Source organism: Letharia columbiana (genome assembly GCF_014066305.1).
Source record: "Letharia columbiana isolate WasteWater2 chromosome Unknown Sc0000034_s0, whole genome shotgun sequence".
Classification (NCBI taxonomy): domain Eukaryota; kingdom Fungi; phylum Ascomycota; class Lecanoromycetes; order Lecanorales; family Parmeliaceae; genus Letharia; species Letharia columbiana.
In genome coordinates, this window is record NW_023501077.1 from 172,742 (window position 1) to 290,000 (window position 117,259).

The window sequence follows — 117,259 nt, forward strand, 5'->3', positions numbered from 1 at the left end:
TATTAAAGATCGAGTTAAATTTATTAATCTAATTCTTTAATAAGAAGATAATTAAAGTATAATCTTTATATTAATATTTATTAATATTCGTTATATATTAATAAAGGCTCTCGAGCTTCTTCTTTAATAACTTATTTATTTTCTTTAATTTCTCTATATACTTATATATCGTTATAAATTAATTTTAAAGATTTATAATTATAATAAGAGTAATCGAAGTCGTCGCTATCGTATATCTCTATAATTTATACTATTAAATAATCTTCTTATTAAGCTTAGCTTATTAATAAAATAGCTTTTAAGATTATTTAACGCGACGATAGCGCTATATTAATTTCTTTATCTATATTTAAAGATATAAAGGAATTTTAATATAGCGATTAATATCGCGCTTTTCGATCTTATAATTATTATAAAAAGAAGATTTATTTTAAATATATAAATTATTATCTTAGTAAAAGTAAGTTCTATATAATAAATTAGATATTAGAATTTATTAGTAATTATATATATAAAGCGATAATAATAGAAATAGTTAAGAGTTAATAATCGCGCCTATAAAGCGATTATACACTTATTATTAAAGTTATTATTATTATTAAAAAAGAATATTATAAAATTATTAGTCTATATATTAACGCGATTAATAATAATAAGATACTTATAATAAAGAGAAGTAGATTACTAATATAATAAGATATACTATATTTATATTAATATTAATATTAATATTATAATATTAAAATAAGTACTTATAAGAGAGATATTAGAAGTTATAAAGAATAAAAATAAATAATTTAAAAGAGATTTTTATATTCTCTATTATAGCGCTATTACTAGTAAATAATATTTAATAATATAAATAGTAGTAATATGGTAATGTTTTACTACTATCTATAAGACCGCGTTACTTAGCTATTATTATTATTTCTACTATTATTAATTAATAATTAAAGATATTATTATAAACGCGTCGCTCTATTAATTACTTTTTTTAAATTCTTATAATAAAGATTATTATTATATTACTTCGCTATAAATATAATATATTATAAAAATAATATTATTTATAGAAAAACTCTTCTCTCTTCTTTTATTTACTAGATTTTTAAGATTTTATTATAAATTTTTAAATCTAATATTATTCGCTATAAAGATTATTAACTAGCGCTATAAAAACGTTAATATTAAGCGTATTAGTTTATTATAAATTATTATTAATTAATATTATAAAAGTAATATTATTCTCGAAGATAATATTAATATTATTATATAATATATTAATAACGCGTCTACGGCGTATAAGAATTATTTCTATTATATTATTAAAATAATATTATAATCTTAATAAATTAACTCTTTTCTCTTATTTCTTTATTAGAATTTAAAGGTTTTTTAATAAATATTCTATTTTTATTTAAGCGTCTAAGAATTAAGACTTAAAAGAAAAGATAATTATTAGATCTAATACGTTATAGGCCTTAGCGCTACTTACGCTAAGACGCTAATATCGTATATACTATATTAAAATTTCTTTTAGAGTTTAATTTTAATAATATATTCTATATATTTAGAGACTTAGCGGATATAGATCTACTTTATATACCTCGAAGTTTTAATATTCCTTAGAGATTAGTTCTACTATTAAATATACTATTAAATTCCATAACGACACTACGTCTTTTATAGCCTATGTTTACTAGCTAATCGTTAGTAGACTACGCTCTTATAATAAATTAACTACTTAAACGAAGAAAAAGACATATATTAAATTCTTTAAAAAATATTATAAACTAATAAATAAGCATAATAACTATATTAAATAAATTATACGTTACGATATTATATATTAGAAAATAATTATAATACGTAATCTCGTTAAGTACTAAGATATAGAAGTATTATTATCTATAATTAAGAGATTATAAAAGAAAAAGAAGAAGATTAAAACGAGAACTTCTTTAAATTTTTATATCTGAGATTAATAAGCGAATAATAAAAAGTGTAATATTATAAGATAAATCTATTATTATAATAGTCGTTATTAATAATTAATAAAGGTTATTACTAAATAATTAAAGTTAAATACTTTTCTCGAAGCTCTAGTTACCTTTATTTAAATAAATCGAATAAAATCGAGGAAATATTATTTATTTAAGAGAGATAATAATATTAATATACGTAAAGCGAATTATAAATAAGTATATTAATATTTAATTCGTATCTATTTTAATATTCGATATTAAAAGACTCTTAAGAAGAATTCTCTAGATATAGCTCGCTTATTTAAAGACGTTGTTATTTATAAATTTATCGATTAACTCTTTTAAAAAAGGTGGCGTAGAAATTACGCTTAAGTTTATAAATATAACTAGTAAACCTTTAATATTAATAAGATTCTTTTAAGGAAACTAATAGAGGAAATACTAGTCGTAATAAAAGTAATAAACCTAGCTCGCAGAGATTTCAGATAAAAATCGACTTATCTATAGAGTATTTTTATAAAGATATTTAAGTATTAATATAATAGATAAGTTTAGAAATATTATAATATAATAAAAGTAGAAAGAACGCAGTTATTAATAGCGCGGAATTTAAAAACTCTTAAAAAACGACGATTCTATAGCCTTATAAATATTAAGAGAAATATATATATTATATTTATATTAATAAAAGATAAGAAATTTTATTATATTAATAGCTTTATCGACTTTAATTAATATAATAATATTTATAATTTAAACTTTCTAAATAAGAGCTATAAAGTAATAAAGAAGATTAATATACGCTATACTATAAGATAATAAAGATATTAAAGATCTAGATCTTAGAATATTAAAAATAGAATTAAATATATAACGAATAAAATTAATTCCAATTACTCTTCTCGACTTAAATATCTTTTTTAACCTAAATATCCTTCTTAACTCGAATACCCTTCTCGACTTAAATAACTTTTAGATTATCTTTAGAGTTCGTTAAGTAAAGAGAAGTTTTATAATTATAGAATATATACGTAAATATTATAATTAGAAAGAGAAGAGAGAATAAGCTCTTTTTTAGTTAGAAAGACGTTAATACGCTTTAAAAAGTATCTAATTAAGTATTTCGACGCCGAAGACTACTATTAAACTAATTCGCGACTTCTTATAACTTAAAGAACGTCATCGTCTATAATAAAGGCTATTATCTAAAGTTCTCTTAAGTTATTAATAGTCTATACGATAATATTAGAACTAAGATATATTATTTTAAAAATATAATAAATTAGAAGAAAGTTTTAACGTAAGCTATTATAAAGAATATAAAACGATAAGAATTATTAATAATCTATATAATAATACTAGAATCGAAATATATTATTTTAAAAATATAATAAACTAGAAGAAAGCCTTAATATAAGATATTATAAAAGAAGATCTATATATATTACTACTCGCTATATTCTTATATATATAATTATTTAAAAGTTAAAACTTCTAACTTAAAAAAGTCGATTTCGATTTTATAAAAAAAATATTCGATATTTTAACGAGTATTAATATATATAAATTCCGAAGAAATTTAAATATTAAGAGAAGAGATTAATAGAGTTAAGATTAAGTAATAGAGATATAAATATATATTATCGATCTTTATATATATTATATTAACTTTAACGCGATTATAGCGATAAGAAAATATATTAATAACGATTTTTCTTCTTAGATAATTAGCGCTTATAAGATATATTATAAATAATAATATTCTTATCTTTAATAGAGAAGATAGATTACTTAATATAATAATATAAATTTATATATATAGATTTAATATCTAGCGATAATATTATTAAATTAAATCGAATTAAGCTTATAGCATAACTAAGTTAAATTAAACTCGACTTATAGAGTTAAATTAATATCGCGAATTATAGAAATAATAAAATATTAATATAAGACGATTATTATTTCTAAAAAAATTATCTAAATAGTATATAGTAATTACTAAATTAGCGAATATTATTCGAATAATATATAGTAATTATTAAATTAACGAATATTATTCGAATAGTATATAGTAATTATTAAATCGATAAATAGTATTTTAATAATAAATAGTAATTGCTAAATCGGCGGATAATGTATGAAAAGTAGATTATAGTTACTAATTAGGCGGAATTTAAGTAGATTTTAATTAGATTTACTAATCCGACGGATTTTATAATTTCCGCGACCAACGCGCGATCAGCAATTTCAAATTTTGTAGGAACTTTTCAGATTTGCAGATGTAGTTTGCTTAGCTAGATCCTTAGGGAATCCTTAGAATCCCTTCTTTATAGAATCTACATCCTCTTCTACCCACACGAGCCTAACCATACCTTATTCTTTAGAGGTCTCTACCCGAATCTTTTTATAACCCTAAAGTAGAATCATCTTTACTATTATTCTTACGTATTTTTAAAATCTTTATTTAATCTATTTAACTATAATCTATTATTATTTATTTTTCTACGAAATTTCTTACTGAAAATCTTATTATAAAAATACTTTTTTGAGTTATTTAGTTCAGAAAGTCTCTTTTATTTATTAAATTATTTCTCGAGACTTAAAAAGTCTTTAATAAATATCTTAAGAAGTTATTATTATCTAACTTAATTCTCTAGCTATTATTATTATTTATTAAAACTCTCTTATTATTATAAAAGTAAGTAAGTTATAATATTATTATTCTAATAAGTATTAAAAATCTTCTTAAAAAATTAGCTTACCACTATTCATCTACAAATCTGAAAAGTTTCTGCTAAATTTCAAATTGCTGATCTTGCGAATAGGGCTGAAATTAAGAATTCCGCCGGTTCAGCAACTATCTCAAAAATCAGTTAAAATTCCGCCGATTTAGTAACTATCTTAATCTTTTCGCCAGTTCTATTAGTTTAGTAGTAATACGTATGAAAAAGAAAAGTTCTAATAATTAACGTTACGACGGCAAGGTTCTATAACGACGAGTATCAACGTCAATTCAAATTTAACTACGGAATTAAACGATTTAATAAAATTAGTTATATGAATAATACTCTAATATAGCGTATAATAATACGTATATTAATAATAATATATATTAATATTATATATAGAATAGTACTTAGAGTATATTAGAGTACATTACGTAAAAATTTTTAAGTTGCTAAAAATTTTTTAAAGTTGCTAAACTAATAGAACTGGCGAAAAGAATTAGATATAAGTAAAGTCTGCTTAATAGGCTAAATCGTGCTAAATCGTGCTTATGGTGCGGACCCGACGGAAATCGTGCGGAAAGGAACTTTCAGATTTGCAGATGTTATCTTAACGCTTTAAACTTTTTAAGAATTTCTCTTAATAATAATTCTATAAATTTTATAATCTCGTTATTAGAATCTTATTAGAGTACGCCTTTTTTAGATTAATCTAAAGCTTTTATATAATCTAATATTCTTTCTAATAATATTATAAAAGTAATTATATCTTACTCTACGTTTATTATATATAATAATTTTTTTAAAATTACTAATATATTAGTATTAAAGTAACTTTGAAAGTTTAATTTTAATATAGAGGATTATTAAGATAAAGAAGATTATTTTCTCTTAGTTAAATATCTAAGATATCTTAATATACTTCTTATTAATAATACTTTTAAGTAATTAAAAAGTTATTTAAAAGTTATCTAATTTTTTATTAAAGTAGAGTATATTAATTCTTAATAAATAATCTAATAGTTTCGAGCTATATTCTATAAGAAGTTTTTCTTAAAAGCTATAGAAGTAAGTATAATTTTATTTCATATCGAGATTATAAATCTATATTAACGTCTTAAAAAATCTCTTATTTTTTATTTTAAGCGTGTTATTAACTTAATATAGAGAGTTAAAATTAAGAATAAGTCTATTATTACCTCTAATATTATCTTTAATCTTCTTAAATCTACTATATTCGATACTATTCTCTATATCTTTATTAGAGAATTAAATAATTAAAAGATTTAAAAGAAAATAATAAGAGATATAATATCTTCTAATAGATCTCTATATATAATCTATAATTTTATAAAAGAAGTATAATATATTAATATCGAAATCTAGAAGCTTTTAGATAAAGAATTAAGATTCGATTAGCTATAGTTCTATAAATCTCTTATAAAATAAAACTTATCGAAGTAATAGACAACTTTTTTACTTACTTCTCATTAAGCTATTAAAGCTTCGAGACCCTTATATTATTAGTTTTAATTCTTCTATACGAATCTATCGAAGTAGCTATTAAAGACTTTTATAGAATTTTAATATTTTACGTAATTCTAACTCTTAGAGTATCGTCGTTCTTTATATAAAGTTTCTACTTTTACTCTTACTTCGACTTTAATCTTAACTTAGAATCTTAATAAAGAAAACGCTAATAAAAGTAAATTCTCGAATTCTATAGCTAATAATCGCTTCTATAACTATTAGTTTATTTTAAAAGATATACTCGATTATAGTATTTTAAAAAATCTTTATATTAATAATATTATCTATTAATCTTATAGAAAAAATAATTAAATATCTATTAAGTATAATATTAAGATTTATATCTCTTCTAATTATAATAATACTTTACTATCTACTTAAAAATAGTTATATCTAAAAATACTTATTTTTAAGAATAATCTATAGTTAAACTTTACTTTCGTTAGATTCGAGGAGTTTAATAGATCTTCTAGATCTTACGAGATTACCCCTTCACAGAAATCTTCTATAGCTTCTTCTTCTTCTTCTTCTTCTTCTTCTATTAGATCGAGTTAAATAACGCCTTTAAGTTTTATAAATTCTTATATTTCTTCTTATTCTAATTTAATATAGTTCGAAATAGTAAAACTAAATTAATTTTATTTCGCTAACGTAAAAATCGCTAAAGCTTTTCTCGATAAAGAATTAGAATCTAATAAATGAGTTTATATAGAAGAAGTATTAGTATTAATATCGATATTAGTATCTTAGCGATAATAAGAGAAATAGTCTAAGAGATCTTAATTAGTATTTATACTATTATAGTAATTTATATTATAATAATTTTAGATATCTTAATATTAGTAAAAGTAGTCTAGTATTAACCTAAATTTCGATATTTCTTTTTATTTATTATAAGTTTTTACTTAAATAGATTTATAGTAGTCTTCGATAGTTATAGATTAAAGACCTTTTTTCTAGAACTAGTTATATCTATTTTAGATTACTTTAAAAGAAGAGCGTTTTAAATATAAGAGTAAGAAGTAAGTTAATAAGAAAGTAGAACCTCAGCCTTTAATAGACCTATTTAATAAATCTAAATATAATTTTCTTATTTCGATTCGATATATACTTTAGAGTACTAAAGTCGATATAAGTTAAATAAATCTTATAATATAATTATCTACTATATATAAGAAGTTAAAATATCTTTATACTCGAGTTTTTAAGAAATGAACTTTAAAGTCTATTATAAATACTATATAAGTACCTTTAATTAGCTTTTAACTTACTTTTATTTAGTAAATTTTATAGATACTTATACTATCTCTAGAGTATCCGTAAGTCTATTAATTTATATCGATATTTCCTTCTATATCTATATCTTAAATATCTATATCTTAGTTTTTTTAATAGATTTTAAAAAATTCTACTATATTAGTATTTGTATTTTAGATTAATACTTCTACTATAAAAGCTGAGAAGTATATACGCTTTCTTAGCTCTCTTATGGGTGTAAATAAGATATTTTATATTTTTATTATTATAAAGAAATTGAATAGATTTAACGTTAGCCTCGAGAAATCTTATACTTAGACGAATTAAGGTTTTGATATAAATATAATATCTTCTAAACTAGTACACCTTTTAGGTCTATATCTTTACTTACTTTCGAAGATTAAATTTAAAAATCTTTTTATATATATAACGAATTATTATAATATTATATTAGAATATTAAATATAGCTTATAATTAATATAGAAGAAATTTAAAGAAATATTCGATACTTTATAACTTTGAAAGTTATATTTATTATAAAATTAGAGAGATTTAAATATCTTAATCTAATTCTTAAAATTTCGTAACTTTAAACTATAGATACTTTTATTTCGATTTATTTTTCTACTATTTTTCTAGAAGATAGATTAAAAGATAAGAAAGTTCGAAGAATCGTAGATTCGAAAATAGTTTTTTATAAAGATTATAATTTATTAATATATCTTAAATTCGCTATAATTATCTCGAAGGCTATTAAATAGAATAAGTTAAAGACTTTTTTTAAGAAAATTAATTTTTTAGAATCTAATAGTTCTTTTAATTCTAGAGATAATTTATTAGATATTAAAGAGATTAAGCGTTAAAATTTTTAGTAAATTAAGTCTATTTTAAGTAAAATATTAAATTATTAAAGCTTATAAAAGCTTATCTTAAGAATTTAAGCCCTTTAAATACTTTTATTATTATCTTTAAAGTTTTTAATTCTTTTTTTATTAAAGTAAATAATTATTATAAGCTTTTTAAATTAATCTATCGAAGTTTTTAATACTTTAAAAACGCTAATATTATTATTTTTATAAATATCTCTTAAGTAAGTATTTTCTACTAAAAAAATAATTCGCCGAAGTCTTTTATAATATTTTTTATTATTAGAATTTAAAGAATAAGCTAGTAAGTTAAAATTAAGATTAATTTTTAAATCGCTTATTATTATAGTAGAGTAAAGACTATAAATATTATAATTACTATATTAATATAAATATCTTAATAAAGAAGATCTAAGAGATCTATTTTATATAAATCTTATTATATATTAAATATATATTATATCTAATATAAAGTCTATTTTCTCGAAATCTTAGAAACGCTAGCTTACTTATACGAAGTAATAATTAAAAAAATTTATTTAAGATAGTCTTAAAGATAATATCTATAAACTTATTAAGTCTATAAATAAATATCTATTTTAATAAAATATATAAGCTATTATAGTAGATAAAGTTAAAAATTTAAAATCTATTAATAAGTCTTAAATAACTTTCGATTATTTATAAGTTATAAAGCTTTTTTTAAAAGCTTATCTCGAGCTAAGCTTAAAAGTTTATAATTATCTATTTAATTTCTATTATAAATACTTATTCTTAATTAATTTAAAATATATATATCTTATAATACCTCTATATCCTAACGATAAATATTATTTTACTTTTATTATTTTAAATATTAATTAGATATAGTTTATAAGAATATAATAGAGATTATAATCTATAGACTTTATTATAATAAAGCTAACTTATAAAATATTTAATTTTATTTCTTTAAAATCTTCTTTATTATATTCGTCGAATTCTAAGATTTTATTATCTCTTATATTTTATATAAACGAGTTTTTTAATAGCTTTTACGATTTCGAGATTTTTTTTTAATAGTATTACTTCTTTCTAAAGTCGAATAAATTAAATTACTCTTATTCTTTAAGAAACTATAATTATTTATATTATTAATTAAGGTCTTTAGCGTAACTTATATTATTAAAAAATATATTTATATTTTTAAAGAACGAGTTACTAAAGTAGCTAAGTAACTTATTTCTTTAAATTAATCGAAAATTCGAGATTTCTTAGAAACTATCGATATTACACGTCGATAAATAAAAAACTTCGCGGAAATTATAAGATCTCTTTTTAGATTTATAGAAAAGATAAAATAGCGATAAACTTAAGTAAAATAATTATTCTTCGAGATTCTATATATTAAATATATTATAAAAATAAATATATATAATATTAACTTAAATCGAATCGTTTATATATATACTAATACTTCCAATTTTACAGCTAGATATACTATTACGTAGTATTATATTCTTATATTATAAGAAGCTACTCTATTAAAAGCTTTATAATCTTAAAAGCTTATCGTAATAAAAAAGAATAAAAAAGTATTTATCTTATATAATTTATTTATCTTTAGTCTTATTTAAAAGAAATACTCTACTTATAAGCGAGAACTTTATACTATTATTATATTCTATAAAAAGTATAATTACTTATATAAGTACTTATATTAATTTACTATAATATATATTAATTATAAACCTCTTATATACTTTCTTAATTTAGATTTTTATAAGAAAATCTACGAATATTAGATTAATAGATTTTATTATTTAAATTTTACTATTTAATATATATCTAGATCTTAAAATAAAGCTATTAATAATTTATCGAGAATCTTATTTAATATTAAATATTTAGAGAATATTATAATTATATAAGTATAATAGAAACTAGAGAATTATAGCTTGAAATAAATCTAGAAAAACGATAAGAATAAATTTAACTTATTTTTAATAATATTTATTAAATCGAAGTAACTTAAAGTCGTTAATAGAGATACGCTATATAATATTTCTTCTTTCTTATTAAAAGCTATTTCTATTATAAAAACTATAAAACTATTTATAAAAGCCTTTAATAAGATTAATAAGAATATTAAGATTTAGATTAAAGCCTATTATAGTAATATCTAATTTAATAAAATCTACGAATTTCTTATTATAAGCTTTTCGACTTCTATTATTACGCTATTTCGAAAAGCTTTTAAATATTAAATAATACGATATATTTTATAGATCTTTCGAGGAGATATATATTTATCTTATATACTAAAAGAAAAAATATTTATAATACTTCGAGAAGTTTATAATAAAAGTAAATATTAAATTAAGATTAATACTTTAATAAGATTATATAGTTATTACTAGTCTAGAAAAATATAAGATATTAAAAAGTATATTATTAGATATCTTAAGTATACTAAGTATAGACCTACTATTAAATCTTAGTCTTTATATTCTATTAAAGTTATATACTCTTTTTAACTTATAAAAATAAATTTTATAAACTTATTTAAAACTATTAAAGTAGAATCTACTTTTATACTCGTAAAAGTTTATTATATAAATAGATTTACGATTTCTTTTACTACTATATCTATTAATATAAAAAATATTATCTAATATCTTAAATTATTCTTTATTATATATAGAAAATCTTATATCTACTATCTTAATTATAATTAATATTTCTTTAATAATAAATTAAAAGAATTCTTAAGATTTAAAGATATTATCGTTATATATAATTCTTTTAATACTTCTAAAAATATAAAGATAATTGAGATTTATAATAAATTTCTAGAAGCGATACTTCGTAAAAATTCTCTTTATATCGAATTAAAATGAAATTAGTAATTATTAAAGACTAGAGATTCGATTAATATATAAATTATTAAATATCTAAAAATCTCTTTTATTAGTATTCTTTTCGAATCGCTATTAGAAGCTTCTATTAGTATATCTATCTTATATATACTTTTTAAATATAATATTTCTACTTAAGTAGCTAAGTTAAAGAATTTTATTAGTTATATTTAAATTATATAATAATATCTTATTTACTAGATAAATCTTTATAATATAATTAAATAGCGTTTAAATTAGTAGAAAGAGAATATAGCTTTTTAATATAATAAGAGAATTAAGTAAATTACGTATTATATTAATAATCTAATTATATTATATTAGAAGAATATAGAAAAGCTAGAGACTCGCTAAAGAGATTTATTTCGAATAAATAAATATAATAGATCTTATAGAAGATTCTTTATACTTATATAATTTAATAGCTAAAAAATTAGATATATATTTTATAGAGATTAGCTTAAGAAATTTATTACTTATATAGACTATCTTCTAGATCTCGCTATCCCCTTATTACTATAATAATAAATTATTCGATATCTTCGCTAGAAGCTTTTCTAGAGATTTATACTTTTTATAGAAAGCTTTAGAATCTATACTTTCCCGAAGTTCATATCTTCTCGAAGTCTATACTTTCTCGGAAATATATGCTTTTATAAAGTAAAGTTTAAACTACCTACAGAAGGCTTTAACGTTCTTACTTTCTATAGTATTATATGAAAATAGTTATAGGAATAGTAGTAGTTTTATTCTTACTTTAGGTGCTATGCTATACTATAGCTTTATTTCTTTTACCTACATTTATATATAGCTTTATAGTCGCTAAGGCTCTGTCTTATTTGTTCCGTAGTAGTCGGAAGGTGCTTCCTGCGGGGTCGTTCTTTCTAGCTTTATATAGTATAGTTTGCTTGGCTAGATCCTTAGGGAATCCTTGGGATCCCTCCTCCATAGAATCTACATCCTCTTCTACCCACACGAGCCTGGTCATTCTTGTTCTTTGCCCGGAAACAGCACCCGGATGTGAGGGGGGTGTCAGTATATCAAAATGGGGTGTACATTGATCACGTCCCTACTAATAAAACGATTGATTACATTTTAGCAGTCGTGAGTTTTAACCAGACCTTAGTTCCGACACCAGAGCACACTAAGCTTCCATCAGTGCCCCCAAGTCATAAGGTAGAATCGGTTCTGTTAGGCATTCTTTAATTACATCAGTCTGCATCTTGCACCTCGGAGCTCACGATTACCTTAGACATTATGCATAAGACATCCCCTTCCCAACATGAACATGAAGATGATTTCAAAATCAAAGGCTTAGAGCTCCCCTTGTTTTCCTTTACCAATCATCCTCTCTGCTCTCTCAGCGCGCATTCCTGTTCAGAACATTGTCTCATTGCCTCTCAACGCATTCACATACGCTACATCTTCTCCACCCAAAGGCCTCACTACTTCAGTGCTTGTCGTTATGGCAATCCGCGTTGGTGTGATTGGTTTGTCTGCCAGGGCCAAAACCTCTTGGGCTAGTTCTGCACACTTGCCATATCTTCAAGCGTCTGGGGGTAGATATGCCATTACTGCTCTTTGCAACTTTTGTGTTTCGACCGCGCAATCTGCTATCGAGGCCTACAGTTTGCCTGCCAGTATATTTATTGTGAGTGGCCTCTGGCATCGAATCTGGAAGGAGCTGAAGAGCTAGATGCTTTGGCCAAAGAGAACAATGCCCGGACAATGATCGGGCTCCAGGGAGAGCTGTCGCCACTAATACTGAGGGTCAAATCTTTGATCGAACAAGAGAACAAGATCGGAAAGGTCCTTAGCAGCTCCATCATCGCAGCGGGTGGGACCAGAACGCGCGACAGTATAGTAGAGGGGCTGAGATACTTTACCCGGAGGATTGTTGGTGGCAACATTATTACTATTGGACTCCGCCATATGATCGACTTCGTGATGCTGGTACTGGGCGAGCTGTCAGCTTTCCGATCACCGCTGAATATCCAGCGCCCCCAGGTTCCAATTATGGGCATCGATGGGACCGTCATAGAAAGTGTCGCCACAGTTGTTGCCGACCACATCATGCTCCTAGGTCTTTTAAGCTCTGGCGCTCCATTGTCTGTCACCTTCCGTCGTGGACCTCCATTTAAGGGTACGCCCGGCTTCATATGGTCGATCCATGGCGAAAAGGGGGAGATCCGGATCACGGCGACTGGGCCCGCACTGCAGGCCAATGATGATGAAACAAAGTTGACGCTCCACACTTTCGATCAAGAAGAAGTCGAAGTTATCGAATGGGATCGGCATTTCAAAGACCCGCCACGACCGGCTCGGAATGTGGCCGCAATGTATGAAGCATTCGCAAATCGAGAGACGGAGAAGTATCCGGATTGTACCCACGCGGTGCTAAGACATAGGCAGATTGAGGAGGTATTCAAAAGTGCTGAGGAGGGTCGAAGGGGTGTGTATCTAGGATGAATCTTCTGCAGTGGCACCTGTCGTACGGAGGCAGTAGACAAGCCGTCAAAAGATGTGGGGATTCTGTGTGCTAGTTTGCGTTTGGTCTTGCATAACAAGCTAATTGACAATCACATCGAACGTACTACTTGGTGAATGATTCGTAAACCCATCTCACTTGCCCGATCCTTTCCCTATTTGAAAACCTTGATGGAACAAGCCAAAGTACCATTACTTTCCGGCATCTGTTCATTTGCTACTCCGAGGTTCACCAACCGACACAAATGCCTGCCACAAGAAGACGCCCCACGCTCCGTCCACTACTTGTACGACGTCCTCGCCATATTGTACAATAGCTTCCATCAACAAGCCATCTTATGCCTTGCCAAGCATCAATAGCAGAGTCCAGAAGTGCTTAGAAACCGAGTGCTGCCTGTCGCCACCGCAGGAGGCACGACCGGCTCCTGTGTCAACACCAGTGGTGACGACACTCAAAAATCGCAACACACGGCAGAACATCGATCCAAGCAGGCCCCTGTAGTCTCGCCTAGGAGATGGCAACGACGGCAGGTGCGACCATTTCTTGCTCTGCAATCTCCCCACCAGCTTCTGTCTCGGCCCACGAACCCCACAACCCTCTTTTCGCACGGATGCGTAAAGGTCCGGAGAGAGTGTCTTCAGCTTGCTCAACCTTGACAGCATCTTTAGTTGCCAATACTAGCACTTCGAAAAACATCTTCGTTGCATCAACTTTGCTGGTGGTATCTTCAGGGAGCAGCTGCTGGAACAGGATGTTGGCCTTCTTCTGCTGAGATGGGCTGCCGTCGGCGGAGGATCCAAAACGGTCACGGAGAAGGTGTACTGCATGCTTTGTGCCCTGAGACACAGCTCCTTGCTCCATTGGGTGCAACAAAGGAGCAGTGGTGTCGTCGAATTGATCTCTTGCAGCCTCATCGTCTTCTTCATCGTCTTCGCGTCCGGCCAAGCCAGGACCTTCATCATCATGCGCAGGAAGGAAGCCGTCATCGGCTGGAAGGTCAATCGCTGCAGATTGCTCTCGTGCTGCAGCACCGCCGCCAAGGCCAAGACCTTCATCGGAAGCGCCGAACATGTCGTCCTCGGGGATCTCGAGTTGCGGCATATCGTCCATGCCTGCTTGGGCTTCGTCCTCGCCGACATCCGCGACACCACTGTCACGCTTTCTCTTCAACTCGCCTGATTTTCTGACTACCTCGATAGATAAGATGCCTCTGAGCTCGGGTGCCCATCCCTTGGCCCGACCTTCGCCCATAATATTTGAAACAAAGTCGCCGTTCTTCTGCATGTTCATCAAGTTCAACAACATCGGGTCTCGGGACAAGTAGGAAGCTGGCTTAAGAATCGCTGATCTATCTACCTGTTGCTGCTTGATCTGAGTCGAAGAGAGCATGGTTTCTGAGTCTGTTTGAATGATTTTCCTTTTCTTAGCTTTATGGGTCGCTTGGTGCATTGAGGTTTCCTCTCCCTCTTCGTTGATGTTGGTAGCATCAAAATCGCGCACAACACTCGAACGAACCGAAGACAATGGCGATTGAGATGCTCTCTGAAGACGAGGATCAGCAGGGACAGAGGGTCCTGTAAGTGCATCATCCATTGGCAGTATAAAGTCATCTGCATCATCGAGTAGCATGCGACCACTGTCAGGCATTTCATCATCGCGATCTTCAATTAGAGATGGTACTCGGCTGCTCAGCCGGGTTCGTGTGTTCTCGTCGTAGCCAAAGTCATGCTGAAACTTGTCCTCGTCCCCTATGAGATCATCTTCCAAGCTTCTGGGGGGAGGTGCCTTGCGTCCGACCTCGATACTTGGCCCGTCGTCGAGTCCGAGATCGAGGTCTAGATCAATGTTCATGTCTTCTTCATCGAATTCGGCCCTTTCATCCCTGGGAGGTTCATGGCGCCCGATTTCAATGCTCAAGGGATCTGAAAGCACTTGACTGTTCCAATTCAGAGGGTCGTCCTTCTTGGTGCCGAAATCGATGTTCATAGGGCGGAAGTCGAGTAGGGAAGGGTCGAGATCGGGCATCATTGGATCACTAATTCTATCCGCTACTGTAAGGGCAGCTGCGCTGGGCATGTTTAGATTGGCCGGAAGATCGACGTTTCCGGGACGGAAAGCCTGAAGTTGTGAACGATAGTACGAGTGATGGAGCACCTTAACTTACCATCTTGATTTTGAGCAACGCCTCATTGCAATCATCTAGGAGGTATCTTGCCTTCCGACTATAGATTCTGACCACACCCAGGAGTAGCTGGCCACTTAGACGAAGGGCCATCGGCGCCGTGCCTTGATCAACAATGGCGTTGACGCTGCTCTCAATGTTGGATTGTAGAATATGTGTTTTTGATAGCTTGCGCTCCAAGTTGGCGGAAAGCCAGACGCGAGCCAGAGGCCCGGTCTTGGAGAGAAGAGTCTCCGAGTAAAACATTTTGGGCAACGACTGGATCAAAGAGCATAGAACCTTGTAGTAACTGCTGAAGCTGGACGTATCGTGCGCTCAATGTGGGAAAGACTCGCTCCAAGCTGCACTGTTGATAGGCGCGTCGATTGTGTACGTGTAGCAGGAACAACTTAATCAGCACTTGCAGCAACACTGGTCCTTGATTCCAGCGACAGACTGAGACGCGATTCAGTAAGAGTAGCAGTGGGTTTGCCGGAGCTGAGTCGTGCAATGCGCTGGAAGGAAAGGCAGGATGGGAATGTTGTGGCTGGAGCCGGGCGCTACTAAGTACTTACCCTAGGATGCAGTGTACCGGAGGATGCAATGAATATTTGCTATCTCTAAGATTATAACGAGCCCGTTTGCAGTATGGTCGTCCCAGAGGAACTTATTTTAACTGTTATTCGCTCACCAAATGGCTTCATCAAAGTGAATTTCCAAACTAGTACAGCTGCTGCTGGGTCTATGTTTGGTGATGTTATAGATTACCGGTAATTTTGCATCCTCGGGTAAATTGCATCTCAACCCTCACGCTAAAGTCTTGCAATGTATTGTACATTGGAGTCCCGAGAACTATGTTTTGCGAACAATTCAAATAGAAGTATTGTCATTCACCGCAGCTTAAACATACATTCAGGCGATAGATATCTGCACTCTTTCTTTCGTCCCGCCCTCGGTACATTGCATGCGGAGACCCGAAGGTGGAACTCTCTGAACACCACGGACGAAGAGCATAGCATTCGCCAATCTGTCGGCAGCGGCACTTCGGGCTGAAGTGCGGCCGTCAGCTTGACTACCTTTCCGGTCATGAAATTATGTCAAGACCTCATACTCCCTTACCTCTCCCCAATGGCCCCAACTCGAGGAACATGCACCAAGGCTCCAGGCCGGGGACACCCCGCCCCATGTTCTCTGGCTCGGTGAGAAATGGCTAACTACGACCAAATTTGTATCTGGCAGCATTGGCTGACTGCTTCTTCAGGCGGGCACCTCAGCATACTCCCTCCTCACCCCTGAAGAGACCCAGCAACGACTGAATACATCACTCACCCGAGGTCTATCCCCTTCTGATGCCGAAGCCAGGCTTCTCCAGCATGGGGCAAACGAGCTTCCACATGAAGAACCTGAGCCCTTGTGGCTTCGCTTCCTGAAACAGTTCAAGGAAACTCTCATATTGCTCCTACTGGCTTCTGCTGTCGTGTCTTTCATCATGGGCAATCTGGACGACGCAGTCAGTATCACTATCGCTGTGACAATCGTAGTCACGGTTGGTTTCGTACAAGAGTATAGATCAGAAAAGTCCTTGGAATCTCTCAACAAGCTCGTCCCGCACTATGCTCATCTCATCAGAGGTACTCCAGAAGGCAAGAGAAGACTTGGTCAAGATTTACAAGAAGGAATTGAAATGGAGCCAATACCCAACGGCTCCGTTTCCTCCCTCGGGACGGCGTCAACCACCGTCCCCGCCCGTCAATTGGTCCAAGGTGATTTAGTCATTTTTTCCACAGGAGATAGAGTACCTGCAGACATACGGATCACTAGTGCGGCAGATCTATCCATCGACGAGTCAAATCTGACTGGGGAGAACGAGCCAGCCTTAAAGCAAGCTGGTGCACTGGATCGCGCACAAGCAAGGCCAGCCCCATATGGCCGGTCTCCATCACCTTCATACGCCTCGCCAGCAGCAGGAACTGTAGGGGCGGACATAAGGCTCAATGAACAAGTCAATATTGCTTTCATGGGTACGCTGGTTCGGTCGGGACACGGTCAGGGTATAGTCATAGGTACTGGAGCCGGCACAGAGTTTGGTGGAATCTCAGCATCGCTGCAAGAAATCGAGAGCCCTCGAACGCCTCTACAACTCTCAATGGATCGCCTCGGGCAAGAGTTGAGTTGGATGTCATTTGGAGTCATTGCACTAATAGTTATAGTTGGACTATGGCAAGGGAGAAAACTACTGGAGATGTTTCAAATTGGGGTTTCGCTCGCCGTGGCTGCTATACCTGAGGGTCTTCCGATCATCGTGACAGTAACGCTTGCTTTAGGCGTTCTGAGGATGTCTAAACATGGCGCAATTGTTAGGAGACTACCGAGCGTGGAGACCCTTGGCTCAGTGAATGTCGTTTGCAGCGACAAAACTGGTATTTTCCCTACTTGACCAACTACCGACGGATATTGATGCAGGCTCCAGGCACATTAACCCTGAACCACATGACAGTAACAAAGCTGTGGCACTTCGACGCACCGTACCCCATTGAGGTAAACATAGACTTGGTGTCCGCGTCACCCGACCCTGCTACGCGAACAATACTGCGGGTCGGCAATATTGCTAACAACGCTCGACTGTCTCGCGCTAATGCGAGCTCACCGGCGACTGCATCCTCTGCCGCGATCATGTCGTCAACACTTGGCCAGGACCCAAACGCGGTCAGCGCCAAAAGCCGTTGGGTTGGTCAGCCGACAGATGTTGCTATCTTGGACCTTCTGGATGCTTTCGGCGAGGACGACGTTCGCGATCGGATCGGAGCACGAAGTGCAGAGACGCCGTTTAGTTCTGAACGGAAATGGATGGGAGTAGTCATCGCGGCTAACCATGGTAAAGATTTAGGAAACGGAGTCGAAGTTGCCTACATCAAAGGCGCTCTGGAACAGGTCTTGAAGCGATGTGATACTTACATCTCCAAAGACGGAAAGGAGATCGTTTTGGACGAGCCAAGGCGACAAGCCGCCATTTCTGCTGCAGAGAAGATGGCAGAGGATGGCCTCAGAGTCTTAGGGTTTGCAAGCGGCTCGAACAGAGATGCCACAAGATCGGCCAAGTCTGGACAGGCTCCAAGTCGTAGTGGCACACCGCGACCAGGTGTCGCTCGTGATGGTAGCCGTCAATCAAACGAAGATGCGTACCAGGGCCTTGTGTTTGCTGGAATAGTTGGCATGAACGATCCACCTCGAAAAGATGTTGATAAGTCGATACGGCGGCTAATGACAGGCGGCGTCAAAGTCATTATGATCACTGGGGATGCTGAGACAACGGCCGTTGCTATTGCAAGGCGCCTAGGAATGCCTCTTAGCTCCTCGAGGGCAGGGTATCGACCGGTTCTAAGAGGTGACGAGCTAGACCAGATGTCTTCAGAAGAGCTTGCTGACGCAATGGCTGGGACCTCGATATTTGCCCGTACAAGCCCTGAGCATAAGATGAAGATCATCCGCGCTTTGCAATCTCGAGGCGATATTGTCGCAATGACGGGAGATGGCGTCAATGATGCTCCGGCTTTGAAGAAGGCGGATATTGGCATCTCCATGGGCCTCCTCGGCACTGATGTTGCGAAAGAAGCAGCCGACATGATCCTCACCGACGACGACTTTTCCACTATCTTGAGCGCCATCGAAGAGGGCAAAGGCATCTTTTACAACATCCAGAACTTCCTCACCTTTCAACTCAGCACCAGCGTCGCGGCCCTCTCTTTGGTGCTCCTGAGCACTTTCCTCGGCTTCAGCAACCCTTTGAATGCGATGCAAATCTTGTGGATAAGTAAGCCTTTCAACTTAGTTTTTGGACTCGGGGATTGCAGCGCTAATTGCTATGACTAGACATCCTCATGGACGGTCCCCCTGCTCAGTCTTTAGGCGTCGAGCCCGTAGATCCTGCAATCATGAATCGACCACCTCGTTCCAGAGCCGCACGTGTTCTCACTCGCCCTGTCATCCAGCGCGTTCTCACGTCCGCGACTGTCATCATGATAGGCACCTTTGGTATTTATTATCGAGAAATGTCGTCCGATAATACCGTTACCGCTCGCGATACCACCATGACTTTTACCTGTTTCGTCTTTTTCGACATGTTCAATGCCCTGACCTGCCGAAGCGAGGGCAAAAGTATTCTTAGAGGAGAATTGGCCTTGACAGGGAACCGCATGTTCAATTTTGCTGTTGGGGGCAGTCTGTTAGGCCAGCTCGCTGTCATATATGTCCCGTTTTTCCAGCGAATCTTTCAAACCGAGGGCCTAGCGCTGCGAGATTTGGGACTGCTAGCCGCGTTGGCCAGTTCAGTATTCTGGATTGATGAAGCGAGAAAGTATGAGAGGGCCAGGAATAGAAGGATTACAGGGCTTGGAGGAGGGTACAGCGCGAGTGTATGAATACTGTTTAGTACTGCCGTTGAGATGCATAATCTTTGTACATAGCATGGGAAGGCAATCAGCGCATACCCTCGTGTTTTGGAAGAACGATCATCGTTGGTCTAGTCAGATCCCGCCTTCAGCGTTTCGACCCCATCACGGCTCTCATAACTTGCGACCGAGTTTCCCTATACGCCTTGGCGAGCAAACCGTAAGGTGGAATGATACGTCCTGGCTGTCTTTGGACCCGGAGCTACCTCCATCATTAAAGCACAACGTGTCGTGATTTTTCCAGCCCAACCCATTATCTGAGCATGAGTTGTCCCACGAAGTCTGCCACCTTCACATTTCATCACGATCAGACACCCTACATCTGTCTCATCCGCTCCGCCAATTTGTTTTTGCCAAACTCAAGCAAATTGTAAACGCCTTGTTCGCTGAAGTCCACACCTTTGATGTTCGTAACGTCCTGCGCCGGTGCCCTGCTGACCCTGCTCGCCACGACCACAGGATCAACTTCGAGTATGATGCCGTCGTCGACGATCTCGTCCATGGCGAGCGAGACGAGGTCATAGTTTTCTATCAAGGTGCGTTTGTCTGTGGAATTCCTGCAACGAAACCATGATTAGCTGCTTGAATAAGGATCGGGGACAGAGGAAAGCGGGCACGAACTTCAGTAATATGGATAACGAATCCCTCAGCGCCAGGACGACGCCGAACAGCAAAATCTCGTTTTCCTCCCCGCCGCCTACCACGTAAAGCATAACATCCCCCTCCATCTTGAAGACGACTACTCGGCCATCGTACAGTATGATGTCACTCGACTGCTTATTCGTCTTTTCCAGGAGCCCCTTCTCGAAAGCTTTTTGCTCCTTGATAGTTGGGTAGGGGTTGGCGCCTGGGTGGGACGTGCTATTTGGCGGGGCGTGGGGAGCAGAGTAGTATTTTGTGAGGATGCGGGAGCGGTCGTCGGTGGAGAGGATCAGGATGGCATTGACGGAGAAGAGAGACATGTTGGGCAACATAGTGGCGGTGAAGAGAGGACTCAATGGGGGGAGGTTTGTAGCAGCAATTGGATATGGAATTGAATCTAGGAGATCTTCTGGGAGTCGTGGCCGACGGAAAGAAGCTAAAGAGCCCTCGGAGTCGGAGCTGAGGCTCTGCGGAACAATCCAGACTAAAGTGAGTACTACCTTAGTACTTAAGGTACCTCAAAGGTAAGGTACTTTACATGTATTCTATGGTTCGCTAAGGTAATCCCGGTCGCTAGTAAGGCGAGCCTTGTTCTTGGCGTATAATCTTAGGTATTTGCTTACATTTGCTCATGCGGGAAGTCTTCCCATCCATCATGCTCCCGTGATACTCCTTGAGGCTTTTGCATTAATGGTGAGCTCTCTATATCTAACATATGTACATCCTGCACCTTCGATACAAGCGCCACGCCAATATCTACCGGTACTCCACGCTGTTCCAGAAAAGACTTGTCATTGCTCTAGCCAAATACACAAAACGCCCAGTGCTACGAATCTTTTGCATGACCCTGTTGCATCTTTGCTTTTCCTTCTTTTGACGGATCAGGGGGATTCTCGAGGTCGCCGCCACTTCCACTCCCCTCTCCATCAACTGCGGGATCATATTCGTCCAGTTTTCTGGGCTCCATTTTGAGCTTTGGCTTGTCCTTGCCTTCAGCGACCGTGATTTCCGCACCATCTTTAGTAGTCTCGTTCCCAGCAACGATACTACGTGCGCCGTCATAGTCTTCACCGTGAGAACGCCGCCGTCTGGTCTGACCATGTTCCTCAATGCTGTCTTCATCTCCGTCTTCGTGAGGAATAGGGTCATGGTCCGATGGCTTCTGGTCCTTGATGAAGCTATCAATGATATAGTATTGTAGCGCATTCATCACAACGGGGAAGAATAGCATGACGAAGAAGACTTGCACCATCTCGTTGCCTTCCGTCCACCGTAGAGCCCAGTCACCGACTCGTATTATCCACGGGCATATCTGGAAGATGAAGAAGACACAGGCTTTCATTCCTAGCAGGCCGAGGAAGTAGATGAAGGATTGTTTGAGCCACCATTGCGTTTTTGGCGGACGACCGTAATTCCCAGACTGTATTGACTCGGGCGGATTGCCCAGAGGGGTGAGAGAGAAACCGTGCGTCAACAGTCGTAGAAGTACAACGAGGATTGGTATGCCGACAGTAGTCTTCAATGCAAGCATTATTTTCAGCCAACTATACATCATCTCGGGAAGGCGGGGTTTGAAACTTACGTCGATAGCCAAGTTCAGCAAGTAGAAAGAGCAAGGGTTGGCCTGATAGTCGCCAGCTTTTATAGTCAGCTGCCCGGAAGACAACATCGACATTAGTAGGTTGGCAATGTGCAGCAATGCTGAGCCCACGACTTGCTTCGACGCGTCAAAAGCCCAGATTTTTATCGGTCGCTGAGGCCTTTCCCGCCATCGCTTAAAGACCAGTACTAGCAGTGCCAAAACTCCAAGAGCGCCTTGTATGAAGAGAGCAAAGGGGCCTAGCAGTGCACACTCCCCATTCTCCGCGCCTGGTCTCGACTCGCCGCTAGACGTCAAATTCATCGGAGAAGTCGGGGTTATGGTGGAAAGGGATGATGAATGCCTGAAGGTTGATGCAGCAATGTATGAAAGAGTCGGCGAAAAGACCATTTCTACCATCTCTGCGGGTAACGAATGGGCAGCTGGTGTTGGCAGGACCACATCATCGGGCGACATGATTCTTGGGGGACAGGTAGGCCGGGCTAGAGAAGCCAAAAGTTGGGTATACAGAGATAGGTAGCTAGCACCACGAAGGACAGTGGGTGAGTGGGTGAGTCAGTCGTGAGTTGGTGAACTTCTCCCGCGCCAAATTGTTGTATTCTGATTTCCAGTCCTGGGTGAGGGGCAAAGAGGCTCTTGGTCTGACGTACTTCAGGGTCTCCGGCGGCGAGGAGAACGTAAGGAAGGGTGGTTATAGAATAAGGACTCGGTCATGTAATTTCCAACATCTGATCAAATGCACGACCAAATAACACGGATATCAGGGGGCGATGCAAAACAAGTAGCTGTTAATAACGCGGGGCGTTGAAAGCCTGGGATTGAGGCTGCAGGATGCAGACGCCCTGGACCAAGGGTGAAACGCCTCTGGTGGCGCCAATACTTGCCGTTTGCAGATCACATCAAGACCCATTCATCATATTCTCTAGGAGCTACACACAATAGAAGTACTCTGAAGAGCTTACTACTTCAAACATATGATATGCTTCACTTAGGGGGGACATGAATGAGAATGGGTGAAGCTCGTTCATCATTTGGAGCTAAGTTTGCAAGGTCTTGGTTTTCCTCAGCTTGAGTGCCCTCATGCCTCCAGCCAGGCATACTTTTGGCGATACCATTCTCCGTCGCACTACCTTAATTGACTTGGAACGCCTTACTCCGTGCTGTAACGTACAAAAGTCTCAGCAGAGAATAATAGATCGCTCGGCGAACCCTCGTGCGCGAAGTTCCTATCCAAAGGGATTCCACATATACCCCAGCACCCCAAGCTCAGTCAATGCCGTGCTGCTTTTTCAGCTTCTCCAAGTTCTCTTGTCTTTCAGCTAGATCTTCTTTTGATTTCGCCATCTTTTCTGGTTGGTGGTAGAGAACTGCACTCATTAGCACGAAAATAAATAAAGACATCTGTCTGTAGCATATTGTCTGACATACCGACCAGATAGCGATTCTGGAAATTGAACCCATTCAACTTATCACATGCCTGCTTTGCGTCCATGACATCCTCATATACCACGAATGCGGTGCCTTTGGTATTGTTGGCGATGCCTTGCCGTATTTGCCTGTCCTATCGATCAGCCGCCGAACGACACATCAAAGACCCATTTTGGTCTACACGTCGACCGTAGGATATGGTCAAGAATACACGCACCGTACGGGCCCGAACTTTCCAAACAGATCAAACAAATCCTCAGGCGTGACATTATAGCTAGTCCGAGTCAGCAGGAAGACCGAAAACTGCGTAAAGAAGGCATTAGCTGAACGCAAGGAAATCTGACCTCAAATTCTTTACGAATAGAGCCCTAAACGCTATGGTCAGCTGCTTGTAGCTTCTTTACCGACGCCAGCAGTAACTTACCGGTTTACTTCAGGGGCCAGCTTTCCACCGCGACTCATCTCTTGCTAGGTTGGTGGGATCTTTAGCTGGCTCTTCTGTGGTATCCAGCATATGACGGATTAGATAGATGCTGTCCAATTTTTCCTGTAGACTTTTTTAAGTTGGAGCAAGTCCCCTGGCTCCGCATGGGAAATAGACTACTTTAATTTAGGTTCGACATGATGCCTGGTGATGCATGCATGCCGGGTAGATTAGATAACACCACACCAAGCTCAAAATTCTTACGTACCCTGATACTGTACATTACCTAGGTGCCTAGGTAGGTAGCCCCTAGTTCTTCAGTCTTTTTACACTTTACGCACGCTATACGCCTTGATGCATATATGCTAGGTGAAAGTCACGAGTGTAGAGACATTTTGAAAACAGCCTGGTCGAAACATAGAGGCGTAAATACCAGTCATTAACGGCAAACGTGAACAGTTTGTTCCACAGCTTTGTGATGTGAATAGCAAGAAGTGGTTAGTAAAGTCCCCATAAGCAAAACATTCATCCTTGACAGCTATTCTACCTAGGCTAGCCGGTTCGCTGAATCACAAATGCTGCGTGCCTAGATGACGGCCCGATAACGCCCTTCGTAGGGTATATATGAGCAACCAAGAAACCGTATTCTCCCAACGCGTACCCGTGGGCAGCTCAAGGCAAACGCTCCGTGCAAACACATAAAAGGAGATGTTGATACAAATGCTTCCTCTTCCACAACGTTCCTCAGCACGTTGCTTTCGTCTATGTCTTCAGACCATTATCAGGACCACTCAGTCGATTTCCACAACGTCCCCTTCGGCCTTCCTCTTTCTCAGGTTTGACTCACCGGGCGTGTGCCCACCAGTGCTGAAAATCTCATCCATCCTCGCAATTAAATTCTCAACCCCCTTGAGATCAGCAACTATTCCTCCTTTTGTCATACCTCTCCATCCATCCCCCTTGCCCCTCAAGGCACCTTTCAGACCTTCCTCGAAAGCTTCATTGCCTGTTTCCGCTTTCTTGATGCTTTCTTCCGGCACAATCCACATGAGTTCGTCTCTTCTCTGCCGCAGACGCACGTCGAAGCCACCTTTGGGGTAGGGCGCAGAGTAGCGGAGCTGATACCATTGCTCCGAGCGGGTAAGGACTGCGACGCCGCCATTTGTATGGACAGTCTCAACTGCAGCTAGCGCGCGGACAACAGGGAGTGTCATCCGCATGACGCCAATAACGCTTGCGAGACCCTGGGGCTTTAGCCGAGCTGTGAGATAGTCTACGATGCGGAGGTGTGGATTAGGTTTAGCGAGAGAGACACGCATCGGTCCGTCAGGAGGGAAGTATATGGTTGCCTTCAAAGGACTGGGGATTTTATTGTATACAAATTCAATGTGGGTGAGAGACGCACGTTGGAAGGTAAGTTTATGTGACTGGATGGTGGAGACAAAGTCTAGCAGAAGGCCAATTGCTGACAGGCGACGGGTAATGTTGGGAATGTTGGTCTCCCCAACTTTCGCAAGAACCTGGAAGGTGAAAGCCCCAGAGGTAGGGTGGAAAATTATCGAAGGAATGGCAAATACTAGATCCTTAACGTTGGAGACAGGTTTCTGCATGCGGGCGGAAATCATGTGGATTGCGGATTTGTGTGAGCAATCAAGACCTCGGTAATCGAGCTTAACCATCTCATTGGCCCATGGCAAGCTGGAAGCACTAGGGGTGCTTAACAGAGACGGAGCACGCTCGCCAGGAAAACGGAACAAAATGGTCGGTGTCCGAATTCCCGTGCTGCTAGGTGCTGAAAAATGAACTTTATGTGGAATTTTGGAGGCTGAGAGATGACGGGTATCGCAGTATTGAGAGATCATCCCTACGGCGTTTCGCTCAATGTGGGCAAGCGCAGTATAAGACTGGTCGGTCACAAGCGACTGAGGGTCCGTAGCTGCGACCTTGTACGCTGCTCGAAGTCTGGGTCCAGATACCGAGTTCGACGTCGCCGATTCAATTAATGTTGCTTTGTCTTGGAGCTCTACAATCCACCAGGAATCGCCTTCGAGGCCAGTAGTGAACGCCAAGATCCAATTAGCACTCCAAGCTTGTCTTCTGAAGAACTTGGTTCTTTGGGTATTCTTTGGAAAGAGGCGTTGCATTGTGTCCTGGCCTGGGTTCAACGATCGCACGGGCTCCAATCCCATGCTGCGGGCACTAGCATCGACTTCCTCCTGAGATGCGATTGACCTGAGATGCGCCAATTGAGAAGCCCCTTCTGTAGCAGGGGATGCAAGACGATTTAGCTCATGTTCCGCGCGACTGTTCAAGTGAGACGCTGGTAGTACTGCAAATCGGCCTGACACAGGCTCTTGAACAACTTTCACGGCTTTCGAGGTCGTAAGCTGTACAAGCAAAGATGCGTTCAAAGGCTCTGTCATCGATGAGTTGCGTTTGCACCTCATAAAACCTCCCGAATACAACGACGATTCGTTCAACTTGGCCGCCATCTCCTGGAAGATGTAGTTTGTGTGCAGTGCGATGATTTCCTGAACAATGTTTAAGAGTGACAGTTCACCCAATCTTATTTCAACTGTGACATTGTCAACCTCCTTGCCATTGCGGAACCACCGCAAAGCAATGTGAGGTATCCTTTGGCTTCTTGATGAGTAGGATAGTCGAACCTCTTTGCCACGCTTGAGCCCAATCTCGATCCAATTCTTGCCTCCTGGCCTATTCGACCAGTATTGCAAAACAACAGATCGATGCACAGCCTCTACTTGTAAATGTTCAGACCAGTGACCCCTCACCATTTCGTGCGCTTGATTCCTCAAGACAAGGAGCTTGTGGGTGAGTACGAGGTTGTGCAGGAAATCAAAAAGGCCTTGCAGACCATCGTGCTTGAGCACGTCGTTGGCCCTGCCTTCAATTTCATTTCGCAGCCTACCGGCCGGCAGCTCCATAGGTTTTGGCGAGAATGCAAAGCGAAAGTCAATGAAATAGAGCTGTGATGAGGCATCTTCCTCGGCTATAGAGAGGTCGACCTCAAATTCGTCCACAACGTGGAAGGTTGCTCGACCAGACGCAATGGAGTAATCTCGAAAGACTGGTGGTATGTTTTCTTGAAGGTTTAAACGGATCGAGAGAAGGGTGTTGATTCTCCGGAGGGCATTGACGAGTTCTTGGGGGGTTAAAGGCTCAGGAGGTAGGTAGCTGAGATCAGGTAGCCACGATGCTTTGCCAAGAGAAAGCACCTCCAAAGCGGTCTTGATATCAGGGTTGGGCTCTCTGAGTGGTATGAGTCTTCGCTTTAGCTCTCCCATCCATGAACAACACTCATCGTATTGGCCTATCTGGTTGCTGAGCCAGAAATTTAGGTCAATAACCCTGCTCACTGCCTCTACTTGTCGGGCCCATCGAGATAGTATTAAAATCTTGACGAATTGCGCCCTCCGATCGCTGGCGAAATATAGCATGCGCAGCTTCTTCTGCACATTAGCCTGCGAAGTGTCTCCGTTACCATTTAATTGTTGGTGGACATGGTTATGGGGCTCGCTTTGACTAGGCTGAGGAACTGGCATGTCCGACATATCATTGATGACGTCCGTAAGGTCGTTAAAGGTTTCTTGAACAAGCCTTGATATCAGGGAGGAGAAGGGTACGTAACCAAACGTTACATGCTCAATCTCCGGAGGAAGTTGGCCCACAAGCTTCTCGATCGCAGCGGATGTCTTGCGCTGAATGGAGCTAGGACTTGAGGGGATACCATTTGCATAGGTCCCATTCATGAGCCCATGATCTCCATTTGTTTGCGCATAGCCATTGCGGTAGTCTCCCATCTTGACATCGTGAGTATCTCCTTCGACCCTGGCATCAGACTGGACATCAGCCGCCATCTTCATGCCCATAGGACCCTTGCTAATAACTTCGGCTCTTGGAAGAATGCCTGGCATGCTGTGCGATTTATTGTCGACGACCTCGTCCCGCTGTTTCGTTTGCTCCAACGCCACCCCACCCACCGACTCCTCCTTCCCCTCCAACGAATCCCCCCTCGCACGCTGTATCGACTCTATCTTGCCCTGCCAATCAACATACGAATTCGGTACGTGAGAAGTATGGGCTTGGGAGGGGCCAGAGGGAATGAGCAAATGCTATCGATGAAGTGTAAAGTACATGTCATGTGTCGATGTGATGGCCTCGGCAGGAACGAGGGGAAAAGAGATGGGGTGAGCGCAGAGCAAATGGGTGTTGTCGAGGGGTGGGGTTCGGTCTCAATCAGAGCGATGAGTTGTCGGTTGCCTGGTTTCGCAGATTAAGGCGAAAGAGCAAGAGGGGCTCCGCGAGCAGGTTGGATAGTAGACAAGACATGTAAAGTAGGGTATCAAAAGAAGGTAAGGTAGAGAGAGAAAGAGAGATGAGGTTTTGTTGGTTGAGCTTGTTTCAGGCAAGTTGATTATTGTTTCTCAGGAATTTGCTAATGCTAACATCACCTAGCGCCCTTTTCATGCGCCGGCCAAAACAAACTCAGTAGGTATTATTATCATCATTATTATCATTATCATTGACAATGAAACTATGGGCATTCTTGGATTAACCAATACAACGAGTTGTTTGCATCAAAACATAAAGCTTAATCTTTGGCCACTTCCTACGAGTCCTGCTTTTCGCTTCTACGAGTAAGATGTTACAATCGCTACCTTCTTCCAGTGCGTGGGATGTCCTCATGATATCCTGCGCGCATCTTCCAAAGTCCAGAACTAGGGATGTATCCGTATGTGCTTATGTCCTTTGTGGCCTAGTCGATAGACTGCCTAGAGACTACCTTAGAGTCCGAGATGATACAGCGTGAAGCGGGTACCAATCTACCAGTCTAGCATTCTAAGCATCTGTTATCGAGCTCTTGGGGCTGTTGTCCTGAAGTATAACTTTACCTCCGCACTGTAAACTGTCTTGAATTGGAAATTCCGTAACAGCGTATACAACACACCATCCTGTTCCATGTTCTTTCTTGCAGCTTCAGTTGATGCATATTGTTCCTTTGATTACTTATGGGGAGGGTTGAAATGGGAGACGCAAGAGGTTGGGGAGAAGAGGCGATCATTTTAGCGTTTGCGGGGGAGCCCGACCCGGAGCAATACAGTAAAAGCAATGAGACAGCTTTCGCGTCGCAAGTCCTCGTCCATCAATTCGACAGTTCGACCCGTCAGCATCATGGTTCGTTCCAATGAGCTCCTCTACCTTTGACCATACTTCCATACTCATCCTCAGGTTCCTCACCATGGCCTTGAACCGCCCACATTCTCTTCTTTTCACTCTAAAGCTTCCTTCCGGAGCCCCACCGCCTCCTCTTTAGCCGACGACGAGGAAGTCTATAAGCTTTCTCTCTTCTCCCTATAATATGGAGCCCGACAATTCCTCTCATCCCCCCTCATATGCTGGAGAAGATACCCGGTTGACGAGCACCAAAGAGCTCTCAGGTTGGTATTCTTATGGCTGGGCGGCCGAGGTATTCGTTGTATGCGGTGTTGGGTCTTTCATCCCCATTACCTTGGAACAACTCGCGCGTGAGCGCGGCGTCCTCCTGTCCGACAGGACGATATCCTGCAGCGCCGGCTTCAAGACTCCCATGCCAATAGAATTCCCAAATACAACCATGCCATACGAGGCGGCGGCTACGACTTTATCCTCTCGAGCAGATAAAGGACAGTGTATAATCAATTTCTTCGGGACTGACATCAACACGGCGAGCTTTGCCATGTACACCTTCTCAATCAGTGTGCTCGTACAAGCTCTTCTCATCATCTCAATGAGTGGAGCTGCAGACCACGGTCGTTACCGAAAGAGCCTCCTGCTCTCATTTGCATTTACAGGAGCTGTGGCGACCATGCTTTTCCTTGCTGTAATCCCGAAGGTCTACGCACTTGGGTCATTGTTGGCCATCATCTCAAACACTTGCTTCGGCGCGTCTTTTGTCTTATTGAATTCATTCCTCCCCGTCCTTGTACGTCGGCACCCATCCATTCAGGCGCCTGAGATCGATGGAAACAGCTATTCGGAAGGGTCAAGCTCCGAGCAGACAACCGACTACGAGGATCAAGGTCACGATAGTGCTACAGAATCACTTATACAGTCCTCTTCCGTCGCTCGTCGAATGGTACCTATTGAAACTTCATCTACGCCCATTTCACCTGCACTTCGGCTATCAACCAAGATATCGTCATATGGGATAGGGATTGGATATATTGCGGCGGTGATTGTCCAGACCCTAGGTATAACAATTGTTGTAGTTGCGGACTCTATGACCACGTCCACGACTTTGACTCTTCGAATCGTCCTCTTTCTCGTCGGTCTATGGTGGTTTATCTTCACAATTCCAGCAGCACTCTGGCTGCGGCCGCGGCCGGGTCCTCCACTACCATTTATAAGCAATGGTAAACAAAGGAGCTGGGCGGGTTATATTGCTTATGCATGGTGCTCCCTTGGGAAGACTATCCTGCGAGCTCGCCGCTTGAAGGATGTCACGCTTTTTCTAGGCGCTTGGCTACTTCTGAGCGATGGCATCGCAACAGTCAGCGGTACTGCCGTGTTGTTCGCGAAGACGGAACTGCAAATGACACCCGCCGCTCTAGCATTGATCAGTCTGGTCGGGACCGTCGCAGGGATTTTGGGAGCATTTTCCTGGAACAAAGTTGTACGTATTTTCGGACTGATTTCTTCTCGATGAGTACCGCCACTGGAAACGTGATGCATGTTTCTGAGGCTTTCCGAGAGCTAAGGGCCCTTTTTACTTCCCATCCTCGTCTCAAAAGTTGAATTGTCTTGAAGAATTGAAACTGACTCTGAAATCCCAATCACAGTCCCAATTGTTGGGCATCCCTCCGTCAAAAACGATTATCGCTTGTATATGTCTTTTCGAAATAATTCCAATATATGGGCTTCTAGGATATATACCTGCCATAAGACGCTTTGGGGTGTTCGGTCTCCAGGTATGCATAGTTTGGCAAGGGCTTATTCTTCTTGTTGTGATTGGAGATTTCGTGTCTTGAAATGGGTTTCTTACTGCGTTGTGCTCTCTTCATCTGGTTCCTCACTCGACCTTTTGTTATGAGAAGAGTATGCTGACTTCCGAATCCTCGTTAGCAACCGTGGGAGATGTATCCTCTCGGTGCCATCTATGGCATCGTTCTTGGAGGGCTTTCTTCGTACTGTCGTAGTCTCTTTGGAGAGCTCATACCTCCAGGATCTGAAGCTGCATTCTACGCTTTATATGCAATCACGGACAAAGGCTCAAGCGTTTTCGGCCCAGCCATTGTTGGTGTGATTACAGATCGATATGGGGAGATACGTCCTGCGTTCGTGTTTCTGGCTGTACTCGTATTCATACCGCTGCCTCTGATGTTGCTGGTCGATGTTGATCGAGGGAAAAGAGATGGTGCTGAAATGGCAAAGGAGCTGGAAGGAAAGAATGATATTACTCAATCCAGGAGCGAAGATGTTATCCGGCTGGTTGATGAAGAGGAAGACGAATGACCAATCCCGAATTGAGCGATGGTGTTGAATGGGTATGGGAGCTGTATTGTGGCTTTATGCCCAGCCCCGTAACACTGTTAGACTTTGATATCCTTGTCAAATTGAAACGTGAATATATTGAATGGCTTGCGCCTCACGAAGCTTTGGCGAATACTCAAAATGCGACATAGGCGTAAAATGGCATCTCAAAGGATTGTTTCCAACAAAAAAGTCGCACTAGGGGCTCGAAGTCGAGATCGATAATCATGGCCACAGGGACCAAGTTACTACCCATGAGACATGCATAAGAGAAAGACGTGCAATTCAACTCAGGATCATTCGCACTGGGGTTTCGGCCATCTATGTTGAACCATTTCAGTGGAGGATGCGATCGTCCTACGCGATAGAACGGCTAACGAGCCCTTGCTGTGGTTTTACTGATACAACGGGCTTCCATGCTTTCCCTCAGTACTGACACGAACGCCATTCGTTCCTGCTCATCAATGTCCCCATTCCAACGCCTAATCGTGCACACCCCATTTCCCTACCTCCTCCATTGCTGCCTTTCCACCGTCTTTTAACCTTTCCTCTCCCAGCACTCCACTGACACAGGCCCAACCACTTCTTCCGCCTCCCCATTTCAGCACCTCCTCTTTATATCTCTCTCCTGCCTCTCTGTCCACCGCCCTACCATCCTTTCCTCCGCTAAAGACTTCCTTCCATACCTTCCCTGCAATAGCTCGATCGAAAAGGTAACTATAGTAGGTACCCCCATACTCTACCAAATGTCCAAAAAAGCCCTGCGCGTTCGTGCCTCGAGGCTCCCGCACGCTACTGTATTTATCGTAAACGTCGAAGAAAGCTTTCGTGCTATCAAAGCCTCCGTTCATGTCGACCGGAAGCGAAGAGTGGTAAGCTTGATCTAGCAAACTAAACAGGATCTGGGTCTCCGTTTGGACACCCTGTCCTCGTCCATGCATCAGCAATGAATTTTTGACCATCTCATACGGCAAAGATGCGCCGGTCTCCCAGTGACGTGCGAAAAGCGCAAGTACCGAAGGATCCGAGGCGAAATACTCCATCAGGACCGAAGGGAGCTCCGCGAAGTCGGTGGGGCAGCGAGTGCCGGCGACGACCTGCAGAGATGTACGGCCAAGAATTGAATGGATGGCGTGGCCCATTTCATGGAAAAGCGTTTTGACGTCCTGAAAGCCAAGCAGCGCGGGAACTGACGAGTGTGGCGGGTGAGGAAAATCACAGATCAAAGCTAGTACCGGAAGTTGATAGTACTGGTGGTTATTGATGAAGGACGAAACTGCCATGCCATCATTGGCATCCTGTGGAGAGTCTGGCCCTTCACCAGTCTCTGAAGGGGAGATAAGACGCGAGCAACGAAGGGTGAAATGTGTGGGATTTGGATTCTTGCCAGCACGCGCGAAAAGGTCGCAATAAAGTACTGCGACGTGGCCGTCAGTCTCGTGTAGAACGTCCAGACGACGCACATCAGAGTGCCACGTTTCTCCGGGACTGGTACTACGAGGGACAAAACGGATGCCGTAAAGCCGGTTGAAGAGGCGCGAAAGCCCTTGCATCACTGTGCCCAGAGAGAAGTAGGCCGGCATGAAATCGGGGTTTCGAGACTTTGGTTTCAGATCAACGTTGAGACGATTTCGATAGTAGATCAGGTCCCACTGCTCAATTCCCGTAGAAATGCCATCTGCTGCTTTCATCTGCTTCATTCGCACCAGTTCTTGCATTACGCGCGGAGCGTTATCCGCGGAGAGCGCTGTGAGAAAAGAAACAACGGCCTCGGGTGACTTAGCCAGCTTATCAGACAAGTTCATGTGAGCATAGCTCTCATGACCAGAAAGATTTGCAATCTCAACGCGGGTCACCATCAGCCTTTCGAGCAGCTTAGTCTGCTTCCTCGAGGACTGTCTTCCTGCGATGTAGATCTCTCTTCGTGTCGCTTCGTCCTCCACGGTTCCCAAAGCCGTATATGGCACATCCCCAACAGTGGGCAATCGTATCCTCTTACGCCCCTCAGAGTATCGCGCGAGGATCAACGGATCCATACCTTTCAGCTGTCTAATATCAAAGTCGAGGTAAGACGTTGTCGGAGTCATACTGTCCAGAAACTCGTTTCCCAATGCCTTCATCTGGTTCGACAACTCTACGAATCTTCGCCTCTTTTCGGCAGGCAATTCAATGGCAGAGTTCGAAAAGTCTCGAAGCAGGATCTGGGCCACCATTTTCTCTTCCTCATTCCACGATCCCGAGGCTCCATGTGTCGAGATAGCCTTCCTGAGTTGGGCGTTTAATCCGGGAGTGGTATTAAGAACGTTCATATAATCGAAGAGAAACGCATAAGCCTGGATGGCGGCTTCTTGATACTGAGCATCTGGATGTGTGCAGCGTACAAAATCTGCAATATCGAGGACTCGACACAAGGAATCGCTGAGAAGGTCAAGTTGTCTTGGTATGGCTGCGTATGCCTCAGTTGAGGCTGCTGACAAGACATCATCCACAATTTTCTGACACTTCTTTTGCGTGACCTGGGCGTATTTGAGGAAGCCCGAGGGCTCTATAAGGTATTGGTTCTGGAACAAGCCACGTGAAGGTCTTGCTAAGTCGGAAAAATGGTGCTGAGAAAACTGCAGCCAGTCATTGTGAGAGTCGAATATCTGGCGCAAGGTGGTATCCTCAAGGCTTCTTTCGTGACTGGTGGTAGACGAAAATCGACTTTGCTTGGGGCCAGCAGTCGCGGTTGCTGCCGCGGCAAGTAGGCCGCGAGGTGTGTAGAAGTGAAGAGCATTCCGAAGGGATGGCGTTGATAGGCGACATGGTAAATTGATCATGTCCTTGCTTCTATACAACGTGAATGCCGGACCTCTTCATGCATCCTCATATCCTCATCTGAAGTAACAAAACCTTCGAACTTGTATTCTCGTACTTTAATGTTTATTCCGATTATTACCGCTAAAGAGAACGCTAAAGTAACTATGGCTAGTGAGCGGCGCTGTGATGAATGGTGGGGAAATTCGAGTATGTAGGTACTCAGTACAGGAAAGAAGAACTTCGTCCTACATCTTGACACCCACAAGCATAAGACAAACACACACCGTTCCATTTCTTGCCTCGTGTCCAGTCTTACACCATGGCGTCTGACTCAAAAGACTCCGCTTTTGGCATCCTCGGCTCCTCGAAGCTCAACACCGCCGACGGCAAGAATCCCACCTCCTCCGCCACCACTTCTATGTCAACTCAGGCAGGCACAGCTAGCGGTCAAAAGAACACCGAAGAGTACAGACAGGTTCGTACATCCCGGAGTAAACGTTATTTGTTTGGGGTTAAGGGGAGCAAAAGTGTCCTCCTACTCTTGAGAATTTGTTTCATTACCCAGGTTCTTGGCTTGAAGGAGCAATGCTGACTCCGAATTCTGCGTAGGAGTGCAGCAAGGCTCATGATGCTCTAGAGGATCGTCTACGCGATGAGGAGAGGGAAAGGAAGTGGAGCGGGAGGTGGTGAGGTACAAGTGAAAGTGATAGAGCTCCGCCAGTGTCTGAGGAAGCAGTAGGAGTGGTGACATGTGGGATGGAGAGCTGGGGCAATTGGCTCATGTTCAATATTCCAAGGAAGCAAAGGATATCTTATGTGATGGCTGAGGACAGGTTGAGCGAGAATTCCTTCAGTATGACGAAAATGAATTACAAGTGGCATGATTCCCTATTCCTATCATATTCTTATCGACGTTTGCAAGCTTATCCAATTGTTTGGAGCGTCTGTCTAGACTCAGAAAAGTGTCCACGTAATATCAGCTTGACGGCCTGCAGCCCGCTTGCGGACGTGTAAGCACAAGACACCCTCTATCACGCCCCGCCTTTGGTGTAGACCTCATAAGGCGCACCTACTCCCAGAGCGCGTCTCGCATCCAAGCCCAGGAGGGAGAGGCCATGCAGATAACTTGCGTTTGTCCACCCAAAACTACTCCCTCAGATCAGCGGTTGTGTATCTAAACATCTCGGAAGCATTCACGCGACTCACCCTTCCTCTGGAGCGTACTTGAAGCTCAGTCCTTGGTTCCCATACTCTGCCCCTACGCGGTGGGGGCTCTTGAGCTGCGTGACGTCGTATTTCTCGACCACAGTACCATTGTAATCCACGAAAACCTTGGTGATCATGTGAAGCCAGCGGTACGCTAGTCTCTCGGCCTCCTCGTGATAACCATATTTCCTCAAGCCATCCCAAGCCAGAATTTGATGAGGAGCCCAGCCATTAGGATAGTCCCATTGCTTCTGAGGATTCGCTGCATTGACCGGGCCACGAGAATTCTCTGTATTCGAAGAGAGACCACCCACACATTCGAATTTGGGAAGGCCTTTTTCAACGAGTAAAGCCGCTTGATGCGGACTAGCTACCCCGCACCAAAGAGCCCAGAGGCTTGTCACCGTCTCATACTCAGTTTGCTTCTGAGTCACCGAGTTGTAGTCAAAATAGAGACCCTTCTCTTCATTCCACAAATACCTATCAATTAATCCTTTTCTCTTTTTGGCAGAAATGTCCCAAACGGCGGATGACTCGAAACGATCCACCACCTGACCGGGAGCACAAAAATCAGCAGGTACTTGAAGAGTGTCCTCGAAGATGGTCCGAATCGCCTCCGCGATGTCCATTTCGTATCGATAGAGCAGACAATTCAAATCTATCGTTGCTAAGTCTGCGCAGACTCCCACGAATCGATTCGACGTATCATGGCCACTTTCCCTGAGTGCTCTGTCATGGAGGAAGAAGGTGTCAAGCTCAGGCTCTTGGATTTTACCATTGGTGTATGCCTGTCCAATCTCAGTCATCGTCATGTTGTGCTTCGCGGCGTAAGGTTCCAAAATGTGGTCAAACCCCGTTGACTCAACTTCTGGAGGGATACCAATCCCAATGGGCCTGTATCTGGTGAGTCCAGTGCCTTCGTCGTATCTGGGAGCCGTCATCCAGTAATTGTAATACTCCTTCATTGCGGCGAGGATTGCCAGCTTGAGAAGGTCCTTGGATCCAGGCTCATGTTTGGTCGCATTGTAAGTTTTCAAAGCTAGATCTGTGAGGAAAGGGGGCTGTGCTCTGCCAAGGTAGTACGACCGGTTCGCATTGAGTATTTTGCCATAGTGTTTGATCTCGAAGATAAAATGTCGTAGGATCGACTTGACAACATGTGGATGCGTATCTATCATTGACGTAGCACAGAAACAGCTATCCCAGTTGTAGAGTTCGTTGAATCGTCCTCCAGGTACAACGAATGGGAGTCCTATGAGTTCTTTGCGTCCATTCGAGTCATTTCCCTCCATCTCAAGCGCCAGAATGCCAGGCTTATCGTTCAAGCTCCTGATGAACTCAGCCGTGATGTCGCTTTCTGGAAGCCATTGTACGTCCAAGCTTATGTCTGGCATTTCCCGCGCAAGCTTCGAATAGTATGCGTGCTGTAGTGGTACGCCATGCGGTACATAGATTCTTGGGTGAGAGTCCGCAGCCTCGCGGGTCTTGGGATCTCTCGCTGCAACGGCGATGCCAGAGCTATCGATGTTCCTCTTCAGGTTGTCCCACCAGCTGGTTTTGATCAATCGCTGGAGACGATCGACTGGATCCTCAGTGACTTTTTCCAAGTCGACTTCCAGAAAGTCCTCCCCCTTCTTCTGCGCCAGGAATAGCTCTTGCAGGAGATTTGCTAGATGATACGTACCTTTGATCTCAATCTCTTGAGTTGCATCATGCTTCAGAGGTTTCAAGAAGAAAGACTTCGTTTGATGACCAAAATTAGCATCCTTTCGATCTACACCTAGAGAACATGACACACCTTTGGTCCGCAGTCATCGACCGTTATCAGCCCATCCCCATCTGTATCCTCTCTCCATAACAATTTTTCTCTTGTAGTATTCACGGCTACTACTAGCTTTCCTTTCGTGCTAGTGACTTCATTTGTAAGTACCTCATAGTATCAGTCGACCCGCCCGGATTGGTATCAATGAAAGTAGGGCGATACCGTTGATACCATGTTTACTTTGTTGCTGCGTAGATGGTAAATCCCTTTCAAGGTGCACAGCACTTTTTGACTAGAATTGACACCACCACACGGTCAGTCAATGGGTGACTGCTCGTGTTTTTATAAGGAAGCCGGAAGAATGTGGTATAAAGCGAGAAAGTAGCCCGAGAACAAGCAGAGAAAACACGCCTAGAATTATTTTGACTTGAAGACTCGATGGGCCCCCAGAAGGTTGGTTTCAGGAGCAGGCCGGTACGCATAGGAACAAAAGAATGGAATGGATCAAATAGCTGCATAGAGTAGAAAAATTGACACGAAATACCGCCATACATTGCTCGAATCCTTCTGCGTTGTGCTTCCAGGGTTCCTTTCCAACTCAGCCGCTAGGTGTATATCCAGAGTCCTGCCAGCGTTCTCTGCATTCAGATCTGCCGATGACATCGTAATAGCTGCAAATTGTTGCGTCTTCCAATCTGACAAGAACCAGCCAGCAAGTGTGTAAAGGGGCAGATACTGTGGTACAGAATGAAGAAGAGCTAATGCTATGGTTTCGAGCACAGACAACTCAAGTCAATCAAAGTCACTTGTGATCAGGCTGGATGTCAGAAAGAAGTAGAGAAGCTATCGGCTGTATTTGGATAAATTAGGTATTCCAAGCACGACGAAAATCGAACCTATCCCAATTGTTGATGACAGATGCTTTTTACGGTCTTATCTTCTCAAGAGGTTTGGAAATTTCAAAGGCAAGACAGCGGAAGGTTGTGTTGGAAAAAGTTGGTGCTTGACCCTTCAAGGCGGGCAGTTTGAGAATTGGTCTCCCCGTGTCACAGATATGGGCAACGTATACCAATCGGAGGAAAGACTCGAAAATACTCGTACTCACAGTGCCCAGAGAAATATTGGAGCTGCTAGTGGTCAGCTCAGTCCGAGAATGCAGGGGATCGATTGACATTAAGGGAATAGGTATGGCCCACGGACGATTTTCTACTACTTACTAATACTATGACTCTCTCCTGTGTTAGAAGAATATCGATGTTTATGCGAGATGGCTTGTTCAAGAATACCATAAATGTGGTTGCTTGGAAGAAATGACTTTGAATTGATGAGAGGGTTGGGACCCTTTCTCTTGACCCTCCTGTTGTCATCTTCATTGCTTCCTTCGGTCTGTATAAATACGGAGGATTCGCGAAAGTGCACTTGTCGTTCATGGAAAATGCATAATACATTAACATAATTTATGTGATCAGATATGCGTCAATGGCAACACCGACCATGTCCTGCTCCAAAGGGCAAAGAAAGCGCTGCCGTATCATAGGATTTAACGACTCCCAGATTCCATCGCTCTGTACTCACGACGCCCCCTTGTGCTCTGCCAACCTTGAATAGAACTGCTGGTATTAGTAGACAGGCCGACCCTCGTCCCACTTCCTCTTCTCAACCATCTCCCGTCCTTCCACCTCCATGGGACTCGACCTATCATCAGGCGTCCCCTTGACTACAGGCCCCAAAATCACCCTTTTTTTTGCTCCACCACTCCATGCACCATCTTCAAGTAGGCCAACACTGCCAATCCATTCCCACACTCTTGACACGTCCCCGCCCCGGCCTTCTCGGACGCTGGCTCTTACGTTCGCATTTCTCTCGACTACTGCTCGCACTCGTTTCCACATACCTTCGCGCCTTTGATCGCTGAATTCATCTCGGAGAACATCATCACGCAGCTGTCCTACACTGATCCAGCTTTCGGCTGCATCTCCCCTGGCATGCAAAGCCGCTTGCGTGGCGAGACGGTCGAGAGTAGTGGCAACTAATGAGGGAACACGAGCTGTATCGTTACGGGACGTGAGAATAAGCGAGCGGATGTAGAGAAGAGCGATGCCGAACAGGATTATGATGGAAAGAGAGAGTCGATATCTTGCCAGCGTGAGTCGCGCGGATCTTTTGATGGCGCAGGAGAGGGGGAGGCGGGTGAGGGAGGTGCTGCTGAGGTGGAGATGTGTTCTGCGGGTGGGATGAGGTATCTGGTTAGTTTTTTGGTCAGATGTTGGTGGATTCGTTTTCATAAGCACGAATGTGACGCAAGAAGAATCGGCAAATGCAGAGGAAAGTGAACTTACCCATCAGAGGAGAAAACGACCTCTTCTCGGCCAATGATCTCCCCTATGGCACCCTTCCACAGAGATTCGAACTCTGCTGCGTCCATATTTCGTCTTCTCTTCTTGCCCACTTCTCTTTTCAAATCTTCTTCATCGATCTCCACAGGTACATCTTTGCCTTTGCTATTCTTCAAATTCCCACATTCAGCCTGCGCTTTTCGCTCCCTCAATTCTTCCACGGCTCTGTCCGCCACAGCTTTTACTCGTCGGACTTTCTCGCCGTCTGGCTCACAAGATGGCGGCAGTGGCACTAGGCCTTTTAAAGACAGTGGGTGTGGCTGTAGAACGAAGTCGTGCTCACATCTGGTCTCCATCCCTTGAGAGCAGATTGCGTGCTGAGGGCAAGGCTCACATGTCGGCTGCAGCACCTCTGCCCATTCAGGTAGTTGGACAGTCGATAGAGCATTGAATTGCCTGCCAATACCGCAGTAGCCAACAGCTAGCTTTTCCTGACGCCACCATGTAGCATACCCTCCGAGTAAAGCCACAAGGACTACCCATGGCGCGGACTTAGGGATTGTGCGAGGTTTCCGTGGGCGTTTCTTCTTCCGAGGTGGGAGGATGTCCAATTCTCCGTTTGCCGCACGTCCTCTGACCAACTCCAGCTGTTCTTCGGCTGTGAACTCCTCACCAGCCTCGATCCCATCCGTTGGCTCGTCTTCGCTAGCGGACTGCTTCAGCCTAGAAACGGGAACTTCGAAAGTCTTGGAAGTTGGGGCAATTATTCCATCCTGCTGCTTTGAAGAAGATAGAACCCCTTCGATCCTCCGCCTGCTTGAGTAACTCTTTCTCTTATCACTGCTTCTACCACCGCTCTTCCGTCTGTTTTCCCCTGGAGTTAAAGGGGAGCTACCGCTCTGGAAAGGGTTCTCATCGCTGAAAACACCACCCCTCATCGGCGGTCGCACTGGTGTATCTTCTGGATCTTGGACCTTCACCACGGGTGTAGCCTCGCTCTTACGGCTTTTCCGTACAGATGTACGGATTGGTTCTAAGTCAGGTTCAGTGTCCGATTGCCGGGCGTGCTTATTGGAGCTTCTTCGACCGTTTGATGCTTTTGTAGTGACGGATGACTCTGATACGGTGGGCTCCACCGATTGGCGTGTGCTCTTGCGTGGTTTCCTTTGTCGTGGAATATCAGGCACTGGCGGAGGCAGCATCGAGCCGGCATCGTCGTCATCGTCAGCGTCACCATTTAATGTCCCTTCTTGACTCCTCGGCATGTCTGTAATGCCCCTACTTGTGCGCCTGACTCTGTCTCGATCCGCTAATATCTTACGCGCCTTGGGCTTAAGCTCTTGATTGAAGATGTCGACGAGCTGCGGCTTCTTGGCTGAAGCTGGGTAGGGAATGTCGTGTGACATTAAGATATTTCGTAATCGTGGCATGGTAACAGACACAGGGTCGAAGGAGGGTGATAGATATGCGAGGTCATCCTCTGCTGAAGCCATGGTTTCGACCTAGGGCAAAGCCTTGCCTTTCACTCTCTTTATGCTTGCCGTGAGAGGTTGGTGAGGAGTGTGTGATATGAGGGTGAGAAGTTCTATTGTGATCATAACCATGAATTGCAACACTATCTAGCTATGATAGAGCTGACACTGGTTAGCAAGCGCGACTTTCTTTGTTTGTCTGCGTTGGAGGCAGCCGCGGAGGAGATTAAGGTCTGAGACTTTCAGCCACAGTGTTGCCACAATGTTGCCACCGTGGGGTACTTTAAAAGACTAGCACTTTTCGTATTATTCGTGTTTTGAAGCAAATGCCCCATCTTATTAGTATCGTGGAGAAGACTGATGAATGAATCTTTACAGCGCCTACAGCCTGCCTTGGTGACGTTTCGTTTGAGGTAGCTTGTCACGTTCCGTACTAGGTAATCACGCAAGCTGAAAACGAGTATTTTAAAGGTAAACATCCAGGTAAGTAATCCAATTGTACTGCCAACCCCCTCGCATTTAAGCGGGCTCGAAGGGTATCTCCTTCTTCCCGGGAAATCTTGTCCATCAAATGCTTGAAATCCTCGACATATCCACAGGGCTCAGCCGTTGATTGCCGGCATGGGCAGTATTAATTTTCTTTGCTGATCTCAGGGACAGTTGAACGTAAGCCTGGTGCAGCATTACCATAAGTGTTTCAGAAGATTGCAGTCGTTGATTTTGCTTGTTGCAGACCTCGGTCCTTTGCCGGTCAGAAGTAAGGAATCGATATTGACGGTGATGTGTCTTGGGGCTACCCTGCTGTAACGTAGGGCTATGTGATACACTGTCCTTCAGGCACAATCATCGTGTGGAGCGGCAACCGAAACAAAAATACTATGAGATTAACGCAGAGATTCCTCGAAGGTCGTTATGAAACGTGCAAAGCTTCGTACTCTCACGTCAACCTGCCCAAGACCATACCAACGCCTCATTTCATATCAATAGTCCCAAAGCCTTTGCTGCATCCGTTATGTATTGATCTGTCCTTGTATGCGCCTATGATCATCTAATGATTCCATCGCCGCCCTTTTTCCCTGGCGGTGGGCCCATAGGAGGTGCGTAGTCGTAGACAGGCTCTCCACCACGCTGCGGCGCAAAGGCACTTTCTGGCTGCTGCAACTCCACACCTTGCTGTTGACCTCCAAAATAACCTTGATTTTGTTCGTGACCTTGGTTGTAATGCCCTTGGTTCGAGACGGGAGGAGAGTATACGGGTGGTACTTGGTTATTATTGGCAAAATATGGCTGAGGGGAAGCGCCGGTGTATTGAGCTGGTGCGTGGCCTGGCGGTGTTGCGCCTGCGGCCCAGCCAGTGCCGCGGTAGGGTGAGTTACCAAGACGGCGACGTCGGCGTGCTGTAATACATCTGAGCAGCTATCAGTACGGATGTCTCTATATGACTTCATATAAAGTGTCGCGTGGCTTACGAGAATATCACGAAAATAAGAAAGGCACCAATCACAATGACGGCGAGCAGAATCCTAAAGCTGATCAGCTGCTTTCCAATGCGCGGTTTTTTCAAATGGTAGTCTACCATCTTCCGTAATTGGACCAAGGGCTGGTGCCGTAGTAGCTGCAGTTGCTGTCGTAATCATTGCAGCTGGTAAAAGCTAGGTTAGCTTATCGATTCCGCGAATGAACCCACAATCCAGGACGATGTCTGTCAAACACGACTTACTTGTTGTATCTAGGGATGATTGCCATCGTGGTCGTGGAATGAGTACTGATCGACGCAATGAATGGTATGTTCGTCGAAAGACAGACCGCTGGTGGGTGCAGTGAGGTGGTGGAATGGTGAAGTCGGGTAGAATCAGAGGTCAGTTGAGCGACTCTATATCTATCCTGGCTTAACGATTTGGTTGAAAGGGGATAGGAATATTTGAAGTATAGCAAGAGTCTGTGGGCCTTTTGTGGCAGTCAATATTGAAGTGGCGTAGGCCACGCAAGAGCAGGGCAATGCTCGATTGTTGTCATCATCATGCAGCTGGAAGGAGTCTAGCTCTGTGGGCTAAGCCTCTACTAGCGTATATCCCTGCCGAAAGCGCTAGCGCATCTTACGGCAGGGATTTTGCGGCTAGCCAGCGCATTCCCCGTTCGTGTTGATGAAATCTTTTGCGACGTGTATCATTTCTCCTTTCTTCAACCTCTTTATAATTATACAAAAATCAACATGGTAAACATCCATGTTATATCCGTGGCGGTTGAAGGCACATATCGTGCTTCTCAATTTTTCCGGTACAGAAGCACCGGATCCACGAAGATCAACCCCAAGCTCGTTTAGCTGCTTTACATGCAAACCCCAAAACATCCTCCCACCAGGGTCAATCATACATTGATGAAGAGGATCGAAAGAATAAGACAAACAGAAATTTCCCGGCAAAGTGTGAAACAGGATCGCTCCGAGCATTGAAAGTTTATCTTGCCATTGCTAGCATGCATCTTCTCGTTGCTTCATCAACGTCGTGAACGCTCAACTCGTAACTAAATGTCGTTGTCAGTCGTGCAGGGCGTCGTCGAAGGTCATGCAATTCTCTTATATGGTCTTCTCAGTGAGCTGTCTTGTTGATCAGCCATTCCAAGACAGCATCAAGATTCGTTTCTTCCTTCGCGCTGATTCCATAGCAGCTGACTTCGCGGTGAGAAATGGCTTTCATGTTCAGTGCTTCGATCAACTCATCGACCGAAAGCTTATCGGGCAAATCAGACTTGTTTCCCAAAACGAGCAGAGGAATTCCGTCCAAGACCGGCTTTTCAAGTAAGGCGTGGAGTTCTTCCATCGCTACTGGCATGGCAGCCTTATCTGCCGCGTCCACGATATACCTGTGAATTATATCAGGATCGTTTCACCAATGCACGAGATGGCGTACCCACACGATGGCGTTGACACCCCGACAATACCGCTCCCACATGGACCGAAATCTGGGCTGACCACCGAGGTCCCAGCTAGAGGAATGTTATGCCAACCAGCGATCGAGTAATGATAAGTGAACGACCTACCATTTGAGGGTGACGTGGCCTTTCTGGACTCGTTTCATGTTGAAGCCCACTGTGGGAATAGAACTTTTGGGATTCCGAAGTCAGACGGGATATCTGAAGCAATTACTGTCGACCTACTCTATGGTAAATTCTCCACCCTGGCGAGTATCGCATCAGCAATTCTCCACATACATCGTCTCTGGATCTTACCGCAAGGACTCGCAGGAGAGAGGTCTTGCCAGCATTCTGCAGACCAATCATAGTCACATCCATCTCTGTCGCCCTAATGGATTGAAAATGTCAACGGTACCCTGGACACGCAGATGGCCAGCAGAGCGGTGCATCGTGACACTGGCAGGATGGCGCATATTCTACGACGGATTGCGGTGAGGTGGATCGTGACGGTCGACACGCAGGATGCTACGGAGGGACTTACCAGAAAGTTCGCAACAACCAGTCATAGATAACCTTGAAAAAGCCGGCCATGGCTTCTCGCTGGGATGGTGGCTGGCTTGTGAGGCAGCGGTGGTCAAGCACCAGTCGTTGCCTTTTCGCAGAATGCCAGAACCTTGGTTGACTTTGCGTCGCGGAGGCTGGAGCAGAAAAAGCAAGCGGGAGGCGGGGACTTTGCCCTTATCGTCGTAGCAGTAAATTTGCAGCTGGTGCAAGATAATACCTTACCTAAGGTTAACGATAGAGCAGGCTAAGCAAGAAACTCGATTATCGAGCTAAATGGGGGTATTGGGTATTCGTAAAAGATAGAAGATAAAGAGTGATATTGCGCTCTGCTCTGCTGCACCAGTGCCTTGCCTTTTATTTTTATTTTTTGTGTGTGCAGGTGATGCAAACTGCACAGGCCTTGTTTAGGCGCCGATGCGGGCGGTGGGGGATGGTTGCAGAAGGCAGAAAGTGAAAATAATGATCCGGCTTCTTCCCTGCAGTACGAGTACGGCGGACGAAGGCTGACACTACGACAAAACTAAATCTTTTCCATACTCTCCGCCATACTCTTTATCACACTCTCCGCGATATTCTCTACGACACTCTCAATTAGACTCTGAATCTAAGATACTCTATAAAACATCCTAAAGAGCATCTCTGAACAAATATTCCTCGAAGAATATCTCTTAAAGAGTACCTCGGATAGTATCTCGAAGAGTACCCCGAAGCGAACGTGGGAGAGTACTCGGAGAGTACTCGTAAGCGTACCCCGGAGAGTACCCCGGAGTAGACCTCGGAGAATACCCGAAGAGTACCTCGAAGCGTACCTCGGAGAGTACCCCCTAAAGAGTGCCTTCAGAAGTGCTTCGAGGAGAATATCTTAGTGAGATTATCTTAAGGAGAGTATTCTATGAATATCATGAAGAGAACTCAAGATATTAGAAGCTGTAGATAGTAGAAATCGTAAAGGAAGAAAATAGATGAAGAAAAATTTAATGATTTGGTTTTATCGTAGTGTCAGCCTTCGTCCGCCGTACTGCAGCTCGCTTGTCGCAATCCCTGTACCGTGATCTCCGTGAGTACTCTAATCGTAAAATAATGTACCTAAAATACAAAGTATTCAAGGTATACTTCATTTTTTTTTGCATCTAACTCCGCATTACAGTGAAGAAGCTGGACAAACAATCAATCCCGTTTGCCCATTATCACCCTCTTCGCGCCCAAGGCGACAGTACCGAGAGATGCTCTCTTTGAAGAGTCTGTGATTTGGCCTGTCTACAGAAGAATGCCATCTTCTTCTGCTGCCTTCCCCACAGACACCCAGTGGACCGCCCATTTTGACACTGTACGGAGAGAGACGCTCTTTAAACATCCCCCAAAGGACCATACACCCTATCCTGCACTTGCAGAGGCAATTCATCCTCACATCAATTCCTTCAACGCGCTCTTCGATGAAAGCAAGCTTCTCGAGGCTGGCTTGAAGGACATCGGAGCCAAGAGCTTCCTGGATGGCGAACAGGAGACACCACAGCAGAGGGCGCAGAGGCTCGAGGATGGAAGATCACGCGAGACGAGGAATAGCTTCAGTGTCAGAATACGAGAACTCTTTCTGGACAAAGCTGTACTTCCTCCGACCAACAAATTCAGCACCAAGAATCGAGATATATACCCTGCCGAGTGCAGGGAAAGACACGCGACTTACCGAGGCAAGCTAAGAGCACGGGTGGAGTATAGACTGAACGGAGGCGAATGGCAGGATACGATTAGAGACATGGGTCAAATCCCTGTAATGCTCAAGACGAACCGATGCCACCTCGAAAACAATACCCCGGCGCAATTGGTCCAGCATAAAGAAGAGTCCGAAGAACTTGGAGGCTACTTTATCGTGAATGGCATCGAAAAGCTCATACGGATGCTAATCGTGTCGCGGCGCAACTATCCAATGGCTATCGTTCGTGGTTCTTTCGTCAACAGGGGATCAACGTACACCAAGTACGGCATGCAGATTAGATCTGTACGTCCGGATCAGACATCTCAGACCAACGTGCTCCATTATCTCAACGACGGTAATGTCACATTTCGTTTCTCATGGCGGAAGAATGAATATCTGGTTCCGGTGATGATGATCTTGAAGGCTTTGGTCGAGACGAATGATCGTGAAATTTTCGAAGGACTCATCGGTGTCGCTGGGTCACCAGGCACCGATAAAACATTTATGACTGAACGAGTGGAGCTACTGCTTCGGACTTACAAAGCCTACAACCTCAATGGAAAGGCGAAGACACGCTCATATTTGGGAGAAAAATTTAAGCCAGTACTCGGTGTGCCTGATGACATATCAGATCAGGATGCCGGATCTGAGTTCCTGCGCAAAATTGTTCTTGTGCACCTAGGTAATGTTGATGTTACCGAATCTCAGCACAGCGACAAGTTTAAGATGCTGCTTTTCATGATTCGAAAGTTGTATAGCCTCGTTGCTGGCGAATGTGCAGTCGATAATCCGGACGCAGTATCTAGTCAAGAAATTCTCCTGCCTGGCTTTCTCTATGGCATGGTTATCAAAGAGAAACTTGATGATTGGCTAAGATCCATACAAAGCGCTTGTCTGGAGTGGTCATTAAAGAACAACAAGGCTAAATTCACAGATCCCAATTTTCTCAAAGACTTTCCCATCAAGATTCTGAAAAGGACCAACGAGAATCTTGGAGGTCTCCTTGAGTATTTCCTCTCAACAGGCAATCTAATTAGTCCTACTGGTCTCGATCTACAACAGACGTCAGGTTTCACGGTCGTTGCCGAAAAGATAAATTTTTACAGGTTCATCAGTCATTTTCGGATGGTACACAGAGGAAGTTTCTTTGCTCGATTGAAAACCACGACAGTACGCAAGCTACTGCCTGAAAGCTGGGGGTTTTTATGTCCAGTGCATACACCAGATGGAAGCCCTTGTGGATTACTGAACCACTTAGCACACAAGTGCAAAATTACCACATACGATCTTGATGTCTCTGCAATACCTCGGCTTCTGGCTCAATTGGGAGTTTCTGATGATTCTTCCGCTTCCGTGGAAGACAGAGTCGTTGTTCAGCTTGATGGCCGCATCCTTGGCTTCTGCACGCCAAAGCAAGCCCATATTATCGGCGATAGTCTCCGGTACTGGAAGGTTGAGGGTAGTCATGGCGTTCCCAAAGAAATCGAAGTAGGGTATGTACCAAACGCGATCGGTGGTCAGTATCCTGGTGTATACATCTTTTCTCAAGCGGCGCGGATGATTCGGCCTGTCAAATATCTTCCACTGGACAAATATGATTATATTGGCCCTTTCGAGCAGCCCTTCATGTCAGTAGCTTGTACGGAAAAGGAGATCGAATCTGGGGAATCCAGTCACGTCGAGTACGATCCTACCAACATCCTTTCTATCGTCGCTAATCAGACACCTTTCTCGGATTTCAACCAATCTCCCCGCAACATGTACCAGTGCCAAATGGGCAAGCAAGCCATGGGGACTCCCGGAACCTCCATTCGCTACCGCACTGACAACAAGACTTACCGTCTCCAGACTGGCCAAACACCTGTTGTTCGTCCGCCTCTGTACAATGAATATGGTCTGGACAATTATCCGAATGGCATGAATGCTGTAGTGGCTGTCATTTCATACACAGGCTACGACATGGACGACGCTATGATTCTGTCCAAATCTGCCCACGAACGCGGCTTCGGCCATGGCACAATCTACAAAACCAAGATCATCCGACTGGAAGAAAACGAAAGAGGAAATAGAAGCCGGGTCAAATCCGCGAGAACCACCACCAAGCTTTTCGGTTTTGCCCCGAACAGCCAAATCTCAGCCTCCACACGGAGCAAGCTTGACTCAGACGGTCTTCCCTACATAGGCGCCAAAATCAATGAAGGCGACCCCCTATGTGCTTCACATACAGTAACCTTTGACCCTACCAAAACAACGTCAACGCCTTACATTAATCGTGACGGCATCAACACCCTCCACAAATACAAAGACTCCGAAACCGCCTACATCGAAGAAGTCCGCGTACTCGGCAGCGAGACGGGGTCCGAACCCTGCCAAGCTTTGAGCATCAAACTCCGTATACCGCGCTCGCCCATTATCGGCGACAAGTTCTCCTCTCGTCATGGCCAAAAAGGTGTATGCTCACAAAAATGGCCCGCAATTGATATGCCCTTCAGCGAATCAGGCATTATACCCGACATCATCATCAATCCGCACGCTTTCCCCTCCCGCATGACCATAGGCATGTTCATCGAGTCTCTGGCTGGGAAAGCCGGTGCTCTCCACGGGTTTGCGCAAGATTCTTCACCATGGCGCTTCTCAGAGCAAGATACAGCTGGCGATTATTTTGGCGAGCAACTCCGTCTAGCAGGGTACAATTACCACGGCAATGAGCCCATGTACTCTGGCATTACCGGGCGTGAATTCGCTGCGGACATTTACTTGGGAGTTGTCTTTTATCAGCGCTTACGGCACATGGTGAACGATAAGTTCCAAGTCAGGACTACCGGCCCCGTGACGTCGCTGACGGGCCAACCTATCAAGGGAAGAGCAAAGGGAGGAGGAATAAGGGTCGGAGAGATGGAAAGAGATGCATTGTTGGCGCATGGGTGTGCATTCTTATTGCAGGATCGGCTGATGGGATGTAGTGATTACAGAAGGGAGTGGGTCTGCAGAGGTTGTGGGAGCTTCTTAAGCACACAGCCGACGGTTTGGGGAAGTGGTATGGGAAAGAGGGGAAGGGGGACCGGGGTCGTGAGATGTAGGAGGTGCGCAAAGAGGGTGGAAGATGTGCTTGAAGAGGGAAATGAAGTAGGGGTAGGGGAAGAGTGGGAGGACGGCGCGGGAGGCAAATGGGTCGGCGGCGAGGATACGACGATCGTTGCAATACCTGGCGTCTTGAGGTATCTGGATGTGGAATTGAGCGCCATGGGTGTGAAGATGAGATTCAATGTTGGACCTTGACATAGAGTGAAATAGCATTGAATGATGAGATGAGCTATGAAGCCTTATTGGTAACAGGGGCATCCTCCTGCACATTTGATTCACTTTGTGTACATCGATCTCGGGTGCTCCCAGTGGGAATACTTTCGTAAGTCATTATTTCTCGATTTCAAATCCGCACGTCTACATCCACCTTCATGCCTGACTCCTGCTTGCCCCAATGCTTTTTCTTTCCAAGCTTCCTCAAATCCTTGGCCCACACCTCTACTTTTCCAAGGAGATCCTGTCGGAGGACAGTAATCTTCAGCCAGCAATGCTGGATATCTTTGATAGATGACACTCCCGACTCGACCACAACAGTCGGCTCATCGTCTCGTACCACACCCGCCGGGAAAAGGTTTGCAATACCCTCTGCCACTCGACCGACGTATTTGGTCCACCAGGTAAGGTGTCCAGCCAGTTTCGGGAGGCTGTCGTATAGCCCAGCATCTGCCTCGCTAAGATCTGCACCCCATCTCTCGCATAGGATGAGGGCCAACATGCTTCGATCCCGATGACTGAGGCCGTGTGCACCCGCCAGCACACCTGTAGTTGTGCTGCGGAGAGCTGCAGCTGCACGGATGTCCTTGGGCAGAGAGCCATGAAAATAGAGCAAGTTGATCGTTGAGGTGAGCAGCTCACTTTCAACTAAGTCGGGTACAGCATCCCGAAGGAGAGTAGTGAGAGAAGCCGCTGACCTCGGGGCGTAGGGAAGCGTCGATGCCACCAGGGGGCTCTGGGCACGTATGGAAGGGGCCAACCCGGAATAAAGTAGGCCTTCACGTACCCCGCCCTGAGTGAAGGTTACCTTTGAAATGGGAATACCAGCCTGAGCGAGCGCCTTGATGACGAGCTGCACCGCAGGAACTTGCGAAGCGCGACGGGACGAGACTCGGAAAGCTAAGGCGCTCGCTGGAGACTCCTCGAGGTTTGAGAAGAAGCGGGAAGCGCGGACGCTATAACAATTGATGATGGGAATAGGATACGGTTGGATGTCTTCGGTCGACATGAGGATATACCCTCTGCCACGAAAGCCTCCACCGCTTAAGTAAAGTGTGTAACCATGGTTTTGAGAGGCTTCATCCCTTAGACTTGAGGGAATCTGGATGGTCTCCAGACCTCTTTGAAACTTCGATGCAATCTCATCCTGTAAAAAAGCTTCTTTCTGTACGCTCACCTCTGACAACATAGACATCAATGCTGCTGCACCATAAGGGAAGCTCACAGATCCGACGGGACTCATATCCACATCCCCGTTCAGCTTCTTGACCACCCAAGTCATCTGTACAGAGCCCCCACCCATGTCCATGCAGATTCCTTTAACGTGACCGATGCTACTGGCTATCCCCATAGCTCCGAGTCTTCCTTCTTCTTCTTTTGTTAGCAACTTTACTTTCCAGCCTGTTCTTTCCTCAATCTGGCCAAGCAGATCCTCTCTGTTGATGGCATTTCTCGTAGCCTCTGTAGCAACTAGCCTGATATTACTGTCTGGCACCTCAAAATCTTGACACGTTCTCTTGAATTGTAGCAGGACTGCCAGGACCTCTTCAATAACACCCGAAGGTATGGGTGCCTTTGTACCAGTTGCATTCTGAGCGTCGTAGAGGGATATGCCGCAACGGTCTTGATAGATGGTGGGCGTTATTCTGGCAGTTGGAGGAGACAGATCGGATATGGAGAAACGAATGCCATTGCTGCCGATATCCACTAATGCCTGATAGTGCTGGCTCGAGGCGGTGGAGACCATACTTGGATATCTCAGGTAACTTATCGGATGTTCGCGCACGCACAGGGAGAAAATACAGAGAAAGTCGACAGCCCCCGACGAATCCCCATGGCTACTGCACCCGGCAACGACATCGTCAATCAGTAGGAGCCAACCCAGCTGGCGTGACCAAGAAGCAAAAACAACAGCAAACATGCAGAAGAGGCTTATCCAGGCCTCCTAGATAACATCAGTGCAAATGGGTCGCATAGTCTCATTTATTCTGGCCCTCGAGGTGAATCTACCATGCTGAGCAGCATACAGTATACAGACTACGTTAACTTCTATGGTAGGCACCTATCAACTACATCGCATGTTGTTCGACCATTCCCAATGAGTTCCCTACACCGGTTTTAGTAAACCTATCCAACTTCTCATCACTCGTCCAGGAACCATTGAGATCCAACCAGTCCACAACCCTGAAGAGAACCAGGCCTTCCACATCATGTTGAATCGCTCCGACCTATGCTGTGCCAATTTCATACTTTCTGACATATTGTACATGTCCTCGTCCTAGTCCTTAGCGTTGCATAAAGACGTGGTGGCCTTTCGTCAACAATGTCAGCCAAAGCACCAGTGCGAATAAGATCATCAGACCCAATTAGTTGTACAAACCCATCACTCCCGTGGAATTTCAAGCGGCCTGCATCAATATATTGCGAAATGTACGTACCATCGGTCGGCCTCAACGCCATGGAAAATTTCTGGCGCTGTCTGAATCAGATCCACAGCGATTTCTTTCCACAGATGTGACGGCATCCATCCAAATACGCGCGGCAAGAAAACATGCTTGCGTCAAGAAATGACTCACGAACTGCCACCACAAAAATGGCCGGGAAAATATGCCATAGATAAGTTCAGATATTGAACGATATATGACACATTGGAAAAAGCTATCACAAGATATACTACACGAGTTTCAAGGTCAGTACTGCTTTTTCTTTAAAGTAAACGATTGAGTTGCAACAGAGGTCTCGGGAACAGAAAAGGTCAGTTTGCTCCGAAGATATGTCTTACGACTCAATTTCGTACCAAATATGAAGGATCATCTCGAAAACGTGCGTACCCTGAATGTCGGACCATAGTTCTCTTCACCCACCTCACTCTCTTGTCCTTCTCCACCTGGTTGGTTGACCACCCTATTCTTATTTGAGCCATGCAGCTTGTCGAGCTTTCGGTTTTCCCAGACTAATAGGCATCTCAACCCGAACGCTAGAAAACCGGTGAAGAAGGTAAAGGCTGCACTGATAGCCATGCCCTTGATGTATCTTGGACTTTCGTTCATGGGAAAAGAATTTGTTCCCAGAAGAGGCTTTTGAGGATTAGCAAAGGTTGACATGGAAGGGCCCAAATACTTACACCACATTGGCCAATCAGGTTCAGAAGCACGATTCCCATACCTCTAGTGATCTTGGGCTCAGCATTTCTCTTCATCGCGAACATAGAAGTAAAGGGCAGATCCTGCAAGAAGAGTCCCCAAGGAGCGTGCTTTACGACTCAAGTTGCGCTACTCAATTGGAGAGAACACCTCAACAGCGGACTTACCGTCTCGTGTCACTACCTTGGTTGTCTATATTTATTAGCCAATGATCTCATGAATCCAAATGGCTCAAGACATACTTGTTACCCAGGGTAGTATATTTGCTATGCCTGAAGGCGAAAGCGTTAGCGAACTGGCGGTTGCCCAAGAGCAGATTGAATTACTCACTTGGAAATATGCCGGACGCTGCTAGGAATACCCCAAAGTATCTCACACCGACAGATTTTACAGTGGCCAACATGATGTAACCAATCCCGCCAACTGTAGTGAGGACCATAATCGTGTAGCCTCTCTGTTGGGTCTTGTCCGCAACCCAAGTTGAGAGAATAGTCACAAGGAATGAAACGAAAAATGGAGGGGCGGTCAGACCCTGGGAGTCAATTGCATTGAACCCCACTGGATTACAATTTCGCAGTCAGTATTGCCTATTCCAGGAGGTATATCGAGTAAAGACTTCCGAGACATGTCTTATGCAAGCCTCAAGATTTGCTCCAAAAGGGGAACTATGGGCTCTGAAAATACGTACTATCATTCAAAATCGTTGGCAAAAACACTACTCCGGTCAGTCGTCTTCAGTAAGAAGCTATAAAGATCGAGATATCTACCGGGAAGCGAGGAGAAGCCAACGTTGCAGCTGAAGTACATGAACTGCACCAAATCAGCTTTTGGAATAGAGAGGAAACAACACCCGCCGAGCCATCGCTTTTAAGAACCCGACAAAGTCGGGGATGTTACTTACGGCTGTGAACCAGCATTTCACGTCCATGAGAGCAAGCCCGACCTCTTTCCAGACTATACCGCCCAATCTTTCCACACTGCCGACCTGCCGAACGCCTCGAGCTTTCGCAATGAGCTTTAGGGTGTCAGCGTCAGTAGTCTTACGCAAGGATCCTTCACTCACCTTTTCTTCTTCTGTCAAAAAGCGCGCCTTGTCTGGGGTGTCTGGGAGAAAGAAAAATGCAACTGGCGCCATGCAAATCGTTGGAAGACCTTCCACAAGGAAAAGTAGACGCCATTTTGCCAGATGAGGATGCCCCGAGGTGATTCCATAGGCTAACGCTCCAGAAAAACTTGTTGCTAAAGGAGCGGCAGAGAGAAAGATGGCGATACGTAGGCCGACTTCGTGTCTCAGATAAAAGAATGACAGAAGATACGGTATCCCTGGACCAAAACCAGCTTCGCTGATTCCGAGGAAGAAACGGCATGCCATCATTCCGCTCCAGGTGTTAGTCCCGGACTGTGCCGAAGCAATCAACCCCCATCCAAAGCTAGTGGGGATACGCAGTCAGCTTCTCGCCTTCAAAAGACCATTCAGTCTCGAGGCATGCATGATCAAAGGGATGAAAGAGCTCGTGGCTCCTAAATAATGAATTGCTATTCGAGCGGCGGTTTCAATCAGGAAGGAATGAGGGGACGTCACGTACACGGTAAAAGCTAACCAAATGCTGTCAAAGATTTTGGAGTCAGCATTGGCATATCAAGTGGGGTTTCGAGCCACGAAAAATGTCTGCAAAAGCCACCAATCCCGAGACAGCCCTCGAGACCCAGAGTCTAGTCTCGGAAGAGGGTCCAGTCTCTGAAAATACGTACTGAGGCGGTACGATCTTCCACATGAGCGCTTGAAACTCGAAAACGATATACGTGATGTAGAAGATCGTCAACAGCCACTGATAATCATTGCCAACAAGGTGTAGGTCCTTCGTCATGCCTGCAATTCGAGCACTACATTTCGATCTCGCTGTCAGTATTGCCTATTTGAGGCGGTATCAAGCCTGGAACATGTTTTGAGAGTACAGACTCCCGAGACATGCTTCAAGCCTCAAGACTTGGTTCAAAAGAGGAACTCTAGGTTCCGAGAATAACGTACTTCCCTATGTTGGATCGATCGAGGAAGGATAGAACGTATGATGCCGTGACCAGCGGAACTATCCTGAAGTCCATTTTACGAACCACTTTCCTTTCAGTGTCGGAAAGAAAATGGCGGTCGTGTGATTGATGGAGGGATTCTACGTCATGGCCTCGGACATAACTTTTTTCTGGGTCAAAAGATGGATAAGTCGTTTGATCATTCACAGGATCAGTGCTCGTAGGAGGCGGAGTACGCTGAAATTTGCCCAGCAATCCCATGCTTGCAATTGACAGCTATAGTATGAAAAGTGAAAAGCGGTTCAGTGGCCCAGAGCTCAGTCGAAGCAGAGTGAGGTAGGTGAGAATAAGTTCGGAGAGATGGAAGGAATAGTGCTGCCAATTAAGTCAAAATGCTTGCGGACGGTAAGCAGTAGGTAAGCAGTATCCCGAGGACGGCGAGGTACAGCACATGACGCTAACTGGCATGGAGAAGGAAAAAGCGGAGACTGTGGTTGGTGGATAACAGCAGTTTCTCCGCACGTTCCCCACAATGCCCTAAGTACGACGGACGGGTTAGAAAGTATTTTTTTCTATCTTTTTTTTCTTCCAGAGGTACTCTTCAAAGTATTCTTTTAGAGATATTCTAGGCTCTTTCGAAAGTAGGGGTAGGCTACTCTAGGGGTACTCTCCGAGGTACTCTTCCGGGTACTCTTCCGGGTACTCTTCCGGATACTTACGACGGATAATAACTAATACTACGATCAAATATTTTATAAAGTTCTTCGCAAAAAAAAAAAATTTAAAAAATTTACGGGACTTTCCGCGGAACTTCCCGTGAATTCTTTTTTCGAGTGATTTTTCGAGTGATTTTTCGAGTAAGTCTCTAAGAAACCCCTCGAGTAACCCTCTAAGTGCTCTCTAAAATACCCTCCTCGAGTATCCCCGAAAGTATACCCTCGAATACTCTCTTAAATCCCCCTCGAGTACCCCTTAAAGAATCCCCTAAAGTATCTCTCTAAGATATTTCTTTAAAAAACCTCTTTAAATATCTCTTTAAAATCGCGGGAAGAAAAAGAAATTTAAGAAGAAAAAATTGGTTTTAGTTTTGTCGTAGTGTTAGCCCTCGTCCGCCGTATTAAGGTACTCTAGCTCAACGCCTTTCAATTCTAGCCGTCAAAGTCGGCCTCAAGTCTGACATTACCGCCGGATAATATAATGGTCACAGCTTCAATGCGACTGACAGAAAGTATCTAATGTATCTACCTTATGAGTTGATTGAAATGCACTGTGTATTGCGATCAAGTTTCACCATACATATCCTGAAACCCTAGAAGAGCCTGAAGAGGAATAGTAATCGATTGGCTTGACTCAAAAGACGCCCGCTGCACGCTTTCAGCCATGCACTCTGGTACCTTCTAGTAAGCTAGTATCACAATGATGGTAAAATTACAGGTGTATCTCCTCCTAGCGCCTTAAATGCATGTTGAAAAATTCGGTCCCCACCAACCCTAACGAGAAGTTGCTGATGGACATCGAATGTCTACCGCCTTCTTGACTGATGAACTCACAGATTTGCCGTGACATTGCTGAACTCGCCCTTCTCCAGCTTCGTCTTCCAGAAGATAGGATTCGTGTCCTGCGAGACCCGTCAGTAATTTGGGACTGGCTGAAAATTGTTTGGACAAAAGTACTCTGAAGCCGTGCTTGACCCAACCGTCCTCCTTGACGTGATACAGGTTGATGAAGCCACCGGAGAAAGCATCTCTATGCGTAGCCGCGAGGATGCTTCTTGAACCAAGCTCCAGTGCTTCTTCTTCGCTTAGGTTGTAGTGATACTCCGCATCCAGGACTCCGTACGCAAAAGTCTGGCCTGACCCCACGCAAAATAAATTGCCAGCTAGCCGAGTACCTTCTGAATCGATATAGTACAGCGCAGGGCCTTCTTGTGGTGTGACACCGGCACACATTGTACCCATGCTCAAGCCCATGCCCTTGTACGAGTAGACGAGATTCGAAAGAATCTTAGATGCTGCGGCCACAGATATACGGCGCTTGTGGCGGAGCTCGTGGAGTCGACATTGCATACCGAGGTAGCCCAACCAATACTGACAATCCTATCGGGCTTCAGTACCAGTCTGTTCCATCACTGACATTCCCCTAGAGCCTTACCGCAGCACCACCGGCCATCGTACCCAACAGGCAGTTGTTGATCTCGATGACTTTCTTGACTGTTTGGCTGGCAATCCAATCTCCTGCCGAAGCTCTTGAATCTGTAGCCACAATGATGCCCCCTTGAAATCGGAATGCGAGCGTTGTTGTGCCGTGTGCAAGCTTGATGGGGCAACTTGGGTTGGCATGATCGTCTGTCAACGCGCGAAGGAAGGCTGAAGGCTGAGGGTCATTTTCAGCAACTGTACCAGACGTAGTAGAGCTCAAGGACAACTCACGTTCCGCATGGGGGGTAATGCAAAGTTCAAGGACAGTGATGGCTTTGCTTGTATCAGCTCTTGGTGCTCGTCTGACGAGTAGCCTTCATCCTCAAAAGCTGGACGGCTATATGTTGCCACTAAGGCGTCCATCTCGACAGGACGACTGCGTCAAGGGCTATAATGTGTGTTCAGAGGGGGAATGGGAGGCAGAGAAGAAGTTAGATTATGTCAAAGTAGAAGGTTGATGTGAATCAGTCGTGCTTCTACAGCACTTGCTAGGTCCACGCAACACGCCAAGCAACTATTTCATCATAAGGCTGAATCAGACTAGCTCAAGCAAGATTACTTTATACTTAGAACCTCAATACTTTCCACAACCCATCACTCATTGCTCAATCTTCACATAAGACTTATCAGCGGTGCAACTATTTACGCGATCTGTGATATCCCGTATTTACTTAGAACATCCAGAAGAGACAAGAAACTTCGCCACCATCAAACTCAGCTTCCACTTCCTCATCAATCAAGGCCGCCATGGCCGTGGAAGTGGTCCTCAATACACCCCTCGCTGACGCGCTCAGCAATGTGGTCCAGCCAAAACTGTCGGAGGTGGGGTGGAGCACTGGGGGGCTTGACGACTCTGCGCTGGGAGAATACATCATCCTGATGCTTGTGAACGGGAAAACGCAGGAACAGATTGCGGCCGAGCTTTCCAATGACCTGCTCAATCTCGGGCCTGATGATACTGGAGCAACGGACTTTGCAAAGTGGCTTTTTGAGCAGGTCGATATCCTGAACGGGCAACTGAACGGGCCTCCTGCGTTTCAGATATCACAAGCGCAGCAAGGCCAGGCAATACCATCATATGTAGACGAAGGGAGTTCATTCAGTGGTGGAGACAGACATCCAAACGACGGAGGAGGTACTGATACTGATATGGGTGAAGCTATGGACGGGGTCCATAATGGGGCTATGTATGCATCCGTCATTCTCGATCTCGTCATTCACAATCCACTGACAGACGTAAATAGACCGACTGGTCCCAAGTCGATGCGGAATCCTTCACGAAACGGCAACAAAAGAATAATAGGTCAAATATCAAAAGCCATGGATCGATCAGGCGACGTTGCTCTTCATCGCGTCCGACCGCAACAAGGCACTGAGCGTATCAATACGCATAGCCGGCCACCACCGAAAGGCCCCCGAACTGATCAAAATCGAACACCGAGAACGCAACCAAACGGAAGACGAATGGGCATGCCCAATACTGGAGCGGCCGGTCCGTTGATGCAGCTGACACCACAGGAGCAAGTGCTATTGATGTCTATGTACGAGGATCAGGCACGAATGATGCAACAAATTTTCTCCCCTCAACAACAACAGATGTTCATGCCATCAATAAACCCAGCTTTCCAGAATGGCGCTGCACCATCAAGGCAACAACCAGGCCGGTCTCTCTTCGAGAGGGTGGAGGGCAATCCGCAACGGCAGAACGGACACTTCAATAAAGGTTCGCAGTTGAACGGTGCAAGGTTCCAGTCCCAAGAGCCTTCTACAGATACGGATATCCCTAGCAGTTACACCAATGGCGACATCTCGTCGTCTATGGAGGTTGAAAGCTCACAGAACAATCCACCAGAATCGGCCTCAGAGACGATTTGCAGATTCAATTTGACTTGCACGAAGACAGACTGCCCGTACGCTCATCAATCTCCTGAGGCGCCTCCAGGAACCACCATCGATGTGAATGACGAGTGTCCGTTTGGTGCCGCCTGCAAAAGCCGAAAGTGCGTGGGCCGTCATCCATCGCCCGCTCAGAGGGTCAGTCATCAATCCGAGCAGGATTGCAGGTTTTTCCCGCATTGCGCAAATCCTTCATGTCCATTCCGACATCCTACAGCGATGCCTCCTTGCAGGTTCGGCGCCGATTGCAAGAAGGAAGGGTGTAAATTTATGCACGTCAAAACCACGTGTCGATTTAATCCCTGCTTAAATCCACAATGTCCCTTCAAGCATGCTGAGGGTCAGAAGAGAGGAGTCTTTGGAGACAAGGTTTGGCGGGTGGCGGATGATAGTGAAGACAAGGGCCATGTCAGCGAGAGGAAGTTCGTCGACGAGATGGGGGAGGAGGAGCTGGTGGTGCCGGACGTCAAACTCGAGGATATCAAGGCCGAGGACCAAACGCATGGATCCCAGAGTTCAAGCCTAGGGGCCGATGTTGTCACATGATCCGGAGCACTAAGAGTAGAGGCAGGCGATCGGCTCAACGTGTTCAGGCGCAAGGGTTGGCAAGGTTGCAAAATTACGTATGCATGGGGCGTGTCACACATATGAAGATCGTGACGGTGTCCAAATTCTTAAAGAGTCCTAAGCGGTTTTCAGGAAGGAGAGTGGCTTTCGCGTTGGCATGCCTACCTCGATAGCAGACATGTCATCTCGTAGGGATCGAGTTGTCGTTAAGCAATTAAATACCGTTAGTTCGGTTATCATACCACATCAAAATTGCTGCTCTGATGGTATTTCCCGCACCTCAAAATCTCGTGGTGGATACCTGTTCTCCATTACACCCAGCTGCTGTACTCCGTACTTAGAATCCCCCCACCAAACCACATACGGCGCATCCAGGGATTTTCTCATGAATAAATTGACTTCGATCCCTCAATGTCCATTTAACACCTTAGAAACCTTGCTCAAGCAATGCTATGCTCGACCTGCTTGTCAGAGGTCTTTCTTATATCGGCATTATGTCACAGCGTCATCGACATCGAACACGAAACCTGAACCTCCAAGGATAGCCGTTCTGGGAGGGGGGATCACCGGGCTAGCTTGTGCCTACTTCCTGTCTAGAGATCTTCCAAACGCCAAGATCACGCTTTTCGAGGCCAGCTCACGGTTGGGTGGATGGCTTCATTCAAGATCAGTGGATATCGGCAGTGGAACTGTAGTTTTCGAGCAAGGGCCACGCAATCTACGCCCAACAATGCCAAATGGTCTTATAACCTTGGATTTGGTATGAGAGCAGCACATTTCATTGCCTGCCCAGGCTGACCGACGCCATCCAGGTCCGTAACCTTGGCTTGGAGGATCGAGTCCTGATGACCTCCAAAAACTCAGTTGCTGCCCAGAATAGGTTTATTTACTACCCAGATCATCTTGTGCGAATGCCTGGGCCCGGTTCCTCGTTGCTCCAAACCATTTTGAGTGTTTTGTCCGAGCCTATCTTCAAAGGTACTATTTCCGGGGCCTTGTCAGAGGTCACTAAGCCCCGACGTCCAGAGGATCTCCAGGACGAGTCTATCGGTTCCTTTTTCACTCGGAGATTTGGCTCTGCTTTGGCAGACAATGTAGTGTCTGGTGTTTTCCATGGTATCTACGCTGGTGATATCTACAAGCTCAGTGCTCGGGCAATACTGCCATCACTATGGGCAATTGAATGGCGAAACAACTCAATCATGAAAGGATTACTAGAAGAAGCAATTGGAGGGATGCGGCCAATTGCTACAAGCGATTTGGACTTGATAAAGACACTCCAGAGCCAGCCTATCACGTCTGACAAGCTAGAAGTCGCTAAGAAATCTAGCGTATACACGTTCAAGGGCGGGATTGGCGAATTGGCTGACAAGCTGGAGGCAAAGCTCGATGAGAGTGATAATGTCCTCATACTGGAAAACACCGATGTCGGACAAATCAGGATAGTGTCAACTGCGGCTGGCGAGAAGGTATGGATGCCTTTTATGAATGACATCGACGTCCGAGCAGTATAGTCTTCTGTGCGATCTGTGAAATCCTGGACGCTGACTAGAAGGAAATAGATCCAAATAAACGCAAAGGAAGCTTCAAATCGAGAAACGACGGACTACGATTTTGATCATGTTGTATCTACAATACCCGGAAATAAGCTTGCCAGCATCGCATCTCGATCACCTATTACTAGTCTCTCACCTTTATCTCGTACCTCTGCTGTCACAGTCATGGTCGTAAATCTCTTCTTTTCGAATCCTAAAATCCTCCCAGTCCACGGTTTCGGTTACCTGTTGCCTCGGTCTGTGCCATTCGAACAGAATCCTGAAAGGGCGCTTGGTGTCGTCTTCGACTCTGATGCCAGTATCGGTCAGGACGATGTACCGGGCACCAAAGTGACCGTGATGTTAGGTGGGCATTGGTGGGACGACTTCGACGCTTATCCCGACGAGGATGAAGGGGCTAGCATGGCGAAGGCACTGCTAAAGCGCCATCTGGGCGTTAACGAGGAGCCTCGAGCCATCAGAGTAAGTCTGCAGCGTAGTTGCATACCTCAATACGGCGTTGGCCATGAGGCGCGGATGGAGGATGCCAGTCTTCGCTTGGACTCCTTCAAAGGTAGACTCAGAGTTGCTGGAAATAGCTATACAGGCGTGGGACTCAATGACTGCATAAGGGCTGCTAGGGATGTGGTCAAAGGTCTCGTTGATGGTACTGGAACGACTGGACTCGAATCTTTTGTTGGCGGGAAGAAGTGGTCGTGGATAAGCGAGACGAGTTGAAAATAATATAGCTCAGAAGTCGACAGGCTTGTGATTCAGTCACACACGGCACTGGAATGTCGCTTGGTCAGTGGACTCGACGTGCTTTCAGTGGCAGCCTTTTTGCCTGGCGAGGGATCGAGGTGTGAAAAGTGAGTGGATGAGGAGAGCATATCGCAGCAGCTAAACGCAAAAGGTAAACAGTAGTAGCAGCGCCGGCGAGATTGATGCTGAAAACTATTTCGTCACTGCTTTGGGTATACCACAGGTCACGGCGCAAGTGATAGCAGAGCTCCCGTATGGCGCTTGTTTCTTGATACGAGTGAAGCTGGATGTGAATATTGCTAACCTTCGCAAGGGTATATTCGCGGGAAAGACCTGTGCAAGTAACGCCTTCTTCGGCTCTGGAACCATTTCTGCTGTTAACCACCTGAATGCCGCCCCTCGTCGAGCGCTTTTATCACACATCATGTGCCTTCTTAGCTCCATCGCTATCAAAGCCTAGACTGTCCAATTGTCGTATTAGCTCCTGGATTTTGATAACTTTCTCGAACTGCTCAGGGAGCAAACTTTCTCCTTTATCCTTCTTCTCTCGCAATTGTCGTGCTTGCCGTAGCTTCTTCTTCAAGTTCCGCGCCTGTTTCTCCTTCTCTGCTTCGGGTTCCACCTCAGGCTCAGGCTCAGGCTCAGGCTCAGGCTCAGGCTCCGGCTCCTGAGATGGTGGCGGACCTTCTGCCCTCCCATTATCCTTCCACTCCGGGTTTGAATCTTTGTCCGGATTTGAATCTTTGCTGGATTGTCGATAGCATTCCACCTTTGCTTTTGCGTTCACAAGACTCTCATTCTCCTCCTCGCCCTCCGCAACCTTTGCCCTCTTCCTCGCTTCTCTTCTCTTAGCATTCTTTCCCGTGCTTGACTTTCCATCCTCTAAATCTTTCAGACCCTCGGCGCCAGGAACACCGCCACTTCCTCTTGTCTTCCATGCCTCGGCCGTCCTGTTCTTGTAGACTTCGACATCTTCAGGGGGCCTGTAGCCAGGTCGTATCTTGATTTCTTTGCGGAGGGAGCCATCGGCGCGAGTTGATGGAGGAATATGCCGATCACCAGTCGGAGTGGTAAGGATACCGGAGCGAGGGATCGGGAATTGAGATGGGAAAGGGCTGGTGGATGTCGGCATCGTTGCGCTGTAGAGAATGCAGGCGACGGATGGTTCAGAGCTTATGATATTGTGAGATATTCAAGACGTAGAGCAGATTCTTATATCCATGAGACCAATCGTCATGCTAGACAACCAGTTGTTCTTGAGGGGAAAGTGAACGTGATGCTCGACCACTCGTGCGTTCTGCATAATCACTCAAGCTACGGTTGACCAAGCGACGCTGTTATTCCGCCGCCAATATAGACCAACTTCCCTCGTTGACTGACTATCTTCACACCATAATCTCTACACAGATCTGCACATTGATCACAATCATCATAATGGCTGGTGTAAGTAACGGGAGACCAATTGACAGACTGCAAAGCTAACTGTTAATGCCCCTAGATCGCGGGCGGCCTCTACAAGCAAGTATCTGTAGCCTCTACAGCGGAAGCCTTAGCTAATACCCACAAAGCTCCATCTTCCGAAGAAATGTGGTCTTCTTGTCCGCGGTATTCAGCGGAGCTTTCGCATTCGAGATGTAAGACCACTCGACGACTGCTTGAAAAGAGAAGCGGGAGCTGACGGGCGTGGGGTACAAGTGGATTCGATCAAGCTCTAAGCAAATACTGGGATTGGAACAATAAGGGAGTGAGTAAAAAGCCATCAATTCGTGACTGCGGCTTCGGCTGATAAGTTGGATCAGCGGCAATGGAAAGACATACGACATAAGTACGTGGAGAATGAAGAGGAGTGAGGTGGGCTGTTGCAGTCATGTATCCGGCCGAGAGCACGAAAGTATATGACGTGAACTTTCATGTCTGCTTCTTGAGGAACGTGCTGTGTCGTCTTATACGCTGCTTTTGGGCGCATGACTAGGACCAATCTTCAAGCGGCATGGCTACATGTGAAGGGACTGTAAATAAATCAAGGGCTGGCAATGCAACGAAGAATTGCGTCTCAGTCATTCCTAGTACAAGATTTTCCATGCATGTCAATTTTTACTGGCTGTCATCAACATGTTGCCGTAGAGGCATACCTTACTCTAAGTGCTAGGGAATATCCTTTATACCCCTCCGTATTCCACCACCAGCACCGTGATAAATCCCAAGCTCTTTGATTCGGGCTCGTTCGTAAAGACGTAAACAAGCGAGAGATATATCTTCTATAAGAGACAAGTTTGACCAATTCAAAGGTCTGTGTTGGTGAGTTAGATGACTTCGTGACCTCCGCACTTCCCCTCTTCCACATTTCGAACACTTCCACGACGAAATCAAAGAAGAACACCATCTCGTCTCGACCGCCAGGCTTTCGAGCCAACGCCGTACTTGTGCCATCCTCTGTCCATTCGTCTTCGCCTGCGCCAACTTCTTCGAGGCACCGTCCTTACAGCAATGGAAAAGTACCTTCGATGATGTTACTGACAAGCCAAGAGCGACGCTTGTGCTATGCCCTTCGAGATCTTCCCCATGGGCATAGATACCGCTACACGGAGTACGCCAGCCAGTCACTACAGCGAGCACTCTTCAACTCGCTTGTCGCCGAAAATGACGACTATCTACGGGCTCTTTTTGGAGGAAAAGTCCCAAAGGCCGGAGAGGACTGGGACCTTCGGAGTGCTCAGGGCATGGTAGAAGGATCGGAGTACAGTGAAGCAGCTAGGGGCAAGCCTTGCGGTCATATATTCAAGGCCGGCGATGCTACTTACCGATGCAAAACGTGTACCACGGATGAGACATGTGTTCTCTGTACCCGCTGCTTCGAAGCTTCGGAGCATACAGGCCACCTTGTCAGTCAGCACATATCCTTGGGCAATAGCGGCTGCTGTGATTGCGGGGATGACGAAGCTTGGAAAATACCAGTCAAATGTGCCATACACACTTCACACACTTCCGCAACGGCGGGAAAACAACGGCAAGCACCAAACCTTCCGGAAGAACTGGTTGAGAGTATCAAGATGACCGTCGGCCGAGCTATGGACTACCTTTGCGATGTCATTTCATGCTCACCGGAGAATTTGCGGCTTGAGAAGAAAGAAGACATCATTAGGCAGGACGAGCGGCAGTCCTACTTGAATTCGAAATGGTACGAGGAGTCAGAAGATCCAGATCCAGAATTTGCTTTGCTGCTATGGAACGACGAGAAGCATACAATAGACGAGGTTCAACAACAAGTGGCGAGAGCGTGCAAGGCTACGAAAAGTTTTGGGCTAGAGAAAGCTATCGAAACTAATGACATGGGACGCAGTGTCGTTAACTACTCACGGGATCTCAATAGCTTGCTGAAGGTGGCTAAGATCATCGAACAAATCAAGATCACAGTGACCATACGATCCTCCCGGGATACCTTTCGCGAACAAATGTGCGGCACCATCATTGAGTGGCTGGGAGACATCGCTGGTTGTAGTGTTGGCGAGGACCACGACATTCTACGATATACTGTTTGCGAGGAGCTGCTCAAGACATGGCGCACGGGAAGCGTAGCCTTCAATAAGTGGGTTGGTATGAGCGGTTTAGACGACCATGAGATTGTTGAGTCAGCCTATCTTAGTGAAGCTGTAGCGTCCTCAGCAGCCCGTCGTGGTGGTGTACTGATCCCCGGACGATTCGGAGTACCCCACCTAGACAGCGATTCCGACGCGCTTACGAATGACATGGAGAATGATGATGGAGATGAGGACGGCGATAGCCAAATTAATGACGAGGACTTGGAGGTGGAGACGGAGCAGATGGACTTGGATGTTATACAAGCTGAATTGGATACTGAACACAACGATACGGATCATGACATGCGCACTCCTGGAGAAATGGAGGATGAGACCGAAGTATCTGAGGCTACTTACGCAGGCTATCCACCACCTCCGCCTCCACCGCCCGCGCCACCGCAGCAAGTGCTGCTCCGAGATCCTGTGCGAACTTTCTCCACGGACTCAAACATAGGAAACGAGCCAATATCAACGGGTTCGCTTGTATCGATGCCGACGTTCGAGATTCCACCAACACCTTGGTCATTGCGGAGGAAATCACCAAGTCGTCCACCGACTTACTGGCTGGAACAGCCCAAAGCATATGCATCAAAAGAACTTGTACCTTTACATGAGGACTTGCGCCAACGTGTCCGTTTAGATTGGTTATTACTCTTTGATTTGAGGCTCTGGAAGAAAGCACGAATTGGTCTTCGAGATTTGTACATCAGTACCGTGGTTTCGATACCCCAATTCAAACGCATTTTGGGATTGCGGTTTGCCGGATTGTATACTCTACTTGCGCAACTTTATCTTATTGCGGATCGCGAACCGGACCACTCTATTGTCAATCTCTCTCTTCAGATGCTTACCACACCATCGATCGCCGAAGAACTTGTCGAGCGAGCAAATGTTCTTACGAATCTCTTCGCTACTCTCTACACATTTCTCACACACCGCCAGGTGGGTCACCCATGGGATGTCGCCATACACGAGACTTTGGCATTTGATGCTGGTTCAGTCGCGAACCGTAGAATGTACCACTTTTTCGGAGATTTGAAGCATTTGTTTGACGTCGAATCCGTCAAGGAGAAATTCCGTACTCAAGAAAGATACGCGTTCCAATTCCTTGATCTCATTAGACTACCCCAGGGCATTTGCCCAAACGTCAGAGCCGTGGGGGATCATGTCGAATACGAGAATGATGTATGGATTGGTGCATCTCTGATGACAAAGGAGATTAACAGACTTTGCCGTCAATTCGCAGAGTCATTTCGTTGGCGGGACGACGAAGACAATTCGAAATTGTCTCGAGTGATAAGGACTGTTGCGAAAGCCACGATAATTAACTCGGTTGGAGGAGAGCGTGTTCGATTTGACCAGGCTGAGATCAAGGCGGAAACTCGCTTCAAGACACTTGAACCCTTCTACTTCGAAAACGGTCCATTTTCCTTTGATAACAATGTCAATGATTTCGAGATACGCCACACGGTTGTCGATTTTGTAGTTGAAGCGGAGCCAATCAGCTTCCATCATGCACTACATTACACTCTTTCTTGGCTGATTGATGTCGGTAAGAAGAAGCCCGAGAAAGATATGAGGAGCTTGCTGCATTTCACCGTCAAAGAGCTGAAGGAACCTCCTCCGTACAAAGCTCTGATACCCGATCACGATCCGGAAAGCTACCTGATGGCTCTTTTTGACTTCCCGCTCCGAGTTTGTGCGTGGCTGGCGCAAATGAAAACTAGCATGTGGGTAAGAAATGGGTTGAGTCTCCGACACCAAATGGGCACTTACCGGGGTGTGTCACTTCGAGACTTTGGGCATCATCGAGACATTTTCTTGCTTCAAACGGCCATGGTCATCTGCGACCCTAGCAGAGTCCTAGCTTCAATTATAGATCGGTTTGGCATGGATGACTGGATGAGAGGGCACTATGTCACTCGTCCCGGGTATGAACCGTCTCAGCAACTCGACGTGTCAGAGGATTTCATTCATCTGCTCATTGTCTTGTTGAGTGATCGGACCTCATTGCAACCAGTGGAAGGAGACAAGAATGCGCAGGCACTTGCCATTCGTCGAGACATCGCACACATACTTTGTTTCAAGCCTCTATCCTTTTCTGATCTCAATAGTCGGTTAGGGCTCACAGACAGGTCCACAGACCTTGAGGATTTTAGGGAGATTCTTGAAGAGATGACCAATTATAGAGCACCCGAGGGTCTATCAGACTCGGGATCTTTTGAGCTTAAGCAAGAACACCTTTCAGATATTGACCCGTACACTGCGCATTACACCAAAAACCAGCGCGATGAGGCTGAACATGCGTACCGCCTCTGGATGGCGAAAAGATCTGGCAAGCCTGAGGCAGAAATTGTTTTGGAGCCCAAGCTTCGGCCGATCCACTCCGGAATCTTCTCAGATCTCTCCGCTTTCACCAGGACGCCTTTGTTTTCTCAGATAATCTACTATTCACTGGCGCACCATTCGCATCCTCATTTTTCATCGCAAACACCAAATACCAGGATTGAAGCGTATCTTCAAGTCGTCCTACATTTGGTACTTGCCGCTGTGCTCGAAGATGATACGAGCGATGATAACGAACCAGACGTAATGGGCCAAACTCCATCGTTCATCTTTAACGTTCTCCACAAAACCTCAGAGCTAGGTAGTACGATCTTCGACATTCTAGTCAAAATGTTGGAGAGCGACGACATCAAGGGTTGCCATCCAAAAATCCGCCTAGTCTTGCACAGAATTCAACAGCGTAGAACTCGTCTCTACGATACTGTCGTATCGTCGCTTTATTCAAAAGGAAGAAACCCTCCAGCACTTCCTCTTGACAGACTAGGTTTCGAGTCCCCACGGACCCCTCTAGACGGGGACCAGGAAGCAAGGGAGCGGCAGAGTCGGGAACTCAGAAAACAGCAAGCCCTTGATAGACAAGCGAGAGTCATGGCACAGTTCCAGCAACAGCAGCAAAATTTCTTGAATAACCAGGATATTACAGAATGGGGCGACGTTGACTCAGACGAACTTGACTCGATTGTCACTAGTGGTACGGAAGAGCATAAGAAGATCTGGAAGTATCCAACGGGCAATTGTATTCTGTGTCAAGAGGAGACGAATGATACTCGGCTTTTTGGGACGTTCGCACTACTGGCAAACAGTAACATCTTTCGTCAAACAGATATCCAAGACCCTGATTTCTTTGGTGAAGCTTTGTCAACTCCCACTGGCCTAGATCGTGCAGCGGACAGTATACGACCATTTGGCGTCGCTAGCCAGAATCGTAGGAAGGTTGCAAAGCTTACACCCAGCGGTAGTGAGGTCGTGTCGGAGCATCAAGGCCTTGGCAAAGGTTTCCCACCATCGTTCGCGTCAAGAGGCCCAGTTTCCGTGGGCTGCGGTCATATCATGCATTACTCATGTTTTGATCTGTACTGCTCTGCAACCCTCCGTCGACAGCATCATCAGATTGCCAGGAACCATCCAGAACGGGTCGTTCGAAAAGAGTTCGTCTGCCCTCTTTGCAAAGCCCTAGGAAATACTTTTCTACCTATAATATGGAGGGGGAAAGAAGAAACTTATCCTGGCGCACTGCATACGGACACTGCTTTCGACGGTTGGCTGTCTTCAGGGGTTGGCTTGACTGTCTCACGATTTTACAAACGTGAAGAGAGTCGATCAGGCAACAATTGCCACCAGGAGCTTTTCGTCAACTATACTTCGGAGGCCGTGATACCTCCACTGGGAAGCAAACTGACGGCCCTTTTCCGAACACCTCTGACTTCTCCTACGACCCCACAGGAATCTAGTAGAAATTCGATGCCGGGACGGTTTCCTCTTGACGAGAACTTAAACCTGTCAATGGTGTCGCCAAGTCATCCAGTCTCTACAGACATTGTACAAATTGACGAACTGATCTCCATCTACAACCGCCTACGAGAGACTATCAAGGCTAATGAGCTACCTTCCCGATTTCCTTATAGCTCTGACCTGTCGGGTAGATCTATAGAAGATCTGGGGAATATCGATACTTTGGCCACGTCGTTTGGTAATACCATTTCAGCTACCGAAATTGCTCAGAGAGGCGTTCAGTCCCAACACGGATCTACGCTATTAGAGAGAATCCCCCCTTCTATAATGACCCACCTTCGAATCTTGTCAGAGACTACATCGTCTTATATTGCGATCGGAGGCATGCGCAACGCCGGCACAAGCACACCAGCGCGCGAATTTTCGGAGACTACTCGACGTCAACTGTTACAGCTTTTTGTCGGCCACCCTCAAATCAGTGGCGATGAGCCACAGAACGTGGTCAAAACTCAGCTGCCAGCTGCGCTCTCGCAAGATACTTTCGTGTTTCTCGCCGAATGCTCCGTCTTTTTGGTCCCCGCATTTGGTTTGGATATCCATCACATTGTCCGCTTATGCTATTCACTTGAGATCGTCAAGGTGGTACTGCACTTGACAGCATATCCAGGTACCTTGGACGAATTGCGATTCAGGACCCACACGCCTACTGACGTCAATATCTCCCCCGAAGCCCTTCACACATTTCAGGACTTTTTGATGCGGATATGCCTCCTTTTCACCCCTCCATGGCCGGTACCGATGCACAATCATGCAGGTGAGACTTCTGTGATGAACGGCAACCGGACACAAAAAGACTGGGTGGTGTTATACAAAGCCACTGCCGCTTACGCCCTTACTTTCCTTCGCAAAGTGGCTATCCTACTAAATGTGCGATATGGTGTAGATTATCCCGATACAGGCCTCGCAGATGTCGATGAGCCAGAGCTTGACCGGCTCACGAAAGCCTTGAATCTGCCGTCTTTGGTGAATATGCTTGCTTGCCTAAAGGATAGTGCCAGCAACGGGCTCTCAATCCAAGAGTCGATTATGGCTGGGTGGGTCCAGCATTGGCAATGGCATGAGGGACATCATGCGGCCATGCGAGGTCACCCCTCGCTTTCGAACGATCAAAAGCTATTGAACCAATCAGCGTACCAGAGTCTAAGATTAGGGCATCCAGCCATCTTCGAGCTAATTGGCTTGCCGAAGCAATTCGACACACTTATTTATGAGGTGTCTCGACGTCGTTGTCCGACCACCGGCAAAAGATTGGAAGATGCAGCTCTGTGTCTCTTTTGTGGCGATATCTTCTGCAGCCAAGCTTCATGCTGTCACAAATATGGCAAGGGTGGCTGCAATCAGCATATGCAGAAGTACGTCAGGTCTCTCCTGTTTCCCAATTCCGTAGCGTGCGAGAGAGATTTAATACGCTAGATAGGTGCGGCGTCGATACGGGGCTCTTTCTTAATATCCGCAAATGCTGTGTGCTTTACCTTCACAACAGGAACGGTAGCTTTAATCCTGCGCCTTATCTTGACAGATACGGTGAGCCAGATGCCGGGCTTAGGCGTGGCCGCCAGCTCTTCCTCAATCAGAAGAGATACGATGCGTTGTATAGAAACGTCTGGTTGCAGCAAGGTATTCCGACCATGATTGCGAGGAAACTGGAGGCGGATATCAACAATGGGGGTTGGGAGACCATGTGATGCGACCAAGATGGTCTAAACTTCTGGGCTCTTAGTCCACCCGGATACCGACAATGGAGGTTAGGGGACCATACGACGCGGCCAAGAGGGTCTGAAATTTTGGTAAGTGGGTCTGCCCGGGGGGGGGTTCGAGGCTTGACGATGCCACAAAAGCGTCATGTCTTTTTTTGGTTAATCATCTCACGTGTAATCCACGAGTAGTATCAGCTATGATAAATCTCCATGCAATTGTGCCTCATCAACCATTACTTCGATTTTCTATTTCTTTTTCTTTTTCTTTTTTCTCATGTAAACCTTGAATACTGCCTGACCGAGGTCCATTACTACAGCTTACCGAGGACACTCACTCTCAAGATATAACCCCCTTTGTGTGTAATGAGCCTAATATTTGATACACTAGCTAGCTATTAACAGTGCTGATATGGGCATTAGAATTCCATGAAGTCCAGGTCATGGTAATTGCAATTATAGCTTCATTACGGTGAGCCACCGCGAAGATCAAACCTTATCCTCCCAACGCGCTCACTCTCAAAGCAACTGACTAAACACCCACCGAGGCTTCAACTTCTCCCATTACTGTTCCTCGGATTTTGGGCACTTTGGCTCCATCCGCATCCTCAACGAAGACCGCATCACTCTCCTTTCCAGTTTACCCACCCATCAGCATCGGGATGCAGAGATCTTCTCATGTATGCTCTCTAGAGAGCTGACGCATCGAGACTTGACTATGTAGAAAGCTGGGAGCGAGAGAGCGGGTACGGAAACGTTCTTCCGTATGAAGAGAGGAGACGTTCAGTTCACAAGCGCCGGAAGTGGCATCACGCACTTGGAGACGAATGAGTACAAACATCATTTGTGCCACTTTTTGACTCTGGGTGTTGCCATGAGAGAAAGGCTTGCACTCTGGATATCATCATAAAGATTTTCCGAGGAAGAGAAGAGGAAGGGGTTCGTGACGATCACCAGTCCCCTAAAAGACCGGAAAGAAGCGTCGAATGAACAGCAGACGAGAGCGGAGCCAGCTGTGGAAAGCACAATTCGAATCCATGCAGATTTCCTGTTCGCTACTAGTGTCATTGCACCGGGCAAAATCTTGGTCTGGAGCGTTGGGGGCGATGACGCTGTTAAAGCAAAGACTGATAGCAAAGTTTATGTTTATCTGCCACGAATGAAAAGTGGAAGCGCGAAGATTCGACTAAACGGAGATGAGTGGCCGCTGTCCGAAAGGGATGGGACCTTCGTTCCTGACGTGGATGCGGGAGACAAACGCTTCTTCGAGTCGTTCGGCTGTGAGGAAGCGGAAGTTGCAACATTGGATGCAAGCCCAGCTTAGATAGCTCGGGCACCTCATTCAATGCCTTCCACAGCCTGTCTCTGCTTGTATTTGATGTGATGACCAAGTGATGCTCTAGGTCAAGGTCGCCGTACAGCTAGCTCGTGAACGAAGTCCACGGATTATATAGATAAAACTTAATGTGATTCCGAGGCTGTCAAGTCTCCTTAACATTTTCTTGGTCCCCTCCCCTTGTCCCCTCAGCCATTTCCTTCGCATTCTGAATCTCCCACTCAAACTCTTTCAGAGCTCTGAGTTCAGAGCCGATGAACAGGCCTCCAATCAGGCCGTCTAATACACCTGCTCCGAAGCCAAGGGTGCTAAGGAGGATCAGAAGAAATGCTACAAAAGGGCGTGGCGACCACCAGACGGCAGTGAAGCAGCCAACGGCAACAACGATAGAGACCCCGAAATTCGAGAGGCGGAAGTGGCGCTGATGGCGCTCACGGCGGGCGTAAGTTTCGATCATAGAAAGGATTATGTCGTACGTTGGAATGGACAGAGAATCAATGTCTATCTGTTGAGATGTATAAAACCCAGAACCCGCGTGGCTAGTACTGAGAGAAAGGTCTGCTGGTTGTTCCCGTCGTGAAAGAGTAGCCTCAACAGAGAAGTGGTCACTCAGTGAGCAGCCGATCAGAGGATGACGGTCGGTCATGCCAACCTTGATGTCTTGAACGTGCCATTTGTTATTACTGGGCGAACGTAGATAGTCACTATCGCCAATGAATATATAATCAAGTCGTTTCGCTCGTGGATCTTGAGTAGTATCATTGACGATAATGTTATCACCTCTGTATTGCCTTTTCTGCAGCTCTTTGCTCCACCGCCATGTATTGAGAACACTATCGCAAGTGGCCCCATTCTCGGACAGGTTGTAATTGGCGGTTGGAATCCCGCGTCCTCTCCTCCGTTCGAGATTGTCATTTGCGGACCCGATTGAAGATTCTGGGTGCAATACTCTCCAAGCATCTCGAACGGAACCATAACCACTGATCAGCTGATGGGCAAACGAGAGAGGCACCATGTTGAAATCTCCTAGTCCCAATACTAAATGACCTCTTTCCGCAGCACCGCGCATAAGCTTCGCGACCTCCCAGGCCTGGGCTGTGCGGTGACATAGATAAGAATCATTTGGTTCACTCTCGTAAGGTGCATGCAGATGTGTGCAAAAAACTTCTGCTACGTCTTCCAGACGAGGACCTAATCTGATTCTGGCACACGCAACTCCTTTGCCAACGAACCAATCCCCGCGGAAAAATGCGGTAGGACGTCCATTCAGAGGATATCGAACCATACTCGATTCCTCGATTGGCCATTTCGACAGAATGGCAAGGCCGCCACCGAATATGCCACTGTAATAATATTTGCCATACGGGAGAATATGCTTGGTCTGCGTTCGAATACTTTGATAGTCTTCTTGGGTCCAGCATTCTTGCAAACCAACAATCTCGGGGATTGGGCTGGCAAGAGCAAGCCTTCGTCCAATTTCGGCCAGTCGTTCCCTGCGATAGTGGGAGATGTACTTGAGGCCCAAACAGTTGTAGGAGATGACATTCAATGTATTTGGAGCCTCAGAGAAAGCAGCCATAATTGCTGAAGGCCGCTTGGCTTTCTCTTCTGCTCTTAGGGGTTGTTCGGGATATAATGGATGAATGTCACAGACTCACGAACCAAATCTCGATGAGTAACATGATCAAAACGAAGGGAGAAGATTGGCAATAACGTGCGATTCTCCAAATGCTCTTGATACTTCTCGTGGACCAGCCTCAGTTTGTAGTAGATCAGGTTGGAAATGGTCTTTGGTCTCTGGTCTCTGCGCGGGACAGTTAGGGCTGACAAAACAGTAGCCTGCTCAAAGGAACGAGAGAATACGGCGAACGCAGTGAATATATATCATTATTACCATGATTACTACTGTGAATACATTACACCACAGGTATGTAAGATGAAGAGAGGGAAAAATCCGTAATTTTCATCCTGTTCCTTCTTTGATACGCGTTTACCGACGCGGGAGGCGCGCTACTTTCACGCTTTTGAGACTTGGAACTTTGGATGTTGCCATGTTGGGGAATTGATCCAGAGGTGAAGTCACATACTCAATAGACTCATTGGCTTCCAAAAAAGCCAATCATGCCGTCCACTCGCTATTCCAAAAGACGTCGCGTTAGCAGCCCGGCCAAGGAAGAACCACCGGCGTATAACAGTTCCCCAGACGAATTGGCCGCCAGTTCGGATCATGAGAAATATCACTCTCATCGGGCGCCATCCAAACCTCTGCGAGAAGGCAGAGGGAGAAAACGAAGCTACGCGGACATCTATTCGGCTAATTCTACTGCGGTTGCCTCTGAAGACAGCCACAGCGAGCTGGCCGGCCCTCCTCGTGCGTCTGAGGAAATTCCAAACGTTTTAATTACTGCTGCTGCGTCTGGTGAGGACAGCCCTGACGAGCTAGATCACACGACACCTACCTTCTTTCGCCGTCCTTTCCGTGCCAGCTTCAGCAAAGAGTCAAGACGGCCGCATGAGAAGTTTACCAGCCAAAGCCCTAGCCCTCCACCGTACTCCAGACTCAGCTCACCAATCGCCACACCTCGCACTCCTCTCATTCGCCCGCCACAATATGAACCATACAAGGAGAAGCTGGTACTGAAGGGGCACCGAAAAGGCGTAGCTGCGGTTCGATTCTCTCCTGATGGACGTTTGATAGCAAGCTGCTGTAAGCTCAAAAGTCTACCAGTCTATTTCATCAGCTCCAGCTGACCCTACCAGCGGCTGACGCAACCATCAGGATCTGGGAAACCGCCGCGGGCAAACATCTGCACACTTTAGAAGGCCATCTCGCCGGCATCTCGACCATAGCCTGGTCTCCAGATAGCAAGACGCTTGCATCGGGCTCCGACGACAAGTCCATACGATTATGGGATGTTTCTACTGTAAGACCGTGAATTTAGTACCATTGCTCTCTATCAGAAATATTGACTCGCTGCACAGGGCAAAGCACACCCTCATCTCCTGCTTTCCCATTCCTCCTACATCTACGCTCTCTCTTTCTCCCCACGCGGCAACATGCTTGCCTCGGGCAGCTACGACGAAGCTTTATTCCTCTGGGACGTACGAACCACGCGTCTCATGCGCTCTTTACCTGCGCATTCTGACCCCATCGGCGGCGTTGACTTTGTCCGCGACGGTACGCTCATAGTTTCCTGCGCCGGAGATGGATTGATCAGAGTGTGGGATACAGCTACAGGACAGTGTCTCAGGACGCTCGTGCACGAGGACAACGCCGCAGTTACGGGCGTCAGGTTCAGCCCGAATGGCAAGTTCGTTCTAGCCTGGACCTTAGATGGTTGTGTCCGACTCTGGAACTACGTTGAAGGTCGTTGTGTTAAAACCTACCAAGGTCACACAAATTCGAAGTACAGCATTGGCGGCGCATTTGGCGTTTATGGCGGCGAGGACGGCGTGGAGCAAAGAGCTTGTGTTGTGAGCGGAAGCGAAGACGGAAATATACTTTGTTGGGATGTACAGAGTAAAGACACTCTGCAGATAATCAAAGGGCACCAGGGGGTGGTGCTTGGGGTGGACGCCCTGAACAAAGAAGGACTGATAGTGAGTGGAGGTATTGATAAGACCGTGAGAGTTTGGGAGAGGGTTAGAGAAGGCGCTGGGGACTCTGCAGATCCAGTGGATGCTGCGATTGGCGATCTCAAGGTATGTGAACAAGAGGCAGCTGGGATGGCATGAAGATGGAAAGTTTGAGTGGAATATTATTGGACGAGGTTGGATCAAGTATTGCTCTAGAGAATCTCGCATGACATTTTCGCTGTGCCTTTGGTGAAAAGGCCAGACAACTGGAGGATACTCTCCGTCATTTGAACGGTATCCTGTGTTGTAAAAGATGCAAAGTGTGCTCGTCGTACAAGAAACACGGTGGGAACAATCTGCTTATCGGGTGATGTTACATTCGGACCACCACGTTTGAAGCTTGCTTCTGCTTCTGGGGGCAAACAGGATGGCGGTTTCGGTAGCAGCAGAGGAAATACGGGGGTGTGTTGAATGGTGGGGAGGCCTGATCTCTACACAACAGGTGATGATTCTGTAGTTGTGCGGCTTGCACGGCTGAGTGTGCAATTCTCTTTTTATTGCTTCGGATTCACATTTGTTTGACAGGCATCATGCACGCGTCTCTCCTTTAGAGTATACACAACAAAAACCCATTCATACAAGAAATTGCTTCCCTTCGTCTGCGAACACTCCAAACCGCCTCTAACCAAACCGCCGACAGGCACGTCCTGGATGCTTTATAATTGATCAGCTCGACATGTAAGTCGAATCCGTCCCCACCTCAACAACGCTACTGGGGCTGTTCAATCCGTTCCAGGCGTAACGATCCACGCCGTTGGATGGATCATCTAGCCACTCAAGAAAGGTAGTGAGCGTGTCGGGAGCCGCGTCTTCAGGACCTCCTTCCGTGATCCAGAGCTCAGCAATGCCGTATTGCTTCCGGAGCCTCTGGTACTCAGCCACCGTAGCTGCGAGACTTTGAGGATTGTCCGAGCCATTCAATCCTTCCTGGGTGCCCGGTCCATACCAGTGACAACAGATGGCATCGAAGCTGTTCGAAGGGAACTGTGCTAAGAAACTTGCCATATAGTCACTACCGATACCGGACGAGCCAATATTGTTCTGAGTGCATGGTGTTGTCACTTTGGTGCCCCCCGTTCTCAATGGTGCAATGTGTGCAGTGTGAGCAGCAGCTGCTTCTTGGTAGGTTAGACATGAGCCTCCACCGTCACATCTTTCTGGCTCATTGAAAGCTATGACCCATGGTGTTATGGCGTTGGTTAGCCAGGCGGCTAGATGGGTTGCGTCCGTGCCCCACAGTTGGGCAGCGTATTCGACTTTGCCGCCTCCCCTCGCCGGTCCAGAGCCTGTGGCCGGTGAGGAGTCCCAGTTGGTCATCCAACCACAGGCGTCATTGACAGCGGCGTTGGCTTGGGCAAGGGATTCGTCCGGGGACAATTGCTTATTATTGTAGCTGTAAAGGAGACCGCGAGCTTTGACACCGGTGCTGCCGGTGCTGCCAGTGCCAGTAGAAGGTGAGCTGGCAGGGGCGGACGGGACGGTAGAGACTGAAGAGGATGAAGCAGGAGCCGGTGCAGCAGGAACGGAGGGGGCGGTGGAGACGGAAGAGGACGAAGGAGGTGAAGCAGGAGCCGGTACAGGAGGAACATGAGAGTTTGCGGCAGGTGGATGATAGTCTGCTTTTATGGCCACTGAGGACGAAGTGGTCGCTGCGATCCCGGCCTCGACACGGGTTGCGGGAACAAAGACCTGGCCGTCCGATGCTTCTTGTACTATTTTAGGGCTAGCGGAAGAACTGGCCGAAGACGATGATGGAGGGGTGGGCGCGACATAACTTGTCAAAAGGCTGCCCGAGCCAGTGGGTCCAATTGGGATGCTGCTGTTGTACATGGGGTAAGGTACGACTGACGATTGGACTGGGGCGGAAGATTGGGGGGATTCAATCGGACTCGGGCTCGGGCTGGCTTGAACTGTGACAGTGACCGTGTTGGCCGTCGTGACGGTGACTGTGGCAGGTCCACATGGATTTCCAGCCTGGCCAGGTCCACCTGGTGCACCAGATGGAGATCCTGCAGAGCCAGATTGTCCAGAGCCTCCGGCAGCTCCAGTCGTAGCTGGGGACTGGCCTGCTACAGGGGCGGAACTAGTCAATGGTACAGGGATGAGGTTGATGGTTGATTTGATGGTCACCATACCCGTGCCAGTAGCCGTGGCACCACCAGCTGTCGAATTTCCAGCTGGGAAAGGAGCACCTCCGGAGCCCTTGGGAGGGAAAGGAGCTTGACCAGACTGGAATGGTCCACCAGTCGGAAGGGGCCAGCCGCCTGGAGGCTTGCTTCCTTTATGAGGTCCGTGATACATGGAGCCATGCTGTGGAATAGCCAGAACGGCAGGAAGAAGAGCGGCCAGAAGGGCGATATTTAGGACTGCCATGGCGACAGATGATCGGATTGCGCGTATTTGTGATTTGATTGAGAGGCAAGTTTGAAGAGATTTGGGAATCGATATTTGCTGACGGAGTATTTGTGTTGTTGATTTGGAACACTATTGAAGCCGACCAGGGCTGTAAAGAGCGTGTGATGGTCAACGATGGACCGAATGAATGTAACGAGCGAGTGCTCTATCAACGAGTGACTATGTGATAAGAATGTCAAGGACAGCGACAGCGTGGTGAAGGAAGAAGGAAGAAAGAAAGAAAGAAAGAAAGAAGAAAGGAAAGAAGGAAAAGCAGCCTTTTTTTTTTCAGGGGAGGGAACTTTACAAGCTAACTGTATGCTGGGGGGGACTGGGGATCAGCCAATCTCCGGGCTTTAATTAGCACTTGCTGGTCCGTCCTGTATTTACTGTACAGTACTAGCAGATCCATGCAGAGCATGGCATATCTACTTAAAGAATTGCGGGGCCATATGCAATAGTAATGCAGGTACCGTACCCTAATCTCTCTCCGTCGGAAACCCTTGCTAGATGTCTTCATTATTGATTAAGTATTTATTATGGTGAAACAGGGAGGGCGAATCAGACAGAAGCTAGAAGCGACATTATTTCATTCGCTGAGGCGTAAGGTAAGGTATTGATTGCGTCAAGACCTTAGACCAGGCAGACAATCAAGGTCTCCTCCTCTGGAAGAATGAGAGGATGAGAGAATGAGAGAATGAGAGAATGAGAGAAGTGTATACTTACTGACGATGATGCCGAAGGAAAGAGAGCCCCGAGCTTGCCGGGATGGTCCCTCGGTCTCAACTCTCAGGGGAAGGTACATCATACTTTACAGTAAGGTACATGTAAAGTACGAATTGAAGTACTTGAAGGCAGGATCCCCCGATCTATCCGGAGCTACACAGAAGCTAAGGTTTCACGACAACCTACCGTAAATACAAGCTACTTTAGAGTAAAGCTCTAGAGGTAAAGTACCGTATCTCAAGAGAAATCACACATCTCGCGGCGGCAACAGTAGCAATCATTTATCGAGCTATCACAAAAACAAATATACCTATCATCTTTTCATACATGTAGCTTGGAGACCCCCCCCCCCAAAAGCAGGCGCAGAGCGTCAGAACGTCCGGCCTCTCATTCGGCTAGATCCTGTCTGGGGCCAAATTAATGTCATCCTTCCAGCTATCGGGTCATCATCTCATCTTTTATATAGAATGCCTAGTCACTGTAACCTACTTCGCCTGTTTTCCAATTTGCGGCGAGGAGATCAAGTCATCAATGGTCCATTGACCCTTTCACGGCGAAGCCTTCTTTGATGCTGCGCCGAAGGGAGTGCTTCTCCAGGTTTCAGAACGGCCACAATGATCCCAGGAGTCGGTGCCAGAATATAGCCATTTCAATGCTCGAACTCAAAGGATTTGCTTCCCCCTATCGAGTCCAATCGACAAAAATACTTCCGGGACCAGACCTGTTTATGTCTGTCACCTCGATAGAACAAGTCTGTAGGCGAAAGCAGTCACGGAGACCCTCGTCCACCGGGGTAGTTCAAGGAATGCCTTCAATGCCTTCATACCTTTTTTCCCTCTTTATCTTGGTTGGAAGACCCCGGCTTCCCGGCTTCGTAGTTGCAACGCAATTAAAATTCAGCCTTCATTTGGTATTCGTTCCCTTTGACTTGCTACTTGCTACTTGCTCTCTCCTTTCCTCCTCTCCATCACCTTCAGCACGTCCGCCGCGCTGTTGACATCGCCCTTCCTTTTCTTGCCTCCCCTTTTTCTCCTTTCCTTGCCCTCGCCTCCTCCTTCGACCTCGCCTCCATCTCCATCCCATACACTCAGCTTCACCCTCCTATCTTCCCCATCCTCGGCATCCCCAAAACGGCTACTACCAAACTCCATGTCCATATCATCAGCATCACGATCGTGGGACTCCAGCATTTTTTTGCGTCGCGCGATTTTGGCGGCTTCCTCTTCGTTGCCCGATTCCGAGGTCGAAAATGGATGTATGGCAGAAGCTTTTTTCAGCGCAGCGAGGATTGTGGCGTCAGCGAGCGGATCCTGCCCTCGGTCATCCGTTCCATCTTTATCTTCCTCAGTATCACCAAAGTAATTCCGTTTTCGCCGCAGTGGAGATTGTTGCTGAGGCATGGGGGGTGGGGGCATGGCGGACGATGTCTCGGATTCTGACGCTTTGGGGGGCTGTTTCGAAGGGCCAGCTACAGAAGCGGCTTCGCCTTCCCCGTCACTATCGTTAGAATAATCGTCATCGCCCTCAACGCCTCCCAGAGGATTGTAATCGACGCCTACGCCCTCGAAGATGTCCCCTTGGTCTTCGTCTCCAGCGGCTACGGGGGGTGCTCTGGCCGTAACCTGCATACCAAGCGGTTTTGCGTCTTTGTCTGGCATCAACAAGCCATCATTCTCATCAACCTTCGCTTTTTTCACCTTCCTCTTCACTCGACCATCCTCACCAATGGTGATCAAGATTTCTCGGCCTCGTTCATCTTTCTCAATCCTGGACCTCTCTTTCTTCTCACCAACCTTGAGAAATCTAGGTCCCAAAGCCGGCTTCTGTGCTTGCTTCGCGCTCTCAGCTGCTGCAAGTCTGGACTCCTTGAGCTCTTTCAGTATGTCATCTCGTGTTCGCTTTTGGCCTGCAACAGGAGCGTGCCGGGCCATCTCTCCCTTTTTCAAACTCTGCTCTCTCGCTATTGGTTGGATTGCCTTTTCTTCAAGTTTCTCAAATTCGTCATCAACATCAGCCTCGGGCGGGGTTTGCCGGTTTTCGTCGTGATCTTCGTCTGCCTTCGTGGAATTTCCTATGTCCGCAATGACATCTTCTCCTCTTCTGACCCTTTCCAAAAGCTTATAATCTAGTCCCTTCACCAAATGCACATCCTTCACATCACCGCCCACAATCTCGTCCCTGAGAGCTTCAAAGGTCGCCAGATCCATCTGGCCCAGCTTGACCATGGCTTCCAGAGCTTTAACACGCGTAGCCTTGTCATCCTCCTCACCCGAAGTCCGAAGCTGTGTACGATCTTGGTAGCCTGAGTGCAGCTTGGTACCTTTGGGTGCCGCAGAGGAACGGAATTTCTTCGTGCTGGAAGGGTTCATTTCGGCATTGCGTTCGGCCAGCTGGCGCGCAAAATCATTTCCCGATAAGCCTATTACTGAGCGCCTGATCTAGGTCAGTACCGCTCGTAGATAAACAACCCAGTGAGATGAGATGGTGGGCTGGGATTACAGTACGGTGTCATGGGTATGTTAGATCGCATGCGAGAACCGAGGGCTGGAGTCGCACCTCCGCCCTTCAAGTTGGACCCCATGGAATGTTCCTTGGTCTTGGGAGCTGTGGGTGTGTCCAGCACCAGTCGGCGGAATTGGGTGTTATTCATGATTTTGTAGTCGAGTGATTGCAGACTAAAAGTTATTGTGTGACTGAAGGGCTGTCGTTATGTTCTAATCTCGATTCTAATGAGGAAATACGAGTCTTGCTCTCAGAGAGGCATCGCTAGTCTCATGAATGCAACGATGTTAGAAACAATGTGAAGCCTTTGACATTCTGACGGTACGAGGGCACGAGGGGGAGCTAGTGCGGGAACTCCCGAGCTATACCCGAGGCGCTCGCTGCGCTTCACCAACGGCAACAGTGATCTTCTCAATGAATTGTAATCCGGTTCTACACTGGCGGTCTCTCTACTGTCTTAAGCTGTGCTGATATCATTGGGGTAGCTCTCTGTTAAAGCAAAGGATTGGCCTGCATCGGCTGTGGTTCGTGGATTGGCAGCCATGGTCGAACCAAGCAACTCAGTGCCTGCACAGCTGGTATGTCCACCATCCTTAGATAACAATCTCACGCGTCTGATAGCATGCAGCTGCGTCATGTTCATCTGGTTTCGAGCAACCCTTACCCCAAATTACCCCAGGTGCACCTCGACATTGCTGTTGAGTACCTGATCCAAGCTCCAAGGATCGTTAGAGAGGTTGCTCCAATGAGTTGGATGTACTTAGATTGCCCACCAGATGGAGAGGTTATGCTCGTCTGGCAGCCAAGTCAATTGAGGACTCAAGCGGCGAGCGATGGATTTGTATGGGCAGACGCGGAGTCGGCGTTCAGTTCTGAAATGAGGGGATACGTATGTTTTGGCAATGTAATGATGCGACTCCTGTGTTGACCATCTGTAATTAGACAGTGGAGATGTACATTCACAGAAGCGGATACCGCCCGAACCTCGAATCGCTCGCAACCCACTGTCGGCGCCGATTTCGATTAACGCCGTCCCAAAACCCAGATCCCAGCGTGCCACCACCCGACCAGTCATTATGGATCTGGCATTACTCTCAAACGGAACCCCAGCATCGCTTCCCGGCGCACCAAATCCGAGTGAGTGAACAGGTGCGCCAGTCGTTGGCTGAGCGCGCGAATCTCCAAAAATTCGGACAGCTGGTGCGCAAAGAATTCATGCTGCGTGATAGCGCGAACTGGCCTACCGTCAATCTTCCTGGCACTCACAATTCCTTGTATCCGCAGCAAGCCTCGGGTTATCCAGGCGATGTGATCTCGCACATAAGCCGAAGCCAACAACAACAACAACAACAACAACAACAACAACAACAGCAACAGCAACAGCAACAGCAACAGCAACAGCAACAGCAACAGCAACAGCAACAGCAACAGCAACAGCAACAGCAACAGCAACAGCAACAGCAACAGCAACAGCAACAGCAACAGCAACAGCAACAGCAACAACAACAACAACAGCAACAGCAACAGCAACAGCAACAGCAACAGCAACAGCAACAGCAACAGCAACAGCAACAGCAACAACAACAACAACAACAACAGCAGCAACAACAACAACAACAACAACAAGCCTACATACAGCAGCAGCAGCAGCAAGCGAATGCAACCCAACACGGGGTTGGACCTTCACCAGCAAAGCGTCCGCGCCACGGGGGACCCGGCCATGTACACGGATCAACTACAGCTATTCCAACCCCCGTTGTAGCACAAGATACCACATATGATGAGGAAGAGGGGACTTCCGGGGGGGATTATATGGATTTTCTCACTCCCAGAGATATCAGCCTTCATCGTTATAGACAGCATCATGAATGGCTTGAAGAGATCTTGAACTCTCCATACGATACATCGCAGATTATACCAGGCCAGCTTGGCCTCGGTAGGAAAGGCGAACTCGAGTCCCTCACTAGAGACTTCTTCGATGCTCCTATCGAGGCGACCCCAAGAGAAACCTTTCCCAAATCAAAAGGAGAGTCTCCCGTGGAGAATTCGGCCACTCCACGTGTTGGCAGGCTTGAGTCCGGGAAAGCAGAAGATTTTACGAAGCGGGCTACTGAGAAGATAGCTGAAATCAATGCAGAGATGGAAAAGCTGAAGCGTCAACATGCAAGACGGATGGCAAAGCTCAACAAGGGCCGTGCCTTCAAAGAGGCTGAGCAGAATCTCAGAGTCTCTACCCTCGAGATGATCAACTCTGAGGCCACCAAAGGCGATGCCGTGCAGCAACACCGAGTAGACGAACTTGCCGGAGGATTAGAAGCTCAGGTAGGAAAGAGTATTAGGTTAGTCAAAGACGTCGAATGCATAGACAAAGGCGGTCTCGAAGAGAAGTCTCAGGCCGAGGACGCCAAAGACCAGGACTACGATATGATTGATGCGTTTGGAAGTCGTGACGGCGCAACAGCTTCAGCGACTCCGTATCCAGAGTCGAGGAGCCCGGGTTTGGCTATTCCCATGGAGTCTGCAGACAGCACATCTAATGTTGTCCATAAAAATGCACCAATAGCGGAGACTTTGAATGAAGGAGACGTCAAGATGGACGAAGTACAAAACACATCTGAATCTAAAGACACAACGGCGGAAGATTGGGTCATGGTGAACAAAGAGAACAACTCTACAGTCGGAGAAGACGTGCCCGAGATTGAAAGCTTTCGAGACAATTTAACCATGCCGCCAAGCACAGGCGGACCAACCCCGAACGACAATGCTACCGGCGATAGTGTCTCGGGTTTTGAGCAAGGTGCAGGGGAGGACGCTGGAGAGAACTTTGATGCCAATGATTTCGGCGAGGGTATTGACTTTGGTGATTTGGATACTGCAGGAGAAGAGTTGTCCGGTTACAGTCCAGGAATGGAGAACCCAGGGCTTGACGACCGAGGCGATTTGACAAGTGAGGGCGCTTTTGGAGATTCATTCCAAGTTATGGACGAAGGTGCCGGGCAAGAAGATAAGACTCCTGGGGTTTGATTTGTTCACATCGTGTCGTGTCTCGGAAAACTTCCTTACGACAGTATCTTTTACTATGTTCCTCCACAACGTCCTCCTATACTATTTGCGCGCGGTAGGGACAGCCCTGATCATGAGACCCAAAAGATTCATAGAGAACATGCGGCTATGTATGATGGATGCGTATAGATGAGGAGAGCGTCATTATGATTTGGAATGCCTGCGCTTTTCTCTCGTCCAGGTCCTTCACTGACTCTAACCCATTGAAAGGCAGTCAGAATTTCAGTAAGAATTGACATTCCGTGGCAGGAGTTCGGCCGGCTTTCTTCCCCGTCTGAGATTGGTAGCAGTCTTAAGCTGAAAGAAAAACTTTCATCTCCAGGAATTCAGTCACCCCGCACGCAGCCATCGCCTCGGCTGTGCATCATCCAAGATATTCTTCTGCTTTGTAGTCATCAAGGTAATGCACAACGGGCCGTTTCGATTGAAAATGTAGATGACTCTCAACCATGTCAGCCGGCAACCCCGAACTTCGTCTCCACAGCAAATTTAGAGATTCATCATGCTTCTCCGTCATTGTCTACATGCACGTGCATCCGAAAGTCGAAGCACGGAGGTGTCCAATAAACTCTCAACGCATCGAAACAGTTTCGAAATCCTGGAGTGTCTCCGTCTGGTTTCGGACTAGGAACGCATTGTCGACAAAGCGGACCCAGTCAAATCATCCATAGGCTCGCACACTGTATCCATGCGTTTCTCGTCCGACACTCAGCGGAATGCCGGCTTCATAGTTGCAGTAAAGATTTGAATAACAACGCTGCTGCTTGGAATCATGATATTGCGAACAATACGGGAGTTGAAAGGTATGTGAGAGACAATCTCCATCGCAAGGATGTGTCCAGCGAATAAATGCCGAGTTTGAAAGTCTCGATCATGAGCTGCGCGATCACAGAAGCGAAGAACTTCCCCAACCGGGGAGATTGCACTACGCATACGAACATCAGCAACGGAGGCTGAGACACCAACGAAAAGGAGACTGTGTTCGTCACCAAACCCCTGTTCGATGCGTTCCCTCATATACATCCTCAATCCACTCCCTGTTCAACGCTTCGTATCTGTCTCGTAGACCCCCCAAGCCGACGGAATGCTCGTCTCGCGAAGAACACATCCATAGACCCCAGCACCCTTCCCGACTCCTAAACTGGTAAAAAGATCATTATCCACCTCGTAGACCTATGCCGGTCCTAATGCCTATCCTATCTCCTCCACCGCATCGTAGTCCTTTCTCGGATCCCGGTCGTTGTCGCCGGCCTATACGGCGCGCGCGCATACGTCCTAGTGACCGTGGTCCTCTGCCGCGGGGCTGGATGCCGATGATGAGTCTCGACAACACGGATGGCTGGATAAGATGTGGTGGTGTGCCTACGGCGAGGCGACAGGACGGGCATACACATGATTGGAGTGGAGAAGGTTTGAGAAGTGAGGTTCCTTCTCGGAAGGGAGCAATACTCTTTCCTGCAAAATTCTGATCAGAATTTGCGCAGTGACGACAACTAATAACGCGACGATAGCAAGAGGCCTTACGATTAACAACTGAGAGCAGAGAGCAGAAATAAAGCGAGGGACTCAAGCATTTATGGTCAAGAGGCACGAGGGTAAAAATAAGAAGATACGAGGATGACGATTTACCTGGCTACCTTTCTTGGAAGGGAGGCAAAAGGCTTTCACACCTGTCACATGTCCAGACTACTTGCGGGGCTGTGCTTGCGCGTTCAACATTGAACCGCTTTTCCTCTCTCTCTTCTCTTCTTCTCTTCTTTCTTTCACAATCACTGAAGAAGATCTCGCAATAGAATACTCCAGACTGATCAATGCTTTAAAAGGAAGGATTGACACTCGAAGTTCGGAAGCTATTTTCACTGACGCACTTCGAGGCCAGATGTCTCGCTATGATCTAGGCCTGGCAAGCGGCGTCTGCGCATGTCCATACTTCACCCTGATCAGTGGTTGTGGATTAAAATTTAAAATCCGAAAGATAGCGAAAGCACAGACTCCATGGGATGGTGTATATCTATCGGAAGTGTCAGCATTTGACAGCCATTATACGCCCTTCTGCCCTTATCAGCTTTCTTTTCTCCATCTATTCCCAATAAGATCCCATGTCAGCACATGCCACATTGAGGAACGGGTTAACATCCAATGATGTATAGATAGGGGAGTATCCTCGAATCCAATTGTTTTGCTATTGGAACCTGTCATGCCAAAATCGTGACAAGTGAACGTTGAGGAAGTCGGTGTGGCATGTTAGCCGACAACGCCGAGACATGAATTGTACCAAGACACAAGAAATGTACCCCTATCTGATCGCCCATCAAGTCTAGAGTGAGCGCCATTTTACGCTCGCGTAGCGCGGCTGAGAATCACGCCTTTTCATATATTTCGAAGATGTGGTTCTCCATACTGCTATTTGAGGGTCTCTGTTGAGAAACGAACAGTCTCAAAGACTCATTCAACCACACTGAAAGACTGACGTAGCAGTGACCACAAGAAAGAAAAGCGTCGTACATAAATGCATGCTAGGAAGCTCGTTCCGATTGCACGACCACGATTGAGAAACTTGTCCTCAAGATTTGCTAATTCAGAGGTTGAGCAATTTTGAGCACAGCTTTAACCGTCTCGCGCGAAGTCATCTTGCTGAGCCACAAAGGCGATATCCGCATAGAAGAGCTTACTGCCCACGAGCCATGGTCCGTCACTGCCAGCGCGGCCGCCATGTTCCCGTTTTCGGTGAGCCAAATACCCGTCTAAGACGCCTGACACCCGATTGACTTCTTTGACGTAGCGCTCAATGGCACTGGGCACTCATTTCGAATGAAATTTCTTGAACCAGACCGACTGTCCATAGTATGGGCCTTGTCCGGTTGTCTGGAAGTAGAGCCACTGTTTCGGATGATACGACTCTGGTGGTCCTGGAGCAAAACTCAATCGGTGTTCCGTGTCGTAGAGCTCGATCAGACACTCGACAATGGCACCGGACTCGAACAGAGTAATACCGGTATTGGGGACGTGGATGGCTGGTAATCGACCGTCGGGGTTAATGGCGAGGTACTCAGGCTTCTTGACGTCGGAGAATGGGACGGGGATAGCTTGTGAAGGAAGGCCGAGTTCCTCGAGGACGATGGCAATTTTGGGTGGATTGGACCGCCTTGACCCCAGGCGTTGATCGGTTTGAATTGTGATGACAGTCTCTCTTCTTTATGTTTTGGAAGCGAAGATGAATGCCAATGGTGAGCTGACTTGACTTGTCCTGGTAAACAAGAAATAAGGTACTTGTCTCGACAGAAGTGCAGATGTAGTTTGATGGGTTGGAGAAGGAATATTATCAATGGACGTGAAGCAATGCCATGTAAGCTATACTGTGCAATATACCCGTCAATGTCACCTGATCCAACAATCTACAAAGCACTCCTTTTTTTACAGCAAATATATATCTACTCAACGAGAGGGAGCAACGGCGAGATAGAATGACGGTAATAATAAGAGTAGCGAGATTGGTATATAATTCGTCATCTACTTGTTGAAAACCTTGGTGGTGTAAAGTTAAGTAAAAGTAACCTCAAGTTAAGGTAAGGTACTTTAGGGATGTACGCGTGACGCTAAACATTTAGGCTCGCTGTACTATAAGCGGAGCCGGGGTAACGACTGTACGAGTACATTTCTCTGCCAAGACATGCGGTTTGATTGCGGCCGCCCTTGTTATTAACGAGTCTGCTGACGCTTCATTGTGGGTCAGTACACTTTGCCTCAAACATTCGAGCTGACCCAATACCTTACTTTACCGTATAATTTTCCTTGTAAAAACCATCCATTCCGAACGAGCCACCACTGCAGGCTGCAATACCAATTACACCACTCCACTACCTATCGACTCTCAAGGACACTTTACCATGTCAGTATCTGTTGCCTAAGCTCAAGCTGCGTTGCCGCATGTAGCTCCGGTCCCTCTTTACTGACGCGGTCTATGCTGCTGCCAGGAATCGATCACTTTCCGTAAGGTCCAAAAAGGACAACGCCTCCACCACTGGAAGCTCAGGAAGCGCCCCCAAGCACCGATTCACTATGGCCTCACTACGCGGTATGCAGCAGCCAGAGTTGAGCAAGAAGCTCTTCAAGATCATAAAGAGCGAGAACCACGCCATCGGTGCCTACGAATCAGCCAGCCGCGAGCGCATCTCCATCGCCTCTCAGCTGTCAGACTGGGGCGAGGCTACGGGAGATGACTCCGTTTCCGACATCGCAGACAAGCTAGGCGTTCTTTTGTCGGAGTTGGGCGAGCAGGAGGATGTATTTGCGCAGAACCTGGAAGATTACCGCGGCATTTTGAAGCAGATCAGGAATACCGAGAGTTCTGTGCAGCCCAGCAGGATTCACAAGGCGAAGATCTCGGATGAGATAGCAAAGCTCAAATACAAGGAGCCTGAAAGTACTAAGATTGTCCAGCTTGAACAGGAACTTGTCAGGGCCGAGGCACAGAATCTGGTTGCAGAAGCTCAGCTGACCAATATCGTACGTCTCTTGCGGCTACGCCACGAGGTTGACGTAGGCTAACAGCCGTTATAAGACCCGCCAGAAGCTCAAGGAAGCTTATGACCTCCATTTCGCCGCCACAATCGAACGTGCCGAGAAGCAGATAATGCTCGCCCGCCACGGACGCCGCCTATTGAACCTCCTTGACGATACTCCAGTAGTCCCCGGGGATACCCGTCCAGCCTTTGAGCACGCCCACCAAGCTCGCCAAGTCCTGAATGATGCTGAAGAGGATCTTCGTGACTGGGCTCCAAATCTAGAACCGATTCACAGCTCAGCTACTGAGATGGGTTCCAACCTCATGCCGCCACAGGCCGGAACAGCAGACACAAGTGTCAGCGGACAAGAAGAGGAGTCGATGATTAGGGCAGGGGAGAGTACTACAGGTCAGTTGGAAGCCCCGGCACCACCAGAACACAGGGGTTACGGTGAAAGCTCAACCGTCGCGCAGCCTGAAGCGGCATTTAGCTACTAGCTGTGACAGCACTCTGCTCCGCTCCGCTTCTGGGTGCAACGGCGATCATTAGAGGTGTGATTAGGGGATACTATGGAGTTCGAGCGAGATGACTCAATGGGCACGGTAGCTGTCTATTGTTGTAACGATGTCTGAACTTGCGGTCCTTTCCTAATACTGCACAACTCGTTGCCGACCATTCGTCGACGATTGTTCTCCCTTTGACCGAGAACCTTCTCCATAGGGATTTCTTTCATGCGTCGTAACGCTTGCTTATTTCTCAACCCTACCATTCGCATCAGTGAGAAGCCGGCGCCTGATGGTCAAGGAAAGCATGACCAGCCATGTCAATTTTTACATGCAGTCCAGAAGTACTTTCTCCTGGGAAAGCTTAATGAAGCAGAAGTCGATGATTTCACGTCACCCATCCAACATTGAATTGATTTACCCTCGATGAAATCCTCCCCTCCTTTCTGCCTCCCATACCAACTCCGTTGCGCATCCGTCACTAGATTCAACCTCAATAATGTCATTTTGACAACACAATCACTATACCGAGCAAGACTTATACTATGAGTTATCTTAGGATATGCGGAGCGCCATGGTCCGATGTCTTTACACACATTACAGGAAATGTCTCATATATCGATATATGCATAGCTCCACGGTCCCAACCCAATGTAAATCTCGAGAACCATATGAACCAGAGCCAGCCCCAAAGCCTCGATGCTTCCTAGGTCATGCAGCCTATCTTTCATAGTAGATCATCTAGTTACCCTACCTCACCCACTTTTAACGTTTGATCCTTTGTACACATGCAATGACCATGAGAACGAAGAGAATGATCTGTAGCAGCGTGTCAGTCTCTGTTCGGCACCGAGGGATGTGTCGCTCGACGTACTGCGGACACTGAAAAGCATATCCCACTCGATTTGGCATGGCCAATTGAAAACAACTTGCCCATCATGGGGCCGCCGATGAGCTTTGCGAGGATCTCTACCACGGCGACCGAAGTGAACAGTCTCGCATGGTACGCGTGATCTATGAGGGAAGTAGCGAGGCCCTGCAGCGCAGGCTCTTCACCTTCACTCATGCCGCATATGAAGAGCGCTGTATGACCCAATTAGCCATTCATAGCAGTATCTCCAAAAGCCTTCACCTACCCAGGAGCAGCATCCAGCTGTGATATGATAGTTGCAACAGGACGAAGCCCGTCGCTGCCACCAGCAGAGACACACGGATGACGTTGAGATCGAGCATTTGCGCATGAAGTCCTCTCCGATTTAACACAGAAGACAACAGCGGTAGGACTACTATTGTTGCCAAAGACGAACCCCCAGCCTGGGAAAACCTCAACCAAGTGGTCTGGCTCAGTCCCCATTGGAAATTGTAAGAAGCATATTGATACACGAAAGCTTTGCTGATCATGGCAAGCGGCTTGAGAAAGAAAAGTAGGTAGCAAAAGGGAAGTCCCGGCATTTGTATCAGGACGATGATGTCCCTCCACCATTCTTTATTCTCAGGACCTGGACCGGGCAGCCGATTATCTACGCACATTTCGGAGTCAGCGTTGCCTCTTCGCGGTAAATAACTCAGTCGCAAGACAGGTCTCGAGAGCAGAACAGGTCAATTTGCTCGCGAAATATGTCTTGCGACTCACTCTCGGTAACAACAGGAAGGAGCTTCTCCAAAATGTACGTACGGATTCCACGGGGAAGCTGCTCTGGAGGGGTAATTGTCCCTTCCCCCGAGTCGGTGCCAGTGAGCGTATCAGCGGCGCCAAGAAGAGGGCTCTTGGGAGAAGACGAGAGATGCCTCAGCGACTCGGGCATAAAGACGATGATCAGCAGACCTAGAGCCAATGCTCCAATAGCGACAGCAAAGGGCAGCCATATCCTTATGAGCATCAATAGACCAGACAGCGGTGGGGCTACCAACGTTGTCAAGTGGGGAATGCCTGCAAGAAGATACATGTATCTCGTCCTGGCGTTTGTCAGCCAATGTCATCACTGATACCCGTACTGGTGCAATATTACCTGTGCGATTTATCAACAGTGTCGGCAATGATAGTGAAATTCATTCCCTTAGCCACCCGTTGAGAGCCACCCACGCAGAGGAAGATTGAAGATAGCCATACGAGCTTTACCGGCAAGTTCGTGTCAGCATAGCAGATGAATAGAATCCATAAAAAGCTGCACAGAGTCCCTGCACAACAGAGCGCAAGTACAAGCCGTCTACCAAGCCTGCCGAGCCCTGATCAGCAGGAACTCTGTATTCCTGGAGCATGAGCGTCATACCTGTCTGCGATTGATCCATAGTACAGCGCTGTCAAAAGCCCCGGCAATGCATCGAAGGTAAACTTGAGGCCTGTGAGGTTGGCCAGTTCATCCTGGATGGGAGGGATTTTGCACAGTCCCTCGTCGATATCTAGCGCAGTGAGTCGTAGGCGCACGGATTGGTCAGCGTAGTATCGGTTGCAAATGGCCTGTTCGAATAGTTTGATGGTTGGGACTTCAACCATATGTTTGGCGAAATAGGTGCAGAATTGCAAGGCAAATGTACAAATAAGAATAGGATTCTCCACCAAAAAGGTCTTTACGGCAAGAATCGCACGAACGGGCCATTGCCACACTGGAGAGAGAGCGGGGGGCTGAGCATGGCCATGGATTGGTGGCAACAGAGGCTGGCGCTCATTGTCGGAAGAGAGAGGATTCATCCCCATTAATCACAGCAGTATGGAGATGGAGACGCTCCCATCTTTGGATTTGGACTATGTACAGAGATGGAATAGCGATTGTTGAATCAGGCAGGCGTAGGTCGCTGGGACAAGAGTCGGGCAGTGCAGGTTGCAATAAAGGATGAACGAGGGTACAACGGCTGGACAAAATATAAAGTAGGTATTGTAGGGAAGAAAAATTAATAGTAGGTGATTTATTCAGACATGAATCATTTATACAAAGACTCTGATGATATGCAGAATGGTAGTTATGTATATGTGTAAAATGTATATGATATGTACCTGACCTTGCAGACAAAGAAGGCAGCCAATTAACTTCCAAGGATCTCGTAAGGCTTAGCGCATCTTCTCGACCAAGCACCTCCATTCTCTACCTCATATACGAGCTTCTTCTCTCACCAGAATCTTCTCAACTCTCCAGAAATTGACAAGACGAAAATCAAGATGAGCCACCCCCCCTACATTTCTTATCTTTGCGTATGACAAGTACCTTAATAGCCGCGAGCTGACTACATGCCAATGTCTGCCTCGCCCAATACGTGAGCTTGAGCTTGTTTACTGCTAGCCGCTGGCTTCGAAGAGAATCATGTTGCTGCTGAAAGGACTTCCTGCATGGCTTTGTATTTTGGAAATAGTGTCTGCGATAGGGTCTCTTCCATTGGAGTACAGGCACGGCTCAAATGTGCTCTGGCTATCTCCTGACTTCACCTTCCAAATTGTCTACGAACCCTTGTCATCCATGCAGGCTTAGCACCTTTGCTCCCATTGGACTTCATTTCGCGATTCTTGCTCTCGCACACTTTCTTTCTTCAAAGATCGAAGACATGGATCCGAAGGAACGATGTCGGACTGACGACAAACATGATGATAGTTCATATACCGAAGGGTCGTGTATCCTACAATCCTACCTCCTTGACAATTCTCCCTTGCATATGACTTCAAGGACGGCACTCCAAACCTTACAATATGTGATCTGCAGTGACTGCTTTTGGCATCGGCTTACGTCTTGCTTTTGTTTACCGGAACTGCTACAGTATTTGACAAATCAGACACAGACTGGTTGTACCACCGGAGGTTCAATCGATGGTTTGCAGTGTACGAATCTGCCTGCGGAGTCCTCAGATTGGAGATTGCTACTGTTTTTGCTGTCTATCTGGCTCGCTAAATAAACGACACCAGGCATGCTACACAGACCGAGTCAGGTATCTTTACACGAATTGAGGAGTCATGGCATGTCCGTCGGATAGCCCTCCTTGCCGTGTGGCTCAACATTGTCAAATCTCTTGGTTTCATCTTCCTACAGCTGCATAATGCCGACATGGGCAATCATCACGACAATTCCGACCACACACCCGTTACCACAACAACCGCTCTATCAATGTCTGACCACACACTCACAACTACTACAACCTCAGTCTCAACAGCCCGGATCACTCGTTCCCACGCAGTTCGTATCACACCCATGACGACCCGCTGGCGGATATACCGAGAAGTCAGCAGCATCTAGTGCTTGGTGGCAAGGAGCATATGTGGGCTGAGCAAATTGACGGAGTCAATCTGGATAACAATCTCTGGCTGCGTGCTGGGGAGGTCTCATCGAGGGGTAAGGGGTAGTCAACAAGAATGTGACGAGGAGAATTGCTGAGATGAGAGACTGGCTTGTTGCGTCGGGTATTGCGGCTGGCACAGGTGACGAGGTGTCTGATGAGTCCTGGGAACTGCAGGTAATAGGAGAGCCGCTGGGTCACATTGCTTTTGAGAAAGCATATTCCAAACCCGTTTCTTTATTTGCATGCTTTGCTGCCTTCGCTGTGCCGTGGCCGCAAGCTCCAAGATAAGTACAAAAGATAAATATCCACAAAGATCGATCATACTGCATTCCTCACTCATATCGAGTCATGCCCCCAATTCCACAAACGCCACGCCAGACTGTAAGCCTTTCCCGATTGACCTTCCGTATTTCCCACCTCGGTATGAACGTTACACAGAAGTTCCTCAAAGCCACCCATACGTTTCCATTGCTATTCCCAACAGCCTCATCAATGCGGCTGTACACGAGGCTTCTTCTCCTTCAACGCCTTGAACTCCGCCAATTGCGCCGAAATGTGCCCCAGCACATCGTCCATCGGACAGGCATGCTCAAGCAAATTATGTGTGCTGAATGGCGTCACCATATTCCTTAACGCAAGCGTAGATACACATGTCTATGGAGAAGTCAGCATGAAGGATCCATTTGTCACAGGCTCAGGATCACTTACCTCAATCCTTGTAACCTGGTGTTCAAGATAGCTAACCAAGAACCGATCTGTCACCTCACCTCCTCGATTCTTCATTCTCTCAAGCACACTCTTTTCCGGTTGCTTCAGGCTCGTTGCTCCCGGGCTCTCGAGCGCACTACACAGCATTTCCAGTCTCAGACTGATGTTCCACAGCCCCCATATATACTCGGTGTCAAAATCTAGCACGCTTCCAGGCTGCAAGCTAGCAGGCTCGTTAGAAGCTGCGGCAGCTTCAGCATCACTGCGCTGTTGTTGCGCGATGAGACGACCGGCAAGCGAATGCGGGTACATCAGGTAGATCAATTCGGGATTCTCGAGCCCTTTGAGTTTTTGAGTGCCAAGGTCTTTGACTTCGAAACCCTGGGAACTAAGGGCCCTCAGCTCTCTGCGTATTGATTGGCCCAGTGGATCTTCGTTCAGCGAGTCATCCGAGCCAGTGGACCCAGTCCGCTCGGGGTCAGCAAACGCTTCGAGGGAACGTTGGATCTCGGCTATGTAGTCCTGCGAAACGTAGATCTGGCCGCCGTCTGCTGCGCCCGAGATCCGAGCTGCTCGATTGACCATAGGCCCAAAGTAATCCATGCGCCGAGTGACGGGATCAGGTTCGCATACCGGTTCGCCCCAGTGGATGCCCATGCGGACTGATAGACCACGATAGATGACGTTTTCATCCCCATCCAGAACCTCTGCGCAATGTACGGTGTTCAGGACTTCAGGGGGCCAATCTACTTCCAGGAGGTGTTGTTGAACGACGAAAGACCACAGCAAAGCCCCTGTTGCGGTGGGGAACGAGACCATGAATGCATCACCTTCAGTCTTGACTTCATATCCTCCGATGACCCTCAACTGTCGTCTCATGACTTCGTTGTGAGACTTGATGGCCGATCTCATAGCGACCGGGTAGTTCTCCCACAAAGTAGTCGAATTCTTGATATCCGTGAAAACCATGCTAAGATTACCCGTTGGGGCGTCGACTTCAGGATCGAGTCGTTGGAGTGTCGAATCATCAGGTCTATCTCGACCCTTTTTGCCACGTTTCGTTGCGAAGAACTGGTCATCTTGTGATTGGGATGGGCCCATCGAGAGGCTTTGGCCCCGGTAGCGATTGCGCTCTCGCTTCTTCAGATCGCTGACGCTAATGATTTGAATCATGATCTTGCCATTGGCCCCAAAGGCCATGGCTAGATCACGAAGCTTCTGGGCCGCCCGCATAAGGTCCACTCGTTCAGAGCGCGCAACGTCGACAACCATTTCGAGACTCATAACGTCCCATAGCTCTTTAGACGCAATCAATATCATTTCATCGGACTCCTTCAGCGAAAGGTGGTTGACGTTCGGAGCAGCCATAACAGCGGGCATCATCTGGATATAGCCAAAGGCACGCGAGACGTCTAGTACATCATTGAGCTTGCCATGTCTTGACACATATCCTCCTGCGTCTCGAACACGCTCCCGCTCTCGTCGATCAGCTGGCTCGTGCTTTCGTGTCAAGATCTTATGACCCCCATCATTCTGCACGAGCATCGCTTGCGCGTCTCCAACGTTCGCAACATAGAGTTCCATATTGTCAAGAAATATGACTGTGGCAACGCCACCTGAGGTGAGGTCATCTGCGCTCAACGTATGCGCTGCAGTAGATCCTCGGTGCGACTTTTGAGGTAATCGATGTTCCTTTTCGTCGAGACTCTGACTAGCCGTTGTTGCCAGATCTTTGTTCAAGGCGAGGAAGGTTCTCCGGAGACCGTCGGCTGGAGTCTCCTCCTTTGGAAGTCTGCTTAGTTCTTCTATGAAATGATATTGAAAATTTTCTTGCAAGTACTTTGCAAGTCTTGAGCCCCCGCTTGACAGCGCTTGCCCATCAAACATTCCTAGAAGTGTTTCAGTCTCATGACCCCGAAACTTCGGAACTACCATATCGATCGTGGATAAATGTTCGTGTTTTCCCAGGCTGTCTGCCATGCCATATGCCATTGATCCAGCCAACGACCCGGACGTCCGTACTCTGCGATCTTCTGTCTGGTCGGGAACCGAGGGAATTGTAAGCGTCACATCCATCAGGCCAAGAACTCGCAGGTGGTGAAGGGTTGTGAAATTTGTAAGATCAGCAGCTTCTCTGCCCCCATTTGCCGTGAAAGATCGACTGGGCTTGATTTCAAGACGTTTGTTGCCAGAGAAATTGAGGTATTTGAGATTCTTGTTCCAGTTCCAATTCCAATCATAGGGCCAATTAGAGACGTTGTACTTGAGAGCATTACTCCCGACATCCAGAACTGCGAGCTTCCGAACCTTGCCAAGTTCGGCGGGAAGAACTTGAAATTTGTTTCCGTTGATGTGCAGGACTTTCAGGGAGGACACCTCCTCAAGATCATCCGATGGAAGAGATGACAGTTCATTACCAGATAGGTAAAGCTCGTTGAGATTCGGCCATCGTCGTAAGGATCGCGGAGGAATATCATATAACTCATTGTACGAAAGGTTCAGGGTCCGAAGTTCAGGGAGCATGGTGATTTCGTCGAATACATCCTCTGTCAGTCTATTGTCTGCCAAGAACAGATGCCGAAGGGATCCAGCAAACGTGTTGTTGGATCGCTGTTGTAGATTAGAGTCTTTTCGGTGGATTGGGGTCGTAGTACCGTTCGTCTGTGTTCTCGACACCACTGATGCTTTTCTGCCTCCTGGCCCGTAGATGGAGACAATCGATCCCTGCCTGGTGCTCGACGCTGGTGAACTACCAACGCTCAGGAGTCCTCCGGAAGCCTGGCTTGGTCTACGATCCTGGAAGTCTTCTAGCTTGCCCAGCTCCTCGTGCTCATCAGGAGTTGACGCAGAAATTGGAGTTGAAGCAGGGACGGGGGTAGTCTCGGAACTGCTCGGCTGCGTGTCTGCTTGAGTAAGGGCAAGTGTCGTCGCCGGCTTTGGAAAGGACTCCAGAACGTTCGAAGAGACGTTTAATGTATCCAGGCGGTAGCAGAACCATAGCTCTCCAGGGAGTTTCTTAAGATTACATTCCCGAATATCCAAAAAGCGCAGCTCCTGGAGGTGGCCGATCGTCGCAGGTAAACTACTTAGCGGATTCCTTGCGATGCTCAGGTACTCCAGCCTTTGAAGCCTATGAACCTGGTTGGAGAGGGTCGAAAAATGATTTTTGTCCAGATTCAGTTTCGTGACATTTTTCATTCTTTCGAATATGCTGTCGTCCAATTGTGAGATCTTGGCTGAGGCGAGGTTCAGCGACGTCAAACTTGGCACAGGTGCCTTGAAATCAAACCGGGTTATGGGATTGTGATCTAGGTGAAGTAGACGGATCTGTGCAAAGCTCCCTTCAAATTTGGAGATGACATTGTGCCCTACCATGAGTTGTTCCAGCTTAGGTAGTTCGGCAATAATATCAATGCTAGTTAATCCATTGAACCGTAGATCAATCTCCTTGAGGTTCTTGAGTTCCCTGAAATTTTCAGGGAAAGAGCCGTTAAGCATGTTGTTAGTCGCCCACAGTCTCTCCAATGCGGTGAGTTGCCCTATCTTCGGCAAACATCCGACAGTATTGAAGCTTATGTCGAGGTCGACGAGGCCTTTCAAGTCGCAGAGGAAATCCGGAAACGCTTCTATGTAATTGGAAGAGAGGTTCAAACTCCGTAGTGATTGGAATTGACCAAAGTATGAAGGGAGATGCTTTAGCTTGTTGTTGGACATTTTGATGCTCACCAGTCCTGGCAGTTTGTCTAGCTCTGCATGCTCAAGCTGCTCGAGGCGGTTGTTAGATATGTCGAGAACGGTGAGTCTAGTCGCGAGACTCAAGCTTGTTGGCAGCTGCCAAGCCTCATTGCTAATATATCGAATTTCTCGAAGGTTGACGCAGCTCTGGATGAAGTCTTTCGGAACGTCAAGGGCGAGGTTACGAGACAAATTGAGATACACGATTTCGGCGGCTTTTTGATAAAGGGTGATGGGGATAGTGACAAGGCTCCTCCCTGAAAGGTCAACGTGACTGAACTTTTGCATTTTACCGTGACCAGGTTCCGACTCTAGGCTGTAGTATCCGCTGAGCTTGGTTGGTACAAAGGTAAAACGGCAAAGATAGCTGTTGTCCTCCCGGCCAATTTCTTCAATCCTATCCTTGCTTTGGTATCCCGCTTGCTCGAGGAGCTTCTTTTGGATTGCGATTGGTCGTTCTCCTGGCGCAAGTTGTCTATGGAGGTCGTGTTTCCTCATGATGATCTGGTAATTGTCTAGATCATCTTGCAGGAAAGATTTCTTGCCCAGAACTTGTAAGATTTCCGAAGCCGTCGTGTTGACACCCATAGACAGGGTGGCGAAGGTCGAGTCAATTCGAAAGACTCGTAGGCAATGCGCGGTACCATCGTCTTCGACTTTTTGGGGTATCCCAGCGTCGTCAATTTCTCGTAACCGTCCTAAATTCTCGTCACCGACTTTCTTGACCGCCCACGAATCAGGAGCGTCCCAAGCTCCTGCACCACCCATTGTGTCGGGATCTTTGAGCTCTGTCCGAGGCTCCTCTGGGATAGGGTCTCCAGTAAAAATGCCGCCGTGGGGGGCAGTAGAAGTAGAAGCTGTTAAGTCAACAATGCCTGTCATGTCATCTAGATTTGTGTCCAAACTGAACATTGAGTCACTGGCCACGGATGCATTGCGTGCCTTGTCGGCATTTTTACCGCTATGACCTTCGTAACTGATCCCTCGCTTGGGTTTAGGAAATTTCCCGTGGCTGTGTAGAAGTTTCGATCCGGTCTCCTTCTTCGATACTGGAGATCCCGAGTCTCCACTCATGTAGTCCGAGGCCTTAGCCGTCGAGCCGCTATCGAAAGTCGCAACACTTCCTTGCCTAGCTTCCCTCTGGTTGGCCAACTCTGATTTGTAGTTCTTGCTTTCGGTTGAAGTGTGGTGCAGAGAGTTTGTAGACCCAGACAGATGATGGAGCGGATTGAGTGATTCATGGTGACCATGCTCTCCTTTGTGCCTCCGAAATTTTTCTAGAAGGGAGCGCTTTCCTCCAGCCGCGCTATGGGCTGGTGAGCGCTGACTTGGCATGGTTTCGCTACGGCTGACAGCACTGTTCGAACTTGGTGTAGGACTGGTGCCGCGAAGAGGTAGAGTGTTGCGTGAGGACATGGGAGAAGATATCGAGTCTTTCAGCATCCGAACACTAGACACGGAGTCTTGTCTGTTGGTAAGAGGACGAATCAAGTGGCCGCTTCCTGCATCCTTAGGTGGAGGCTTCGGAGGTTCCTCCTTGCTTCGAGTGTGTCGGTGGTGAGGGAGATGGAGTCGGATGTGGTGATGAGCATGGGAGGGGGGCTCGCCATCCGCATATCGCTGCTTATCGAGGCCAGCTGGCGCTTGCCTAACAGGGGCATCGCCGTACTGTGAGATTTCCTGTGATATAATCTTGTTAGCGGCCAATCGCGACTTCCGAAACAGGACGGATTTCTGCCGTTGTGGCTTTGAATGTCTGACATCGTTGCCACTAACAGACCCGCTCTTCAGGAACAACGCATCTAAATATACAATGAAAAGCAGATTTGCAGCAGCTGAGCGCTAATACTGTAATATATACACTTGCTAGAACTGTATAAATTGAACGTATGGAGTTAATGGATGACCGATAGCGGCAGAGCAGCGCAGTCTCCGTTGAGAATACGGGCATAGGCGGAGTGCTTCATGCGCACAGAAGCATCTGAGCTTACCTTGAAATCTTGGAACAGCCATGGGACCACGTCACTTGAGGGCAGCGGAGTCCTTGGCCTAGAGCTACTCGGAGAAACTGGCCGCCCCTCATCCCGACTGGCATGTCTAGAGCCATGCCGAGAGGACGCGGTTTGCTCACGTTGCAGAGTGCTAGGTATGCTTGTGTCCGAGCTTCGTGGTGATTGCTGGCCTTCGTCACCAAAGAACCCCGCTGCCTTCTTGTACGGTGTACCCCTGCTTGTGCTAGCCTTAGATAGCGAGCTTTGGCTGTCAACAGTGGTTGCACTTGCTAATGACGGTGTTCGGTCGTTGGTCAGAAACATTGGATCTGGCGACTCGCTATCGGCGGTACGCCCCGAGTCCGGACGAAATGATGGCGATCGCTGAGCTTTTGACAGACCATCATTGAAGAAGTTGGAGGATGTGAGACCATGAGTGGACAAGGCCGGAATCCCATCGTCCATCCACGGTGCTATGTCGGCATTTGGAGCCTCTGTTAAGGGCGGGCGCTTTGACACGGAGGGTACGGGTCCCTTTGCCGCCTCCGACTTTTCCTTCTCTTGATGGTAGTCCAGGTATGTGCCTCTGATCGCATCGGCAGGTGACGCGTCGTCTGGTGAGTCGGAGAAGAACGTCCCATTGCCTTTAACGATCGACGAATTCTTAGCGGCCCTAAATGAAAATAACCGTATTGTCAGCATTCATTACCTGACCCAGCATACACCTGGAGTATGGTAGAAGTTGAAGAGAAGTATGGCGAGCAGGGTCTCCTGGTGATGAAATTCCTAGCCTGCCTCATGTCTTTTGTGGGCTACTCGCGATCATACTCTTTGAAAGAGCTCGCAGTCGTGGGTTTCGAACATTGGTGTTGAAGCATGACCAGCAGTCGGCACAATTCCAGCAGAGTGTATGGCTAATCCAGCGTGCAAGCGAATGGGTGGCCTGATAGAAATGAAGGCGGTGGCAGTGACTGAGGCTGACTTACAAGTCCTTCTGGCTAGTACGAAGTTGCGGATGTACTTTTCTCGAGCTCGCCTCGGGTCCCCCCATTATCTTGTCATGCAGTCGCAGACCGCCTTTCTTAAAGCTCTCTGACGCATTCTTGGTCGTTGAGTTGTCTCTCTTGGTCATCGTTGCGAGCAGTATGGCGGTAACGCAGCAACGAACTAGAGTGGCAATTACGCGCAGAAGCCAGGCCCAAGTCTGCGGAGAAAGTACAAGCACATTGAGCGGGATGGCCTTTATGCCGGACAAGCGTGCCAGTCGTTGCTGCGGGAAAGCGGGCAAAGAAAGATTCTCTTGTTGGTGAGCATCCGGCTGCAGAAGGCCAAAGAAAGGTGACTCAGTGCAGCCTGACCGGATTGCTACAGCTGATGCGATAAGATAGGAGAATGAGCTGGAGAGTGGCCGTACACTGAATGCAGAGCCTCATGGCATTTGGAGGAGTCGGCCGCAGACACCAAATGTGGAGAACAAGCTTGACCCTGTTCGGCTCTAGCCGCGGCATGAGCGACAACCTCACATGGAAAAGCAAATCGCCTCGATCCTAAAGTACTTACTGTATTTAGAGAACTCACTCAATGTGCCACCGGTGCCAGGCGCGCTGCCAGAACAAATGGGCATTTGCGGTGTTATGAACCCTTGTAATGTTGACATTCTGAGTACAAAATACAGATACGAGGTTCATGACCCATGAAGCACTCTGTCTGGACTGTTTCTACACATTGATTGCTAAGTTTTCTTGGCTCGATACCTATGAGTACATTAAGTTTGGAAGATGTCAGTCAGTACCAAGACTGTCACTTCTTCTGGCAGCTTGCCTGATGCTTCACCAACCCAATCTTTCTTGTGTTTTGAAGGTAGGAAGTCCCCTATTGTGACCATATGTAGATGCGGAAGCATGCGGGCCCGGCAAGCTGTCAAACAAACTGAAAGTTTGCGTCGCCAAATCCCCATGCTGGCCCTTATTTTCACTTCGCTTTTGGGCATCAAAGCCAGGATTATTTTTATTCAGGACCGAAATTCTTCCCAAGAGAGCCTCAAACAGCTCAGAAATTTCCTCGTCGATAACTCTTTATCAAGCTTTGGAGGAGATGTACTATTCCATTGCCTTTTGTTCTGACGCCATGCGGTTGGTAGTAGTACTCAGTGACCCATGACTACCATGACACTGGCCCAGGCTATCTGACATTGAGCCTTCCCTTCCCCCCCACCATTGAAGTGCAGATGGAAAGGCGCTTACTAAAGTCTAGGATAACATGGCGCAAAGCGAAAAATGGTCGACGCAGCTGCAAAGGTGTGTAAAGAAAAGCCAATCTCAATCATGCTTTCAAGTCAATCAGGCAATCTGCTCCAGAGATGGCTTCACAATAAGGAATGCTAGCACTCCTGTCCTCAGCTTCACTACTCTTCTAAATCGCATGCGCAACAGTCCCAGCATTGTCATAACTTGTACGGTGCTTCTACTCTGCACTCTGCTTCGAACGTCGCTGTGATTGCTCAGTCGTTCCCTCGTGCGATAACGACAACATCAAATCCTTTGAGATACTGATCATCTAAATTCTGTATGACCATAGTACATTGCGTGTCGGGCATTCGGAAGATTTTGCGTCGACGACGATTCTACGCACGAAATTTATGGCTCTTCCGCTGCACCAACACATTGTTGTGCCGCTACAGGTTCCCGAAAGAACATTCCTAGGGACTACACGCGCGTGTGACGGTGACCTCATAGTCACACCGTCCCTGTAATGATGGGAACGCCGCCTCCCAATATCCCACAAAAGACCCCACATGACCGTCCCATCACCAAAGGCATCTACCCCACAGACCTCGTGGGACTTTATGCGTTTACGTTCCGGACGCAAACAATGTTCGGGCCTGAAAAATCTGATATAAGGAAGGACTCTGAGGTACCACCACTGTGCCAACGTCACCAGGGTTCGTGCCAGCGGGTAGCTAATTCCCTGCAGCGTCTTCAACAATTCCAGCGGCTGCTGTTTCTTCTGCCCCTACAACGTCAGTCTTGGTCAAAGACAAGAGCGCCTTGACGGCACCTCGAATAGGCTGCTGCTGCGTTGGCTGGACGCTCGGACTTCTAGCTCCTCGAAGCCAAGACTCGTTGTCCAAGGTGGTGTTCTAGCAAACACACCCACAAAGTACCCAGCCACTGTCTCGTATGGAGTGACCGTTATCTCATACTCGTATGTATTCTCTGACTCGTTAATCTCAACCACCGCCTCGCAATTTCCAACTTCTGAGACCGACAGCTGATTCGCGACCTCAATAACACATTGACGTCAACAACGACTGCCTCATCAACTCGAACAACGATTTTGAGGGCTGCTACTATCACAACTCTAGCTCCCAAGACAATTACGTCTACGTCATACTTGCTCAGTCCTGACAAGCTTGATATACTCATGGATGGAAATGGAGGGAAAGACTGATTTGACAGCTTCTTGGTAGCTAGCATCGTCCACAGGTTCCGTCCTGAGACGCTCAACATACTCAAAGATTGGGGGCTCAACATAATGAGTGATGGATCTGGAGGGGTCAGGAACGACTCTAGGATGTCAAACCTTCCCTAGGAAACCCTCAAAGACCTCCCAATATTCATCCGAGTAGAAATGGTTTTCCTGGGCGAAACCCCTAAGCTCGAGCTCCCATGAGCGAAGAGATGCAAGTAGATTTTCTCCATCATCACATTTCCATATAGATCCGAATCTGTCTAGTACATCGACAGATGTGCCGCGTACCTGAAGTTCGAGCGAGTCGTGGTTTACTTGTATTTCTTATCGCGAGGTCGGGAAGAGTGGTATAACCTCCATATCTGCAATCGAGTCGCTGTCTTTGTCTGCCCAATTTGGCACCCAGGATGGTAAATTCATTAGCACTGTGTCATTTCGACAACCAATGTCAGCTCGAACCAACAGCTTCATTCCATCTCCGCAATTAATTGTAGATAGAGAACATTCACAGTAGACGTTCTGAACTGACTTGATGTAATCGGATGGAGAATAGTGCTGCACATTGTTGGCTATGGCACGTAGTGAGTACTCTTTATCACGTGGGTCTGAGCATTGACAATCTCGAAATTGGCAAGGAGCTCGATCAAACTGTAGTCTATACATCTTTTCTTCTTGCAATGTTGTACATAGAGAAGTGTTTTCCAGCTGGTTGCCGTATCAGAAGTAGCTAAGAGGGTCGGCGTGTCTATGTCGAGTTGTAGTTCCGCCAGAGCATTGGGTAGACAGGTTTAGCAATGATTTTCAAAAGAATAACTTAAGTACCATAGCTAGGATTCTTATACTTCCTTCTTCTTTGCCTTAATATGACTACGACTACTTGTAGTTCGCGGGAAGCGTTGATTGATGACCTCTTACCGAGCCACCGAGCCTACCTTAATTGCGCCATTGCCAAGCTTCTGGCTGGCGGGAACGGGCGCTAATGCAACCCTAGCTTTGAGTTTCCGTGCCGACGGATTTCTAGTAAACAATTGCCAGCCCTCTCTTTTCTCTGTCGCTCCTCCTTCCGAGCTTGCATTCTACTTTTTACATGATTGTCTCTAGCATTCCAGCCACCGAACATAATTGCTCTAATCACATCTCGCAAAAATATCAAATCTCACGTACTTCTACTGCACGCGTCACCGCTAACAAAATCCAGAAGAATTAAAGGAGTGGCTGGAGGAAAGTGCGGTGGTGAGGATAAATTTGGAGTTCTTGAAGAACGACCAAATAATTCGGGAAGTCACCCCCACCACTCTGCTGTTCTCCTGCGTCCTCTTCCCATTCTTTCTTCTCTACTCGCTGCATCCACTACCCATCATCACTATCACCATCATCATCATCATCATCATCATCATCATCATCATCATCATCATCATCACCGACTGCGTTATTGCCTTCATCCCATATAATTACCATCATCAGTCGCTGTCGCTAGCTCATAGGTTCCACAATCAACGGCTCATTGCCGACAAGACCTGCCTTGCCCAACATGAGATCGCAAACATTCCTCGCCGCCGTCATGGCCATCTGGGCAGCTGCCCCGGCTTCTGCTCAGACCTACACAAATTGCAATCCTCTCACAAGCAGTAAGTCCTTGGCTTCGGACCAATTTGGGCCTCGGGCTAACATTGCATAGCCAATTGCCCAGCCGACACAGCACTTGGCAAATCAGTAAACATCGATTTTACCTCTGGGGAATCCAGCTCCTTCACCCCTCAGGGCAGCCCAACATACGATTCAAATGGAGCCTCATTCACAGTAGCAAAAGCTGGTGATTCTCCACTCATTGCATCAAAATGGTACATCATGTTCGGCCACGTCGAGTTCGTGGTCAAAGCGGCTCCCGGGGTTGGAATTGTGAGCAGCGCGATCCTACAGTCAGACGACCTGGATGAAATCGACTTTGAATGGCTTGGATATGACGATGCCAATGTCCAAACCAACTACTTCGGCAAGGGTGAGACGACCACCTATAATCGAGGGCAGGCAAATGCCGCCGCCAGTAATCACGATGATTTCATTACGTATGCCATCGACTGGACAGCTGATCAAATCACCTGGCAAGTCAATGGAGCCACTGTCCGGACTTTGACTCCAGACTCGACTGGAGGGTACCCATATCCTCAGACTCCAATGATGATCAAGGTTGGCTCGTGGAGTGGTGGTGACGCTTCAGCAGCCCTCGGTACTAGACGTAAGTCAGGATCCAGGATCTACGTCTCGATATGATGCGACTGACGACTTGCTTCAGAATGGGCGACAGGTCAAGCTTCGGGCACCGTATACACCGACTACACCTCCGGACCCTACTCCATGGTGCTTAAGTCTATTGCCGCCACTGACTATTCGACTGGGAGTCAGTATGAATACTCGGGCACAGACGGTACATGGCAGTCCATCACCGCTGTAAATGGTAAAGTCGTTTCAACTGGCAATGGTGATACTGCAATCAACGCCGACGTAGCGCCATCAACCACCGGGACTACCAACGGCCCAATGCCATTTCAAGGAACTCATGCTGAGTCGTCATCGTCCGTCATTCAGCCAAACGCGGGCGGATGGACCCCAACTACGCTTTCGTCAAGCAGCACGGCAACAGTCACAACATATCCGGGTCTGCCAGCTGGGTGGACAGTGACAAGTTCTGGCAAAGTCCTTCCGCCAAGTGCGGCATCTGTGAGTGAGCTGCCCTGTACTCAAGGCAATTAACCCGCATTACGCTGACTTTGGGCAGGTAACGTCCCCACAAGTATCGTCTACTTCATTGCCAGCGGACTCGCAGCAGGTATGTGCTTTCCGGATCAGTCCCTTCCTATTCAGATTTCGATCAGGGCAGGGTGACGTTTTTTGGGAGTGTGGCATCTTGTGATCCTTGTACTCGGCTTCACGTCCTGAAAAGGCGTTCTTCCCTGTGTTGTGCTCCCTGCATTTGTGACACATGTTAATATTATGTTTTGGAAGCGGCTTATTCTCCTTGTTGCCCGTCCTTCGTGAACATCTCTTACGCGTCGACTTTGTGTCATAGAAGGGCATGCTGACTCTGACATTAGGGTTCTCCTGGGGATGGTGGATATGAAGTCGTCACATCGTATAATCAACAAGGATTTCCTATGATCATCACTCAACCAGCTGGAGCTGCGACTGCGGTGAAGTCATACAACGAACAAGGTTTCTTGATCACCGACAGCCCTTCTTTCACGACTCGAGCATCGCCTACAGCTCTTGCTGACAGTGCTGTAAGCTCGCCTGTTGTTTCTGCGGCGGCTTCCGCCTCTCAAAAGGTCACAAAACTCGTTTCAGCTTCTGCGAAGGCAGGGGCCTGGAAGGCTGCAGACCTTGTAATTCTATTCGCGGGCTGGCTCCTGGCCACTTCGCTCATGCTTTGAGCGGGTAACTGCATAGCGAAGGATCGAGTACTAAAAATTTGCAGCGAGACATCTGTTTTTCAGCATAGCGTTGGAGGGACAAAGGGCAGGCTATTGTGAACAAGAATGGGGTCAATGATTCATGCTTAATGACTAACAATTACATAGAATTCTTCCTCTTGCAGGTATAAAAGAAACCGAAAGGCATCATAATGTTAATACTTCACTGGAGAGTTCATGGCTCTCCTCCTTTTTGCTTTCGTTATCATCTGCTGACAGTCTTTCAAGCAAGCTGACAACAGAAGTAGCGGTTGCGTTGGATCCCAAATCCCAACAAACTTGACAACCAGCAGGAAATACCTACTTAGGAAGTTCTTAGTCTGCGGAGTACTTTGCCCAGATCCTTGACTTCACATGAATTGCCAAGTTGCTGAGATGGTATTTTTTGATTATATGCAATGCTAATCTCAGTGAGATCTGACGCTTGAGGGTCTCACCAAGAACTATATCGGCCCAGCTCCTCCTCTATCCTATCTATATCGCCGGGTAAATAGGTAGCTGATACAAACGCCGCGTTGTGCAGCTTCTCTTGTTTTTCCGCAATGGTATTCCATTGCCTATTTACTTCTGTTATCCAGTGATTCGCCACAATGCTCGATTACTTCTTCGCCCACCCGTGCCGGTTTTCTCTGCTTCCCCTTACTTTTTTGTGTGTCTATTTTGCTTCAACTGATCTTCCCAAAACTGTGCTACTACTACCAAGCTTGGGTCCTTTGCCTCCAAAATTCGCTCATATCCCCCACTTGGTGTCGATGTCGTACATCGTGGTATCCATCACTCCCACGACGACACGGATACTTGCGTGAAGGGGAACATGCCCGTCGTGGAGCTTCTACTTCGAGCAGGACCAGATCCAAACGTACGTGACCTCTTCGGCTGGTCAGCGAAAGACCCATGCTGCCTTCAGAGGCTACTTGCCTATCGCACAGGTGCTGATGGCGTTGGATGTGGGAAGCTTCAAGGCGAGCTCAACGTACAACAGCCTCCAAGAAAGGGAGCAGCGCATCGAGAAAGTGATTCCGTCATTTGAGCATCCGACATAGGGCAAATTACATTTTCATACCCCAAACTATGGGATTCTTACAGTTTCATACCCCATCTTGGACAACATGCTAAACCGAGTCTGGTTCGTGATGCATGTCATGAGCTGCTCACTGTTTTCATGATAACGAGCGAAGATGTTCAACTTACGAAAGACGATGCGCCGATCATATACCATGACTTCCTCATGAGTGAAATAGGAATAGATGCACCATCCATTACATATTCACACTCTAGAGCAGGTAATTCCGATATTTTTTGGTCTGCCCCAGTATCCCCGCAAACTTACTCCCACAATTCTTGTACATCAGCGAGTCGCAGTCGACTCCAGGAGATTTTCCATCATTGGCGGAGAAAACATACACAGAAAGATGCGGAGACCAACTCGGTGCCGGCTATAGACCGCGCTCACATTCTTCGAACGTGTACGAACAGTCCTGTGCTAAAAGCCTAGTGGAGCGTATGAAGCATACAGTCGAGTTCAAGCTCAACGAACTTAAAGGGTGTGACTCACACAAAGGGGACACCAGGAGTGAATACATCCAAGCATCGTTCTTGACTTGAGAGGATCTGTTTGTGAAGCTTCCCGAGTCCGTCAGATTTGCCGTCGAAATTAGTAAGTCCTCTGCCTACAACATCCCCAAAAGAAAGGGCCTCAGAAGCTAAGCTTGTTTCCTCCCAGAATATCCCGTGCTCTTTGAAGCTCGTGACTGGGGAATGGACACCTATGCTGTAGATTAGAACCACCTTGTCGACACCATCCTCGACAATATCTACCGGTTTGCCGGAAATCGCACCATGTTCTTTTTGTAGTTCAGGCCCGACATTCGCATTCTGCTCTCAAACAAACAACACGTCTACCCCGTCGTCTTCCTGACTGAATCTGGTCACATCCCCTCTGCCGACGCACGCGCAGACAGCCTTGAACAGGCGATTCATTTTGCCAGAGGCTGGCGCCTGCCGCGTGTCATTAGCCGATCGGAGCCGCTAGTATTGAGTCCAGATCTGATTAGACATGTGAAGGACTCGGGGCTCCTATGTATCTCGTGGGGAGGTCTCAGTGATGTTCCCGAACATGCCAAGATAATTCGCGAGTTTGAACTTACACGGGACATTCTCGCTACATGGATCTGAAGATGATTTTCGGCTGATACTTGAGTCAATATAGACGCAAGCGAAGGCTGGCCTTGATGCCATCATTACCGACAGCGTCAATTTGATCTCCCAGATTTTAAGTAAAGACTGGAGTATCGTGATAGTGAGGAGTGGGTCGCAAACCTGCTACCCTAGAGGCATGGAAATTTTGTAGCACGGTTGGATAGATGGGTTTGAAGAGCGAGCGTGAAAAGCCGGTGACAGAAAAGACCGCATCGCTTCAAATCTCAGGGAGTGATGACTACTCCTCGTCATCTGTAGTCAGTGAATGCAATTTTCGGACAGAAAGTGCTCTGATGGATTGTTTATGTCTAGACTCTAATAAGTCTCCTCAAAGTAACCGGACTGCCGAGCACATTGATCCTGCCAAGATATACTAGTAGACTTTAGGGCTGTGGAAAGCGCATGCCTGGGAATTTCTGCCTTAGCCGCCAATTAGCGTACGAGTAGTCAAAAGAAAAGCTCCTCACGATGTGTGTGGGAATTGGGAAAGCAGTCGTACGCTTTCAAGCCTACCTTAGCGAGTAGCAGCGGCCTTCTTTTACTGTATATATACGGTAAATATACGGTTGTTTTATTGAGACGTGTTAGTAGGCCACCTCCGCCTTTAGACGATGAAGAATAAAAAACGGACTAAATAATTAACGGTTATATATCTTAATACGTATTAATAAAAAATCGTATCGAGTTAAAATAACTGTAATATTTTTAATACGTTTTATATATTAAAACCGTTGCGACACCGTTACGACACCGTTATAACACCGTTATAGAACCGAGAAATCGTTATAGAACCGAGAAACCGTTATAAGATTAAAAACTATTTCGAAAAGAATAAAAAATTAAGAACTCTATAATAGTTAAGATCTATTAAGAATAAGATATTTATAAAATTAATTAAAAATAAGAGATATATTCGTTAATTCGAATTACGAAACTATCTTACTCTATAAATTTTTATTACTCGATTAATTTTACTTATTAGATCTAATACGTTATAAACCTTAGCGCTACTTATATTAAGGCGTCGATATCGTATATTCTATATTAAGGTCTCTTTTAGAGTCTAATTTTAATAACGTATCTCGTATACTTAAGAGCTTAGCGAATATAAGTTTACTTTATATATCTCGAAGTTTTAATATTTCTTAGAGATTAGTTTTATTATTAAATATACTATTAAATTTTATAACGATATTAAATTTTTTATAGTTTATATTTACTAATTAATCGCTAATAGACTACGCTCTTATAATTCTAATCTCTCTATCTTTTAAAGAAAAAAATTTATTATTATTACGATATTAGATTTATCTCTAAGTCGTATAATAAAAAACGAAGATAATATTAAGAGTCGCTATAGCGTTAATAATAAGTTTAAGAATTTCTTATTAATAAAAGATCTTACTATAAAATAACGTCTTATAATCGCTAAGATTGAAAATCGTTATCTAAAATAAGAATAAGAATTAGTTATATTAGAGGTCTATAATCGCGAGCTTTATAATATTAGCTTATTATCTATAATTAATAAGAACTTATTTATATTAATTATTATCGCGCCTTTAACGAATATACTAATTAAGACGAAAATACTTTATTCTAAAAGAATATATTTTTATAAGAATATTAATAAGAGAGAGTATTTACGCTAATTTCGCGAAGTTAAAATTAAGTTCTTTATAAATTCTAAGTATTTTATTACTAATTAATTAAGAATTATTTATTATATATAATCTTTAAAAGATAATCTTAATATTTAATAATATAAATATTATTAAATTTATAATCTAGAAAATATAACTTTCGAATTCTTTAAATAGTTTCTACTTAATTTAATAGCGAATTTAATAAATCGTTATCTTTTTATTTATAAAAAGTGAGAGAAGGTGTCACGGTACGCCAAGGCCTTGCCTCGCCTTAGGGCTAGGGCTACCTAGCGTGGGCTTGGCACCACACATATTTGCCCTGCAGGCACATAGAATAATCAACATCTTTTACACCACACACCAAATCATGACATAGTCACATTGTCTCCTGACAACATGGTAGCAACACCTGAAGATCATTCAACAGGCGTCTATTAAGTTATTTCGCTCCCACACCAGTTGCCTACTCCTCCCCTAGGACCCCACCTACCTCAACACCAAGTACGCTCCTACACCAGTACTCACAGTCCCACGAGTCGCTACACGACCCCACCGTCCACTAAGCGATCCTTTTGATAGGCCAGTCGCTATGCCTCTCAACAGCAGCCCTATTCCCGGCTTCTCAGCAGAGCAAGTCCGCTCCATTACCAAGCTCATAGAAGACGTGCTCGACAAGGCACTTGACAAGCGATTTGGACCACTGCAGCCACAGCAAAAGCAAGCAGCCATTCCGCCAAAGCCGGCACAGCCACCGAAGCAGGAACAAGAGCATAGGCCACTACCACGGGCAAATACGGAGAAAACTGCGAAGAAGAACAAGAGCACGGGCAGCAGCAGTCCTATTCAAGCGGGCACACTCTCCACAATTCCACGCCAGGCCACTATGCATAAGTGCGGAGAGCCTTCCCCTCGCCTCAGCAATACACCAGTTTTCGCCACCCCTCTCGCCTCTCTTCTTACCTCTCTTCTCGCTCTCGCCTCTCCGCTCGACTACACTCGATTTGCGAAGGATATGGAGGCTATAGGCCAAGGATAGGTGCATGGATATATGGACGGCGCATGCTTAATGTAGCTATCCAGAGATGCAGCCACGAGGACGTGTCTTTTTTTCTTTCTTTGCGGGCATGTTGTCACGGTACGCCAAGGCCTTGCCTCGCCTTAGGGCTAGGGCTACCTAGCGTGGGCTTGGCACCACACATATTTGCCCTGCAGGCACATAGAATAATCAACATCTTTTACACCACATGTTACGAGCGTACCCTTGACACACCACTCAGCCCTCAGCCCTATGGCTAGCGGGCCTTGGCGGAGGCATCTCCTACTATATCATGCCTCCTTCCTACCTACATAGTTCGGTAGCCTTATTATCCTCGTTCTACCTCACCCATACTGGTATCGTACCTATGCTGGTCCTGACATTATAATAAGGCTCCTTCGTACCCCCCCGGCGAAGAGAAACTTAAACGGACACACTCGAGGATAGCAGAGTGACTAAATAGCTACCGAATATTTCACTTTCTGCTCGGAGCAAGCGACCGAGCCTGATAAAGAAAACGCTGGGTATTTCTACCATACAGAAGCCCCACCACATATACAAATCACAAACCACCTACATCATTCGAAAGAACCTACATCAAACAACCTACATCATCAACGGTAGCCCAATCCATCAAAAAACGAGTCCCCTCCACCGAATACAAGAAATCCTTCTCCGCTCCGCATCGATCTCTCCGCTCCGTTCTTACCTACATTCAAAACATCATGAATTCTTCAAATCCACCTACATCAACACCAAGATACCTCGCTCCGCATCGCCGATCACCCACACAAGCCCTACCTTACATACGACGACCTACATAACAAACAAACACCCCCACACTCACAGTGAGCCTGCTACAAAGGCAGCAAACGTACGACCTCTTTACTGAGCATGTCGACAACACCATAGTGAGCCTGCTACAATGGCGACGGGAACAGACCCGGCAATACGATTATAACCGACCTCTTCACTAAGCATGTCGACAACACACATAGTAAGCCTGCTACCAAATGGCATTTAATATATTCGATTCTTATCACCTACCTCCCTATCAAACCCTACAACAGAGGATGGAATGGAGGATGGATTTTTGATGGCAAGAGCATGGGAGACACAGGGCAAATCTACAGTGAAGCTCCCAGGCCAGGCTGCCAAAAGGTGTTGGAGGTGAATGCATGCGTTGGATTTTCTTCAATTCTACCGAAGGAATATGGCAAGAAGACTAGGCAAGGAGAAGAACTCGGAGAATCTTGCTGGTACGCAGGCAAGATGTGGCTATATCTCCAGGATCTCTGGAGAATAATATAGGCATGGCACAGTCAAGACCAGCATGCGGCCCGGCAATACCACTATACCTCGGCAAATCTTCTCCGGTCGAGGCCTACACGGACTATGGATGTTTGGAGACACAGGGCAAGCGATGGGCGTGCATCTCCGGTCTACCAGCCATGGGGGCCATGGCTATTTGAGAGGGGGGGGTAGTGTTACGAGCGTACCCTTGACACACCACTCAGCCCTCAGCCCTATGGCTAGCGGGCCTTGGCGGAGGCATCTCCTACTATATCATGCCTCCTTCCCACATACATAGTTCGGTAGCCTTATTATCCTAGTTCTACCTCACCCATACTGGTATCGCACCTATGCTGGTCCTGACACCACACACCAAATCATAACATAGTTACATTGTCTCCTGACAGAAGATTAAATAACGCTTTAATTAGAAGATATTTATTTTTAAAATCTATTTAAAGAAGCTAGAGGCTTATATAATCTTATTTTCTAAGAAGTATTAAATTAATTTCTTTTTAGTTAAACTTAAATTAGAGCTTAAAAATAAGATTTTAAATATTAATAGTATATTAAAATAATAAGAAGAAATTCTTATCTAGACTATTATATAGAAAAAGATTTTAAAACGCGTATACTTTAACGACGATTTCTATTTAAAGTCTTTAAAGAGATTCGCTAAAGATAAGCTCTTAAAGAATTAAATTTTAAAGTTTAAATTAATTTTAAATAGCGGCGCTTATATAGCGCGTATCTAAGATAATAGCGTAAAGTATAAAGTTAAATCTTTTAATCTTAATTATAAGAAGAATAGTTATTTTTATTATAATAAATAGAATTATTAAATATCTAAGTATCTAGATCTCGATAAATCGTCTATAATCTATATCGATATAATATTAATAAAAAAAGATTTAATCTTATAATCGCCTTAGAAGCGAGATAAGAATAACGATTAATAGAGATAATTTCTTCTATTCTTATAAAGGGATAGATAAAGCTTTAAAGTAAATAGAGATAATTCGTTATTCTATTTAATACTAAAGTATATATAAATTTAATTTTATAAAAATTTATAATTTAATAAGATTTTAAATTTTATAATATTATCTTATTATAATTAAAAGCGTTAAGTAATTAAAGTATATATTACTATAGCGTATATTAACTAAATTACTAATTAATAAATAGCTAAAATTAAAATAGAAAGTATAATATACTCTTTTATATTATTAATTAAAAAGGCCTTAATATCGTATTAAGTATATTTAAATTAAATTAATTATAAGTATTATTAGACTTAGCGATAAAGTAATAATAATTTAAGATTAACGCTAATAAATTATAGATTAAAGGATTAATTAAATTTATTTAAACTATTAAAGAGAAGTTAAATATATTTATAATCGTATATATCGCGATAATATAAAGCGAATTAAAAAATAAGCGTAGTTTAAAGCTCTCTTAAAAGTTATTAAAGTTTAACGACGTTTTTTTTAATAAAAAAGTAGAAGTCTTATTTACGCTTAAGTAGAGAGATTATATTATTAAGATTAAGAGCGATAAAAAGCCGTTATATAGTCTCTTATATAATTTATCTTAAACGAAGTTAATAGAGTTATAGCGCTATTTAAAGAATTCTCTTTAAAAAAATTAAATTTATTATTTAACTTCTTTAATCGAAATATTAATTCTTTTTATTCTTAAAAAGAATAAAAGACTTTATTTTTATATTAATTATTAAAGTCTAAACGCGATAACTATTAAAAATCGATACTCGCTATCTCTAATTATTAAGACTTTAAATTATTTATATAACTTTAAGATCTTTATAAAGCTAAATCTTAAGAATATTTATTATTAAATTTAAATTAAAGAAGGCGATAAGTAAAAAATAGCGTTTCGTAATTACTACGACTACTTCGAATATTTAATTATATCTTTTAAACTCGTTAATATATTAATAACTTTTTAAGCGTATATTAATAGAGCTTTTATAGATTTAATAAATATAATATATATAATATATTTAAATAATATTTTAATTTATAATATTAATTTAGCGAAGTATTAACGATATATTAAATAAATACTTAAGCGTTTATATTAATTTTAATTATACGCTAATTTAAAGAAGTATTAATTCTATATTAAGCGGGTTAAGTTTCTAAGATTTATTATATTTATCGAAAATATTATAATAAATTAAAAATATATCGCTATTATTAAGAAGTAGTTAAAATTAAAAAGTTATCGAGATATATAAGTCTTTTTAGACTTTACTAATTTCTATCGATAATTTATCTATAACTATTTTAATATAATAGCGCTACTTATTAATTTATTTAAAGAGAGTAAGAATAATAAGAAATCTAGATTATTAGAGTAAATAGATAACGCTAAGCTAACGTTTTAATAGCTTTAAAATACTTTTATAATTACGTTATTTCTACGCTATTATAATCTAAATTTAAAACTATATCTTAAAATCGACGCTTTTAACTTCGATATAAGAATTATATTTTTATAATTAAATAAGAATAGTTATTAGCGATTAGTAATATTTTAATCTAGGAAAATAATTTCTATAAAGTAAAACTATAAGATTTATAATTAAGAGCTATTTGTTATTATAATATTTATAAAGTAATAACGTTATTATCTAGAAGATAATACGTTTTATATTAAGATTTTAATAAATTATAATAATCTTAAAGACTTTATAAAGTAGAAGAAATTAAACTTTAGATAAGCCCGTTAAGCGTTAAAGTTAGCTATTTATAACTTTAAGATTTTTTATTAAATAGATAAATTAAATCTTATTAACTCGCTATCGCGACGCCTCGATTATAAAGGAATTTCGTTATTAAATATTAAACTTTTATTAATATTATAAAATAAGCTTATATTTTAAATTAGCGATAAGTAATTATAAAGAGATAAAAAGCTTATAGCGATTATAGCGTCTATATTTTATATTATTAACGTTTAGATAATTATTTCTAAAAGAGAGTTTAAGATTATATAAGAGATTATTTATAATATATTTTAAAGATTAATAAAAATATTAATTTGAGATCTATAAGTCTATAATAATTAGATAAACTCTTTTTAAATTAATATTAATAAATTAGCGATTAAGCGTCGCGTACGTAGTTAAGTATAAATCTTAAACTTCGAGAAACTATTAAGATATAATAATCATCTTTATATCTCTAGAAATAAGACTTTAAAAAAAGAGCTTATTAGTAAATATTATAATAATTTATTATTAAAATACTTTAATACTATAAAAACGTATAAGCTACTTACTCGTAAATATTATTAGAATAAAAGTCTAAAGTAAATTATCGACTATATTAAGATATATAACATTTATTAGCGAATTAAAGCTTCGCGATATCGTTTATATAGCGAATTAAGCTCGCTTTCTATCGCTATTAAATTATAAAAGAAAATTTTTATAAACTTTATTATCGACTTATTAGCGAGTAAGTATAAGAA

General features: G+C 45.4%; 32 protein-coding genes across 32 annotated transcripts; 14 read left to right on the forward strand and 18 right to left on the reverse strand.

The window, feature by feature from the left end:
- Window positions 1-12,993: 12,993 nt before the first annotated feature.
- HO173_008743 (uncharacterized protein) lies at window positions 12,994-13,734 on the forward strand (the record flags this gene model as incomplete). The annotated part of the gene is made up of 1 exon (XM_037310639.1): window positions 12,994-13,734. The coding sequence occupies one exon, from the start codon at window positions 12,994-12,996 to the stop codon at window positions 13,732-13,734; it is 741 nt and encodes a 246-aa protein (XP_037162409.1).
- A 526-nt stretch (window positions 13,735-14,260) lies between these two features.
- HO173_008744 (uncharacterized protein) lies at window positions 14,261-16,181 on the reverse strand (the record flags this gene model as incomplete). The annotated part of the gene is made up of 2 exons (XM_037310640.1): window positions 14,261-15,871; window positions 15,918-16,181. 2 exons carry the CDS (start codon window positions 16,179-16,181, stop codon window positions 14,261-14,263), a joined length of 1,875 nt encoding a protein of 624 aa, XP_037162410.1.
- Window positions 16,182-17,062: 881 nt separating this feature from the next.
- HO173_008745 (uncharacterized protein) lies at window positions 17,063-20,332 on the forward strand (the record flags this gene model as incomplete). Its single annotated transcript, XM_037310641.1, has 4 exons — window positions 17,063-17,113; window positions 17,176-18,334; window positions 18,385-19,725; window positions 19,785-20,332. 4 exons carry the CDS (start codon window positions 17,063-17,065, stop codon window positions 20,330-20,332), a joined length of 3,099 nt encoding a protein of 1,032 aa, XP_037162411.1.
- A 346-nt stretch (window positions 20,333-20,678) lies between these two features.
- On the reverse strand, window positions 20,679-21,336 carry HO173_008746 (uncharacterized protein; the record flags this gene model as incomplete). Its single annotated transcript, XM_037310642.1, has 2 exons — window positions 20,679-20,919; window positions 20,984-21,336. The coding sequence occupies 2 exons, from the start codon at window positions 21,334-21,336 to the stop codon at window positions 20,679-20,681; spliced, it is 594 nt and encodes a 197-aa protein (XP_037162412.1).
- Window positions 21,337-21,830: 494 nt separating this feature from the next.
- Window positions 21,831-23,060, reverse strand: HO173_008747 (uncharacterized protein; the record flags this gene model as incomplete). Its single annotated transcript, XM_037310643.1, has 1 exon — window positions 21,831-23,060. The coding sequence occupies one exon, from the start codon at window positions 23,058-23,060 to the stop codon at window positions 21,831-21,833; it is 1,230 nt and encodes a 409-aa protein (XP_037162413.1).
- Window positions 23,061-23,870: 810 nt separating this feature from the next.
- HO173_008748 (uncharacterized protein) lies at window positions 23,871-24,494 on the reverse strand (the record flags this gene model as incomplete). The annotated part of the gene is made up of 5 exons (XM_037310644.1): window positions 23,871-23,971; window positions 24,033-24,160; window positions 24,250-24,306; window positions 24,377-24,400; window positions 24,457-24,494. 5 exons carry the CDS (start codon window positions 24,492-24,494, stop codon window positions 23,871-23,873), a joined length of 348 nt encoding a protein of 115 aa, XP_037162414.1.
- A 753-nt stretch (window positions 24,495-25,247) lies between these two features.
- HO173_008749 (uncharacterized protein) lies at window positions 25,248-29,021 on the reverse strand (the record flags this gene model as incomplete). The annotated part of the gene is made up of 2 exons (XM_037310645.1): window positions 25,248-28,517; window positions 29,013-29,021. The coding sequence occupies 2 exons, from the start codon at window positions 29,019-29,021 to the stop codon at window positions 25,248-25,250; spliced, it is 3,279 nt and encodes a 1,092-aa protein (XP_037162415.1).
- Window positions 29,022-29,836: 815 nt separating this feature from the next.
- On the forward strand, window positions 29,837-31,968 carry HO173_008750 (uncharacterized protein; the record flags this gene model as incomplete). The annotated part of the gene is made up of 3 exons (XM_037310646.1): window positions 29,837-31,129; window positions 31,296-31,424; window positions 31,579-31,968. 3 exons carry the CDS (start codon window positions 29,837-29,839, stop codon window positions 31,966-31,968), a joined length of 1,812 nt encoding a protein of 603 aa, XP_037162416.1.
- Window positions 31,969-32,468: 500 nt separating this feature from the next.
- On the reverse strand, window positions 32,469-34,805 carry HO173_008751 (uncharacterized protein; the record flags this gene model as incomplete). Its single annotated transcript, XM_037310647.1, has 1 exon — window positions 32,469-34,805. The coding sequence occupies one exon, from the start codon at window positions 34,803-34,805 to the stop codon at window positions 32,469-32,471; it is 2,337 nt and encodes a 778-aa protein (XP_037162417.1).
- Window positions 34,806-35,104: 299 nt separating this feature from the next.
- On the forward strand, window positions 35,105-35,475 carry HO173_008752 (uncharacterized protein; the record flags this gene model as incomplete). The annotated part of the gene is made up of 2 exons (XM_037310648.1): window positions 35,105-35,260; window positions 35,395-35,475. 2 exons carry the CDS (start codon window positions 35,105-35,107, stop codon window positions 35,473-35,475), a joined length of 237 nt encoding a protein of 78 aa, XP_037162418.1.
- A 341-nt stretch (window positions 35,476-35,816) lies between these two features.
- On the reverse strand, window positions 35,817-41,582 carry HO173_008753 (uncharacterized protein; the record flags this gene model as incomplete). The annotated part of the gene is made up of 5 exons (XM_037310649.1): window positions 35,817-35,931; window positions 35,992-37,730; window positions 37,790-37,905; window positions 39,390-39,976; window positions 40,093-41,582. The coding sequence occupies 5 exons, from the start codon at window positions 41,580-41,582 to the stop codon at window positions 35,817-35,819; spliced, it is 4,047 nt and encodes a 1,348-aa protein (XP_037162419.1).
- A 1,023-nt stretch (window positions 41,583-42,605) lies between these two features.
- HO173_008754 (uncharacterized protein) lies at window positions 42,606-43,307 on the reverse strand (the record flags this gene model as incomplete). Its single annotated transcript, XM_037310650.1, has 4 exons — window positions 42,606-42,969; window positions 43,031-43,084; window positions 43,138-43,203; window positions 43,282-43,307. 4 exons carry the CDS (start codon window positions 43,305-43,307, stop codon window positions 42,606-42,608), a joined length of 510 nt encoding a protein of 169 aa, XP_037162420.1.
- An 842-nt stretch (window positions 43,308-44,149) lies between these two features.
- HO173_008755 (uncharacterized protein) lies at window positions 44,150-45,065 on the reverse strand (the record flags this gene model as incomplete). The annotated part of the gene is made up of 6 exons (XM_037310651.1): window positions 44,150-44,423; window positions 44,475-44,546; window positions 44,601-44,663; window positions 44,718-44,737; window positions 44,790-44,862; window positions 45,016-45,065. 6 exons carry the CDS (start codon window positions 45,063-45,065, stop codon window positions 44,150-44,152), a joined length of 552 nt encoding a protein of 183 aa, XP_037162421.1.
- A 1,240-nt stretch (window positions 45,066-46,305) lies between these two features.
- HO173_008756 (uncharacterized protein) lies at window positions 46,306-50,010 on the forward strand (the record flags this gene model as incomplete). The annotated part of the gene is made up of 1 exon (XM_037310652.1): window positions 46,306-50,010. One exon carries the CDS (start codon window positions 46,306-46,308, stop codon window positions 50,008-50,010), a length of 3,705 nt encoding a protein of 1,234 aa, XP_037162422.1.
- A 148-nt stretch (window positions 50,011-50,158) lies between these two features.
- Window positions 50,159-51,775, reverse strand: HO173_008757 (uncharacterized protein; the record flags this gene model as incomplete). Its single annotated transcript, XM_037310653.1, has 1 exon — window positions 50,159-51,775. One exon carries the CDS (start codon window positions 51,773-51,775, stop codon window positions 50,159-50,161), a length of 1,617 nt encoding a protein of 538 aa, XP_037162423.1.
- A 914-nt stretch (window positions 51,776-52,689) lies between these two features.
- HO173_008758 (uncharacterized protein) lies at window positions 52,690-55,460 on the reverse strand (the record flags this gene model as incomplete). The annotated part of the gene is made up of 13 exons (XM_037310654.1): window positions 52,690-52,701; window positions 52,860-53,105; window positions 53,153-53,195; window positions 53,339-53,363; window positions 53,414-53,443; window positions 53,502-53,729; window positions 53,860-53,886; window positions 53,939-53,981; window positions 54,073-54,186; window positions 54,235-54,601; window positions 54,758-54,778; window positions 54,924-55,055; window positions 55,201-55,460. The coding sequence occupies 13 exons, from the start codon at window positions 55,458-55,460 to the stop codon at window positions 52,690-52,692; spliced, it is 1,548 nt and encodes a 515-aa protein (XP_037162424.1).
- Window positions 55,461-56,745: 1,285 nt separating this feature from the next.
- On the reverse strand, window positions 56,746-57,760 carry HO173_008759 (uncharacterized protein; the record flags this gene model as incomplete). The annotated part of the gene is made up of 4 exons (XM_037310655.1): window positions 56,746-56,817; window positions 56,873-57,295; window positions 57,351-57,572; window positions 57,629-57,760. The coding sequence occupies 4 exons, from the start codon at window positions 57,758-57,760 to the stop codon at window positions 56,746-56,748; spliced, it is 849 nt and encodes a 282-aa protein (XP_037162425.1).
- A 384-nt stretch (window positions 57,761-58,144) lies between these two features.
- On the forward strand, window positions 58,145-59,839 carry HO173_008760 (uncharacterized protein; the record flags this gene model as incomplete). The annotated part of the gene is made up of 1 exon (XM_037310656.1): window positions 58,145-59,839. One exon carries the CDS (start codon window positions 58,145-58,147, stop codon window positions 59,837-59,839), a length of 1,695 nt encoding a protein of 564 aa, XP_037162426.1.
- Window positions 59,840-60,245: 406 nt separating this feature from the next.
- On the forward strand, window positions 60,246-62,133 carry HO173_008761 (uncharacterized protein; the record flags this gene model as incomplete). Its single annotated transcript, XM_037310657.1, has 3 exons — window positions 60,246-60,620; window positions 60,673-61,329; window positions 61,423-62,133. 3 exons carry the CDS (start codon window positions 60,246-60,248, stop codon window positions 62,131-62,133), a joined length of 1,743 nt encoding a protein of 580 aa, XP_037162427.1.
- A 439-nt stretch (window positions 62,134-62,572) lies between these two features.
- HO173_008762 (uncharacterized protein) lies at window positions 62,573-63,289 on the reverse strand (the record flags this gene model as incomplete). Its single annotated transcript, XM_037310658.1, has 1 exon — window positions 62,573-63,289. The coding sequence occupies one exon, from the start codon at window positions 63,287-63,289 to the stop codon at window positions 62,573-62,575; it is 717 nt and encodes a 238-aa protein (XP_037162428.1).
- Window positions 63,290-63,591: 302 nt separating this feature from the next.
- Window positions 63,592-64,007, forward strand: HO173_008763 (uncharacterized protein; the record flags this gene model as incomplete). The annotated part of the gene is made up of 5 exons (XM_037310659.1): window positions 63,592-63,600; window positions 63,656-63,675; window positions 63,726-63,791; window positions 63,853-63,901; window positions 63,957-64,007. 5 exons carry the CDS (start codon window positions 63,592-63,594, stop codon window positions 64,005-64,007), a joined length of 195 nt encoding a protein of 64 aa, XP_037162429.1.
- A 654-nt stretch (window positions 64,008-64,661) lies between these two features.
- On the forward strand, window positions 64,662-72,611 carry HO173_008764 (uncharacterized protein; the record flags this gene model as incomplete). The annotated part of the gene is made up of 3 exons (XM_037310660.1): window positions 64,662-70,945; window positions 71,011-71,274; window positions 72,245-72,611. The coding sequence occupies 3 exons, from the start codon at window positions 64,662-64,664 to the stop codon at window positions 72,609-72,611; spliced, it is 6,915 nt and encodes a 2,304-aa protein (XP_037162430.1).
- Window positions 72,612-72,768: 157 nt separating this feature from the next.
- HO173_008765 (uncharacterized protein) lies at window positions 72,769-74,202 on the reverse strand (the record flags this gene model as incomplete). The annotated part of the gene is made up of 1 exon (XM_037310661.1): window positions 72,769-74,202. One exon carries the CDS (start codon window positions 74,200-74,202, stop codon window positions 72,769-72,771), a length of 1,434 nt encoding a protein of 477 aa, XP_037162431.1.
- A 542-nt stretch (window positions 74,203-74,744) lies between these two features.
- On the forward strand, window positions 74,745-76,358 carry HO173_008766 (uncharacterized protein; the record flags this gene model as incomplete). The annotated part of the gene is made up of 3 exons (XM_037310662.1): window positions 74,745-75,330; window positions 75,384-75,547; window positions 75,606-76,358. 3 exons carry the CDS (start codon window positions 74,745-74,747, stop codon window positions 76,356-76,358), a joined length of 1,503 nt encoding a protein of 500 aa, XP_037162432.1.
- A 567-nt stretch (window positions 76,359-76,925) lies between these two features.
- On the reverse strand, window positions 76,926-78,632 carry HO173_008767 (uncharacterized protein; the record flags this gene model as incomplete). Its single annotated transcript, XM_037310663.1, has 1 exon — window positions 76,926-78,632. One exon carries the CDS (start codon window positions 78,630-78,632, stop codon window positions 76,926-76,928), a length of 1,707 nt encoding a protein of 568 aa, XP_037162433.1.
- A 1,685-nt stretch (window positions 78,633-80,317) lies between these two features.
- On the reverse strand, window positions 80,318-82,029 carry HO173_008768 (uncharacterized protein; the record flags this gene model as incomplete). Its single annotated transcript, XM_037310664.1, has 2 exons — window positions 80,318-81,812; window positions 81,884-82,029. The coding sequence occupies 2 exons, from the start codon at window positions 82,027-82,029 to the stop codon at window positions 80,318-80,320; spliced, it is 1,641 nt and encodes a 546-aa protein (XP_037162434.1).
- Window positions 82,030-82,423: 394 nt separating this feature from the next.
- Window positions 82,424-84,905, forward strand: HO173_008769 (uncharacterized protein; the record flags this gene model as incomplete). Its single annotated transcript, XM_037310665.1, has 3 exons — window positions 82,424-82,459; window positions 82,510-82,770; window positions 82,824-84,905. The coding sequence occupies 3 exons, from the start codon at window positions 82,424-82,426 to the stop codon at window positions 84,903-84,905; spliced, it is 2,379 nt and encodes a 792-aa protein (XP_037162435.1).
- A 2,928-nt stretch (window positions 84,906-87,833) lies between these two features.
- Window positions 87,834-89,946, forward strand: HO173_008770 (uncharacterized protein; the record flags this gene model as incomplete). Its single annotated transcript, XM_037310666.1, has 4 exons — window positions 87,834-87,939; window positions 88,776-88,833; window positions 88,919-89,450; window positions 89,506-89,946. The coding sequence occupies 4 exons, from the start codon at window positions 87,834-87,836 to the stop codon at window positions 89,944-89,946; spliced, it is 1,137 nt and encodes a 378-aa protein (XP_037162436.1).
- A 771-nt stretch (window positions 89,947-90,717) lies between these two features.
- On the reverse strand, window positions 90,718-92,446 carry HO173_008771 (uncharacterized protein; the record flags this gene model as incomplete). The annotated part of the gene is made up of 6 exons (XM_037310667.1): window positions 90,718-90,771; window positions 90,827-91,035; window positions 91,089-91,472; window positions 91,628-91,908; window positions 91,962-92,168; window positions 92,223-92,446. 6 exons carry the CDS (start codon window positions 92,444-92,446, stop codon window positions 90,718-90,720), a joined length of 1,359 nt encoding a protein of 452 aa, XP_037162437.1.
- A 2,255-nt stretch (window positions 92,447-94,701) lies between these two features.
- Window positions 94,702-101,778, reverse strand: HO173_008772 (uncharacterized protein; the record flags this gene model as incomplete). The annotated part of the gene is made up of 4 exons (XM_037310668.1): window positions 94,702-94,866; window positions 94,921-100,335; window positions 100,647-101,319; window positions 101,633-101,778. 4 exons carry the CDS (start codon window positions 101,776-101,778, stop codon window positions 94,702-94,704), a joined length of 6,399 nt encoding a protein of 2,132 aa, XP_037162438.1.
- Window positions 101,779-105,648: 3,870 nt separating this feature from the next.
- On the forward strand, window positions 105,649-107,545 carry HO173_008773 (uncharacterized protein; the record flags this gene model as incomplete). The annotated part of the gene is made up of 5 exons (XM_037310669.1): window positions 105,649-105,745; window positions 105,796-106,353; window positions 106,411-106,835; window positions 106,894-106,944; window positions 107,210-107,545. The coding sequence occupies 5 exons, from the start codon at window positions 105,649-105,651 to the stop codon at window positions 107,543-107,545; spliced, it is 1,467 nt and encodes a 488-aa protein (XP_037162439.1).
- Window positions 107,546-112,018: 4,473 nt separating this feature from the next.
- Window positions 112,019-112,465, forward strand: HO173_008774 (uncharacterized protein; the record flags this gene model as incomplete). The annotated part of the gene is made up of 1 exon (XM_037310670.1): window positions 112,019-112,465. One exon carries the CDS (start codon window positions 112,019-112,021, stop codon window positions 112,463-112,465), a length of 447 nt encoding a protein of 148 aa, XP_037162440.1.
- Window positions 112,466-117,259: the final 4,794 nt, after the last annotated feature.